Source organism: Dysidea avara, chromosome 3 (assembly GCF_963678975.1).
Source record: "Dysidea avara chromosome 3, odDysAvar1.4, whole genome shotgun sequence".
In the NCBI taxonomy this organism is placed as follows: Eukaryota; Metazoa; Porifera; class Demospongiae; order Dictyoceratida; family Dysideidae; genus Dysidea; species Dysidea avara.
Genome location: NC_089274.1, coordinates 28544876 through 28667047, shown reverse-complemented (window position 1 = coordinate 28667047; position 122172 = coordinate 28544876). Strand labels below are relative to the sequence as shown.

General features: G+C 37.9%; 4 protein-coding genes and 2 long non-coding RNA genes across 8 annotated transcripts; 4 read left to right on the top strand and 2 right to left on the bottom strand.

Annotated features, from left to right (window-relative positions):
- Nucleotides 1-24282: 24282 nt before the first annotated feature.
- LOC136248453 (uncharacterized) lies at nt 24283-63410 on the bottom strand. The gene is made up of 6 exons (XM_066040234.1): nt 63202-63410; nt 50341-50424; nt 48597-48767; nt 36759-36979; nt 30707-31053; nt 24283-24753 (listed from the first exon to the last, which is right to left on the bottom strand). Exons 2-6 carry the CDS (start codon nt 50409-50411, stop codon nt 24283-24285), a joined length of 1281 nt encoding a protein of 426 aa, XP_065896306.1. The 5' UTR covers nt 50412-50424; nt 63202-63410.
- A 63-nt stretch (nt 63411-63473) lies between these two features.
- On the top strand, nt 63474-77775 carry LOC136250629 (U4/U6 small nuclear ribonucleoprotein Prp31-like). The gene is made up of 16 exons (XM_066042853.1): nt 63474-63723; nt 65420-65477; nt 66313-66396; nt 66443-66540; nt 72351-72451; nt 73599-73650; nt 73742-73859; nt 73907-73959; nt 74007-74111; nt 74444-74543; nt 75025-75142; nt 76696-76768; nt 76841-76969; nt 77029-77124; nt 77519-77566; nt 77623-77775. Exons 1-16 carry the CDS (start codon nt 63550-63552, stop codon nt 77701-77703), a joined length of 1488 nt encoding a protein of 495 aa, XP_065898925.1. The 5' UTR covers nt 63474-63549; the 3' UTR covers nt 77704-77775.
- A 3906-nt stretch (nt 77776-81681) lies between these two features.
- On the top strand, nt 81682-89865 carry LOC136250626 (uncharacterized). The gene is made up of 3 exons (XR_010698606.1): nt 81682-82080; nt 87736-87818; nt 88348-89865. It is a non-coding gene; the product is annotated as an uncharacterized lncRNA (long non-coding RNA).
- On the bottom strand, nt 89272-96833 carry LOC136250625 (uncharacterized). 2 transcript variants are annotated; one of them, XR_010698605.1, is made up of 4 exons: nt 96723-96833; nt 93465-93549; nt 91514-91581; nt 89272-91066 (listed from the first exon to the last, which is right to left on the bottom strand). It is a non-coding gene; the product is annotated as an uncharacterized lncRNA (long non-coding RNA). The 2 variants fall into 2 exon arrangements; XR_010698604.1 differs by lacking the exon at nt 96723-96833 and having other exon boundaries at nt 93465-93577.
- On the top strand, nt 93667-116038 carry LOC136250624 (uncharacterized). 2 transcript variants are annotated; one of them, XR_010698603.1, is made up of 3 exons: nt 93667-93799; nt 110660-110912; nt 115820-116038. XR_010698603.1 is itself a non-coding variant. In XM_066042852.1 (2 exons), exons 1-2 carry the CDS (start codon nt 111278-111280, stop codon nt 115905-115907), a joined length of 3270 nt encoding a protein of 1089 aa, XP_065898924.1. In that variant the 5' UTR covers nt 110919-111277; the 3' UTR covers nt 115908-116038. The 2 variants fall into 2 exon arrangements, 1 of the variants encoding a protein (XP_065898924.1); XM_066042852.1 differs by lacking the exons at nt 93667-93799; nt 110660-110912 and adding an exon at nt 110919-114459.
- A 3786-nt stretch (nt 116039-119824) lies between these two features.
- LOC136251891 (uncharacterized) lies at nt 119825-120735 on the top strand. Its single transcript, XM_066044292.1, has 2 exons — nt 119825-119987; nt 120030-120735. The coding sequence occupies exons 1-2, from the start codon at nt 119865-119867 to the stop codon at nt 120492-120494; spliced, it is 588 nt and encodes a 195-aa protein (XP_065900364.1). The 5' UTR covers nt 119825-119864; the 3' UTR covers nt 120495-120735.
- Nucleotides 120736-122172: the final 1437 nt, after the last annotated feature.

Below are 122172 nucleotides of genomic sequence, written 5' to 3'. Positions count from 1 at the left end.
CACCAAATTTAGGTGTGTTCAAGACAAAGTTTGACACTTTCTATGAGAATATTAAATTTGATCTGTAAGCAAGGCAAAATTTCAGCCTCATATGCCAATAGCTTTGGGAGTTACAGCCCTACAAATTAGCAACAACAGAAAGATCAATTTGTACAGCAAGTATAGGGAAAATAAATCAAAAGTATTTACTAAAACGATTGTAACTTACGGGTAGAATGACACAGGGAGCTGAAATTGGCACCATCCTGTTTACCATGAGTAGAGGAATCGATTACTGGGTAAATTTTTCCTTGTATTACCTTTCTTCAGTATATTCAAAGACAAACATTAGTGAAGAAAGATCGATTGCATACTATCGTTTTGACAAGATGTAAAGAAATGTCCTAAACTTCCGTACTGTTGCATCTACTATAACAAAACAAATGTTTTTTTGAAATCCTCTTGAGTAGGTGAATAAGATGACATCCAGGTTTTTATTGCTAGAACCTTCCTTCACTAAGAACAAAGCATTAAAAATTTACAAAATAATATGCAAGTATTTCACCTATTGTATTCAATTGTAAATTTAGGCTTGCACAATTGTGTTGGGTTTTTGCTTATCCAGTCACATTTAATATAACAATATACTGTGTTTGTACAAAATAATACATACAAAATCAAGGACACATAATATTCCTGACAACAGCTGTACTAAACTAGCTTCAAACGAGTACACAGTATAACAATGGAACATACATGTGTACATGTAAATACAAAGCAATTTATAGTCATCCAACCTTTTTGTACTGATCATATTCTTGTGCTAGTCTCAATGGTAATAAAAATAATGGAACTTTACCAACCAACAATGGAAGATTAGCAATGCTAGTCTTCTTAACAACAAATCTTATGAGAAGTGGATCAACCTGAAACTGGGACTGAAGATCAGCCAAATAGTCTGAAAAGCTACAGAACAATAAAAGTATCGGTAGTTGTTTGAGTAAAAAAAATATTCACAAGTAAATCTTACAAATCAATAAGAGTATGTTTTTATAATTACTTAGATCAAACACATCTACCAGTCAGCACAGTTTATTGTATAATAAAAATCTACATAAAAGTAACAAGTTATAACATACAGCTCAGCAACCCCCCCACCAGCACATGAATAAACAACATTTCACAAGGTAATACGTATCCATAAAATGCAGATTTTACTGTTACAGCATCACAAACTTTTTATAGGGGTACATGACAGTGAGTACATCAACTACCAAAGTGGTTTGCATGTTGAGAATTTTAAAATTAAAGTATACAATAATTTAAAAGTAATCAACTAGACTATCTGATAACATCATGTGTATTAACATGTAAGCATGATCTGACTATTCCAATACCTAGCTGTATAGAAGAAAAAAAAAACAACCTATTATGACAATGCTAAATCTTTGTAAACTGTGCATCAATTACAGTTAAATGGTACATTTCATGTAACAAAAATTGTAAGAACGGCAACCAGCTACTTGTGTATGTATGGTACAGCTCAGAAGCAAGCAACATGCCACTCATGACTCAAGTATATGTGTGGGGTCCTGATGTATCATTTGTAACCATCCCTCCTCCACCTGCTAAGCACCAGAATTTGAGGATCAGGGATATTGGCAGCTCTAGCAAAAGATGCAGCACCAACCCAAAAAACTGTGGGGGTTAAAGTATTGCTTTCTGGGATGTAATTTACCCAAATTGTCCAGGAAATCACTAAAAAGTGATTGAGTTAAAAGTCATCCATCTTTAAGAACAATGGCTCAGGAAAGTTGTCATGTAAGCAGAAGAACAGTATCTGGGAAACCAGAAGCATCATGCAATCTTTCTTAAATAAAGATGTACACACTGATGGAAAAGCTATATGATCGCTAACCTGATGCATAGACCGTCATGCTGCTGAATCCTGTGTCTCGTCCATTTATTACCAGCCTTCCTTCAATGCTTCTTAAACTAGTAAGCCTAAAAACGCACGAAAACCGGAATGCAGATAGAAGGCAATGAGGAACACAAACATAACGCTTAGTGAACGCAACCACAACGCAAACGCAGAGCAACCCAACGGAAATGCAAACGCAATGGGAACTTTTTATTGACCACTACTGTACTCCACAGATAGGTACCAAAATGGCTATAATACGTCATCACCAACCATGGTCCAGATCAAGACACACGGTAGTGTGTCGTGCGGCCCAAGAAGCCGGCGCGTTACACCCGTGAGTATATTGACAGGAAGAAAGAAAACGCAATTTTCGCACCTCCGTAGCTCTGTGCTTCCTTGATGAAACAAGACGATTTTTGCTGTGGACATTCCCTCCAACTGCAGCACTCCACATTCCAAATTTGAGCGAAATCGCTTCGCGCGTTCCCGAGATATGCGACTTCAAAAATTGGCTCAGTTTCTTCGTTTTTTTTCTTCTTATTTTTCTTTTTCTTGTCGCACACTTACAAAAACTGCTATAAAACTCGAACGCCATATCCGATTGCCTTGAAATTTGGCACACAGAAGGGGGATATAAAGGCGCATCTCGGTACCAACTTTGGTTGGAATACGATAAACAGGCAAAGAGTTATGAGCGATTATTCACGAAAAATAACACCAATATGTTGTCACGCCTACAGGGTAAACCGCGTATGGGAAGAAGCTGAAAATCGGTGGGTGAATAGGTTAACTATTGAACCTCAAACCTTTTGTGGTTTGAAAGAAATCGAGCTAAAAACCAGGAAGATACAACGAAAAAACCAACAGTGTGTAACAATTATGCAATCGAGATCAGCTAATATAAAAACGACTGCTTGCCACGCCTACCAGATAAACCGCTTAGGGTAATGCTTTGAAAATCGTTGTACAGATGGAGTAATCATCTTAGAAAGGCTCATCAATGGTGTAGAAGAATCAGACTTAAAGCCACGGAGTTATAACACGAAATCCAACTTGGTGTAGCAAGTGCGAGATCGAGATACTCTAATAGAGCAGTCATCCTAATAGAGCAATCACCCTGAAGAGAATTCAAGAGATCAGCTAGAAATAAGAAACCTGTATAGAGATCAGCTACACACAAGTCACCCTGTAGAGAGATCAGCTAGAAGAAGTTACCTTGTAGGGAGTTCATGCAACTATGGAAAGAGATAGTTCAGCTAGAAAAAATCACCTTGTAGAGTTCAGCTACAAAGAAACCACCATGTAGAGAGTTCAGCTACAAACAAATCGCCCTGTGGAGAGATCAATAGAAGAAGTTACCTTGCAAAGAGTTCAGCTACAAAGAAACCATCATGTAGAGAGTTCAGCTACAAACAAATCTCCCTGTAGAGAGATCAGCTAGAAGAAGTTACCTTGTAGAGTTCGGCTTCAAACAAATCACACTGTAGAAAGATCAGCTAGAAGAGGTCACCTTGTAGAGAGTTCAGTTACAAAAAAACCACCATGTAGAGAGCTCAGCTACAAACTAGTGACCTTGTAGAGACATCAGCTAGAAGAAGGTACCTTGTAGAGAGTTCAGCTACAAAGAAACTATTCTTTAAAGAGCTCAGCTGCAAACAAATCACTTGTAAAGAATTCAGCTACAAATAAATCACCCTGTAGAAAGATGAGCTAGAAAAAGTTACCTTGTAGAGAGTTCAGTTACAAAGAAACCACCATGTAGAGAAATTAGCTACAGACTAGTGACCCTGTAGAGACATCAGCTAGAAGTTACCTTGTAGAGAGTTCAGCTACAAAGAAACCATTATTTAAAGAGCTCAGCTGCAAACAAATCACCTATACAGAATTCAGCTACAAACAAATCACCCTGTAGAGAGATCAGCTAGAAGAAGTTAACTTGTAGAGAGTTCAGCTACAAAGAAACCATCATTTAGAAAGTTCAGCTTCAAACAAATCACCTGTAGAGAGTTCAGTTACAAACAAATCTCCCTGTAGAGAGATCAGCTAGAAGAAGTTACCTTGTAGAGAGTGAAGCTACAAACAAATCACCCTATTGAAAGATCAGCTAGAAGAAGTCAACTTGTAGAAGTTCAGTTACAAAGAAACCACCATGTAGAGAGTTCAGCTACAAACTAGCCACCTTGTAGAGACATCAGCTAGAAAAGTTACCTTGTAGAGAGTTCAGCTACAAAGAAACCATTCTGTAAAGAGCTCAGCTGCAAACAAATCACCTGTACAGAATTCAGCTACAAACAAATCACCCTGTAGAGAGATCAGCTAGAAGAAATTACCTTGTAGAGAGTTCAGCTACAAAGAAACCATTCTGTAAAGAGCTCAGCTGCAAACAAATCACCTGTACAGAATTCAGCTACAAACAAATCACCCTGTAGAGAGATCAGCTAGAAGAAATTACCTTGTAGAGAGGTCAGCTACAAATAAATCACCCTGTAGAAAGATCAGTTAGAAGAAGTTACCTTGTAGAGAGTTCAGCTACAAAGAAACCATTTTGTAAAGAGCTCAGCTGCAAACAAATCACCGGTACAGAATTCAGCTACAAACAAATCACTCTGTAGAGAGATCAGCTAGAAGATATTACCGTGTAGATAGTTCAGCTACAAACAAATCACCCTGTAGAAAGATCAATTAGAAGAAGTTACCTTTTAGAGAGTTCAGCTACAAAGAAACCATTTTGTAAAGAGCTCAGCTGCAAACAAATCACCTGTACAGAATTCAGCTACAAACAAATCACTCTTTAGAGAGATCAGCTAGAAGATATTACCTTGTAGATAGTTCAGCTACAAACAAATCACTCTGTAGAGAGATCAGCTAGAAGAAATTACCTTGTAGAGAGTTCAGTTACAAAGAAACCATTCTGTAAAGAGCTCAGCTGCAAACAAATCACCTGTACAGAATTCAGCTACAAACAAATCACTCTGTAGAGAGATCAGCTAGAAGATATTACCTTGTAGATAGTTCAGCTACAAACAAATCACCCTGTAGAAAGATCAGTTAGAAGAAGTTACCTTTTAGAGAGTTCAGCTACAAAGAAACCATTTTGTAAAGAGCTCAGCTGCAAACACATCACCTGTACAGAATTCAGCTACAAACAAATCACCCTGTAGAGAGATCAGCTAGAAGAAATTACCTTGTAGATAGTTCAGCTACAAACAAATCACCCTGTAGAAAGATCAGTTAGAAGAAGTTACTTTGTTGAGAGTTCAGCTACAAAGAAACCATTTTGTAAAGAGCTCAGCTGCAAACACATCACCTGTACAGAATTCAGCTACGAACAAATCACCCTGTAGAGAGATCAGCTAGAAGAAGTTACCTTGTAGATAGTTCAGCTACAAACAAATCTCCCTGTAGAGAGATCAGCTAGAAGAAATTGCCTTGTAGAGAGTTCAGCTACAAAGAAACCATCATGTGGAGAGTTCAGTTGCAAAGAAATCACCACTGCCCAAATTTCAAGGCAATAGCTCTTTCCAATCTGAAGTTATCAATTGTCAAAGTTGGCAAATTGGATGTGTGTGGAAGGCCCCTTTTTGCAAATCCGGTCACATATGTATTATATATATAATCTGTACATTTACTGATAAAATATTTAAAGTATATCTACTTCATCTTTACTTCTTCCTGTAGTGAAAAAAAACATAGGTTAAAAAAGTCCCAAAGCTGGCCATAGGCCGGCTTTGGGGTATACAAATACAAAAAGAAATGAAATCTAATCCAAAACAGCCAAGCTGTAAAAAAAGTGTGCGGCCCTCAGAAAGGCTATGGTGAAAAAAGATGTGAAATCCAAGGTGGCGGCCAAGAAATGGCTGTGATGGTAGGTTAATGGTAAAAATTTTAATAACGACAATTCAGGTGAATTTTTGTGCCGCTTCACAAAATTTACCTGAATTGTCATTATTAAAATTTTTACCATTAACCTACCATCACAGCCATTTCTTGGCCGCCACCTTGGATTTCACATCTTTTTTCACCATAGCCTTTCTGAGGGCCGCACACTTTTTTTACAGCTTGGCTGTTTTGGATTAGATAACCATTAAGAGAAATAAAACAAACTAGAACTCATCTTTTAGTATTTGTACATTTCTATAATTTAGATTCTGTCGAGAACACCTACGGTGACCAGCCAGGAAAGTCTACCGAACTGAAAACTACCACAAGCACACACACAAACATTATGAAATAATTTGCATGGCATATTTATTGAAAGTTTAAAAAGCGATTCGTTCGCTAACAGGCTGTGACTGGGCTCAAAAAGTCTACAAAGCAGCCGAGTAAGTCGTCAATGAGGACATATCCATGAAAGCTGCCATGAGTTACACGAAATACAAATTGATTAAGCTAACCTGTGGCTGTGAGAGCGTAAGTCCGAGCCCAAGCTGCTAAATCACTAAATGGGCGTGACCATGGGGGTTTAAACGGTAAGAGTTTGTTGTTTTGTGAAGTGTCAGTTGGGGCAAAGCCGCTACTCGGCTACATAAAACTAGCTTCCTCATACTGATGTTAGTATAATACAGAACATTGAATATTTATAGCTACATAAGAATGAAGAGTTTCGTCCCCGACTGGTAGGTTAGCCAGTTGGCTGTAACTCCTCTTCGAGCTCCTCTTCCCTTCGCTACAGCTGGCAAAGTAAGTGTTGGTTGTCTGGCTGGATAAAAAGAAATAGATACACATGGGTTAGAACAGCTATATAAACTATGGTAGCCATCGGATAGAGTACAAGCTAGGCATAGTTTTTGTTTGTAAACACCATTCGCTTGCCATTTGGGAGATTACAGCTAAGTTATAACAATAATTATAATAATCTTTGACTATTAACTAGACAATGACTGTTATTCACAATGGCTTAGCCTACATTGTACTGTTGTAGTTTGACGGAGGTTTTTACCACCGTATACTCCTTTTCGCTAGTGAACCGTTTGCATTCTGTTTGCTTTCTTGGAAGCCTTCTCTAAGCAGAGCAATTGCGTTGCATTTGCATTGCATTTGCGTTGTGTTTTTAAAAACGCTTGGCAAACGCAAACACAAACACAATGGGAACTTTTTTTACCACTACTGTAGTACACTACGATTAAGACCCACTCACACTAACTATTATAATTAGTACTATGCTAGCAAACATGTGACAACAGGCTGGAAATTCTAGCATAAAAGGTGCAGGATTTGCTTTGTTAAAAGTTGAGCAAATGCAACTTATCACTTTTTGCCATGAAAAATTGAGATACTCTTCTAATAGAACAGTCACTGCAAAATAAAAATCTTAAAATATAAATAGTAAAATCTGACTTAGAAGGAATTTACTTTATTATAAAACACAATTGCAAATAAATGCAGGCACTATAATCCCATAGCCACGAACAAGCAAACTATAGAGCAATTATTAGTATTAGTTAATTCAATAACTTACTGGAAGCAGTCACTTCACCTAAGCTGGCTGTAGAGCTGGCTGTAGAGCTGGCTGGAGATTCTGAACTGGCTGGAGACCATGACTGGCTGTAAACCCCAGGATTGAACTAGTTCTGGCTGTAGACCCCAAGCTGCTTACTGCATCTGATACTGAGTTATCTACAGATCCAGCAAGGGGAGTCCAAACTGAACAATAGTCAGAATATTAGCATGGTTGACCATTAAACCCGCAGCTGTTTTAATAAATGCAAGCACTGAAATTGTATCGTCTAAAATAAATTGGATCATATGCATGCCTTTTGAAACAAACTCCCACAGCTCAAGAACTGTTAAAACTATCTAATACCATCTTACCCATAAAGTTTTGGTTTAAACGCTGCCATCCTTTGTTGCATCCTTCCAACCCAGAGCTTCATGCTATACTTTGAAAAGTAGAAAAGAACCATATCTCCATCTTCCTTCATCAAATACAATGTATAAGAGGCCATAACTCAATTGTACTTTATCCCATAAGCTTTTTGGTGGCATCATGTTGCTCCTCGTGTGATGGCGATTCAGTTGATATATAGATATCACATGATTAATTACAAGTCCAACAAGCACAGTGATGATATGAAAGCAAAAGGAGCCAAAACAAATTATCTTTTTATAGTGAGTGAGTTCCTTTTTGTATGTTTATACACAGTTAGATAGCTTACTCTTTGCCAATTATAAAATCTGTTTTTCTAAGAGATTGCACAAATGCTTCAAGAGATACACCTACTTGAAACCACATATGTAAATTTGCAAAAAGTATTGTGCTTTTTAAAATCTAATCCAGTTTTCTGGTTTAAGGGTTAAACTTCCACCAAACTTGTTGAGCTGTTCTGGATGGGAGGCACCTGCACAAAGGTGAATGTACTGAATCAGTGTGAAGTGAATGTGTCAAAGCAGAGCAACGCATGAATGAATGAGAAGAGGAATGTTTTTGAAGGAGCTTCATTCCTACCGTCAACTGTAACTCTGGCTGAGACAAATTGGCTGCTCTTCATTGCTTCTACTGGCTGAATGGTTCAGTGCCACTTGAATTTCTCTGACCTGAGCAAGGATGTCCCCCTTGAGGCATGATGAAACAACTAGAAAGAAACAACTTACAACAGGTGTCTTAAGATTTAATTATTTGGCAGCGATGAATAAGTGACTGCTCTTGACAGTAGAAGGGCGAAGATCAACAGAAATGATGATGAACAGATTTTGCAGCTAGACTAAGCAAATTCTGCTGCTGAACTCAGTGAACAACTTGTAAGGCAAACTTTTAACAACAATATGATTTTCTAGTTATAAAGTGAAGTGTAGCTGCTGTTTAGCTGCTTAAATACAAACCGTAAACTCTCTACGTTCGAACCATCATGCTTTTATATTACTATCTAATCAAAAACAGCCAAGCTGTAAAAAAAGGTGCGGCCCCCAAAAAGGCCATGGTGAAAAAAGATGTGAAATCCAAGGTGGCGGCCAAGAAATGGCTGTGATGGTAGGTTAATGGTAAAAATTTTATTCAGGTGAATTTGGTGCCAAGACCAAGCGGCACAAAATTCATCTGAATTGTCGTTATTAAAATTTTTACCATTAACCTACCATCACAGCCATTTCTTGGCCGCCACCTTGGATTTCACATCTTTTTTCACCATGGCCTTTTTGGGGGCCGCACCTTTTTTTTACAGCTTGGCTGTTTTTGATTAGATATCACTTCTTTTTGTATTTGTATACTGCAAAGCCAGGCTTTGGGGCTTTTTTAACCCATGTGTTTTTTTATTTACCACAGGAAGAAGAAAAGAACTTATAGAAGATTTTTAATACTTCGATTATTTTTGATTTTATTAGTAATTATACAAATTATATACATATATTTATTACATGCTCATTATTCCCCACAGGATATTTTTTAGCAGCTGATCTCTCTACTGGGTGACTTAAAATATAGCTGAACTATATACAGGATGGTTTCTTTGTAGCTGAACTCTCTACAAGATAAATTCTTCTAGCTGATTTCTCTACAGGGTGATTTGTTTCTAGCTGAACTCTCTACAGGTGATTTGTTTGCAGCTAAACTTTCTACATCCATGGTGGTTTCTTTGTAGCTGAACTCTCTACATGATGGTTTCTTTGTAGCTGAACTCTCTACAAGGTGACTTCTTCTAGCTGATCCCTCTACAGGGCGATTTGTTTGTTGTTGAATTCTCTACATGGTAATTTGTTTGAGGCTGAACTCTCTACATGGCGGTTTCTTTGTAGCTGAACTCTCTACAAGGTGACTTTTTCTAGCTGAACTCTATACAGAGTGATTTGTTTGCAGCTGAACTCTCTACATGATGGTTTCTTTGTAGCTGAACTCTCTACAAGGTGACTTCTTCTAGCTGAACTCTCTACAGAGTGATTTGTTTGTAGCTGAACTCTTTAGGTGGTGATTTCTTTGTAGCTGAACTCTCTACAAGGTGACCTCTTCCAGCTGATCTCTCTACAGGGTGATTTGTTTCTAGCTGAACTCTCTACAGGTGATTTGTTTGCAGCTAAACTCTCTACATGGTGCTTCTTTGTAGCTGAACTCTCTACATGATGGTTTCTTTGTAGCTGAACTCTCTACAAGGTAACTTCTTCTAGCTGATCCCTCTACAGGGCGATATGTTTGTTGTTGAATTCTCTACACGGTAATTTGTTTGAGGCTGAACTCTCTACATGGCAGTTTCTTTGTAGCTGAACTCTCTACAAGGTGACTTTTTCTAGCTGAACTCTATACAGAGTAATTTGTTTGCAGCTGAACTCTCTACATGATGGTTTCTTTGTAGCTGAACTCTCTATAAGGTAACCTCTTCTATAGCTGAACTCTTTACATGGTGATTTGTTTGCAGCTGAAATCTCTACAGGGTGATTTGCTTGTAGCTGAACTCCTTACATTGTGTCTAGTTTCTAGCTGATCTCCACAGTGTGATTTGCTTGTAGCTGATCTCTCTACAAGTTGATGTGTGTGTAGCTGATCTCTCTGCAGGTTGATTTGTTTGTAACTGATCTCTCTACAGGGCAATTTGTTTGTAGCTGAACTCTCTATAAGGTGATTTGATCTCTCTGCAGGTTGATTTGTTTGTAGCTGAACTCTCTAAAGGGTGATTTGCTTGTAGCTGAACTCCTTACATTGTGTCTAGTCTCTAGCTGATCTCTCTACAGGGTGATTTGTTTGTAGCTGATCTCTTTGCAGGTTGATTTATTTGTAGCTGAAGTCTCTACAGGGTGATTTGTTTCTAGCTGATCTCTCTACAGGGTGATTTTTTGTAGCTGATCTCTCTGCAAGTTGATTTGTTTGTAGTCGATCTCTCTACAGGGTAATCTGTTTGTAGCTGAACTGTCTATAAGGTGATTTGTTTGTAGCTGATCTCTCTGCAGGTTGATTTGTTTTAGCTGAACTCTCTACAGGGTGATTTGTTTGTAGCTGATCCCTCTGCAGGTTGATTTGTTTGTAGCTGATCTCTCTGCAGGTTGATTTGTTTGTAGCTGAAGTCTCTACAGAGTGATTTGTTTCTAGCTGATCTCTCTACAGGGTGATTTTTTGTAGCTGACCTCTCTTCAGGGTGATTTGTTTCTAGCTGATCGCTCTACAGGTTGATTTGTTTGTAGCTGAAATCTCAACAGGGTGTATTGCTTGTAGCTGAACTCCTTACATTGTGTCTAGTTTCTAGCTGATCTCTCTACAGGGTGATTTGTTTGTAGTTGATCTCTCTGCACATTGATTTGTTTGTAGCTGAACTCTCTACAGGGTGATTTGTTTCTAGATGATCTCTCTACAAGTTGATTTGTGTGTAGCTGATCTCTCTGCAAGTTGATTTGTTTGTAGTCGATCTATCTACAGGGTAATTTGTTTGTAGCCGATCTCTCTACAAGGTAATTTGTTTGTAGCTGAACTGTCTATAAGGTGATATGTTTGTAGCTGATCTCTCTGCAGGTTGATTTATTTTAGCTGAACTCTCTACAGGGTGATTTGTTTCTAGCTTATCTCTCTACAGGTTGATTTGTGTGTAACTGATCTCTCTAAAAGCTGATTTGTTTGTAGCTGATCTCTGCAGGTTGATTTGTTTCTAGCTGATCTCTCTACAAGTTGATTTGTTTGTTGCTGATCACTCTAAAGATTGATTTGTTTGTAGCTGAACTCTCTGCAAAGTGTTTTGTTTGCAGCTGATCTCTCTACAGGATAATTTGTTTGTAGCTGAACTCTCTGCACAGTGATTTGTGTGTAGCTGAATTCTCTAGAGAGTGATTTAATTGTAGGTGAACTCTCTACAGGGTGCATGACTTGTTTATAGCTGAACTCTCTTCAGTGTGACTTGTAATGTTCTGAATCTCTACAGTGATATAATTGTAGCTTAATTCTCCACAGGGTGACTTGCTTCTTGCTGAACTGTCTATAAGATTAACTGTTTGCAGCTGAAGTCCCTACAGAATAACTTGTAATGTAATAGAATTCTATAATGGAGTAAATAAATTAGCTGAATGCTCTATTAGGGTGACTGTTCTATTAGAGTATCTCGATCTTGCATTTGCTACACAGAGTTGGCTTTCGAATCATAACTCAGTGGTTTGTAATCCAATTCTTCTATACTACTGCAAGGACCTTCTATGAAGATTATTCCAGCTATACACCGATTTTCAGCTCATTGCTCTTAGCGGTTTGCCTAGTAGGCGTAAAAACTAATACTTTTTTTTACTACTAAAAATCGATCGCGTAATTGTGACACAGGTTGGGTTTTGTGTCATATCTTCGTGGTCTTAATCTCGATTCCTTTCAAACCACCAAAAGGCACTCCTACGATGGTTACTCCATCTACATAGCAATTTTCAGCTCATTCCATGAAGCGGTTTACCCTGTAGGCATGACAACAAATCGATCTTGTTTTACGCGAATAATCGGTCATAACGCCTGAACCATTCATCGGATTTGCACCAAATTTGATGCTAGGATGCGCCTTTGGACTCCCTTTCTGTGTGCCAAATTTCAAGGCGATCGGAGCATGCATTTGCGTTTTATAGCAATTTGTGCAAGTGTGCAAAAAGACGAAGAAGAAGAAAAAAAAACGAAGAAGAAGAAAAAAAAACGAAGAAGAAAAAAAACGAAACTTTGGCCGCTCATATCTCGGAAATGGATTGAGTGATTTCCTTCAATTATGGAATGTAGACTCTCCTAGCTGGCGGGCAACTCTGCAGCAAATTTGGTTTCAATCGGATAAGCTATCACCGAGATACGAAAGTGTGAAAATGACGTTTTCTTTCTTCCTGTCAATATACTCACGGTGTGGCGCGCCGGCTTCTTGGGCCGCACGACACACTATCGTGTGTCTTGATACATTATGCATTACTTAACACTAATTAACTGCTGTTACTGATCGTATCATGATATAAATACAATAATGGTACATTAAAATTTTTATGAGGCCTATTGTATGTTGATGGCCACCAACTATAAAGTTAAAAGCTGTTTGTATTCTATCAGTTTCTACAACCAGTACAGTCAATATCCATATATTAAAACTAAAACATTAATTGTATTCTGTTAGCTTTTGTACATAAGTCATGAAGCTACGTATATGCAAGCAGAAACTAGGGTAACCGATCACTCGAGTATTCGTAAAGTGAGTTCCACGTAAAATGGCTAACCATGAGTGCTTATACACCTTCACCATGGCCAGTGTGTCATGTAAGTGCTTTCACCACTTAGAGTGTGTGTGAATGTGGTTGTGAGTGCTTGCTACCATTAAGGAGTGCTCACAATATGTCTTGTGAACTTGCTTTCTTGTGCATACTTCAGAGTGCTCCTGAGAAACAAGTTGACATGCACATGTGGTTTAAGTGTGCATATGTGGTACAGGGTACATTGCATCTGAGCTTTACCATAAAACTATTACGCGACAAGATTGTGCTATTGGAATGCATAATATCAATTGTCATTAGCATTTATTTTCACTACCAACAGATGCACTGTAATTTTTATCATACAGTACAATAGTACTGTATAGTAGGGACCACAAAGGTTTTGGTGTGGCCCATGAAAAAAAACATCACTCAAAAACAAGCCTCAATTTTCCCTGATGATGATGAAGCAGTATTGGTTGAGTAAAACTAAGCCTAAACAAGCCTTCAGATCGACCCAAAATGCTTGCTATGAATTTTTTTTAAAACTGAATTTTCTAGTGATTGTAACTGACTGACTGACTGATGCACAAACATAACTGGATAACAGCTAAGGCTACAGGCTTGATTTTTTCACTGTTTGACGTCGCTTCAGCCAGACACGTGCATTTTGGCATACCACAGTACGTACAATGCATTCTTCATGGACTTACCGGTGTCCTCCTTTGTGTCCCATTCATCTTTGCTGACAGTGAAAGGTGTCGATTTGGCGGTACATAGCACATGATGGCTTCCCTTTGTAACGGAAATCGTCATAGTGGCTACTTTGATTGCAGAGGTGCTTTTCGAACAGTTCTTGATTCGTAATACTGTGTAACGGGTTGAACATAGCTGACAATGAAGCATAATGGATACTTCACTTTTCAGACAATAACTGATAACTGGGGCACGCGGTACCATTTCTTTCTTTTAATGTGGTATGCATGGATTCACCAGGCATAATAATTTTATCTTACAAAAAAAGTTGAACAAACAAGTACACAAAAAAATTGGTATTTTCAACTAGTGTAGAGACCATAGCACATTGATGAAAAGTACTTAAACAAGCTGGAGTAGTGTACAATATTAAAACACAGTAAAACAATAAGAAGTGTTATATCCCTACTGTGCATTTACATTATGATATCTTGAGCACAGTAGGGATATAACACTTCTTATTCTTTTACTATGATTTAATATCGTGCACTACCCCAGCTTGTTTCAGTACTTTTTATCGATGTGCTATGGTCCCTACTCTAGTTGAAAATTCCAATTTTTTGTGTACTTGTAGCATAATATCACACAACGCCAGTCTGTACTGGTTACCATAGACACATCAATTAAACTTTGTGTGTGTGCATGTGTGTGTGCACCAAACTACATCACCACCTTTGCTGTCGTATAGATACATTTTGAAGTAGTCCACTGTCTCCCCAATTAAACCTAATTAAAGAGGGGAGTCAACATAAATGTCAGACATTAGATAATTATGTTACATGAACATACATTATGTATGGTTGATGCATAAACTACAAATATATTGTGTATGTAAACTAGTAATCAAGACACACGGTAGTGTGTCGTGCGGCCCAAGAAGCCGGTGCATAACACCAGTGAGTATATTGACAGGAAGAAAGAAAACACAATTTTCGCACCTCCATAGCTCTGTGCTGCCTTGATGAAACAAGACGATTTTTGCTGTGGACACTCCCTCCACCTTCAGCACTCCACATTCCAAATGTGAGCGAAATCGCTTCAAGCGTTCCCGAGATATGCGACTTCAAAAATTGGCTTAGTTTCTTCGTTTTTTTTTCTTATTATTTTTCTTCCTCTTTTTGCACATTTACAAAAACTGCTATAAAACGCGAACGCCATATCCGATCGCCTTGAAATTTGGCACACAGAAGGGGGGTATAAAGGCGCATCTCTGTACCAACTTTGGTTGGAATACGATAAACAGGCAGAGTTATGAGCGATTATTCACGAAAAATAACACCAATATGTTGTCACGCCTACAGGGTAAACCGCGTATGGGAAGAAGCTGAAACTCGGTGGGTGAATAGGTTAACTATTGAACCTCAAACCTTTTGTGGTTTGAAAGAAATCGAGCTAAAAACCAGGAAGATACAACAATAAAACCAACACTGTGTAACAATTATGCAATGGAGATTAGCTAATAAAAAACGACTGCTTGCCACGCCTACCAGGTAAACCGCTTGGGCTAATGCTTTGAAAATCGCTGTACAGATGGAGTTATCATCTTAGAAAGGCTCTTCAATGGTGTAGAAGAATCAGACTTAAAGCCACGGAGTTATAACACGAAATCCAACTTGGTGTAGCAAGTGCGAGATCGAGATACTCTAATAGAGCAGTCATCCTAATAGAGCAGTCACCCAAAGAGAATTCAAGAGATCAGCTAGAAACAAGTAACCTGTATAGAGATCAGCTACAAACAAGTCACCCTGTAGAGAGATCAGCCACAAACAATTCACCCTGTAGAGAGATCAGCTAGAAGAAGTTACCTGTAGGGAATTCATGCAACTATAGAAAGAGATAATTCAGCTAGAAGAAATCACCTTGTAGAGTTCAGCTACAAAGAAACCACAATGTAGAGAGTTCAGCTACAAACAATATCTGACTTACAATCAAGCAGTGTCACTCCTCATGTTCAAGATATTCTGTTTTCTGATTCTGACGTCCTTGACTTACTTATATCTCTTGACAAAACCAAAGCTTGTGGCATTGACAGATTTTGCCCAAAAATCTTCAAACACTGTGCAGGGCCACTACTTCATATAATTTGCCATCTTTTTCACACGAGTATATCATGCAGTTTTATTCCTCTTGACTGGCGCACTCATTGTGTGGTTCCTGTGTACAAATCTGGGGACAAAAGTTCTGTGAGCAACTACAGGCCCATCTCACTGTTATGTATTTTATCGAAGGTTCTAGAAAGAATTGTGTATAATAATATAATTAATCGTGTCAGAGAACAATCCACCAAACATCAGTTTGGTTTCCTTACTAGAAGATCTACGTTACAGCAGCTACTAGTATTTGCAGAAAAAGTCTTTGAACCTAACAAATGTGAAGTGGATGTAGTATACATGGATTTCAAGAAAGCTTTTGACTCTGTCTCTCACCACCACTTACTTGGAAAATTACAAACCTTTGGAATAGCTGGTAAAGCAAGACAGTGGTTTGAAGCATATCTACACAATCGCTATCAATGTGTCAAGATAGGAGATTCACTGTCAGAATTATGTTATGTACATTCAGGGGTGCCCCAAGGAAGTGTCTTAGGACCTTTGTTATTCGTCATTTTCATTAACAACCTACCCGAATTCATTCAATTTGCAACTCCTTTTATATACGCTGATGACACCAAACTTCTATATGCAATTAGATCTCATGAAGATACTGCAAAGTTACAAACTGATATCAACAGAGCTTCTAATTGGAGCACCCTGACTGACTTACCTTTCAACGAATCCAAATTTATTCATTTACGTTTCTTCTCGACTACAACAGTCCCCCCTACATACACCATCAATGGAAATCCTATTAAATGTCTAGCACAGCATAAAGATCTTGGAGTAACATTCACATCTGACTTCAGCTGGTCAGCACACTATAACAACATATGTACGAAAGCTTACCAAACCTTAGGACTTATCAGAAGAACATTCCAGGTTAACAGTGCTGAGGCAAAGAAACGTCTATACCTAGCACTAGTCAGATCACAACTATTATATTGTTCACAACTATTGAGGCCTCAACTAATAAGAGACATTACTGCACTAGAACGCATTCAACGAAGAGCCACTAAATATATTCTTAACGATTATACATCCTCATACAAACTCAGACTGGAACAACTGCATCTCCTGCCTCTCATGTATCACTACGAACTCCAAGATATACTGTTTCTAATAAAATCATTAAAGTTACCCACTGATAATTATAACATCTACAACTACATTACTTTTGCAAGAGGCAACACCAGATCTGGGATTAACCAAAAACTGAATCATCCAAGGACATCATCAGTAACACAACATCATTTTTACTTTAACAGGATAGCCAGACTATACAATTACTTACCAGTCATTGATCTTTCACTATCTACCAACACAATTAAATATCGTTTAACTAACTACTTATGGTCGCATTTTACTAATAACTTCAACCCTGAGAGAGCTTGTACATTTCACCTTTTGTGTCCTTGCCACCGCTGCTCTAGAGAGCCAATTTCTACCAATTTTAACAAACTCTAGCTATCTATTGTAATTATAAGTAACTAACAGTGTTGTAATCATTAGTTATTGCATTGTATTGTATGTATGTTTCTTTGGCAGTGGGTATCTATTACCCACTGACCTTTAATGCAGTCCTGAACTGCATTAAAAAGTATTAAAATAAAAATAATAAAATAAATAAACAAATCACCCTGTAGAGAGATCAGCTAGAAGAAGTTACCTTGTAGAGAGTTCAGCTACAAAGAAACCATCATGTAGAGAGTTCAGCTACAAAGAAATCTCCCTGTAGAGAGATCAGCTAGGAGAAGTTTCCTTGTAGAGAGTTCAGTTACAAAGAAACCACCATGTAGAGAATTCGTTTACAAACTAGTGACCCTGTAGAGACATCAGCTAGAAGAAGTTACCTTGTAAAGAGTTCAGCTACAAAGAAACCATTCTGTAAAGAGCTCAGCTGCAAAAAAAATCACCTGTACAGAATTCCACTACAAACAAGTCATAGAAAGATCAGCTAGAAGAAGTTACCTCGTAGAGAGTTCAGTTACAAAGAAACCACCATGTAGAGAATTCATTTACAAACTAGTGACCCTGTAGAGACATCAGCTAGAAGAAGATACCTTGTAGAGAGTTCAGCTACAAAGAAACCATTCTGTAAAGAGCTCAGCTGCAAACAAATCACCTGTACAGAATTCAGCTACAAACAAATCACCCTGTAGAAAGATCAGCTAGAAGAAGTTACCTGTAGAGAGTTCAGCTACAAAGAAACTACCATGTAAAGAGCTCAGCTGCAAACAAATCACCTGTATAGAATTCAGCTGCAAACAAATCACCCTGTAGAGAGATCAGCTAGAAGACTTTACCTTGTTGATAGTTCAGCTACAAACAAATCGCCCTGTAGAGAGATCAGCTAGAAGAAGTTACCTTGTAGAGAGTTCACCTACAAAGAAACCATCATGTGGAGAGTTCAGCTGCAAACAAATCACCTGTAGAGAATTCAGCTACAAACAAATCTCCCTGTAGAGAGATCAGCTAGGAGAAGTTTCCTTGTAGAGAGTTCAGTTACAAAGAAACCACCATGTAGAGAATTCGTTTACAAACTAGTGACCCTGTAGAGACATCAGCTAGAAGAAGTTACCTTGTAAAGAGTTCAGCTACAAAGAAACCATTCTGTAAAGAGCTCAGCTGCAAAAAAAATTATCTTTACAGAATTACACTACAAACAAATCACCCTATAGAAAGATCAGCTAGAAGAAGTTATCTTGTAGAGAGTTCAGTTACAAAGAAACCACCATGTAGAGAATTCATTTACAAACTAGTGACCCTGTAGAGACATCAGCTACAAGAAATTACCTTGTAAAGAGTTCAGCTACATAGAAACCATTCTGTAAAGAGCTCAGCTGCAAACAAATCACCTGTACAGAATTCAGCTACAAACAAATCATCCTGTAGAGAGATCAGCTAGAAGAAGTTACCTTGTAGAGAGTTCAGCTACAAAGAGACCATCATGTGGAGAGTTCAGCTGCAAACAAATCACCTGTAGAGAGTTCAGCTACAAACTAATCTCCCTGTAGAGAGATCAGCTAGAAGAAGTTACCTTGTAGAGAGTTCAGCTACAAAGAGACCATCATGTGGAGAGTACAGCTGCAAACAAATCACCTGTAGAGAGTTCAGCTACAAACTAATCTCCCTGTAGAGAGATCAGCTAGAAGAAGTTTCCTTGTAGAGAGTTCAGTCACAAACAAATCGCCCTGTAGAAAGATCAGCTAGAAGAAGTTACCTTGTAGAGAGTTCAGTTACAAAGAAACCACCATGTAGAAAGTTCAGCTACAAACTAGTGACCTTGTGGAGACATCAGCTAGAAGAAACTACCTTGTAGAGATCTCAGCTACAAAGAAACCATTCTGTAAAGAGCTCAGCTGCAAACAAATCACCTGTACAGAATTCAGCTACAAACAACACTGAATCACCCTGTAGAAAGATCAGCTAGAAGAAGTTACCTTGTAGAGAGTTCAGCTACAAAGAAAACATTCTGTAAAGAGCTCAGCTGCAAACAAATCTCCCTGTAGAGAGTTTAGTTAGAAGAAGTTACCTTGTAGAGAGTTCAGCTACAAAGAAAACATTCTGTAAAGAGCTCAGCTGCAAACAAATCACCTGTACAGAATTTAGCTACAAACAAATCACCCTGTAGAGAGATCAGCTAGAAGAAATTATCTTGTAGATAGTTCAGCTACAAACAAATCACCCTGTAGAGAGATCAGCTAGAAGAAGTTACCTTGTAGAGAGTTCAGCTACAAATTTAAAGAAACCATCATGTGGAGAGTTCAGCTGCAAACAAATCACCTGTAGAGAGTTCAGTTACAAAGAAACCACCATGTAGGGAGTTCAGCTAGAAGAAGTTACCTTGTAGAGAGTTCAGCTACAAAGAAACCATCATGAAGAGAGTTCGGCTGCAAACAAATCTCCCTGTAGAGAGTTCAGTTAGAAGAAGTTACCTTGTAGAGAGTTCAGCTACAAAGAAACCATCATGAAGAGAGTTCAGCTACAAACAAATCACCCTGTAAAGAGATCAGCTAGAAGAAGTCACCTTGTAGAGAGTTCAGCTACAAAGAAACCACCATATAGAGAGTTCAGCTGCAAACAAATCACCCTGTAGAAAAATAAGCTACAAACAAATCACCCTGTAGAAAGATCAGCTAGAAGAAGTCACCTTGTAGAGAGTTCAGCTACAAAGAAACCACCGTGTAGAGAGTTCAGCTAGAAGAAGTTACCTTGTAGAGAGTTCAGCTACAAAGAAACCATCACGAAGAGAGTTCAGCTGCAAACAAATCTCCCTGTAGAGAGTTCAGTTAGAAGAAGTTACCTTGTAGAGAGTTCAGCTACAAAGAAACCATCACGAAGAGAGTTCAGCTGCAAACAAATCTCCCTGTAGAGAGTTCAGTTAGAAGAAGTTACCTTGTAGAGAGTTCAGCTACAAAGAAACCATCACGAAGAGAGTTCAGCTACAAACAAATCACCCTGTAGAGAGATCAGCTAGAAGAAATTATCTTGTAGATAGTTCAGCTACAAACAAATCACCCTGTAGAGAGATCAGCTAGAAGAAGTTACCTTGTAGAGAGTTCAGCTACAAATTTAAAGAAACCATCATGTGGAGAGTTCAGCTGCAAACAAATCACCTGTAGAGAGTTCAGCTACAAAGAAACCATCATGTAGGGAGTTCAGCTAGAAGAAGTTACTTTGTAGAGAGTTCAGCTACAAAGAAACCATCATGAAGAGAGTTCAGCTGCAAACAAATCTCCCTGTAGAGAGAGTTCAGTTAGAAGAAGTTACCTTGTAGAGAGTTCAGCTACAAAGAAACCATCATGAAGAGAGTTCAGCTACAAACAAATCACCCTGTAAAGAGATCAGCTGCAAACAAATCACCTGCATAGAATTCAGCTACAAACAAATCACCCCGTAGAGAGATCAGCTAGAAGAAACCACCATGTAGAGAGTTCAGCTGCAAAGAAATCACCCTGTAGAAAATTCTGCCACAAACAAATTGCCCTGTAGAAAGATCAGTTAGAAGAAGTTATCTTGTAGAGAGTTCAGCTACAAAGAAACCACCATGTAGAGAGTTCAGCTATATAGAAGAAATTACCTTGTAGAGAGTTCAGCTATATAGAAGAAATTACCTTGTAGAGAGTTCAGCTACAAAGAAACCATCATGAAGAGAGTTCAGCTACAAACAAATCTCCCTGTAGAGAGTTCAGTTAGAAGAAGTTACCTTGTAGAGAGTTCAGCTACAAAGAAACCATCACGAAGAGAGTTCAGCTGCAAACAAATCTCCCTGTAGAGAGTTCAGTTAGAAGAAGTTACCTTGTAGAGAGTTCAGCTACAAAGAAACCATTCTGTAAAGAGCTCAGCTGCAAACAAATCACCTGCATAGAATTCAGCTACAAACAAATCACCCCGTAGAGAGATCAGCTAGAAGAAACCACCATGTAGAGAGTTCAGCTGCAAAGAAATCACCCTGTAGAAAATTCTGCCACAAACAAATTGCCCTGTAGAAAGATCAGTTAGAAGAAGTTATCTTGTAGAGAGTTCAGCTACAAAGAAACCACCATGTAGAGAGTTCAGCTATATAGAAGAAATTACCTTGTAGAGAGTTCAGCTACAAAGAAACCATCATGAAGAGAGTTCAGCTACAAACAAATCACCCTGTAGAGAGATCAGCTAGAAGAAGTCACCTTGTAGAGAGTTCAGCTACAAAGAAACCACCATATAGAGAGTTCAGCTGCAAAGAAATGACCCTGTAGAAAATTCTGCCACAAACAAATTGCCCTGTAGAAAGATTAGTTAGAAGAAGTTATTTTGTAGAGAGTTCAGCTACAAAGAAAACCATGTAGAGAGTTCAGCTAGAAGAAATTACCTTGTAGAGAGTTCAGCTACAAAGAAACCATCATCTAGATAGTTCAGCTGCAAACAAATCACCTGAAGAGAGTTCAGCTACAAACAAATCTCCCTGTAGAGAGATCAGTTAGAAGAAGTTACCTTGTAGAGAGTTCAGCTACAAAGAAACCATTCTGTAAAGAGCTCAGCAGCAAAAAAATCACCTGTACAGAATCCAGCTACAAATAAATCACCCTGTAGAGAGAACAGCTAGAAGAAGTTACCTTGAAGAGTGTTCAGTTACAAAGAAACCACCATGGACAGTTCTGTAATAAATATATGTATTATATATATATAATTTGTACATTTACTGATAAAATCAGAAATATTTAAGGTACATCTGCTTCATCTTTTCTTCTTCCTGTGGTAAAGAAAAAAGGATAGGTTTAAAAAGTCCCAAAGCAGGCCATAGGCCGGCTTTGGGGTATACAAATACAAAAAGAAGTGAAATCTAATCCAAAACAGCCAAGCTGTAAAAAAAGTGTGCGGCCCTCAAAAAGGCTATGGTGAAAAAAGATGTGAAATCCAAGGTGGCGGCCAAGAAATGGCTGTGATGGTAGGTTAATGGTAAAAATTTTAATAACGACAATTCAGGTGAATTTTGTGCCAATTGACCAAGCGGCACCAAAATTCACCTGAATTGTTGTTATTAAAATTTTTACCATTAACCTACCATCACAGCCATTTCTTGGCCGCCACCTTGGATTTCACATCTTTTTTCACCATAGCCTTTTTGAGGGCCGCACACTTTTTTTACAGCTTGGCTGTTTTGGATTAGATTATAATGATTCTACAGGTACATTTATTGTGGTTTACCAATGTACTAGGGCTGGGAAGATAATTTAGATACAGCGGAACCTCGATTATCCGAACTAATTGGGGGAAGAGTGTTCGGATAATCGAAAGTACGTAAGATCAAGCATCCATAACTACTCTAATAAAGCATACACTTTATGACAAAATATCCTAATTGAGCAGTCGATTTGGTGTTTGGATGATGGGTGTTCGGATAATCGAGGTTCCACTGTAAAGAGATTAACTAGATACCTAAATCACCTACCGTAAATAAGATAATGAATTTGTTAATCGAGATAATTGTAAATCAACCACATTCAGATGGAAAACTGTCAAACTAGTTGGGGAAGTAATGACATAACAAACACTATGTGACTTTATGTCAACAAATGTATAAAACTGTGCTTACAAATCAATCCATTAATACTACATCATTATCGAGATAACATCGAAAATGGTTGTCACTTCTCGAGATATAGCTTTTATTATTATCGCACAGCCCTACAATCTGCTCTTAAATTATACATATATGTACAAGTGTAAGAAAAATTTAGAAATTTACGTTTGAGTATGGGCCATAGCAATGAAACAAGGGAGGCTATCTTTACCTTCATGCTACTATACTAGTGGACATCTAATTCCTACTTCACAGAAGAAAACATTCCTGAATGGTCTATTGTTTCCTCATTCATGGGAAAACATTTGTGCTTCATTGCATAAAGCAATTTAGCACAGTCAACTGCAACCAGTCAGTCATGACTACACACTAGCATGGATGACTGATCTGTGGCAGAGAAGTGGGAAACATTCATGATACTGAGGGCAAGACTAAGGCACAACTGGTGACAATATAATCGAAGATATAATAGGCATGCCAAGTCTAGGGGTGGGACTAAGGCACACAATAGTAATCTACTACCGGTAGCTATTTCAAGTGTCCCATTTCTCCTTTTTTCCGTCTGCCTGCTATGAGACAGACAGTGAAAAATCAAGCCCATAGCCTTAGCCTAATAATGAGTTGAAGATATCAGTTAGTAGATAAGTTAATCAGTCAGTAGAAAATTTTAGCAACCTATTGGGAAGCATTTTGGGTTGCCCTGAAGGCACTTTTGGGCTTGATATATCTGCTAAGGAATCATGAAGGTATAGTGAAGCTGGATTTCAGTCAATACTATTTCATGAGAAAGTGCAAGCCCCCATAAGCCCTATTACTCTATACAGCACAGTCTGCCATATTATATGATTACTTAGAAAATAATTTCATTGGCTACTGATGAGGTAATACAAAAATGGCAATTGCATGCCAGTAACATTGGCAAAACATGGGAGTTTGACTGGACAGCAAGTACCATACTAATTACAGGTAAGTGTAATGGGACAGTTAATGCTACTCATCAGTTTACTAAATACCATAGAACCTTGTGTTTCGACATCTAACTATTATGTAGATAATTAAGAAAATGACTGTTATGGTTTCCAGGCAAAGATAAAATGTGACTGGATGTGCGAAAAGTGGTCTTATAGTCTTTCCAATAATTGCATGAACTCGACAACCCATAACTTAGCCTGAAATTTTGTCACATTGTACATCTAACATAGCACTACTGCTTGACATGATTTTAAGACAGTTTGTTAAAGGCATGAGGAGTTATGGTTAGCCAAACTTGGAAATTTGGAAAGGCTTTAAGACCCTTTTTTATAGATCCAGTTGAAAATTGTTTCAGCAGTGCTGTTCATAGGTGTGAGCATTTAAAATTACATATGAACAAACATAACAAAATAAACTTGCTTTGCTGTATTGCCTTGCTGCTGCCTTGTCTTGCGGCGTAAGTCATCTTGTCCCCAGATAATACTTTCTAATTCCTCATAAGGCTGACACTGTTCTGTGATAAAGTGCATCAGCGGAACAGCAAATATCCATTCTGATATATGTGGGGAACATTTGTCTATTGCTATTGTAAGTATATCCACAACAGATTTCTTATAATTGAGAAGAAATTTTTGATTTCCCTCTTGGAAATATGACTCATCAATGACCAAATGTCCCAGTAAATTTCTCAACCAATATTGATTCGACTTGTCTGAACAAAATCGTGTAAGAAGACTGCATTTGTAATAAATCATCAACAAAATTAAAACTTCAATGAAACAAGTTGCATTGGGATTCACATTGATTCTTTCTGTTACCAATGATCTTGTAACATCAAGCAAACTGTCATACATTTGCTGCACATTGAACAATTGAAAATAACATATCAACATTAAACACGTTATAAAACAACAATGTTAACATTGATAATTCATTCACACAACCACCCAATGTTTGTGTTTCCTTCAGAAATTAGGGAACGTAAACCAACCAGGTCTACAGACATTATTGTCAATTTTGGATTTTACAATTGGCCCTGGAATTTAGCTATTAAAGTTATGTATAACAATTACCTGACATATTTGTATCGTAACAGTTGCTTGTACAAATAGTATATTAGAAATTGTAACAAGCCCATTTTACAAGATTTACAGATTTGTGTTTGTGTGTGTGGGTGTGATCTTCTCTTTAACATCAAGACACACAGTAGTGTGACATGTGGCCCGAGAAAGCTTGTGTGGGTATATTGACAAGAATAAAGAAAGTATGATTTTCACACATATGTAGCTCCGTGATCTCTTGTCTGATAAGAACTGATTGGAACTAATAACCAATTTTACTGACTATCAGGTAAAGGAGTCTACATACCAAATTTGAAGAAAATCATCCCAGCCATTTCAGAGGTATGATTAACCAATGTTTCAGGTTTTCCTTCGTTTTTTTCTTCTTTTCACACACTGCAAAATCCACCATAAAATGCAAACACACTCCAATCTAGCTGAAATCTTGCACATTAAAGAGGTTAGTAATGCAAATCCAGTACCAATTTTGATGGGAACTCAATCAAGATTCACAGAGTTATGACCAATTATCCATGCAAAATAAGATCACTTTTCTGACACGCCTACAGGGTAAACCGCTTTGAAACTGCTTTGCTTAAGCCTTAGGTCTACAGGATCTTCAAAGTTTTTTTGCACACTTTGCAAAAATCTTGATTTTTTATGTAAATAAAGAGCATATAAAGGTGAATTACATTTCGGAAGGCTCCGTTTCATATCAACATGTATTTGGCACAAATACAAGGATGTGACAGCCATTTTGAAGTCTATACACGTGACAAAATAATTAAAATGATGACAAATGACAGTCCCACTATAAAAGTGCCACGCGGTCAAGATCCATTGGCATTTTTTTTGGCTGTGACAGTCGACACATGCTGAGACGTTCGATGGACGAAGAGACGAAGAAGACCATCGCAGGTTTATGCGAAAACGTCAAGGCCATGCAGGCTGAAATCCTGACGCTCAAGAGCGAGACCACACACGGTGGTAGTAACTCACATGCTGGTTCGCAAAACAGCGACTTAGTATCCGGCTCTGGCCCCCCTCCTAACAAGAGGCGAAAAACTATATCTGAAGGGGCCAGTGAAGATGAGGATGACGACAAGGAAGAAGAGTTTGTCGACCTTCGCCGCACCGCTACTGGTTCGAAGGAGCTGGTTCCAATGTCTGAAGAGGCTGGTGCATTTATTGAGACATCGTTCAACTCCAAACTGAAAAACACTGACAGGACCTCGAAGGCAGAGAAGTACGGAGTACCCGATTCCCGATGGCTGAAGTGCCCAGAGCTGGACCCGGTAGTGAGTAGTACTATTCCTGTAGCAGCTCGCCATACGGAGCTGCGAGTCGACTTTAGAACTTTTGGCTGGACACGGTAAACCCACTAGTGTATGTTCTGGAGAGAGCAGAGGAGCTGGAGTTACCAGCCGAAGTGATCAGACCCATTCAGACATCTCTTCGGTTGTTGGGCAATGCCAACGCCCATAACACGGTTGCTCGCAGGAAGGCTCTACTTACACAGATGAACCCTCGTCTGAAGGACCTGGTGAGAGATGGAGACTTCAAGGATGTTGCTCCTATGCTGTTCGGTGAGAACTTTGGCACAATGGCAAGGGAGAGGCTGGAAGCAGCTGCAGCTTTAACTAAGACCCTGGGCATAGAAAAGCCTCGCTCGGATTTTCACAAGGGCCACTCTCAAAGATACAAAGGCCGCGGGGGTGGCGCCCACTACAGCAGCCATTACAAGCAGAGGGGATGGCAACCCAGCAACAGCAAAACTGCCCAGAAACAGTCATCAAAGAAATGACAATTAATAAGTCATGTGCACGATTTATCTCATGTGCAAAATCATTCATTAAATGTGGTGACCAATATTCAGTTACAGGGTTCACAAGCACATCACATACAGGCTCTCATAAACAACATGAACCTGTTAATAAGCTGCCAAAAATTGGCTGGGCGAGTATCACACTTCCTACCAAACTGGGAAGTGTTGACACAATCAACACTTCCTACCAAACTGGGAAGTGTTGACACAATCAACACTTCCTACCAAACTGGGAAGTGTTGACACAATCAACACTTCCTACCAAACTGGGAAGTGTTGACACAAGATCAGTGGGTATTACAAACTGTGGCTGGTTACCAACTGGACTTAGTAAGTGCACCATGCCAGACCCACATGCCACATCAAATACATACCACAAAGGAGAATGCAATCCTAGTAACAGCAGAGGTTGCAGAGTTACTGGCCAAAGGAGCAACAGTGGAGACCCATCCATCACCAGACAATTATGTGTCCCAGATATTCCTGGTGGAGAAGAAGGATGGGGGTCAGAGGTCAGTGATAAATCTGAAGGGCCTCAACCAGTTCGTGAAGATGGAGCACTTCAAGATGGAGGGCCTTCACCTCCTTCCAGACCTCCTCCAGCAAGGGGACTGGATGGCCAAAATGGACCTAAAGGATGCATACCTGCAGGTCCCAATCCACCCAGACCATCAATCATTTCTCACCTTCCAATGGGAGCAGAAATGGTACAAGTTCACCTGTCTACCATTCGGCCTGTCATCCGCACCGAGGGTTTTCACCAAACTAATGAAGCCAGTAGTGGGCTTCCTAAGGCAGGTGGGCTGTCGCCTAATAATATACCTAGACGACCTGTTAATTCTACATCAAGACAGAGTCCAGTTAGAGCAGATAATTCCATCCATCTGCCAACTATTTGAGAGTCTAGGTCTGATTGTCAATCACAAGAAATCTATTTTAGAACCAAACCAGAAGCTAGAGTTTCGAAATACTCTCTTAGTTAATGTTGCTATCAATTCCCGAGGAGAAAATGAGGAAAATCCAACAGGATTCCCGCAGACTGTTGGCCCAGACAGCAGTGTCAGTGAGGGAGATAGCCCAATTTGTAGGCAAAGCAACTGCTACCATGCGAGCATTGCCATTAGCTTCCCTTCATTACAGAGCACTACAGTCTCTGATGAATTATGTGCACCCGACGAATCACACACAGAAAGGGGTGAATGGGAAGTTCGATACTGTAGTACAGCTGAACCCATTAAGCAGAGCCGATCTGTCCTGGTGGCTATCCCTGGACAGGAAGTTCGTGTCAAACCCCATTGCACCAACAGTCCCGTCTGTGACAATAGAGTCCAATGCATCCAGCAAGGGCTGGGGTGCAGTACTGAATGGTCAGACTCGAACAGGAGGTGTTTGGTCAGCAGAGGAGAGGAAACATCACATCAATTACCTGGAACTGCTGGCAGCATTTCTGGCTCTCCAAGCATTCGGGAAGAATTGGACGAATACAACAATTCTTCTCCGTTTGGACAATGTAACGACAGTAACATATATCAACCAGAAGGGAGGCACTACCTCCGCCCTCTTGTGCCAATTAACGATCACAGTGTGGACCTGGTGCATGTCCAGGAACATCACACTCACTGCAGAACACCTCCCGGGTCACCTCAATACCATAGCGGACCAGGAGTCTCGGTCAGTTCGAGACCGTTGCGATTGGATGCTGAACCCAAGCGTGTTTCAGAGAATAAGGGTGAAGCTGGGGCCCGTGGAGGTAGACTTATTCGCCTCTCGTCTGACCAGCAACTTCCCCTGTTTTACAGCTGGAGAGCAGACCCAGAAGCAGCAGCAACAGATACTTTTATGCAGGACTGGTCTCAACAGCGGGGCTATGCCAACCCACCTTGGTGCCTGATCCATCATTGCCTCACCAAGGTGAAAATACAATCAGCTCAATTGGTGTTAATAATGCCATTGTGGAATACCCTATCTTGACTTCCAATAGTGCTAGAACTCCTGGAGGATTACCCTCTGATTCTACCGACCCTGTCAGATATGGTAGTGACACCAGTAGGTCAGGACTTTCTCATGAAACGGAGTGCCCCAACTGATCGCCTGGCCTATCTCAGGAAATCCTACTCATCACAGGGTTTTTCTTCAGAGGCTTCGAGCCTTATGCTCGTCTCATGGAGAGACAAGACTAACTCCAGCTACAGCTCCTCCTTTGCTAAATGGGCTGGCTGGTGTCACCAGCGGGGTAGAAATCCCCTTTCAGGACCTATAGCAGATGTCATAAACTTCCTGGCTGACTTTTCCTCTCAGGGCTACCAATATCAGTCTCTTAATTGTTACCGCTCAGCAATATCTTCAGTACATGAAGTGGTGGATGGAGTCAGTGTTGGAACTCATCCCGCAGTTGCAAGACTATTGAAGGGTGCTTTTCATCGAACACCACCCATGCCTAGATATTCATCCTTTTGGGATGTAGGTACAGTAATTAGCTACCTCAAGAGTTTGAGTAACAATGAGGGACTGACCCTTAGGCAACTAACACTTAAGACTGTAATGTTGTTAGCCTTGACTAGACCTTCTCGATCAGCTGACCTGTCCAACCTGAATATACACTAGAGGTCTTATCGGTCAGATGGGGTGACATTCCGACCAACTCATTTAGCAAAGTAGAACAGGTCATCTAAGCACATACCAGAATTTTTCTTTCCATGCTTCAAGGATGACCCTATATTATGTCCAGTAGTGACACTAAGGGCTTATGAACAGCGTACCAAGGAATTTAGAGATTTGCAATCATCTAAGCCAAAAACTTGTTTGCGAGGAGCTGCCTGTTCTAAAGCAGCTGGAGCAGGTGTTACAACTAAGCAGATACTGGAGGCTGCAGACTGGTCCTCAGAAGGCACCTTCCAGAAGTTTTATCATAGGAATTTGGATGGGGATGACAAAACTAAGTTTGGCACAAGTGTTTTGGTATCCCATGGTGCTTCAAACCATACATGTTGATATGAAACGGAGCCTTCCGAAATGTAATTTATGAATGGCTTAGGGCACGAAGTGCCTGCATGCTATTTGGAATTACATGAGGAAGGTGAAGTTGAAATATCAACATGTCCCTCCCACCACACCCTGATTTTTAATTACTAATTGGTATATTTTCTCCAGTTTCTCTTTAGGCTCACCTGCACAATTTCCAGCTGAAGAGTTGTAGGTCACTGCATTGTGAAAGTCGTAAATCAAGAACTACAAAGAAACCAATGGAACTTGACCGCGTGGCACTTTTATAGTGGGACTGTCATTTGTCGTCATTTTAATTATTTTGTCACGTGTAGACTTCAAAATAGCTGTCACATCCTTGTATTTGTGCCAAATATATGTTGATATTTCAACTTCACCTTCCTCATGTAATTCCAAATAGCATGCAGGCACTTCGTGCCCTGAGCCATTCGTAAATTCACATGCTAAGTTTGCTATAAATCTGATAAATATCCACAGAGTTATGAATGTTTATTCGTGTAAAAAGATCAAACTTTTGTCACAGATACATGTAGTACCACTGCAATAAAAAGTACTGAAACAAGCTGGATTGGAGTAGTACATAATTGTCCAGATACTGTAAAACAGTAAGAAGTGAATATCCCTACTGTGCTATGGAGATTCTACAATCAAAATACACAGTAGGGATATTAACTTCTTATTGTTCTACAGTATCTGGACATTACATTCTACTCCAATCCAGTACTTTTTATTGCAGCGGTACTACATTGTCCCCACTGTAGTTTAAAATTTCTAATTTATTCTTATACTTGTGTATAGTACAATATTTAGTAAGTAAACTAATCACCAATTACAATACAGTTGCTTGTATTTTAGTGTGCATGTGTAACACATTAATTTGTCTTAAATACAGATTGGATCACATATATGTACTGTACATACTTGTCTGGTTTCCATTTCAAAGTTCCAACTGTGATCAGAGTGATCATAAAAAAGGGAACAATCGTCTACTGATGAAAATATGGTATGGACCATTCTAACAAACTGAATTGGATCACTTCTACATTTCCCAGTAACAATATCATTCAACATACCAAGATAAATTTTCAATGTGTCATTTCTATATTGTATATGATCTCTTGGAAACAGTTTTTTAACATCAACAATCTTTTCTTTAAATGCAGCTACAGTACTTTTTTCTCCTGTAACCCAGTTAAACAATCTTTCTCCATACCCGGGATTCTTCGCCATCTCAGGCCACAGAATGCCATCATAAACTTCATATGTACCTACAAAAAAACATATACAGATTAATTTCATGTCTAAGTAAAGTCAAATAAACTGGTATACTTGCGACTAAAAGTTGTAATACCAGATTGCGACCATGTGTAAGGTATCTATGTAATTAGTATTGTAAATTTAAAAATGAAGTAGGGATATATGCAATAAAAAGTAGTGAAACAAGAGATGAAGGATGGTATTACAGCATAGCTTGGTGGGAAAGTCCCTACTTTGGCATTGAATAAAATTATAGCTAATATGCCAAAGCAGGGGCTTTCCAACCAAGTTATGCTGTAATACCATCATTCATCTCTTTTTTCACTACTTTTTATTGCATAAATCCTTACTTCATTTTTAAATTAAATACTAGTGTTTAGATTTTTGTTGCAGCACAGCTAGTTACAGTGTAACTTGTGACTGTTCTATTAGAATATTGTTCTATTAGAATATCATACATGACTGTTGTATTAGAGTGACTGTTCTATTAGAGTATCTCGAGTCAACCAAGGGGTGTGAGGTCATCTTGTTTACTGTTAAGTAAATAGCTAGATTGTTAAGAGGCATGATCTCCACACTCTATTGCTATTAGTCCACCTAGATCCTTATTTGATGGGTGTGGTCACGAACGAGATCCCAATCACGAAGTTGCAGATATCTAGCTAATATACCTCTTATAGTGGCACCGGGACTGAAGCGCTTCTGAAATCCAGCTCTGAAGGGACTTTGTAAAACGCAAAATACGGAATAGCGGAATAACCAAAACTTATCTTCTGCAGATTATGTAAACAGTTATATACCTACATACTCTATAGGAATTATTTACCTTGTCACAGCTTTACATGGCATGCCACAACAATGGACAAACAGCAGCTGGGCGAGCATTAAATAGGATAAGTACACAACAAATCATCCTAGAGCGATTTACCTTTGCTAAACTTACTTACCTACGCTCATTGGTTCAAACCTGAAGCGTCTTGAAGTCCATTATAAGAACAAACACAACCACTGGACTCCACTTACTCGATAGTGTGACCCTAATAAATTTGGTTGGATGAACACGAAGGCCAGCTAGTTTGTCCCAAGAATAGAACTAGGCTTTAGTTTTGTAGCAATATCAATTAAGGAGTGTAGGTAAGTAAGTTTCGCAAAGATAGATTGTTCTAGGAGGATTAGTTGTGCACTCGTCCTACTTAATGCTCACCCAACTGCTGTTTATCCATTGCCGTGGCGTTCCATGCAGAGCTGTCGAAAGGTAGCTAAAGTATAAGTATATAACTATTTGCATAATCTGCAGAAGATAAGTAAGTTTAGCGAAGGTAAAATGTTCTAGGATGATTCGTTGTGTGTTCGTCTTATTTAATGCTCACCTATCCATTGCCGTGGCGTGCCATGTAAAGCTGTTACAAGGTAAACAAAGTATAATTACTATAGAGTATATAACTATTTACATAATCTGCAGAAGGTAAGCTTTGCTTGTTCCGTTATTCCGCTATTCCGTATTCTGCGTTTTATAAAGTCCCAGTTCTGAAATAATTCTGCGGTGTCTAAATATGCTGCTGAAAGAAAATGTTGATACAGAAAATTAACATCTTGATATGATTTCATTGGATGAAGAAGACAAGCAGCCTGATTGAAGATAAAAGAAATGGCAGGCGTAGAGGGCCTACACTCATCGGAACCCCAAAAGCACATCCTACTGGAAAGTTTGTTATTGTGGCGTAAAATGGTGGCCGTGCACTACTTCATTTGGCCTCTAGGCTTGCAACTGTGGTGAGGTAGTGAGTGAGTGAGGCAGGCAGGCAGGCAGGCAGGCAGACCAAATTTCAAGTTTTGGCGATTTATGTAAATTCTATATCCGGTTACAGTAAGTGTTTTCTTGTTTTTAATGCTGTATTTCATGTTAGATCTAGACTAATATTATTCTGTAAAGGTGATTTTCGTGGTGCAAGATGTCTCTAGGTTGATTTTTTTTAAAGGCGGCATTTTAGGCAGCACACATCATTTTTGGGGGATACCTACTTAAACAGTACAGTAAACAGTACTGTTTGATAATACAAATCAGAAGTGGGTAAATGGCACGGTACTGAGTTGTAGCTAATAATGCTACAAATTTTATGGTCTCCTTTACAGTGCGTGTCCATTCTAAAAGTGACTGCAAGAACCACATGTTCGTGCATTTTTCAAAATCCATATCCTTGATCTAGATAACTTGAGGAATGGTCAACTGAAATTTCAGCCACGAGTTTTAGCAGTTACAGCACTACAAAATGGTATCAACAAAAAGATTAATTAGTATGGTGATAATATAGAAAATAAACTACAGATGTCTAATTAAACAGTTATAACTTACAAAATTAAAGTGGTCTTACATGGAGATGTAACATACATCATCATGTTCCCCATGAACAGGCAAATCTATTGCTGAGTAAGTTGTCTGACAAGTCCTTGGGCAAAAGCAAAAACTGACAAAAAAGTAAACCACATGTCCAACAAAGATATTTGAACTCTACTTGCTTTGGGGAATACAATGATACCAAGATTTTTACTATTAACACTTTTATTCATATCAAAACAAGTGTTCAATAATTGAAAAATAATAATAATTTGTAAGCTTTTACCCATTGTCATTCTACCGTAAATTAGGCTTGCACAAACATGTTATTCTTGCAGATCCAGTCACAAATACTGTTTATAAAAATATAGTGTGCATGGAATTTCTACTAGCAATGTGTTTGGTCACAAAAACAACATTTTCAGCTGGTTCACAAGTGGATTATAAGGAATAAACACCCAGGTGACTCCCTGTATTCACAGCCTTCTTACAGGTTAGCATTTACAGAATCTATATGGATAAAATTCTATTAAAAAGCATCACTAAATAGTTATATATAGGCAATACGTGTGGATGTGCATTCTATTAGTCACATCAGCCATTGAACAGACCATTGCACACAAGGTTATTACTTAACACTGCTAAGTACTTAACATTAGAGGTGTACCGATATACCGATACATATCGTATCGGTGGCCGATATAGACATTTCTACTATATCGGCAGGAGCCGATATTGCTGCTAAAAACCGATACGATACACCGATATACAACTGAACTATCTTGAGGACACTGTCCAATGATCAAGCCACATTATAAACCCTATTATTTAGCTAACAAGGGCGGGAAACAGTACCTATTTTCCTTGTCTAAAAGCAGCACGCTACGCGAAGCCATCTAAGTGCGCGGATAATTACTGTTTTGTTGTCACAATACTTACCAATCACACAACAAACACTCATAGTGGTGGGCCTGGGGAAACAGCAATGAGATGAACCAACAACACAGCATAAAACAACCAGCCATCTCTACAAGCCATTAAAATGCGGAGTAATCCGGACTAATCTTGGCAGGGGCATGTATTAAAATATTTGTGGGTGTCTTATAGTCTGAGCTGTCAATAGAGGCCACACCACCATGGGTAACCAAGCATAGCCAATAATCTTAAGACTGTCTTCAGTAGTTTATTCAGTAGTTAAAATAAAGTTAAACATGGCATATGTGGTTCTTCAAACATAAATAGCTACACTTAGTTATATCGGTATATCGGTATATCGTATCGGTATCGTATCGGTTTGAAAATGATTAATCCATATCGTATCGGTATCGGATCGGTTTAGTTTTCTTATATCGGTACACCTCTACTTAACATAGTATATAATAAATTCACATAAATTCACCACTTAGTATATAGTTCATTTAGAGGTTTACTAAATCACGTAGTGGTTTACACATGTTCACTTTGTCATCTGTGTGCCTTGAAGTGGTAATATGTGGCAAGCATTCATAACACAAAGACATACTGCAGTACATTATTTAATTATTCTTTATTTTTATTAAAGCTTTACAGCACAAGTGCTGAAGGTCTATAGGGCACCTGGTCCTACAGCCTGCTCAAAGACATTAGATACATAAAGTGTGTTTGAAAAGTTACAGAAAGGAGAAAAAATCCATGACTGGACCTAGGTAGCCTTGAACCTGCAGCCATCCGATTTACGCTAGAACGCTTACAGGAGTCTACCAGGCGGTCAGACTGTTTTCTCCTTGATATTTTCATGTAATTATATCCATAGGAATTCTAGAGAGTGACTCATTATCTCTAAGTACCCCAAGTAGAATCAAATGGACACTAGTTAATTTATTAAAGCTTACTTGTTACATTTCCACGTCTTACTCAACATTCCAGCGTTTCACTCTTGAACACTCTTAACAACTTGCTTGTCTTATTTGTTAGTAAGTGGAACTAATTTTCTCTCAGCATTCACTCCTTCTTCCAGCTTGAAAATAACAGTTAAACACTTATTTTTATCTTTTATACTAGCAGACCTACTGTAGTACTCATATTCTCTGTGTTCTCCAAATAACCTTAAACTTTGATAAATTGATAAGCGCATCTAGCTTACTACATGTACTGACAAACCACAGTGTTCCTCATGAATAAATATTTTGTAGGGACCATAGAAACTTCAGAATAAGAAGCTAAAACATTGTTTTATGCTCACTTGCCACAGTCATGCCATGGCAGTGGGGTAATTTTAAATTACTGCAATGTTTAGTCTTAATACATTAGACACTGTAACCAACAAGAACTAAGAAATTCAGGTCCTCAATAGCTACAGCATCAGACCATTGAGGCTACTAAATATAGTTTAGTTCCCATGGTCTTGTAGTCTAACTATTGACTGCTTCCACTGATTTCACACAATTAGAAACACTGGCTAAAAGGAAGGATGTGCCCTTTTACTATTATCAGTGAACTAACATAATATCAATATAAAGAAAGGCAAATGAATGATAAATTGTGCCACAAACACAACTTCCAAAAATTATTGCAATAAATGAAGTAGCAGTTTTACTTTGATTTTCAGTTATGTTTTGTATTTTACAGAGCCTTAAACAGTAGTTAACCCTTAAACCTGTTACAAGTCTTGCTGTAGAGAGTTCAGCGAAGTGATAAGTCACCCTATAGGGAGAGTTCAACATAACAAGTGAAGTCACCCTGTATAGAGTTCAGCTACGTATGTTATAAGTCACCATGTATGGAGTTCAGCTGATTAACAGGTCATGCTGTAGAGAGTTCAGCTATGTTACAAGTTACCTGTAGGAAGTTCAGCTACATACAGATCACCAGTAGAAAGTTAAAGTCGCCACATAGAGAATTCAGCTACAAACAAGTCAACTTGTAGAGAGTTTGTGTGATAATTTTATAGTACAAAATTTCAATAATTGTACACCGAATTATGAAAAATCTGCATTCTTCAGTCCTGTAGCAAAGAAAAAGTAGGAAGTCCCAAAGCCAGCCTATGGCCAGCTTTGGGGTATGCAATTACAAAAACAAGTGATATCTATACCAAAAACAGCCAAGCTGTGAAAAAGAGTGCAGCTTCAAAAAGGCCAGGGTAAAAAAAAGATAAGTTGGCGGCCAAGAAATGGCTGTGATGGTAGGTTTTAATAACGATGATTCAGGTGAATTTGGTGCCAAATCCAAATTTGCAGTGTACCTGGATTGTCATTATTATAATTGACCTACCATCACAGCCTTTTCTTGGTCGCCACCTTGGATTTCACAATCATGGCTTTTTGGAGGCCACACCCTGTTTTCAAAGCTTGATATTGGATAGATGTCATTGTGCCTGAGTACTTCACAGACAGAAATGCTTACATCCTTGTTGTATTGAAACGTGTAACTTTAGACAGCGATCAATCACATCTCCTCTCTTTGTTGTAGGGCCTGAAATAAATTCCACTGAGTTAACAATACCAGCTCTAGTTGCAACCGAATCCACACAATATTTGTAACGACGAAAACTTGAATGACTTTTCAATAGTGACATGGGTATTTTCACTGAATAAGACAGCTCCAAGTAACCACCAATATGTGTGCTATTAAAAACATGTTCATGTGAGCATACAAATATATACATTATGCCATTAAAAACTATACACACTATAGTGATGATGCTGATATCACTTTTTATTATTCTTCACTAAGAACAATTTTACAGAATTGTTTAATAAATGACATGTAACGAAGTTAAACATAGTTAAAGTTACACTCAAGCAACCATGCTACGCATCATGGATGTGAATTAATCGGCTAGCACATTAATAAGAATAAGGCATGCACTTTAATAATAAGGATAATTAATGCATCATGCTCAACCAGAGTCAAAGCAAACAACTTAGAGTATCATCAGATTGGAACAAGAAACCACCACCACATCAAAGGGTAGAGACATTGATAGGATCATATAATCATTGCCAAGTAACACAACGAATTCTCACCACTGATTGTTGTGAGTAGCTACAAGGTCACAACCTGGGCAATATCCCATAATGTAGAGAAGACAGGACACCCACTACAAACAATCTCTACCATTGATAACACATGGAAATGGTGTGGGGAATGTCCACAACAGACAAGAAGAGGTGGGGAGCACCTACTACGGACAAGAATAGATAAGGAGCACCTACCATGGACAAGAAGAGACAAGCAATGACTACCATGGACAAGAAGAGATGGGCAATGCCAACCACAGACAAAAGAAGCCACGGAGCAATGTAGGTACACACTGTATACCATGCATAAAGTGCACGCATGCATTTAAGTTCATAAACTAATGAAGAGGATGCCCCTATAGGCCCTACTCCTTAGGTCGCTATTCTTTGCAAACTGCCTTGCCATCGCACTCAGCTGTACATGCTTTTCTTAAATAAAGCTTAAATATTATCAATTATGTATCTTGTTACTAGCTGGTTATAAAAAAATTAAACAAAAAAGCCTCACAGCCAAATTTTAAGGCAATTCTGATCTATACCACAAACCATACAATAATCACCATCCATCTGTGGTATTATGACTAGTATAGCAATCCCTGCATAGTTGGACAACCACAAATATTAAGGAAAAAAACATTTTCCCCTTAGCCAGCCAATTAACATACATAACCAGTCCTATAGTAATATCAGTACAATTAAAATTGTTAGTTCATGGACAACTGCAGCAACACTATAACTAAACAACTATCTCACAAAAGAGCAAAGCAAAAATCACCTTCTCTTGTTCCTGACTAAGTCACACCATTCCAAACAAAATTCATTAGCTTTCACAGCACATAATGAAAGCCACACAATGTCTACAGGGAGTGTCTACAAAGCAAACGCACCATGTGGTATCTACAGTGGTGAATGAATTGACCACAAATCATGTTAATTAAAGAATAATAAATTGGGACATCCTAATAGAGCAGTCGAAAACACTTAACAGTGATAGATTAATGGGATGCTTAACCATAGGAGAATGCAGTATCCTCAAGCAGAATGTTGCTAGCTTGTGCCGTTAATAGCTGTGAATAGCCATTCATAGCATACTAAAACATCTATTTAACAGCAAGTAGCTACACTGCTTTAACTGCTCACAACCATATCATTATGTTTTCTGCTTGTAGATAACTTACCAAACCATAAGTATTGTCAACGCTGTGCTCTAGCTTACTATATCTAGTTTTCTGCGTACTTGCAAAGCCATAGTTCTAAAAATCTACCTATTGCGCCATGCAACAACTTATCGGTGAATCCTCACATAGAGTACAGATGGCAAGTATACTACTCTAAGTGTACATATGTAAAAAAAATTCCTCGACCCTACTGATATATCATTTCTTATTAAACACAAATGCCAAAAAAATAAAATTATACATTTAAAAAAAAAACATTGTTCAGTGAAGTTTTGGTTCCTCTCTGTACCTACACATTGAACCTCAAAGTTTTCTCAGTAATTGCATACTCAGCAGGTTGCCGTGATTTCAGCTGGTACAGGAACCCTACAAGAAAAGAATGGAACAGGCTTACTGACAAACACAAGATACAATGTGCAATATTACTTAATAAAACAAGCTATCGATGCATGCTTACAGGAAAAGTGCACACTCACACAAACGCACTTCAGTTAATCTAATGCATTTGGACAATTTGCATAAATAAAAACAAGCTTGGCAAAAAAATAAAATAAATTGCAATACATATGGTAATTCACTGACACACATACATACCTTTACCTCAACATTAGCTGTACAAGGAAGCCAACTGATCTTTAAAGGTATATCTATCTCAGTCGATGATCTTTTTATCGTTAAGTCAGCAGCCACTTCAACTTCATCCCAGTTAAATAGCCTAACTACTCAACTATCACTACAGATAGCTGAAGTGTTACCTGAGGGACACCTTGTCAAGACATGTATATGATTCAAAGCTCATGTATACACTTATAGACAGCCAATACTGCAAAGCACATCACCGTAATTAAGACACACTTTTGAAATGCTTGCACTTACGTACGTATGTACCAGGGAGCCTGTTCATTTTTTTTTCAAAATACATAACGTTATGTTACACCTCCTTGACCTTCCCCCATCCACAGTGCACTCAACACCTTCATCACTTATAGAGTGTAACTACTACACATGGATATACATACAGGCTACTGCTAGTAGGAAAACAGCAGCATGTGGTAGTTGTACAGGCCTATTGCAATGAAGACTTACATTCAGAACTGCTTGGGTGGAAAGGTTACCTCAAGATAGTGAAAAGGAAATTGTGGGTGAGAATCTTGCACCCAAGCATAGCAATGAAGTTTGTGCTTTGGCTGTGATATTTCAAATTACTAGGCTTCCCATGCAGCAGTCAAGGCTCTGTACACCACCAAACCCCCTTTAATCACCAGATTGAAAGGGGGACTGAAGCTTCCTGCTCACGATACTGGCAAGTACAGGGATCATCAAAGTTTAAACATTAAATGCTGTTTAACAAAGTTAAACATAATTAATGTTACACTCAAGCAACCATACTACTGCATTACGGATGTTGGCTAGCACATTAATAAGAATAAGACATGCACTTTAATAAGGATAATACATGCACAACAACATGCTCGACCCCAGATGCCACATGGTGTCAAAGCAACAACTTACCCACTCCTATAATTCCTTCCTAAATGTATAATAGGTTACAAGTTGTTGCCAAGCAAGTTGTCGCTTATTGTTTCACACATACTCAAGTTTTGAACATGTTACTTGTCTTCACGTCATCTAGTTGTTGTCACAATGCCTATATATGCAGGAACTGTGATCACTTTAATCATTCTCACTATTAACCATGTGTCTAGTTTTTCCAATGCAATTTCCAATGCAATGCTAGCATCTCTCAGAGATGACCACTAGCTGTTAATATTGTACGTACGCATATTTACTAATTTTCTCTGTGTAGTCCGTCTTCACTGCCTGCACCTACCTGCCCAAATGCCACCTAGCAATTGTGTGATGACCACAATACATGACCAATGACTGTCAGTCAGCTGTGCTTGAAGAATCATCAGTCAGCCAGAAAAGCAGATCAAATATCTGCTCATATATATATCTAATCCAAAACAGCCAAGCTGTAAAAAAGTGTGCGGCCCTCAGAAAGGCTATGGTGAAAAAAGATGTAAAATCCAAGGTGGCAGCCAAGAAATGGCTGTGATGGTAGGTTAATGGTAAAAAATTTTAATAATGACAATTCAGGTAAATTTTGTGAAGCGGCACAAAAATTCACTGGAATTGTCGTTATTAAAATTTTTACCATTAACCTACCATCACAGCCATTTCTCGGCCGCCACCTTGGATTTCACATCTTTTTTCACCATAGCCTTTCTGAGGGCCGCACACTTTTTTACAGCTTGGCTGTTTTGGATTAGATTTCATTTCTTTTTGTATTTGTATACCCCAAAGCTGGCCTATGGCCAGCTTTGGGACTTTTTTAACCTATGTTTTTTTTTCTTTACTATAGGAAGAAGAAAAGATGAAGTAGATGTACTTTAAATATTTTATCAGTAAATGTACAAATTATACATATAATACATATGTGACCGGATTTGCGAAAAGGGGCTTCCACACACATCCAATTTGTCAACTTTGACAATTGATAACTTCAGATTGGAAAGAGCTATTGCCTTGAAATTTGGGCAGTGGTGATTTCTTTGCAGCTGAACTCTCTACAAGGTAATTTCTTCTAGCTGATCTCTCTACAGGGTGATTTGTTCGTAGCTGAATTCTGTACAGGTGATTTGTTTGCAGCTGAGCTCTTTACAAAATGGTTTCTTTGTAGCTGAACTCTCTACAAGGTAACTTCTTCTAACTGATCTTTCTACAGGGCAATTTGTATGTGGCAGAATTTTATACAGGGTGATTTCTTTGCAGCTGAACTCTCTACATGGTGGTTTCTTTGTAGCTGAATTCTCAACAAGGTAACTTCTTCTAGCTGATCTCTCTACAGGGTGATTTGTTTGTAGCTGAACGATCTACAAGGTAACTTCTTCTAGCTGATCTCTCTACAGGGTGATTTGTTTGTAGCTGAACGATCTACAAGGTAACTTCTTCTAGCTGATCTCTCTACAGGGTGGTTTCTTTGTAGCTGAACTCTCTAAAAGGTAACTTCTTCTAACTGATCTTTCTACAGGGCAATTTGTTTGTGGCTGCATTTTCTACAGGGTGATTTCTTTGCAGCTTAACTCACTACATGGTGGTTTCTTTGTAGCTGAACTCTCTACAAAGTAATTTCTTCTAGCTGATCTCTCTACAGGGAGATCTGTTTGTAGCTGAACTATCTACAAGGTAACTTCTTCTAACTGATCTATCTACAGGGCAATTTGTTGTGGCAGAATTTTATACAGGGTGATTTCTTTGCAGCTGAACTCTCTACATGGAGGTTTCTTTGTAGCTGAAATCTCTACAAGGTAACTTCTTCTAGCTGATCTCTCTACAGGGTGATTTGTTTGTGGCTGAACGATCTACAAGGTAACTTCTTCTAGCTGATCTCTCTACAGGGTGATTTGTTTGTAGCTGAATTCTGTACAGGTGATTTGTTTGCAGCTGAGCTCTTTACAGAATGGTTTCGTAGCTGAACTCTCTAAAAGGTAACTTCTTCTAACATCATTCTACAGGGCAATTTGTTTGTGGCTGAATTTTCTACAGGGTGATTTCTTTGCAGCTGAACTCTCTACTTGGTGGTTTCTTTGTAGCTGAACTATGTACAAGGTAATTTCTTCTAGCTGACCTCTCTACAGGGTGATTTGTTTGTAGCTGAATTCTGTACAGGTGATTTGTTTGCAGTTGAGCTCTAAACAGAATGGTTTTTTGTAGCTGAACTCTCTACAAGGTAACTTTTCTAGCTGATGTCTCTACAAGGTGACTAGTTTGTAGCTGAATTCTCTGCATGGTGGTTTCTTTGTAACTGAACTTTCTACAAGGTGACTTCTTCTAGCTGATCTAACACAGGGTGATTTGTTTGTAGCTGAACTCTCTACAAGGTAACTTCTTCTAGCTGATCTCTCTACAGGGAGATTTGTTTGTAGCTGAACTCTCTACAGGTGATTTGTTTGAAGCTGAACTCTCTAAATGATGGTTTCTTTGTAGCTGAACTCTCTACAAGTTAACTTCTTCTAGCTGATCTCTCTACAGGGTGATTTGCTTGTAGCTGAACTATCTACAAGATAACTTCTTCTAGCTGATCTCTCTACATGGTGATTTGTTTGTAGCTGAATTCTGTACAGGTGATTTGTTTGCAGCTGAGCTCTTTAAAGAATGGTTTCTGTGTAGCTGAACTCTCTACAAGGTAACTTCTTCTAGCTGATGTCTCTGCAAGGTCACTAGTTTGTAGCTGAGCTCTCTACATGGTGGTTTCTTTGTAACTGAACTCTCTACAAGGTGACCTCTTCTAGCTGATCTTTCTACAGGGTGATTTGTTTGAAGCTAAACTCTCTACAAGGTAACTTCTTCTAGCTAATCTCTCTACAGGGAGATTTGTTTGTAGCTGAACTCTCTACATGATGGTTTCTTTGTAGCTGAACTCTCTGCAAGGTAACTTCTTCTATTGATCTCTCCACAGGGCGATTTGTTTGTAGCTGAACTCTCTACATGGTGGTTTCTTTGTAGCTGAACTCTACAAGGTGATTTTTTCTAGCTGAACTATCTCTTTCCATAGTTGCATGAACTCCCTACAAGGTAACTTCTTCTAGCTGATCTCTCTACAGGGTGACTTGTGTGTAGCTGATCTCTATACAGGTTTCTTATTTCTAGCTGATCTCTTGAATTCTCTTCAGGGTGATTGCTCTATTAGGATGACTGCTCTATTAGAGTATCTCGATCTCACACTTGCTGCACTAAGTTGGATTTCGTGTTATAACTCCGTGGCTTTAAGTCTGATTCTTCTACACCATTGATGAGCCTTTCTAAGATGATTACTCCATCTGTACAACGATTTTCAAAGCATTACCCCAAGCGGTTTATCTGGTAGGCGTGGCAAGCAGTCGTTTTTTATTAGCTAATCTCGATTGCATAATTGTTACACACTGTTGGTTTTTTTGTTGTATCTTCCTGGTTTTTAGCTCGATTTCTTTCAAACCACAAAAGGTTTGAGGTTCAATAGTTAACCTATTCACCCACCGATTTTCAGTTTCTTCCCATACGCGGTTTACCCTGTAGGCGTGACAACATATTGGTGTTATTTTTCGTGAATAATCGCTCATAACTCTTTGCCTGTTTATCATATTCCAGCCAAAGTTGGTACCGAGATGCGCCTTTATATCCCCCTTCTGTGTGCCAAATTTCAAGGCAATCGGATATGGCGTTCGAGTTTTATAGCAGTTTTTGTAAGTGTGCGACAAGAAAAAGAAAAATAAGAAGAAAAAAACAACAAAGAAACTGAGCCAATTTTTGAAGTCGCATATCGCGGGAACGCGCGAAGCGATTTCGCTCAAATTTGGAATGTGGAGTGCTGCAGTTGGAGGGCATGTCCACAGCAAAAATCGTCTTGTTTCATCAAGGAAGCACAGAGCTACGGAGATGCGAAAATTGCGTTTTCTTTCTTCCTGTCAATATACTCACGGGTGTTACGCGCCGGCTTCTTGGGCCGCACGACACACTACCGTGTGTCTTGATATACTAGCACTGCATGGCAGTGCATTATGCATGCCTGAACATGTTACTCTTCCTCAGATGCATCAATATAGTAATTACCAAAATGCCAAATATATGTGATAACCTTAATAATTCTTATGTTAACTATGTGTGCACATATCTTTTTCTTTCCAGTTCTTCCAATTAAGGCTGAAACGAATAGTACGAATATTCGTTATTCGTTCATTAAGAAATATTCGTATTCGTTAAGAAATATTCGTTATTCGTTAAATATTCGTTAATCGGATAATGCACATTTAACCTTGAAAACATTTTGACAACTGAAAACTGTCATTTTAAAATATAATTTTTCATCTTAATAATACATGTAAAGGACTTTTCTTTTTAACATTTAAAGTTTTAGTAGTAATCAAAGTGATTTTGTCCCTTTCAAGCACCTAATTATAAAGAAAATTCTTAAAGAATAATTCGTTAATTCGTTTGTTAATTTGAAGAATATTCGAATACCTAAAATTTAATATTCGTTTCATCCCTACTTCCAATGCAGAATTACAGATGGCAGCACTCAGTGTTGATCACTGTTAACCATGTATGTATGTATGTCTTCTAATTGTCTCCTTGTAGTCTGCCTTCACTACTCACTCCTACCTGCCCAGGAAATTGTGTGATGACCGCATTACATGAATGGTGAGCCAACTTGTACCACTAGTGAAATTTAGTACGCGCAGATGACTGCAAGTCAGCTGTACTTGGCAGTCTGCCAGGAACGCATATAAAATATCTCACCCTTGAAAATCAAGATTCTAGTGTCGCTGCCATGACATGACAAACACTAGTGATTCTTTTTTCTGCCCCTGCCACAATATAGCACTCACATTGTATCATGCAATGTTGTAATGGTTTTACTATCGCACACTGTTGTTGCTTATCACAGCACCTCCATTCTTTTCTAGAAGGGAATGTGACAATATGAGGCCTAAGTTAGGATGACCACTGCATTAAATTAGGTTAGGCACTAGTGAAAAGGAAATTATTATTATTAGAACTTTACAGTGACTAGCACTGAAGGTATGACAACAACATGTGCTGCAGCCAGTGGATTACCTAACCTAAACTAACAGAAACTGGAGACTTTAAATGATTACTTAACCTACAGTAGTTGACAATAAGGTGAAACAGATGAGTGCCAAATAAAAGAAAGAAATCCCTCCTACCCCAGGATTTGAACTGCAGGCCACCCAATGTCTAGTCGAGCGCCACTTTTGAGGGTGAGAAACTTCCCTCACCTCCGATTGCACCCAAGCATAGCACGAAGTTTGTACTTTGGCCGTGATATTTCAAATTTACTAGGCTTCCCATGCAGCGATTGAGGCTCTGTACACCAACTAAACCCCCTTTAACCGCCAGACTGTAAGGGGGACTGAAGCTTCCTGCTCACGATACTGGCAAGTACAGGGATCATCAAAGTAATAGAGGTGAGTATTAAACATCAATATCAAGTATTTTACTAATTGTATTCAATGCTTTGTACTGTCAATTTAGGCTTTCATGATTGTGTCTGGTTTTTGCAGATCCGGTCACATTTTCTAAGATTCAAGTATCACCTTTTATGTTTTACCAGTATTGCCACTGTGAAAAATCGATTTTTTTTTTTTTTGCTGTTGCTGCTCTCTCTATCACTATGACTTCACCAGATAAGACCACAACCCATTGGTTTTTCCCTCTAAAAACCAAAGAAGCCATATCAGATATTAGAAAAAAATGACGACTAGTTTAGTTTCCACTTGGCAAGTTAACATGTCACTAGCTCACTAAAGCCATTACTTCTTATTTGCCTACTCAAGAGGAGTTCAAAAATATTTGACTCACTGCAGTAGACTCTAGGATATGGAAGTTATGGGCATTAGTTTATGCCATGTCGAAACAATTGCTATTTCTCCAGTAATTTTGCCTGTGTATGCATGTAGTGAAGACAAGTGATACAAGCATAAACTTACCTCAGTTATTGATTCCCCTACTCATGGCAAACACGATGGTGCAAATTTCAACTCCGTGTATCATTCTGCTCGTACGTTACAACTGTTTTAGTAAGCGCCTGTAATTTATTTTCCCTACACTTGATGTACAAATTGTTGTTGCTACTTTTTAGGGCTGTAACTCCTAAAGATATTGCCATGCTATAAAATGGAGTGGTTAAACTTACTGTATGTTGGCTTGGGTGACTTCGCTGACTATTATCCTACAATATGCTTGGGAGAGCATAGCAAATCAATGATCAAAAGTGGAATTTGCAATGTCCGAGGTGTTTCTACTAGCAGGTTTAACTATTTTAAGAACCTGCTAGGAAGTCTGTAGTAACCCTAAGGATTTAAAGACCTCATTATCTCCCAAAGGTCAAAGTATTTTAATGCATATCATTTGTGACCGGATCTGCAAAAACAGACACAATTGTGCATTTTTCAAATTCCTGTTTATTATAATCTACTTAACCAAGTGCATGCTCTGGCAAAGTTTCAGCCTCATATGCCTAAAGCAATTCGCTTATGGGAGGTACACTTTAACTTTGTAGCTATGCTCGACACGATGAATAGAGAAGTCCAGTAATATCACAAGTTGTTGATGGTGCACAGCAGTATAAAGACCAGGCATGGTTCACATACAGACCACACCAGTGCTGTGAAACCTTACCAGGTAAACCAAATAACTGGCCAGTTATTCCAGTTATCAGTTATTTTTTGCATAATTGAATACCGATATTCACTCAAAAATGTAAGTTTTTGGTACTTTTCTTGTGCTACAACATTGATATCACACTTGTAGTAGGATTCTGATATAGGTATAATCACTTGCTACCTATTACTTTGACCACTATAAGGACGATCTGACAAACTGTACTATAAATGTTAAGGTTGTGTATAGCTTACATGTTGAGTGCAGCATGAAAATTGCAGAAAATGTCATTCAATTCAGTAAAACAGATAACTGACAGTTATGATCTGCTCAGTAACTGGTTATGATATTCTGTCCAGTTTCACAGCTCTAAACCACACCCACATTACATTGCAGACAATGCAAGATAACAAATTACCAAATCTACAATGAAGTTAGGTCTTCGTAAAGTCCATCTATGGTTTAGTTGAAGATGAAACATGCTTAAAACATTCTAGGGAACAGACGGCGCTAAAACAGAATTTTCAATAAGCTAGCAACTTGTGGCAACTTGTCACCATCTTAAGCACTCAAGCTTTGTCTTCAAATTTTATTACATGCTAGGTCTCTAACCTACACATAAATCACGATCATAACAGTCTAGGGACTAGCTTGTATTCACCATTAAATGGTGACTTCATGCAAAATATATATACGTACGTAGTGTGTGACCTATATACACCTATGCTTACAAGCAAGAAGACTATTCAAACTAAGAAATGGTAGCCGTTAAATTACATTTTACTGCAACACAAACAAACACAAGTAATTCACATGTCCTTAATGGACAGAAAACATATTCTCCACGAATACGAAGGTATAATTAAATTATATCAGTTGTGAGTCTTATTTCCCTGCTTATATTAAAGTATTTTTTGTAGTACGCCAGAGGTATTTCAATCAATGAATTTTATTGTAAAACAGAATTATGCAAACTAGTTGGGATTTCTTTCAGCAGGGCCACATGTTAGTGTTAATTTTGTAAAGTGCATAATTCATTTACAATAACAGCTAATTTCTTGGACAACACCCATGATACTACATTGTTTTAACACTATTCTGTTTTTTGCATAGTTTCCTTCACATTACCAAGAATTCATAATATATACTATTCTACTCTCATATACCCCTGTAGAAGGGTGTATCATGAAGTTATGACATAACAAGAAAGTGGTATAGTTTGTGACACATGAGCAGCCATAAAGTGCAATAATTGTTAGTACTGTGAAACATTTGCGATGCTCAAGACAGCCATATTCACAAATGTCCTGGCAAGAAATGCCTGTCTAAACCCATGAAGGCACAATTTCAGCTTGGTGAGAAATGCAGAGAGCTCAAGTTAGTTCAGTTGCCTATTACTTGTTTGTGGTCAATATTGAATGCTCAGGTTAGCTGACGGATTTCATTGGTACCCTACAAAACAAATCATCTGGCTTAGCACTAGTAACAATACACTACCAACCCGTCCTAGCAGGCGAACTCTGGCACATCTACCAAAACCACCACAATCAATTGATAGTGGTGTTGTGCTATGAGGCAGTACACCATGTATACCATGTGATGTTTGTGCACTGCATTAATTATACAACTCGGACGAACTCTAACAAACTTGGATGTGTACTCGGACAAACAAATGAACTCAGACATGCTTCATGATATGTCTTCTACAGGGGTATCAGTATTATATATGTTATGAACTCTTGCTATTACGGATTGGATCAAGAATTACTTGTACCCGTTTTGTTTTTTTTTACATCTTATTTATGATACATGTAATAATCAACACTTTTGCACTAGGTTGCAGACAATACGTTATCAACAATTTACTGAAATTCACTCACTCTTTAACTCGTTTCATTGGACCATGACAATATTTGAAGTCTCCTAATTCTTTTGCAGCAAACAAAATATACACTTTGGAAGTCTGATCAAATCCCCATTGTTGAGTGTGTAGGAGACAGTGAAATTCAATCCACACAAATTGACTGTCAGTAACTTCTGGATACTTCTTCCTGCAAACATATATGTTACGTACGTATTTATAATCATACACATTAACATAATTATCTCTATTGCAGATATGCTTCAAAAACTAATAAAGAAAGTAGAAGGAGGGGGGCACAGTGGGCTTAACTCCCCCTCTTCTCCTAAACTTTTCTGAAAAGTATTTACACAATATTTAAAGATCAAGATACTCTAAACTAAGCAGTTGGGTGTTATGTATAAGTAATAAAATTGCTTCTAAATTGAATCTAGAAGTACCTAACTTTTAAAAATTTCCATACTGATGTACATAGCCCACTCCCAAACCTCTTAGACTTGTTTTCTGTTTCATGTGTGTATCCAACCAATAAACCACTGATCAATAAAAAAATGCTTCCGATTTGATGAAATAGCTACTAGACTGAGCCTCAAAGTGTTGCAACAATAGTATGGTGCTAATGTTCTAATAGAGCTCACATTTTTGCTTTCATTGAAATCATCTAATAGAACAAGAATGTTCTAGATTTTCTATTAGTAGATCTAAGTTTTACTTATTGAGTAGATTTAAGCTAGAATTTTCATTTATAAGGTAGAAATTAAGTGAATTGATCAGCCAAGATAGTAGTGGTTCAGTGGTTAAGGATGGTATGGAGGTCCTTGGCTCGAACTCTGGTAAGTTGTTTTTTCTCTCGACATTTTTATGCACCTTTTTTACCCCACAGTGATTGCTCTATTAGAGTATCTCAATCTCGCGATTTTACACTTGTTTGGTTTTTGCTTTATAACTTTGTAGCTGTAAGTCTGTAGCCATTCTAACCACCAAAAGACACTGCTACGATAATCAGCCTATGTACAAACAAATTTTCAAGTTATTCCCCTACTCAGTTTACCCAAGTAGGCGTGACAACAATCGATCTTGCTTTATGCGAATAGTCGGTCTCATGAACGGTTCATCGAATTTGCACCAAACTTGGTACTAGGATTCGCCCTTAGACTCCCTTTGAGTGTGCCAAGTTTCAAGGCGATCAGTTAACGCGTTTATGTTTTATAATAATTTTTTCAAAGTGTGCAAAAAGACAAAGAAAAAACAAATGGAAGAAATAAATGGAAGAAATAAAAACAAACTTTTGACCACTCATATCTCAAAAACAGCTGGGGCGATTTCCTTCAAATTTGGTATGTGGGGTAGCCTACCTGGCGAGTACCTCTGCAGTGAAACTGATCCTAATCGGATGAGGGATCACGGAGCTACAAAGGTGTGAAAATCGCATTTTCTTTCTTCCTGTCAATATACTCACGGTGTAGTGCACCGGCTACGACACACTACCATGTGTCTTGATATGCAGAGAAACTAGCAACTGAAATATTGTGCTGAGTTAGAAATAAAATTTGGCAATTAGAAAACATGCACTATTGCATATGTACACAAACATGGTAAAACTACAAATGCAATGTCCTGCTGCATATTAATAATTGCATCCATATCAATCCTGCCATCTTTAGTTCAATCATAGCATGTTGTTTAAATTTAAAGACTAGATTTTCTTTATAGCTTCATACACTATTAATTTATTTTTGTAAATGATTACTCAAAGAACTTACCGTGAGGGTTTTGGGTGACCATCAGTTAACCACACAGGTATACCAGTCGATGAACCTCCTTGAACTGCCATAATTTATACTCAGCTACACATGAAAAAATAATACAATTTAAATTTTACATAATCATAATATAATTGTAACCCTTAAAACCTGCAGCCATTTTTTTTTAAATGCAAGCATATAAACACATTGTCCAGTAAACTGGATCCTATACATGCCAAACTACCATAGTACAAGAACTGTTGAAGCTATCTAAAAACTACAAACACCCTTTTACTTACTGTTACATTTTTGGTTTAAAACGTCCCATCCTTCGTTGCATCCTTCTAACCCAGAACTTTATACTGTGCCTTAAAATTACAAAAGAAGTATCTCTTCGTCTTCCCTCTACATATAACAATGGATAAAAGGCCATAACCGGGCCATATTTTATTGTATTGACTTTCTCTTGACGTCATGTTGCTCATGACGTGATGGTGATTCAGTTGATGTACATGATTTATTAAATGGCTAACAAGCACAGTGACAATACGAAGGTGAAGAAAACGAAGTGATTCAACACTTCATAGTAGGTGAGTTCCTTGTTGTATGCTAAAACTTTATATACAGTTAGATAACTTGCTCCTTGCCAATTAATTAAATCTGTATTTTTAAGAGACTGGATGTGTGAACCCTTCACGAGACATGGCTGTTTGAAACCATGCATGTAAATTGGCATAAAGTATTGTTGTTGCTTTTTTTTAAATCAAATCTAGTTTTCTGGACTATGCAGGTCTAAGAGTTAAAACGATACACATTCATACACTGACACTTAAATCATAATCCATCATTCAATCTGATACAATATGTATCAATACTCTAATCAGTACTTACATACATTACTTACAAACATGAATGACTGTTCTTAGAAGCAATAATATCTACTGTTTATACTGCTGTAAGGGTATTATTCAAATTCTTTCAGGTTGCAGTTTTACTCTCCCAAATAAAATAGCAACAATTGTAGCATTCTACAAGTGATTGGTCTATTAGAGTATTTGAGTATTTTGTTATCAGTGTAATTACTATGAGTGTATGTTCTATACTATTAGGGTAATCACATGTTCAGAATGGGCTTCTATTATCCAAGCAGATTCACTTATTTGCACAAACTCCTTAGTGACTGCACACAATATAATTATATACACATAATGGAGGTCCCTCTTGTTTTTCCAAGAGTCCCTAAGCTAAGCAACTGGTATGCCAGGTTGCTATGAACAAAAATTTGAGTTCAAACAAACATTCAATTTTCTCAGATTTTAGCTCGGTTGTGCTAATTTTGAAATACTCCAATGAGTATTTGAATATAAAGATATTAAGTTTTCATAGCAATAGCTGCACTATACTTTGGTATTTGTGTTAGGAAAATATTTTCAATTCTACTTGTAATTAAGTGTATTTATTTCCATTACTAGGGGTGTCACGATACAGAAATTTTTATGTCACATGTCATGGGTATTTATGTCACGACATGTCACGTCATGACATTAGCCACTTTGTTCAGTTGGTTGTATGTGTACTATATCTATCTACAGGTAAAATGTCATCGCTTATCAACTAACGCCAAGCCACTACATCCAACTGTAACATTATTACAGTTGCTGTATTGTTTGTAACATCATGTAAAAAATTAGCAATTTTAATGAGTACAAGTCTGAAGTATAAACTGTTTTAAAAACCATAAAAAAATTTGTCACCTGTCACTGGCTGTCAGGTAATTACAGTTAAGCTTTGTTTTCAAAGAGGAAAATTAGTTGGTCAGCATGTTCAGGGGTTAGACAACTCCTGCTGCTTGAAATGATATTTCCTGGTAACCTTTCTAAAGATACAATGGTTGCCACAAAGCAATGTACAGCTTTGACTAGCTGACACAACAGGGGATACACTGACTGTCTTGATTTCCAACATGTTAGAGGATCTGAATCAAGGTCCATCACAGGCTGTTCGGCACTGTAGAGCTCTAATTCCTTCGATGCTTTGCAAGTAGATGATCCAGAGCTGCTCTGCCCTTCAAACAAGTCTCCTATCAATTTAGAATTGGTCCTTTCTTTTTCTTGCTCACTGGTGAATCTAAATCATCATCATCATCCACAACAACTTCTTCAGTTCTCATTTCTTGATTCGTACCATCAGATTCCAAAGAAATCAACTCCTCTTCTACGATGTCTACAATTTCTCATTTGCTATAGGAGTCAAGAAATGGTAGTTTCTCATATCTCGGATCTAGGATAGTAGCCATATTGATTATCTTCTCCGCAGCTGGTTTGTGATACCTATCATCCAGATCTTTCTTAATCTCCTGCTTTACTGCCTTAGAAGTAGCAGAGTCTTCTTGAGTGATCTTCAGTGTTTTAGTAATTAACTTATGGAGCATGGGGTGAGATATCTAACAGCTCCCATAACAGTGGTAGCTTGCTGGAATGGCTTCAGTAGCTCTACTAGCATTTCAACAACTTCCCAATCCCTGCCTTCCAACATCAAATGCCTGTCCTTACCTTCCACCAACACTCCTGAAATAGCCATTTGTTGTTCAATCAGTTTCTGTAACGTAGAAATTGTGTTACCCTAGCATGTTACACAATCTTGAAGGAGCATGTGTTGTGGCAACTTTGACAATTCTTGCTTTTCTCGTAACTTGTAGGTCTCCTCTGTTGATCTCTTGAAATTGCTGACAATTGCCTTGCAAAGTGCAATAATTCTCTGCACTCTTGCTACGTACCTTCAGACCTTTGTTGACTGCCAACTGTAAAGTGTGAGCTATGCATGGAAAGTGGTCGATATTCAACAGAGTGAAGGCATTGACAATGTTACTACCATTATCAGTGATACCTCCACAAACCTTATCTGTGATTTTCCAGTCTGAAAACATAGATGAGAGTACATCTTTTAATGAAGCTGCATCATGGTCCTGTGGGACCTCAAGTGTTTGAAGACACCTACTCTGCAGAGTGAAATTATCAGCAATGACATGAACTGTTAAAGACATGTACGAACGTTGCTGGTGCTGTGATGTCCACAGATCTGTTGTTATGGTACATTTGCTTGCCAAAGTCAGCTACTTTTCAACTACCATCCTATGTGGAACTTTTGTAGTTATTTGAGTACAGTGTTCTAGGCTCAGCAACCTGTAATAGGTTGTGAAAAGCTGGCTCATCCACTAAGCTTAATGGCTGCATTATTATTATTATTAACACTTTACAGTGACCAGCACTGAAGGTCTGACAGTAACTTGTGCTGTAGCCTTAAGATTACCTAACCTAGTTACAAGGACTTAGACTTAAACAATGACTCATAGCAAATAAGGTGTAACAGAAAAGGGGCCAAAGTAAGGAAAAAAATTCCTCCAACCCAGGATTCGAACTGCAGGTCACCCAATGTCTAGTCATTGTGTGAAATATAAAATCTTGTTGTTGCACGAAGCAGAGAACAGTATCTGGGGTTATTCTGTAGAAACAGAGCTGTCCTTTTGTATGCTGCTAAGTGTGAGTTGTTTAGGCTCTGGCTGGGCTTCAGTTTCACCATCCATGACGTGTCTTCTTCGGACAATTTCCACCATTGACAGAGTTGGTTTTCCCAGTTTTCTCTTGAACTCGTTGATGTGTAATCGTTCGAGATGGTATGTCATGTTGGATGTGTAACCCGAGTAAGTAATTATTGCTCAACAAAGACGGTATGCTGTTTTCTTCTTGCCTACTACCATTCCATCATTGTCTGCCATGAACCAAAAGCAAGTCCATATTTCACTTCTAGTCTTAAAACTAGGGGTGGCAAAAGTTAAATTGGCATCCATTTCTCGAGACAATGGCCATTATTCACGCTTACCGGTGCATGTGAGGTCACGTGTACGTATCGTGACACACAGGACTGTATATCATATCGTATTGTAGACTTATGTGTTATTACATGTCATATATCATGACTATCATGGCATCCCTACTTCTTACAAGTATATAAAAATTGGAATTTTCAACTATATAGAGTAGGGAACATAACATCGATTAATATCATGCACTACTCCAGCTTGTTTCAGTACTTTTTATCAATGTGTTATGGTCATTGAAAATCCAAATTTGGAATTTTTGTGTAATTGTTTGATAACTTTTTTGTAAATAAAATTATTATGACTGGTGAACCCACACATGCTGCATCAAAAGAAAGAAATGACACCACATGCCTCAGCTAATAATTATCATCTGAAAAGTGAAGTATCCATTATGCTTCATTGTCAGCTACTTTCAACCTGTTACACAGCATTATGAATCAAAAACTGTTCGAAAAGTCCTCTGCAATCAAAGAAGTCACTATGAAAAATACAGACGATTTCTGTTACAAAGAGAAGTCATCATGTGCTACCGCTAAATCGACACTTTTCACCACAAAGGAGGACATTGGTAAAAGTCCATGAAGAATGCATTGTATGTACTGCGGTATGCCAAAAGGCACCTCTCGGGCCAAAGCAACGTTGAATAGTGAAAAAATCAAGCCTATAGCCTTAGCCGTTATCGAGTTACACTTGTCTGAAGGTATGCGTGGGTTGCAGAGGTGCTTTTCAAACAGTTCTTGATTCGTACTGCTGTGTAACGGGTTGAACATAGCTGACAACGAAGCGTAATGGATACTTCACTTTTCAGACGATATAGCTGGGGCGCGCAGCACCATTTCAAATGCAATATGCATGGGTTCACCAATCATAACAATACTATTTACAAAAAAAGGTAATAAACAGGTATTTCATAAAATTTGGAATTTTCAACTAGAGTAAGGACCATAGCACATCGATAAAAAGTACTGAAACAAGCTGGAGTAGTGCATGATATTTAATCATAGTAAAACAATAAGAAGTGCTATATCCAGCACAGTAGGGATATAGCACTTCTTATTGTTTTACTATGATTTAATATCGTGCACTACTCCAGCTTGTTTCAGTACTTTTTATCGATGTGCTATGGTCCCTACTCTAGTTCAAATTTTTTGAAATACTTGTATGTAGTAGGGAACACAAAGGTGTAGGTGTAGCCCAAGAAAAAACATCACCCAAAAACCAGCCTCAGCACATCTTTTCCCTGTCGATAATGAGGCAGTATTGGTTAGGTAAAATTAAGCCCAAACAAGCCTTCAGATTGCCCCAAAACGCTTTCAACAAATGGCTATGGAATTTTAAAAATTATTAAATGGAATTTCTACTGACTGACTGATGAAAGTCCTTACTTTGGCACATTAGTGCTCAATGCCAAAGTAGGGACTTTCCCACTGAGCTATGTTGTAATACCATCATTTATCTCTTGTTTTACTACTTTTATTGCATAGATCCATACTTCATTTTTAAATTAACAACTTTTTAAAATACTAGTGTAAGTAGGGCTGTACTAATTCCACTGTTTACCAATACTTCAAGTACCAAATACTTACCTTGGAAGTATCAGCAAGTACAAGTACCGATACCAAATACCTTAGCCATCATACATTTATTTGTAATGTACACCATATATGTATATCAATTTATTTATTTATGTGTACTTCATGGTACTTCTACACAAGTTTTAACACAACAATAGACCATTTATTGTAATGAGCACATGATGAAGTGACTAAATGTACAAGATTCACTAGAAGTACAAACCAGTTCAGCAACTAGTCAAGTAGTCTTCTATGCTCTACTATGGCTTGAGAAGAAGTCTAGATAATAGTTGTCACAGAAATACTACTATATGAAAGTCATAACCTGATTGCTCTATTAGAGTTAACTACTGACTGTTCTATTAAAGTATATCAATCTTTTTCTTGGATTGTATTTTCACAGAGAAATTTTCAGCACAGTAGGATGACTTTGTCTGTTATTACTAGCATCGTGCTTGATGCTTTCAAGTAGGGCTAAAACATACCATTCAAATAGTTCATTATTCATTTGAAATCAAGTATTCGAATGCTGTTGGAGTAGATTCGATATTCTATCATACAGTACAATAGTACTGTATAGTAGGACCACAAAGCAGTAGGCGTGGCCCACGAAATAACATCACCCAAAAACCAGCCTCAATTTTCCCAGATGACGATGAAACACTATTGGTTAGGTCAAAACTAAGCCCAAAGAAGCTTTCAGATTGAGATGAAACGCCTTCAAAAAATTGCTACGGAATTTTTTTTTTAATTATTTAACGGAATTTTCTACTGATTGAGTAACTAACTGACTGAGTAAGTAACTGACTAATTCCTTCAGACAAGCGTAACTCGATAACGGCTGAGGCTATGGGCTTGATTTTTTCATTGTTCAACGTCACTTCGGTACGAGAGGTGCCTTTTGGCATACCGCAGTATGTACAACATGTTCTTCATGGACTTACCAGTGTCCTCCTTTGTGTCCCATTCATCTTTGCTGACAGCGAAAAGTATTGATTTGGCAGTAGAACGTGATGGCTTCCCTCCATAACAAAAATCATCCGTATTTTTCATAGTAGCTATTTTGATTGCAAAGGTGCTTTTCGAACAGTATCTTGATTCGTACTGCTGTGTAACGAGTTGAGCATAGCTGACAACGAAGCATACTGGATACTTCACTTTTCAGATGATAATTGATATAGCTGGAGCACGTGGCACCATTTCTTTCTTTTGGTATATGCATGGATTGCAGAGGTGCTTTTCAAATAGCATAATGCTGTGTAACGGGTTGAATATAGCTGACATTGAAGCGTAATGGATACTTCACTTTTCAGACGATAATTGATGAGCTGTGCCATTTCTGATGTGGCATGTGTGGGTTCACCAGTCACAATAATTATTTACAAAAAGTTAACAAACAAGTACACACACACAAAAAAAATAGAATTTTCAACTGGAGTAGGGACCATAGCACATCAATAAAAAGTACTGAAATAAGTTGGAGTAGTCCATGATATTAAATCACAGTAAAACAATAAGAAATGTTATATCCCTACTGTGCATTTCCGTTATGGTATCTTGAGCATGGTAGGGATATAACACTTCTTATTGTTTAATGTCATGGACTACTCCAACTTGTTTCAGTACTTTTAATTGATGTGCTATGGTCCCTACTCTAGTTGAAAATTCTGACTTTTTTATGTACTTAGACATAAAAGCAATAGATCTTAAAACTTTACGTAATGTTTTGCCATTTTCTTACAAAACAATGACACTTATAAGAGTTGTTATGTGTTATGGCATAATCTCATGATCTCAAACCTTTCAAGCTAGTTTATTATACAATGAATCATTATGACATCATCACGTTTCATGTATTTTGTTGATAAATATTCCCAAGCCCGAAGGCCGCATATATCCTACAAGATCAGTTCACGTTTTAACCTGAAACAAGAGTACTGATTTCAGTTCATGGTGCTAGCACTGGGCTACTCTGCTAATGTACAATGCTCTATTGGACCTTGCAATCATCTCATGGAGTTTGTGTTGCTGAATTCAATGTACTTTACTCAAAAGGCTAGTTTATCACTAAAGGATGTTGGCTTCATTTACTATGGTACGGTACGTAGGTTTGCACTGCATTCATTCTACACCCACACCAAGGCATTATGTTGCAATAAATTACATTTAGAATATTCTAATATTCAAAATTATTTGTTTCGTTAGCATTTGGAATATTCATTTTAGCCCCACTTTCAAGCATTCATTGTGCCTGTGCAATAGGGTAGCACAAACGGATGTCATTTTCATCTGGCACTCATGATAATTGGTATCTACGGCAATACATTGGCCGATTCCAATACCTCATAAAAACAGCAGTATCAGCCTGATACCGATACTAGAATCAGTGCAGCCAGCTAGGTAGTGGGTTTTCAAGCAGGCTTCATTAACACAAGTATATAAGAAAAAAATAAGTTCGATTAGAAAAAAAGGTAGAAGTCGCCTACACCTGCTAGTGGACATTTAATCCCTACTTTAGACGATGAATTACAGAACATGTACATGTCCACTATTATCTACAGTTGTAGGTAAACTATTTTTGTTGTTTCTCTACCTTTTATCTATGATCCTTGAAATTCCTAATTCTTCCTTATGCTTGTTTACTTTTTTGTAACATAATTGTGATTTATGACCGGATTTTCAAAAACCCGACATAATGGCACATTTTTCAAATTCTTTATTATTGAATATTTATAATCTACTTAGCCAAGTGTATGCTCTGGCCACGTTGTAGCCTTGTATGCCAACAACCTTTGGAGTTACAGCCCTACAAAGTAGCAACAACAGAAAGATCGATTTGTACAGTAAGTATTGGGAAAATAAATTACATGCGCTTACAAAAACAGCTGTAACTTACAAACACAATGCAGTACAGAGATGCGACAAGCACCATTGTGTTCGCCATGAATAGGGGACTCCATTACTGGGTAAGTTTTTTCTTCTATTACCATTCTTCACTGCATAAAGAGATGAAATCAGTGAAGAAAAATCAGTCACATACAATCGTTTCGACGTGACGTAAACAAACACCCATAACATACGTATCTTTTAATCTACTGCAATGAAACAAAAGATTTTTGAACTCCTCTTGAGTAGGCGAATAAGATGATATCCAGGTTTTTATCATTGGACTGTTCCTTCACAAAGAACAAAGCGGTTAAACATTTTACGAATTATTTTTTTTGATTACACAAATATTTTACCTATTGCAATCAATGGCTTATACTGAAAATTTAGGCTTGCGCCATTATGTCAGGTTTTCACAGATCCGGTCACATTTGTTACATAATTATGATTTGTAGTGTAATTATGACTGGTGAACATGCGCATACCGCATCAAATAGAAAGGATAGCGCCAGAGTTAAGGTTTTCATCTGAATGTGCGTCCCAGCTATCAATTACTGACTCAAAAGTGAAGTAGCCATATATTCCACTTCGCTTGTAGCTATGGTCAGCCCGTTACACGGCATTACAAATGAAGAAAACAATATCAGAAGCACCTCCACAATCAATTCAGTCACCACAGTAAATACAGATGATTCCTGTTTAATAACCGAGATACAAACATATAGGGAATCCATGCACCGCTACTGCAAATCGACACCTTGCACTGTCAGCAAAAAGAAATGGGACTGTTCAACGTTGCTTTGTCCCGAGAAGTGCCTTTTGGCATATCACAGTACATAAAATGCATGCATCATGAACTTACCTTTGTCCTCCTTTGTGTCAAATTATCAAGCCCGTAGCCTTAGCTGTTATCAAATTGTGCTTGTCTGAAGGCATCACTGATCAGGTAGGCAGTTACTTAGTCAGTAGAAAATTCCATAGAATTTTGTTTTTATTTACCTATTGAAGCATTTAGGGTCGTACTGAAGGCACTTTAGGGCTTGGTTATACCTAACCAATACTGCAAAGGCATCAGGATGGTCTTGTGAAGCTAGTTTTTTGGGTGATATTTTTGGCCAGAAAACCCCAAATTTCCATGATCCCTAATATACAGTACTGTATAAACTGAGTAACTTCAGCAAATGCACTGCCACCATAGTAGAGTATAAACACCTCACTTTGTTCTTTAAAATAAAGGCGTCACCATATTCAACACTTATCAGCAATTCTTTTCTACCAGGTAGAGTTGTATTAAACACCTACTAACCAACAGAGGGATTAATGGTACATGAACTTGTGGTAGTACATTTGTACTGGCATACTGGGTGAACAAACTGGGCATTTGATACTCTCCCTTACTTCCTACTCTTGGTTTTAATTTTACTGTTTTTGTCAAAATTAGATGTCAAACAAAGGGGTGCAGGGTGAGTTTGTGATTCTGAAATCACTTCATACATACAAAGTACCACATTTGGTGCTTTAATCCACCGTGTCATGATCAAATCCATTAGGAACCTAACTATTTGCAGCAATGAAGCACACTCTGCTGGGCATCATAACTGCTCAAATTAATTTTCTGTATTTATAGGTAGACAGCTAATGTGTAGCTGCACGATTTTCAGTCAACTTTTTTTATTGCCATAGTTTAAAAATTCTTTATAACAAGCAGCTCAAAGATTGCTGCCCAAGATTAGAGGTACCACTTGCATGGATGCACTGATTGCACATAGCTACCAAGTGTGAATTGTGACACCAGTCTCCTTTATATAGTAGAAGACCAGGAATCACAGTTAATTTAGCTACTTGTTTTTTCTTAATAAACAGAAAAAAGCTATTTGCTTTTCAAAAAGACCTCAACTTTATAGTCAATTTGAGTAAAGGAAATACACCCGCTTGTGCTTGCTTGACCAGGGACACAAAATCTGGTAACAGAAAGCATGCAACTGATTACTCAAAATTAACTGTAAAAAAATAACAAACTTCATCTTTATACTTCCCAAGCTATTATTAATTACATTGTCAAATAGCTATTTGATCATTATTACAAAGCTGATCAACTGGTATTAAAGCAGTGTTACCATTACTTTCTGTTTGCTTTTACGCTTAATTAGTTAGCTATTTACTAATGATATAAATAGTATATCATATCAAAACTTGTGTAAGATATTCCAGATTTCCGAGTAGGTTACGGCCGTTTCATATAAAACTACACCGTCTTCTAAACAAGGCGTCATAACTTCCATGTACTCTGGTTGACAGACACGAAATTTGGTTTATCAGATTCCTTGATGAAAGGCGATTTGATTCATGTGTAAGTTCTTTGTGTAGTAATGAAGGGGAAGCTAAAAAGGAGCCTTGTACCGCAAAATTTAAGTGTTCAGAATGCCGCAAAGCACGTATTTTTCAACATATCACTGTAAACTAACCTGTTTAACAATTTGTACGGTCAGAGTCTTATTAAGCATCTTTCGCTGCATAGAATGATACCAAATTTAGCGAATTTAGTTGAGGATAACAACTTGTAAATTGGGATTTTCCCATCCAAATGATTAAATTTTCCAATAGGTATGGAGCGAGTATTAGGTCATCAACAGCAGTTAATAACTGTCGCTATGGCAATATTTTCCCATTTGTACGGTTGGCATTGGAAAGAGAAATTCAAGGGCTTTCTTTTATTGCATGGTGTGTTATAGACATTTTGTGAGTTAAAGGTTGTAACTTAGTGTTTTTGCATAGCGTAAGTGACCTATTATCGAACGGTACCTATTATCGAACATTAAAATAATGTAATGTATTCGGAAGTTTACAATATTATTCCGCATACTCGTAAGCTATTTATATGGAGAATTCCAATAGTGTAGCCTAGTCTTAATGAGCTTTCCATCCTTTAGAGTTTATGTAAGTATGGACACCACAGCAGTCTTGATACTCATCACCACCAATGATGAAATGAAGAAATACAACACAGGAATTGCTGTGAAAGAAGTACAACTCGATGGTGACTTTGGTGGCAGAATTGGCCGACTGTTAATCGTTTTCCCAAGAGAAAGATGTATCCACAAAGACTGTACAGAAGGGGTTGTTGTAAACAAGGGTGATAAGACTGTTATTGTTCGTAATGTGCTGATTTTTTTTCTGTACGCATTTAATACTAATCGATTCGCCATTGTAGGGCTTGCATCAAAACTATACTTCAGTTACAGTATCGTGGTACTTCAGTTAACACATTGATATAATAATTAAGAGTGTATAGATTGCACTGAGCAGAAAAGGTGCAAAACGTTCGATAATTGATCAATGGAAGTTAACAGGCATTCGATAATAGGTACCGGTGTTTGATAATTCGTATTTTACGGAATGCATAAATCCGCTCATAACACAGATACTAATTGGATAGTACTGTTCAAACTTACGTGAGATATTCTACAAGAAAGGCACTACCTTCTGTTGAAAATTTGAGGTTAATACTGCTTTTCTGGAGATATTTATGAACCAATTATAAAGTATAAACCTTGTTCGATAATCGGTCACTTACGCTATATAATGTAAAATACTTTGCATTGGATATCGAATGACAAGGAATAATGAGATTTTATGATCAGCCTGTTTTACCAAGTTGAGGTTTCAAAAAAGATATTAAAGAGATATTAGATTTATTTAATACATAATTCTTAATTTTTAAGGGTTTAACCCAGTGTTTTGACTTTTAATGTTGACCACCTGAAAATGATTTGACTAATCCCATACATGTTTTGATATGTACTATCATAAATGATAAGGCCACTCCAAGAAAATCCCTTGCTTCCCATTCATTGACCTCAAAAATACACGCGGGCAGGCGGTTCATTATCCATTCATTCATTCATGATAGATATTTCCACTAATTTTCGAAATTCATAACTAACTTACACTAAAGGTAAGAAATACAGTAGAAATATTTAAACTAAGAACCTGAACAGTGAAAAGCTAGCTAAATGGGTTTTCGGCTGAACGTTAAACTAGTTAGCTACTGCTATGCGATCACAGGATAAGTAATGAATACTGAAAGCAATAATGAATGACCATGCGGGAAGAGAATCTGCATGCGGGACTGAGAGAATCTGCATGCGGGAAGAGCCTGCTGAATCTGCATGCGGGAAGAGAATCTGCATGCGGGCGGGAAATGGGAAACAATGAATTTTCTTTTTGAATTCTCTAGTGGCCTAATGACTTCGCCCTCGACTTCAATCTGAGCCTCGCGGTCGTCAGATTGCATGCCATTGATGCATGTTACTGATTACCGCTGAGTCCGGATGGCGGCTATACTGAACGCTGTTGAGACTATCCATCTAGACAGCACCAAGATTATCCAATGTGACTGACTTGAGGTACTGATTCTCTGGTACACGCGCAGTCATAACCAGCCGCCGTCACGGCCAGTGAGCTAGGCGCCGGTATAGTTACAAATTTAATAAGTCATCCATAATCAACGCACAAACGTACTAAATACTGTAAACAAACCTCTTAAGATACCGAATACACCTCCAAGGGTGCACTCCTGTCTGTTCGCCCGGCACTCTGCTCTGCCTCGCCGCTCTCTCCGAGGTTCTCTCACAGTCTGGAGGCTGGGGTGACGGCGTACCTATGCACAAATCGTCTGAGAGATCAGTATCAAACTACCTAGTCTAGCAAAATTTGGAGCAGTGGAAACACAGCGTATTATAGCAATACTGCAGGGTATGTACTGGAGGTGCACGTGTGTGGTGCTTGAAAAGTTTTTTGGGGGCGTTTCATTAAAGGATGCGCCTTAGCACAACTAATGAGCTTTAACTAGAACCATTTAATTGGTATATAGTCAGTCTAGCCAAAATGTCTTTAGCAGACGAACTGTTAGCAGACTTAGACGAAGTGGGCAACGAGAGAGATGAAGTGGAACAGTGGCAGAATGAGGATGAGATGGAAGTACCCAACGAGGCACAAGGAGGGGAGGCGGTCTCTGACAAGTCAGTAAAGAGTATGGCCAAATTACTGGACAGTAGAGAGGTGTGTGTACGATAATATAATTACTTGAAACTACTGACACTTAGTTTTGAGTTTCAAGTCATTTGAAAGTGCAGTGTTAATTGGGATTTTTAAAATATCATAGCCTAACATCTTCGGTTGAGCAATGTTGCCATAGACAAGTACACCAGGATTGGAATCATCTCGCATGAGCCCAATCACTCCAATACATGCATTCACCACTTCTTATGCTCCCTTCGATAAAGCCAGGGCACCACTCACAATATATATCTATAAAATGTCAAAATGTACTGTAGGCATGTCACAACTTATTGTTGATCTTGAGGTGCATGGCAACACAGTTGTTTATGTTTTCAAAAGTAGTCGCAAGAATAGAACTAGTCTTCTGTTCGATATTGTTACTTCTGGTAACAAAGATGTGACACAAATGATTCAAATCGTGATAAAAATTTTCACTCCGAAACCTCAAAATCAGCAAAAAAAATTATCGCCTTGAAATGTTTAGGCTATGCAGTATTAAGCTGAACATTGATAATACAGCTTGTAGATGTCCCATACTGGATTGTGAAGTTCTAAGCACCACTTAATCTCTCTGCATTTCACACTCGTTTGTCATGTGTTAGTTGCCGCCAGCTTTAACTATGCATGTACATTGTTGCTTCATCACTAGTTGTATAAAATTCTGTGCATGTAATCACTCATATGTCTGTTATGGCTTTAACAAGTCCACGATTTTACGAAGTCCTGTACAAAGCTAAAGCCCAACTACTGTCATACATATTTTGTCAAATTTTTGTAAATATTCTAATTAAGTGGTGCACCATGACCTCCATGGTCTAGAAGGAAGAGCAGTATTAGCAGTTGTAGCTGTGACTTAAGTGTTACAAGAGCTAGACGATACTTCGATTATCCCAGTCCGTGGTTCAGTCTGCAAGTTCAGCCCACAAACTACATTATGCTATCTTGGACAAGGCCACTGTACTGTGTGTCTGCGTCCACATTACATAAAATTCATTGTTCATGCACGTGGTCATGGAGTGTAGTGGTGGAATTTTAAATGTCCTGGTCCCACACAGATCCGGTCCCACAGGAGTTGCATTTGTAGCATGTATACAATATATATTGCACAACATACCATATAACAACAAATATTGGTGAAACTAATATTTGCTATAAAATTGCAGTCAGCGAAGATTTAATTGGTAAAATGCTCTCATTGAAAAATTGGCAGTGCAGTGTATGAACGAAACGTGCATGCTATAGTATACAATCCTTTTTGTGCTGAAATATTATGGATTCAGACACTGCGTGCATCGATCAGTCTGCTTTCATGATTGAAACCAGGTCCGGATCTGACCCATTTATCAATGGCTGTACATGTCTGCTACTGTCTGCAAGCTTATGTGGAGCCACATCCACTAATCGAGTACAAGTTCTAGGCCATTTGCATGCATGCAACCACACTAATTTACCACTGAGGTGTGTTTAAAGTAGTATCCATGGACCCACACTTGGTTAAAACCTACCTCAACAACTGTTATCAAAAGCTTGGACACAAGGTACAGTATAAAAATATTGACAAATTTTAAATTTGGCAGTTTGGTGGCAAATCACCATTTCGCCAAATTTTGTTGTCATATGGTAATCACATGTCCTACTTTTATTAAGCATGTCATGACATACAGTATGTTGTAAATGCTGCATGCTAACTTTGCAGCTTTTGGAAATGGTGAAACAAATTGGGACATACATGGAGAAGGGGGCTCGTAGTGAAGGTATGTGTCCTGTGTATACAGAGTGTGTAACAATCATTGATCCTGTCATTGGTCATCATAATCCTGCACAAGGGGATTTGGTCTGTATACACACTAGGTTACTTCTGTTGCACTTGAGTACAGTGAGTTGCCAGTTTGTACTTGGCTATATGAGGCATCACTTCATCACTGTAAATGATGTAAACCAAGGCTGGTGATCAATCTTCTGGAGCTAGCAGGGTAGACATTTCCTTTGAGGTAGTCACGCATGAGAATTCATTTCAGTCTTTCTATTGAGATCATTTCACTTGTACTAATAATAAGAGATATCATCTTGTTGAAAATATTTTAAATAGATTGTCAGAACATTTGGCGTTGAATTTTGTAACACAAAAATGATCAACGTTGAATGTATAATGCATGCATAGTGTACTACTATATATTATAGTGCTGTGAACCTTAATATTGGATAAACCGAACAACCAGCCAGTTATTCCAGTTATCAGTTATTTTTTGCACAGCTGAATAACCAACCTAAAAATGTATGTTTTGGGTACTTTTCTCATGCTTTAGCATTGATATCACACTAATAGTGGATTATGTGTATAATCACTTGGTGCCTGTTACTTTGGCCACTGTTAGGACAATCTGACAAACCGTTTAGGTTACATAGCGGTGTAACATACTATAAAAATTGCAGGAAATGTCATTCAGTTGACTGGTTATCAAGACAGTTGTGATCTGCTTAGTCACATTACCGGTTATGATTATTCTGTCCAGTAGTGCAGCTCTAATATATTTGTATGTGTTCAAAAAAATTTATCTGAAGTTACTGTACCTACGTACTACCATACAGTGTTAGGACCAGTGGAGGCTGATCCTGAGTATCAATTGATAGTAGAGTCAAACAACATGTTAGTGGAACTGGACACTGAGATCAGTTAGTGTGTACATAATGTAGTGTAGTTGTATTGTTGTGTTATTAGATGTGATCCATAAGTTCACTCGTGATAACTATGCTAAGAGATTTCCTGAACTGGAGTCACTTATACACACACCAATGGAGTACATTAAAACAGTAAAGGTAAGTATATTTTACATTGTATATCACAAGTTTTGTATGGTGAAAAACTGTGTTTTTGTGTATAGGTTAACACACAAAATGTTAATAGCATATTGTACAGCCTGTTGAGTGTGTACATTTGTGCATGTAACACTGCAACAAATATCAGGACATGGGTATGGGTTTTGGGTGTGAAGCGTGTGATCCACCCTTTGTGTCTCACTACTTTGGGATTATATATTTAGCGGAAATGGTGGAAACCGTGGAAATGGCGGAAACGTTGCTAGGCTGGCTAAAAAATTAATCACAACCATCTACCACTGCAGAACAGCACACATAATATGCAACTCACAAATTAATGAAACAATCAGCATAATATATAAGCGCACGATCCGGCCTGTAACCAAGGTTGCAGTAGTTTTCATATGCTTCCATCACCGCGGCTTTTTATCTTTTATCACAGCAAAGAACGCTGGTGTTTCCAGCTCCTATGAATCCCTTCACAATTATTCTGTTGCGTGGAAAGTCTGTTTGTGCGGGATGTCATCAAAGATTTCCTAGGAAGTCCACTGGTGAGTATGCTGATCCTTCATAATAATATGGCTATTCAATTAACACATGGAGCAAAGGACATACAATAGTCTCATCACTGGTATACCCACCAGCAAAATAGGAAACCTCTGATATCATGTTTATATACCTTGTTTACAGTCCAACTGGCCTGCTGTATCAGCCAGTGACATTGTCATTCCCACTGAAGTAGTGTTATATTTACACAATGAACATGATTAAAAAAATTTGTACAGTAATCTATCAAGTCTGCATTAGCTACTGTACCTTGATGTCTAGATTGGTTTTGGCTACACTGTATGTAACTAGCTCCATCTACAGGTAATCAAAGCTTTATACAGTTTACATAGGTACTGGAGAAATCAGTGCTCCAAAGAGCATGCGTTTCAATTCTGGTGGGTTCCATGTTGTGCTCAGCAGTAGTGACTAGTTTCATTAATTTGTGAGTTGCATATTGTGTGTGTGCGTGTGCGTGCGTGCATGCGTGCGTGCGTGTGAGTGAGTCTTTCTTAAGACTATGTTAGTTGACGCCTCCCTGTGGTGACCCCTGGGCAGTGTTTGTTGTTTATTGGAGCTACAAACACTGGTGAAAGCCAACTAGCCATGCTTGGTATCGTGTGGAAGCGTGTTCCAGATATCATTTTGTGGTTTTGCCTTCCTTGGGCTTGCTTGGGCTTGCAACCCAAGAGAAGGCTCTTGCATTGCACTAGTGAGTGACAAGCTTGTAAATGTACAGGAAATGTCTTAATAATTTAACCATTTGTTCATGGAACGTTCGATCTTTGACTGAAATTTCAGGTGACATCCGTATTAGTCGGAGGAATGGTCCTCCTAGTAATTCAACTGTAGATAGGAAACTTGATTTGTTGGTGGGAGAGCTCAAGAGGTATAGGGTTTCTGTGGCTGGAATTCAGGAGACAAAATGGTTTGGTTCAGATGTATAGCCCATTGTTGAGGGATACAAAGTATTGTTACAAATGATGTTTTATGTTGTTGCCATCTCATACAAACCCACTTCAATCTAGCCATGATCAATTGGAGCTGACCGCCTCCACACTTCACCTGCTGCCCTCCAAGCAGCTGTAGCTTTGGAATTTAAAATAATTCCCACACCTTCCCTCCTAATTACAGCCGTACCATCTGGTGGTACTGACCTTCCTGAATGTAGATCATCATATGGTAAGGGCTAGAGTGTGGATTTTATTTTCCCATTCTGTTGGTGTATGGAAGCGTCCTGTACTATTTGCTGTGCATAAGTTTTCAAGACCAGGCACAGCAAATGAGTATGTGATATCTTTGGAGGGGAGATGGTGTGATGGGAGGTTCTCCTCTGTGACTTGTGCTGAGGACAATTAGAAGGAATTGCAGTCTTGTATAGTAGATTCAGCTGAAGATTCGAGTGGTAGGGGCTATTGTTCGAATCTAGAATGATTTGAGGACAGTTATTCTCAGCTGGAGCCTTTAATTCATGAGAAGAATGATGCTTATCAGAAGTTTCTTCAAGTAGGCACAAGATCACGTAGGAGGACCTTCAGGAAGTTGCAGCGGATGGTACAGGAGGCTGTTGTCAAGGCTAAGGAGGATTGGGTTAATTAGGTGGCTGCTGAGGGCAATGCAGCTAGATGAGATGGGCAGGTTAGGTGGGGCAGCATTCGTAGGTTGCAGCGAGCTCACTCTGGTCGCAGACCACCCTGCTGCGGTTTTGAAGGTTGATGATAAACTTACTAAGGGACCAGAGGAAGTTGTAGATCGCTAGTATGAGCATTTTAAGAATTTGTTGAATATTCAGAGTATTTATGATGAGGATGTTATTGCTGCTATGCCTACCCTACCACCACTGCTTCACTTAGATGATCCTCCTACCATGGAGGAGTTGGAAGTTGCCTTGTCTCAGCTGAAGGTGAGAAAGGCAGGTGGTCTGTCTGGTATTTTGCCGGAGTTGATTTTGTTTGGTGGTGCTGTTTTGAGAGATACAGTAGGCTGCTTGCATTGGTGAAAGATGTTTGGAATGAAGGTAGAGTTTTTGATGCATGGAGGGATGCACTGATAGTACCAGTACCAAAAAAGGTAATCTTCAATCTTGTGACAATTGGCGTGGCATTAGTTTGCTTGATGTAGTAGGGAAAGTCTTTGCAAGGATTGTTCAGGAACGTCTGCAGGTGATTGCTGAGGGGTTGCTCCCTGACTATCAGTGTGGTTTTCGTAAAGGTAGAGAATGCACTGATATGATATTTGCTGCCAGACAACTGATGGAGAAGACCTGAGAGCACAGTGATCGTCTGTTTGTGTTATTTATTGATTTGAAGAAGGCATAAGACTCTGTACCTAGGGGTGCCTTGTGGACAATCCTTGGGAAGTGTGACGTGCCCCCCAAGATGTTGAATATAATTAGGTCTTTTCATGAGGGAATGTATGCAGGGGTTCATGTGGGTGCTGATATCTCTGCTAGATTTGAAGTGAGGAGTGGCTTAAGGCAAGGGTGCACGATGGCCCCCCACACTCTTCAATATCTATTTTAATGCTATGGTGGCCACATGGTGAGATCGTTCTGAGGGTGCTGGAGTTACCGTGTTGTACAAACATGGAAGGAGGCTGGTAGGAGACCGTACTGTTAAGTTTAGATTGCAAATGGTCCAAGTTACTGAGTCGCAATTTGCCAATGATCTTGCATTGTATGCTGCATCCCAGTCTGCCTTGGAATCTGCTGGAAAGAGCTTTGTTAAGGGAGCAAGTCAGTTTGGATTGACTGTTAGTCTTCCCAAAACTAAGGGTCTGGCTATGGGGACTGGTATTGGTGAAGATGATGTTACTCCACTGAGTGTGGAGGGGAGTAAAATAGAGATAGTGACTGAATTTACTTACCTGGGATCATGTCTGTGTAATGATGGAGAGGTTACTAGAGAGGTAGCATGTAGAATTGCAAAAGCCTCTAGGGTGTTTGGTAGCTTGCGTAATGCTATTTTTATGAATAGGACTTTTTCTGTGTCTACCAAAAGGAATGTATATAAAGCAGTTGTGGTATCTATTTTACTTTATGGTGCAGAAACTTGGACAATAAAGGCTCCTGATTTACAACAACAACTTACCACCTTTCATAACTGTTGTGTTCGGACTATCTTGGGCGTGTCTCGTTATCAGCAGTGGAGAGAACGTATTACTGCTAACAATTTTTCAGAAGCATTTGGTATGCGGTGGTCGATAGCTGATTTTATTATGGAGAGGTGCCTTCGTTGGCTTGGTCACCTTGGTCGTATGGCTGATGATAGACTTCCCAAGCAGCTACTGTTTGGAGAATTACAGAAGAAGTGGCCTTTTCATGGGACCAAGAAATGATGGCGTGATGGGGTGTTGTCTGATCTGAAAGCCATCGCTATTGATAATTGCTGGTATGCTCTATGCCAAGATAGGACTCAGTGCTCAAGTATGTAAAGTGGCACAATCAAGGAGGCAGAACACCTGTGCTGCAAACTTGTTCCCACAAAACAATACTTACAACTGTTTCTGTAGTCAACAGTTCCACCGTCAGGAGGATTTGATACGACATTGTCACTACTGTGTCTGTGTGAAGACAACAGCTTGTCACTACCTAGGGCCCCCCTATTGCTGAGCAACTTCAGTGGACAGCACCAAGAGGTGTGTGTGTGTGTATGTACATGTTGTTCTGTATTGGCAAATGGTTGCAATTAATTTTTCAGCCAGCCTAACAACATTTCCGCGATTCCGTCGTTTCCGCCATTTCCGCTAGATGTACCATCCCCATTGCTTTTCACTGACAGCTTAAGGTGTTGATTCATGGTAGTGCATAATGGCGTACCTGTGCTGACTGTAATCTTGTAACAAGGAATCTTCCGTAATGTCTGTATTGATAACAGAGGTGCTTCTTTTAGTTTGTAATGTTATGTAACAGGCTGAACATAGCTGAAATCAAGAGTAATGGCCACTTCAATTGATAGTTGGGACATTTGTTCAATTTTATGATAAGTTTTGTGTCATTCTTTTGATGCAGGTTCACCAGTCATAATTGTGTTACAAAAAAGTCAACTAACAAGTATTAGGAATTTCATGTTTGATTAGGAATCCTATAATGCTATTACACTATTGACATGCTATATCTGAGAATGGGGTAGCTTACTTAGTAAACCACCACCACCTTCCATTAGAGCATGGGGTTAGCACCTACAGAACTTAACTTCATATCATACACTACAATAGTAGTGTATAGTAGGACCACAAAGGAGTAGGCGTGGCCCATGAAATAAAATCACCCAAAAAACAGCCTCAATTTTCCCTGACGACGATGAAGCAGTATTGGTTAGGTAAAACTAAGCCCAAACAAGCTTTCAGATCAACCTGAAACGCTTTCAACAAGTTGCTATGGAATTTTAAAAATAATTTATTTAACGAAATTTTCTACTGACTGACTGAGTAACTGACTGACTGACTGATGCCTTCAGACAAGCGTAACTCGATAACGGATAAGGCTATGGGCTTGATTTTTTCACTGTTCGACATTGCTTCAGCCCGACAGGTGCCTTTTGGTATTCCGCAGTACGTGCAACGCCTTCTTCATGGACTTACCAGTGTCCTCCCTTGTGTCCCATTCATCTTTGCTGACAACGAAAAGTGTCGATTTGGCGATAGCACGTGATGGCTTCCCTTCCGCATAACGGAAATCGTCCATATCTGTCATAGTGGCTATTTTGATAGCAGAGGCACTTTTCAAACAGTTCTTGATTCGTACTGCTGTGTAACGGTTTGAACATAGCCAACAACGAAGCGTAAAGGATACTTCACTTTTCATATGATAATTAGTGATATATCCTGGGACGCGTGGCACCTTTTCTTTTGATATGCGTGGGTTGCAGAGGTGCTTTTCAAACAGTTCTTGATTCGAAATGCTGCATAACGGGTTGAACATAGCTGACAATGAAGCATAATGAATACTTTGCTTTTCAGACGATAATTGGGGCACGCAGCATCATTTCAGATGCGGTATGCGTGGGTTCACCAGTCATAATAATTATTTACAAAAAAAAGTTTAGAAATGGGTACACAGAAAAATTTAGAATTTTCAACTAGAGTAGGGACCATAGCACATCGATAAAAAGTACTGAAACAAGCTGGAGTAGTGCACAATATTAAATCACAGTAAAACAATAAGAAGTGTTATTTATCTTCAATTCACCATGTATACAGACATGTACTTGTATCTTGTATCACTAGTTACAGTATTTACAAGATGTAATACACTTTACATGTAGGCACTAGGGAATGATCTTCAAGTAACGAAGTCTGGTGTTGAGGAGTTTCTGCCAGCGGCTACTGTCATGGTCGTGTCTGTCACTGCCTCTACCACACAAGGGTTAGTAGTACATGTACTATAACCATATACTACAGTATAGCAAGAAGAACATTTATCTGTGGATCAGCCTACAGGTATATAATAAATCTTTGGAGCCGAATAACAAATCTAGCTTACCTTTCCCTGTCATAATCTTTAGGCTACACAGTACCAGTGCCACTATAGTTTAATTAATATCTCTTTCGATGCCCCAAATGTGCTGTGGTGGATTTTTGCCTTAGCCATATAATTCCACAGTGTATTTGTTGACTTCTCCATTTCACTCAGAAAGCAATCACAAATGGTGATTCACCTTATCACATATGGTGATTCACCTTATCACATGACAAACATGGTAGGCATGTCATTCGTAGGTATGACTATGTAAGTAAAATGCCAATAATAATAATAATGTTGCAAGTCTTAGTGCAAGCAACTATTTCCTGATGAAAGTACTATAGCGTCAGTGCAACACGTTATACTAACAGCTTGACAAATACACTTTGTATTTGGAGGTATAGAGAATAAGTGGCTTATGCTAAGCAGTCCAGACCTGTTACAGTTTGTAGGAACTTAATTGGTATAAGCATTGTGTGAGGCACCGTGCCAGAGAAAAGGTGGTCTGGCTATGCAAGGCTAAGCACTGTGACTTGCTAGTACAAGAATGGAATATAAAATTCCAATAAGTTTGTGTCCCTATGGATTCTCCAGGTCCTTAGTTACCAAGTTTACTGTTTACCCATCAAAAAGAGCTGCAACCACTGGATTTTTATTTCTTAGTCCTCCCGCGCTCCAGTTTAAACTTTCCTTGTCAATTCCTTGTCTCTTAGCCTGTAATTATACACAATGATGCATTTCCCCAAATAGATATTTCACATCTTATGTCGACTAATGGTATCAGTGTTATTTATTTAAGTGCCTGTGGCACCTGCATATAAGTAAGTACAAAGCATTAGTTTGGTACTCTAGATTACAAGGAGAAAGGGGATGTATATGTATACATACAGTACTATTGCACATACCCCTCTGAGTACACTATGTACAGTACAATCAAGTTTTACGCCACCAAAAAGTTTGATCTCTGCCACCAAAAAAGCTGCAGCTTTTAATCAAGTTTCACAAGAGCAACTTATATTCAACCTGTGCTTCACATTTGTATTAACTACAGGCAAAGAATTGAACAAGAAGAGTTAGACTTGATATTTGAAGCTTGTGATATGGTAAGAACTTACTACATACACTGTGATCCTGTTTACTACTCTAATGCTACAGCCACTACTAATGTATTATTGTACACTTGTTATACTACAGGCAGAGTCACTCAATGAGATCAAGCTACACATATTGGAATATGTGGAGAGCAGGATGACATTCATTTCTCCAAACCTTTCACAGATAGTTGGCTCCACAGTGGCTGCTAAACTGATGGGTAATATTACCTATGAATATTGTGGGGATTTTATTGGTCAATTACAGGTATTGCTGGTGGGCTGACAAGTTTATCTAAGATGCCAGCCTGTAATATTCAGGTGGGGTCATATCATGACATGGCAGATGTTCCCATGCAGCCACACAGGTGTTGGGTGCACAGAAGAAAACATTGTCAGGTTTTTCATCAGCCACTGTTCTCCCCCATACTGGACTAGTGTTCTATTCTGAGATGGTACAAAGTGTACCAGCAGTAAGTGATCTGAACATGTGTACAATGTACTGTAGTAACTGTTGCTGTGCTATAGTTAAATATATAGAAACATTTCAAGCAATAGCATTCTATTTCCAGAGCTCTTTGATAAGATAAAAATAGTTGTGGTTATCCTAACATCTGTTGGACAATCACTTTATGTAGGAGTGCTAATGGTCTTGAATGGCTTACATGCACCTGTTTTTCCTGAAGGGACTTTTTTTATGACCATTATGGTGAATCATTGTATTTCTCAGAAAAGTGACAATTATTAGTATGTGGGATAGCTGGTGCCAATATTCTACTTGGTTACAGCTTGTTGTTTACTGAAGGATCTACAGAGGAAAGCAGCAAGAATTGTGGCATCAAAATGTGCCCTAGCTGCTCGTGTTGATAGCTTCCATGAGAGTCCTCTAGGAGAAGCGGGTAAAGGTCAGTTGAATTGTCTTTCTGTCAGTGGATACATGCTTTGTTATACACAGTACAACCAATGTACTGTACATACATTTGTATTACTGTTTATACACACTATTTACATGTTTGGATGGCAAATATTGACCAAACATATACTGTAAACTGAATGTGTGAGGTCCATTCAGTAGGACGTTTTACTATATGCCATCCATTGCGTTAGGTAGTAGGGAGACACAACAGTGATAACTGGGTATATAGCCGGTATGTATAATTATTTTAATTCCTTGTTAGTGCACAATTACAAATGCATAGTACCTTGAGTCACTTTGTATGGCTAGTGATAATGTTTCATCATGAAATTATAGTATACATAGTCAGTAGCTTAGTACAAAATGCCAAATTCTATAGTTCAATCAATGTCCATTGCTAACTTTAGTGGACTAGAATTAAATACTGACTGTATGGCAAAGTAATATGTACATGTCAATATATACTATAGCTTTAAGAGATGAAATTCAAAAGAAACTGGACAAGATGCAGGAACCACCTCGTGTTAAACAAGTTAAACCACTACCCAAGCCAGATGATGCTCCACGTAAGAAGAGAGGTGGTAAAAGGTGAGTACGTACTGTATGTAGTTGTGCTACTGGTGGATTGTGTTGTAGACTTTCTACTCTGTGTCAGTGTTTACAATGACAATGCCTCCTGCCCACTAATTGCTACTAAATTATGTAAACTCATTGAAGGGCTGAATTCCTGGTCAACACATCATATTAACCTTGCCACACTGAACCACTTTGTAGTTGTGACCACTGTGCCTCATCCAGCATAAAACGATCAAGGGTCATCTCCATGTGATACATAACAATGTCTTCTTTGTAATATGATTTGTTTTCAACAGTTTATGTGATGATTACAACTGTAGTAATGACACACTGTAGCTAGGAGGGATCCGGTTATCTGAGAAATGGAACCCCTATGGGCGTGTCTTTTCTTCTACCCTAAACGCATGTTGTTTTTTAACCTTTCCTCTACCCTTTAGCACCAGCTTTCACTACTTCTTTTTTCTTTGATCTGTATTTCCTTCCACTTGTTGGTTTACTTTTTTAATAACATAATTATGACTACTGAACCCATGCATACCACATCAAAAAAGGTGCCAGGCATATCATAAAATTAATCTGAACTCTCACAATTACTGAAAACTGAAGTGGCCATTAATTATGCTTCATTTTCAGCTATGTTCAGCCCATTACACAGCGTTACAAACAAAGAACAGTGTGAGAAGCATCTCTACAATCAAACCAGTCGCTACAGAAAATGTGGGTAGTAAACATGATAGCTAGTCAACACAACCATAGGGAAACCGTATTGCGCTGTTGCAAATCGACATCTTGTGCTTTCATCAAAAAGAACTGGGGAACACAGAATGACAAAGGTAAGTCTATGATGAGTGTATACATACAGTGTACTGTGGATGACGAAAAAGGCACATTTCAGGACAAGTGATATTGAACAGTGAAGAAAGTGTTGTTTTGGTTCTAAAGTACTAGAACTAAAAGTACTTTTAGTACAATAATTTATTTTTAGTTCCAGTACACTAAAACTAAATCAAAATTATGAGGTATTTTGGTTCTAAAACTAGACTAAACCAATGGAATTTTTGGTTCAAAAACTGAAACTAAAGAAAAATTTCTTAAACTTTTGGTTCTATTACTAGTACTAAATTAAAAGGTTTCAGACAAAAGCAAACCTGACAGTGTATTCTAAAAGGCAAAGACCACTGCCAATTATCACGATCAAAACTTCTGCAAATTGGGGGTACTAGAACTAATACTAACTAAACCATTCTTAAAATTGAGTACTAAAACTAGAACTAAACCAAAATGATTTTGTCATATTAAAACAATGCTAGAAGAAATCACAAGCCCGTTGCCTTATCCATGGTTATCAGTTAGTCAGTCAGCATAAAATTCTAGATTTTTTAGATTTCATAGAAACTTGTTGGAAGGGTTTGAAGGGCTTGCTTATGCATACCTAGCCAACACTGCCATACTGTCATGAAGGAAAATTCTGGTTTTACAGTAATATTGTTGGCCAGAAAAGCCCAGAACTTTCATGATCCCTAATATACAGTACTATCATAAACCATGTTGTGTACAATACGTAGGATGAGGAAGATAAAGGAAAGATATGGAATTACTGACCTAAGAAAACATGCTAACCGTATGACTTTTGGAGAGGTAACCATATTGTACAGTTAATTAACTGTTTACCAGGTTTAACCATACACACTATACCAAACACATTTACAGATTGAACAAGATGCCTATCAAGATGATTTGGGCTTCTCCACTGGATGGATTGGTAAGAGTAGTAGTGGGAAAGTGAGAGGTCCAGCTGCTTCTGACAAAACTCAAGTGTCCATTTCTAAGCGACTACAGGTACTATAAATATGAACCAACACTTAGGTATGCAAATGTTATTGTTAACAACTCTACAGCGACGGTTACAACAGCAGCAAGTGTATGGTGGTAAAACATCAGTGCGTGGAATGACTTCAGGAACTGCATCAAGTATTGCATTCACTCCTCTACAGGTATTGATATACTACAGTATCACTGATAGAGTTAATTTTTGACTATTCTCCACTTCCTACTCTAATAACAATACTTCAATCTTTTGTTCCTGCGTAAAAAGTGAAGAGCCCTCCCACAATCCACCGTCTACATCAGTGTTAATGTGGGCTCACACACCAGCATAATCTGGACACTTGGTAATACACCTTGATAATTAGGACATTATTATTTGGTCCCAAGATGTCCATAATACATGTATACATGTTTTCCCTACGCAAATAACACAAACTATACAACAGGTTTATCCATTTTGTAGTTCTACGTTGGTTGATAATCAACTAGTTGTTCTGTTCATGTGATTTTGGCATACACATCCATTCAGTACCTTTATATGTATGAACTTTTGTTTACAAGGGTCTTGAAATTGTCAACCCAATGGCAGCTGAAAAGAAAGTTCAGGAGGTATGCAATTTGTATGAGCATGTAAAATATTTGAATATCATTGGTTTGATTTTCAGGCTAACCAGAAGTACTTCTCTAGTACAAGTGGTTTTCAATATGCTAAAGCAAAACAAACAGATAGTAGTAATAAATCTTAGTTGTCCAGTTACATATGCCATTATATGTGTACGTATAAATGTTTAATGTAAATAATTTAATCATATATACAAGGCGTGTCATAGAGGTGATAGGGGACTGTATTGTGGACAATACCACGAACATCTACAGTATACAGAATCATTCATGGAATAAGATAGTCAGAAAGACACTGGATAGTCAACTACAAATATTAGTCCCATTTCCTTAATGTGATAACAACTGTAAACCAGATCTACGGATATCTCTTCCTTTTAAGATTGCTTGTACATTAAAGCTTTCAATATCTTACTGTGTTAGGTGGTTGTCTAGAACTGAGTGTAATGACAACCATATCACATCTAGTCTATCGCAGGATGTTGGTTAGGTTTGTGGGGTGGAGCCTCACTCAATCTTATAGACCTGTATATAGTCTGGCAGCTTGTATTGGCTAAGTGTCAGTATATTATTGGTGATGATTTCTGTCCAAGGAAGTTGTAAGCACCCATAATGCCTGTTTGCAATTTCTTTTATTGGTTGTACATCTATACACATGATATTATGTAATTGGGTACCCAACAGAAAATCACCTCTTGGTGATATTCTCTGTCCCATGCACTGAATAGTAGTACACATCTTAATCACTGGTTAGCTATAGTACCAAGGTGTCCAGTGCCACCACTGGTTACTATTTGAATTGGTAGTATAGTGGTGACCCAAGCTGCTGACCAATGGAGAACTGTGCAGCGTATATTTTCTGTGCATATGTATTGCTGTTATAATAGCACAGATAGAGTACATGCACACCTACTCGCCAATAGTGGTCAATGTGTTATGGAGCAAAAATATGATTAAACTGCTGTATGTATATAGGCAATGAATGGTACTGCATGGTACACAAGCTAAGCATAATGGGGATACTACCTACATCCATGCATCTGTGGAATAGTCATTAACAAAATACATGCCTCCAAAAATTATAGGACATGGTAGCAGCAGAGTTCTGTAATTATATAGCACCACATGAACATGCAATTTCACCACCATGATAAATGCTGTTATACGAATTTGAACTTTGGTATGGCTGAATGTTTGGCACATACAAAGGTCAAGGAGTAGTTCTATTTCGCCTCACACACTGGTCTCTTTTAGTTGACTGTTCTACTAGGTAAATATTTCAACTTTAACAGCTCAAATTTTAAGCCTTACACCTAAGATAATTATGATTCTGACCATATTCACTGATTTCTAGAATAGCTTATAGCCCTTTCTCTTGCCATTTCCATCCATCTAGCTTCTGCTTACCTATTAGCTAGTATATACAGTACATGTAGTAAAAATTTGGGGTGTATACCACCCTTGAAATTATACATAAGATTTTTAATACAAAATTTCCAGATAAAATACTACTTAATACATACACACGTACAGCTTTAAATGTTCCCAACCCCTGAGCACTATAATACTGTACCATTTCTGTAGGATTTTTGCATACTGACTGAAGCCTTTGCAAACAGGAGAGGATTTAGGGGGACTCTTGAACCCCACTAAAATTTTTTAATAATTATAGCTACATGTCAATTGTGCTGCATAGCTATGTCACGAAAATCTCATCCAGTAATGTTTTATCTTTATTACTGATATTTAGCTAGCTATTATACAAACATCATCAATGTTTGTCATAATGTGTGCATGTGCTGTAGCTCCAACAGCAAGCCTACATGCTAATTAAATCCACTATCTTACAGTACACAGCTAGCTGTTGTGTAGATAATGATTTCACCTAATTTCTTTTACACGTAAATTATAGTAACTTTTCTTTGATTGCTGTCTGAATAGCTAACTATACACCAGATCTGCAGTAGATTCAGCATTTTAATGGGAGCTACATGTTTAGATCCTGTCTAGTTAGCTACTAGCTACCATCATATTTGTGTCCACATAGGTGTTTACTATATGCAGAACTGGTATATACAGGTATTTTAAAAGGGACATAATCAAAACCTGGTCCCAGACCCATGCAAACATCAACACTATTATGATCATCAACACTATCAAGATGAGGTTCTCTAATAGAACAGTAATATAATTATAATCATAATACAGCAGTCAGGCAAATATTCAGTAATAGTAGCTAAACTGCCTCACAGTCAATTTCAGAGCATCTATAATGCTCTTTGTAGCATGCATGTATTAAGTAGAAAGTTTATTATAAATATCACAATTGAGATATATACGTAAACCATAATAAAGCTGTCTCCCTAATACAACAGTCAAATAAATATTAACTATCTTTTGGTAATCAGCTGAAATCACCCCCAGATTTCATCTCTAAATTTCCTGGGGAGCATGTCCCAAGACCCCTCTAAATTGGCAAGCTTTGCATGCATGCTAGTGTGTTTTGCACTCTAAAAAGTGTGTTTGCACACAAACAACACAAAAATGGTGTCATGGCAAATATTTTGGGCCTCAAAGTGTGCACCATGACACCATTTTGTGCGCAAAACACACTTCATATTTAGAGTGTGAGGTAACCTTCCCTAGCTATTGGCACCACCAAGTTTACTCTGAAATCACCAAAATTAGGTATGTTCACATCTCCTCTCCTCCTACCTTCTTTTTCCAAAAGCTGAATTCCACCCCTGGTGAAGACTATGCATTCCTTACACAATGCTTACTTTTAGGGTCACTCAGCGCATTAAAATAGTCATTGAGAATAAATTGTGATTAAAGTTGTATTATTAGGTAAAGTAACTGAATTATCAAAAAATGATTGTGATACTAGAGCCAAAAACTGAGCCAGTGTACTATTGTGCATGTGTCAAATTATAGCAAAAACGTAAAACTATTTTTTGACATCTTGTGCAAGCCCATCAAACCACTTATCACCCTTCATTTATAGCTGTACAGAGGCTGCCAGTATTACTAGCTATACCTAGTGTTGAGGACCTCAAGCTAATGGCCCTATACATGTATAATTATTATTTGCTTTATAGCAGAGTTCCCTGGTGTATGGTCACATTAAGATCACTTACAATGTCATTAGCAAAGCATCTATGGAGCAGGTTTTTGAGGGCAATTGGAAACAGTGGAAATGGAATCAGGAAACAGAAAGTGGAAATGGAAAACGGAAATGGTCAAATCGTCATATAAATGTACAACACTTGTTTAGTGGCCACCTCTTAAAGACCACCTTCTTATATATCACCTCTGTAAACAGACCACATTGTAATTAGATCTCAAAGATGGCCAAGGACCACTTTTTGGTCACCTTTGATAAAAATCACCTCTTTACATGGCAAAATTTGGTAAGCTTCAAACATGACTGTATTTCATGACTCATATTAATGTCATCTCTTTGTCCACACTTCATTCAAGTCATATACCATCATTGCTTAGTTTGTACCAGCATAGATAATACTATGGTATCAGAATGTGTTATACAAAAATGTTCTACGTAAGTAAAATGTAGCTCGTACATTACAACCTATTGTATTAACAAAGAGCCTAGTCTTTCTAGCTGTTGATATAAGATGCTTGGAACCTATGTAGCTATTATTGCAATGTGAAGAGGTCTTTATAAAAGGTTCCAATTATAATGTGGTCTTTGTACAGAGGTGGTCTTTAAGAGGTGGCCACTAAACAAGGGTTTTACTTTAGGATACATTTATATGATGATTTGACCATTTCCGTTTTCCATTTCCACTTTCCATTTCCGGTTTCCATTTCCACTGTTTCCAATTCCCCGGTTTTTAGTGTATATATATATTATAAAACTGAAATTTTTGTGAGTGTCAACTTGTTTACAACTATATACGTAGATAATAAATTATAGTATAGAGGTTGGGATTATTATCAACAAGATCAATATTGAGGTCATAATTTTATTCTGAATGAGTGTTATTGCATTGGGTATTTATGCTTGGGAATAACCCTGAGAAGCCACAACTAGGTATAAAGGCTAGTAATACCATATACACACAGTTCAGTTTTGGATTATCAGTCTTAAAGAAGAATGGCTATAGCTATCTGGGTATTTGTAGTGATGTTAACTTCACTGGCAAACTCACTAGTGATTGCTGAGCACTGTATAAGATATGGGTTTGATGTTGATCTACCTGGAGCATCCTGTGCTGAAATATACCACAAGAATCTGGCAAGTCATGGAAGGTCGGGCTATTATATCCTCAAAACTGATGATGTATTCTTTGCCTACTGTGACATGGAACTAGAATGTGATGGCACCAAAGGAGGATTGCTAACATGAATACCACAAGGGGAGACAACTGCCCAACTGAATGGTTTAGCTACCACATGGACAATCAATCTTATTGCACAGGGATCGGGAAGCTGGTTGCTACTCTACCAAGTTTTCAACAAACTCCATACATTATAGCAAGGTATGCGGGAAAGTAGTGGGATATCAAAAGGGAAGTATGGATGGTTTCTATCCATCAGAGGAGATGCATATGGGTACACACCGGTAACAGCATCTAACACATTAGATGGAGTGTATGTTGATGGAATATCTATAACCACTGGTAATCCTCGTAAGCACGTGTGGACCTATGCAGTTGGACTAAGTGATAACTTTAATCTCTTTACTGTTCACAACTGTCCTTGTGCTAGATATCCAGGACCAAATCTCCTGCTTACGTTGGCAACCATTACTATTGTGAGTCTGGTAACACTGGAATGTTTAATTCCAGTAGGCTATACAACCAAGACCCTCTGTGGGATGGTAATGGTTGCCTTTCTGGAAATAGTTGCTGCCATATGCAATAGCAGTAGCAACTGCAACTGCAAAAAGCCCACATATATTGCTTTCAGTCTGCTTTTGCATTGTAGCCAATTCAAGGTTGTGAAACTCAAACTTATTAGATAAAGAGACCTAACTTCTTCAGTAATGGACATAAACACAGAATCACAAACCTTTAAAGGCCCTTCAGAATAAAGCTTAGCAGCAGTAAACCAGTGATAATTACAATGGAATATTTGAATTCCAGTGACCATTTTATTGCCTGAACTTTTATGCTGTAACAAGGTAGAACAAAACCGTTCAGTGTGCTAAACTGGTGTTTAAGCATTATTTGGGCCAAGTTAATATGCTTGTCATTCAGTGGTGAACCAGTTGAAGTAAGAATCTTTCTATCTGAAATAAGCAATGTGATCTTACACATCTTGAGCCACGTCTCATTATCATCCATGTCAGTACTATCTTCTATAATAAGTTAGGTTCCATCAGGTACATTTGACTCTCCTGCTTCAAACAAGGTTTCAGCTTTGTGCTTGCCACAATGCAGTGGAATGCTCTTCTGGTTGTTTCTGTTGCAGTTTGCTATTGCTGATCTTTGAAGCCTGGGATGCCATGGTTTTATCGCCATTTTCTCATGTCTGAGAATGGAGATATTAAAGTTAGAATATGTAAAGATCAATCATTTGATGATGAAGGTGTTGCAGTTGAACAAATTCAACTATATGTACAATAAGTTGACTTTTGTTCAGTAAAAGGTTTACAGTTAAAGAACAGTATGACAATTAGGAAGCTATTTTAGTTTTACTGCACATTCTCATTTATATAATTTCAGTAATGACATAATCATTCTATAAATGGTCACTGCCAAAGCTACCTAATGATGAATGATGTTCCGTACATGGTAATTGAGACAGCGTATATACTATATACACTGTCTCAATGACTATGCACAGAACATCAATCATCAGTAATTGAAAGTGTTAAATGTAGGTAACAAGCATGCAGTATTTTGTTATTGAAGCACTTCTGTATAATATTACTGATGTCCATAGGACTTGATGTACCAGTATACTCTTGATATAACAATCAATATTATATTTCGTGATACTGTGCAAGTATGTAGTTACGTTGTCTGAAACTATCAACCTAAGCATTATGGCAGTTGTACATGTGGAATGAAAGGATCTTCAAAGATAGTACAGACTTGAGAATGCTAGCGATTTACTGTTTGTGAAAGTATAAAATATAAACAACATGTTACAGAGTTGGGGTAAATAGATAACAAAACTGAATGACAGTTGCACATGCCGATAACCATTTAGTGTACAACATGTGATGTTTGTTTCATGTGTCAGTAGGCATATCTACTACTATATGTACTGTAAATTAGAGCAACTATACCAGAGTGTAGTGTTGACTTATATGTAAATTCATAAATAATATTATCATTGGCCTCTAGCTACTGGTTTAGAAATTAACTCATGGTTATTGCTATAAAGTTTTAAACAATTCAAAACAATTGTATGTGTGGACATACCAGAAATCTGGCAATTTGAAAATATTTTGGCCAAATCATTTGGTAATTGATCAACAAATAGATAAACTGGCCAGATGACTGCTTTATAAAATAAAATCCTACACCTCTTGGCTGTAACAAAGGCAAGGCCAAAAATGCATAGCTAACTGGCCATGATCATTGAAACTGCAACCAAAAGTTGTGGTAGCCAAGAACAGATTAATATGACTTGCACTGCTTTTTTTTATATTTATGAAGTATAATAATATTATAATCTATTACATGTAATTTACATATAGAAGCCTACACAAATAAGAAGAAAACATTAAATATGAATCATAGCTGTCCTTGACCACTTCAGTGCAAGTCATATACATCATTTATGAACTCTTGATCTTGTCTATAACCTTTTCTCGGCTAGTTTTTAATATCACACCTTTTGAGTGCAATTAATTTTTTGATGAACAGTTACTTGTGTATTCTCCACTCGGCCTTGCCTTTTCACAGCCAAGTGCTTTTTGGGCACAAGATATCGCTTCTTTTTGTGGCATATATATAACAATGATAGTATAAAATATTCACAAAATAGCAAACCACATGTATGTTGAGTGAGCTGATATAATAACAGCAACTTGTCTGGTTGGCATCGTGTATTCCAAATAATACAACTGTATAACAATATTACATAACTATTAAGTCTGATTTGAGAAGACCTGCACATGAGTTGCATGATTTATCATACTAATTACTTGTGGATTTGGAAAGGATATATCAGAAAGCCATACATTTTTGTAGCAAGACAGCTTGTCACAGGCCAATACACTTTTAAATTCATAATTAACGTTCTACAAATAAAAGCATATGTGTATGCAGGAATTTCGAAGTGTATAGTTAGTTGACTGTTCTATTAGAATAGTTAATAGACTGCTTTATTACAGTATCTCACCCAAATTATTGACCAGAATGTTAGTATGATTATGTGAGAAACCAATGCTTCAATGAGATACATAACTAAATGTGTCCTTTTATAATGGATTCAAATTTTTGGAAACCTATAGCCTCAATTATGATGTCCAAAGGGGTGGTTTCCTGAAACCACTGGAAATACTCCAAGGCATTCCCCTGTTTCATATTGTGCTAAAAACTCAGAAACAGGTTGTGCTAAAAACTCAGAAATTCCTGAAGCCAGGCAATGTAAAACTTGATAGTGTCGATATGTGAAATGGTCTTGGAACAAGGCAACAGGGCAGCCACTTAAGATATGAGCTGTAGTGGGTCATGTACACCCACAAAGGGAGCCGGCATTTTTCATTACATTGAATATGCCAACATTGCAAGTTCACAGCAGTAGGGAGGGTATCGGAGGCAGCATGAAGGATGAATGAGAATTGGCCTGGGTGACAATCCAGCAAAAGTCATTTCCTAGACCCACAGTGAGTTTCGGAGCATGCTGATCAGTCCTTGAGCTTATCAGCACTGAACAGACAAAGTATCTAAGTGATCTTAATAGTGAGAACATTCATTAGTTGTTAAAAGTTTCTTGGATAGTACATAGAGAGGACAAGCCATAGAGAACTATGATAATTGAGAACGAGCCTTGGGCAAAATGTGATAGTCTGCAGTCTGAATCTGTAAGTATGCATCCGGGCGGATCTGGCTCCCAAATGTAGCTGTAAGCCCAACTGCTGGAGCTGGGGGTCTGCATGCAGTTGTACTGATACAAGACCAGTTGTACTGATACAAGACAAAAGACTCAGCTTTGCCTCTATGGACATCATACTGGGGCAACAAACACCAGGATAGTAAGGTACAATTGGTCAGATTTAACAGAACCATCGACACATCTCTACTGTTATCCAAGGTGAGCACATTGCCTAATATAAAAATCAAACCTGACATGTCTCCAGAAAAAAAGAATTATTCAATCACTTCTCTTAAAGGAAAAGTGGTGACTAATTCAACAAGGAACTGAGTGAAAATTTCAAAATCCTTCTTGAAAACAAGGTATATGGTCAAGTTATTGATTCAATCTTAATTTTGTCCCAGCCTCTACAAGTCGGAGAAGAAATGCACACCACCGGGCCAATAATTGACCCAGCCAAGATCCATAGAATTTTACCTTTACTTCTTTTCCATTGGATGTAGCTAATCAGCATTGCACTGTCTTATCATAATCATAGTCATAATTAATTGGTGGTGCTGCAAATTTTGTCATGGTGTGCTCACAAATTCAGTGAAACTTCGTTTCAGAACAAACAGTTCCGGTATACAGTAGCTAGAACGCCCCATGAAGAACAGAATCCCGATATGCGACAAGCATTTATAACCATAGCAACCGCATGTTTAAGCACTTCTTTAATGGATGAATTCGTTAGGTGCTCTCTAGGCATCTTCCCTGCTATTCCAGCTGGTTGTCTTACAACTATCCTATGACATAGGACATAGGCTATGCGAGCTATAATTATATATGTTGTATTGCTCTGGGCACCATTGATAATAGGGGTCCTTTATCTGTGTATGCAGTTATTAATGTCATGGCCCCACCCCAGGATCATATCATTTTGGGACAACACTGACTAGTGTCAAACTCCCCAGTACTGGGGCAAACAATGTTACTGAATCCCTTCCTCTTAAGAGGTGTTTATTTATTAAGATTTTTGTTTGTTAAATTCACTTTGAGCTGTCATTAGTTGTCCCAGGGGTGTAATCTCTCTCACCCTAGACCACAAGGGTCTGGTGACATGCAATGCAAAATCTTGGTAGTGACACATGGAATTCATTGGTTGTCAATCAGATTCTAGATAGCCTCTTGTGTCAGTTATTTTGGTATGACTAGAATTCACTTTGTTCTTTATTGTTGTCTCCTGTAGTCTTCCGACCCTTTTTTACAGTGTACTGGTCACAGTCTTAAGCTTCCAACACTTTTTATCATATCCTATGCAAAGCTCCATCATCAATGCACGCCACACAATTTGTAATGTATAACTGATGTCGTATACTGTAAGTATAGCCAAGTATTTCTATTGCATGTCACCAGACCCTTATTGTCAGGAGGTGACACTAACCATGGTCATTATGTAGATCACTAGCTGTGGTCATTATGTAGATGCCAAACCCTTTTGTGTGTGTGTGTGTGTGTGTGCTCAAGTGTTGATGTAGCTCTACCATACAACAGGAAATTTGAAAAGTTGATGAATCCACACTTCATCAGCTTTAATGAAATGTCACTTTTAAAGGTACTTATTTAATTCATACTGATACATGCATGTCACATTTGTAAGGTTTTCTTCTGTGCAAAATTTCTGTCGTATGGTACCTGTCTGGTAATGCTACAAATATTTACCCATGTTTTATTGAGTGTGATTGCTCGTCCACGCAGCTACTGTATTTTATTCAAGCAATGCATCTGCATAATCTAATGGATACAAGACAGAACCCTTAATGTAATGTCTACCAATTGTGCATGTATGGTAAATTTTCCTACGTGTGTGCGGCACAATTGTTATAACTGTACATGCACTTTTGCACACACAGAGGAGTACATACTGTATGTAAATTATTACCATGTGGGAATTATAATTCTTTCACTGTTGGACCTTTACTTTTATATGTATGTGTGTAATTCACAATGAATAGCCATGGAAATGTGTAGTCAGCATAATAGTGGAGCCATGTACTTATATATTTCCTAAAGAGCCTTGTAGTATATAGTTTTAAAAAAAAGTTACATTTCATCATTACAAAATCTGTGTGTAGTGTCCTCCTTGTTCCTCCTCCTAATAGTAACCTGATTGGAAGCTACAGGACTAGTAATGGATGTGGTGCCAGCATCAGCAACAGCATCAGCAACAGCATCACAGTCCCAAGTAAGATATGTATATATGTACACACTCATGTATAAGTTTGTGTACACATGTGGATATTTGTTTGGGTATGAAAGTACAGTATGTGCGTATGCTTGTAATGTGCATGTGTGTGCGAGTGAAGCAGCATAGTAGAGTGGTTAAGTGAGCACAGGGATGGTAATTTAAGATCTATTTCAGTTACTTTTGTTGTTTCCTTGAGCAAGAAACTTTCTCACATTGTTCCAGCTGTTTAAATGGGAACCTGGTATTAACTATGGAAGTAAATGACAACTTTCCATGTTTTATGTAGCAGGTGAGGTTCGGGTGGTACTTTGGGTATCAGTGCCCACACCGTCACATGTGAGACATGGTACAGCTTCCTGATCTTGTTTTTCTACCACCGACCCTTAATCACCTCAATTGCCCAGTCAACTGGGTAGGTGTGACCATCTATAGGCTAGGGCAGTCAAAGGCTTTGCTTTTGCTGTGTGTATAGTGTATAGCATGTATGTGTATGCATGCCATTACATCAGAATGTTTGTATCTTCAGCTTAAATAGGTAATAATCCAAGGACCTAAAGAGGTGATGTCTGAACTGAATGCTATAAGTATATACTGTGTGAGTGAGTATATACTGTGTGAGTGTATGTGTGTGTGCATAGATGATTTTAGTAAAATAGGGATTTGCAATGGTGACGTCACTATGGATAATCCTTGTTACGGGTTTGACTTGTTTGGTTACAAGTTCAGTAGTCGACAGAATCAGCCTCGTTTTACAACCTTCATATAAATCTTCAATCATTGTGGATTCTGAAAAATTCTTGTACCTTGTCATGGTCTTTAGCAATAGTACCACAAAATTATTGGTGCCACCACAGCAATGAGGTCTGAGATAAACTGACTACATGCTGCTGTGATTTGACAGTGAAAAGGTAATTACTGTCAATATAAATTCATGAAGAAAAAAAACAGTAGAGAGATATGGTCACTTAAAGTCTGGCACATAACAAGGATTGCCCATACATAACTGTTAGTCCTTAATTTATGGGAATGATGTAACTGTTGCAAATCCCTATTTTAGTACATTATCTACTGTATATCCAGTTTTTTTATGTGGGAGTTGTGGATTTTGCGACGTACATATAACTCATGAAAATTTATTCTACTGAAAATTATTTCAGTACACATGTGCTGTAGCAATAATAGTACATACTGGGCAGTGCTGGAAATTGTTGTGTTTCTAAGCCAGTCAAAAAGTTTGCCCAGCAATAGAGAACTTTCAGCCACTGTTGCTGTTTCACCTGAAGCATTACTAAGCAATTCGAGAGGCCACGATCAAGGAAGTCTCCCCAAAAAAACCAACTTCTCTTCTTTGCGGTAGATCCTGTGAATAGCATCTACTACCAGTTACAAGACAACCGATTGCAAAATATTACAAACAACTGTTGAAATTTTATATGGCCTGCAACAGCAAATGGTTCAGCATAATTCCAACCCTTTGACAAAACAGCTCTTCTCAGATTAGGGTGTGCCATACGTGATAATTATCCTCGCATAGAGTCACTAATCAACCATGCGTACAATGCAATGAAAATAACAAAAAAATGCACTCCGTAAATATATCCAGCTCATGGCACTTAAGGATTTTGCAAAAATAACATCCCGCATAAATATCTGGTTATACAATTTGATGTGTGTTGTCAGTGATTCCATTTTATAGGGTCAATCATGAGACTGCAGCATGTACAGTTGTGATCTTATCATAGGGCTAGTGAGATGATACTGTTCATTGTACTGTATACAGTGAAACCACTATAATCTGACCTTGTTTTAAGTACCAAAATACTTTTCAATATAATACCCTGACATCCACACTACAGTAATTCAACACAATTTTCTTGTCCCAAGGACTATATCAGGTTTCAAAGAATCAAGGTTTTTTATATGAGTTATGTATGCATATATGTGCAGCTGACAACATTTACAGGCAATTTTACTGTACTTGTGTTGTAATACTTGTATTTGATTGAATATTTACATTATGAAAAATGTGTTGCCATGGGTATCTGCAAGGAATTGCAAAAATGGTCAGCCAAAGTTATGTTTTAGTAAATTAATTGTTTATTTATTACAAGTTGATGATAATTCTATACATTATATACATAAGCACAGAACAGTAGTAATATGTATGTGCATATACTACTGCTTAATTTTGCATTAGATGAGGACTTTGCATGTACGTAGAATTATATAATTTAGTTTGCTTGGTAGCAGGTATTTGCACCCAATACAAGCCTGCATGTGCAGAACTAAGAAGGTGTATTGATAACACCAAGACACCAAGGTTATCACTAAAGAATTTCTTAAAGGTATCATATAGTTCTGAAAAATTTACTGAAATGTTTTTTGGAAAGTTAGGTAAAGCCTCAAAGCTATTGCTATATCTTTTCTAAAAAATTTCAGTATGAATAAACCACTTTGTTCACAATCTCAAGCGTCAAAGTAAGCTTCATCCACTTGATCACAGCTTACTAAGTGTTAATGAATATTTGAATAGTGTATCAATGGATCAAATTATGTCACGATAACTGAATAGTCGAATAATCACTTCAGCACTACTATACGTGTGTGTGTGTGCGTGTAGTGTAGTGTAATGTAGTGCATGTAGTGTAGTGCGTGTGGTGTAGTGTAGTACGTGTAGTGCGTGTGGTGTAGTGTAGTATGTGTAGTGTGTGTGTGTGTAGTGTGTGTAGTGTGTGTGTGTGTGTAGTGTGTGTATGTGTAGTGTAGTGCAGTGTGTGTAGCGTAGTGCAGGTGTGTAGTGCAGTGTGTGTAGTGCATGTATGTAGTGCAGTGTGTGTAGTGAGTGTGTGTAGTGCAGTGTGTAGTGCAGTGTGTGTATGTAGTGCATGTGTGTGTGTGTAGTGTGTGTGTGTAGTGTAGTGTGTGTGTAGTGTAGTGTAGTGTGTGTAGTGTAGTACGTGTGTGTGTGTCCGTGTACAGTGTGTCAATCAGTACATGATTGCACAGTGCACGCATACTTCATATACACATACTGAGTATATGTTTCCTACTGAACAAACTACAGTTACAGTTGTTGACTTGTTGTACATACATGTACTGTCCCATCAGTTTTACTGGTATCTCACTATGTGACAACCATGTTTCTTTGGCCCACTATTAACTAGGTTAAGTACTCTTTAAAGTCTCCAATACTATTTATTAGGCTGATAACTCAAGGCTGCAGCACAAGTTGCTGTCACTGGTCACTGTAAAGCAGTAATAATAACAGTAGTGTACAATCATAAGCACATTAGTGTTGCACCAATATGACATTTGCCGATATTCTGATAACCGATATTGCAGCATATTTCAAGCTGATAAACGTAGCCAATTCGATATAGTATTGAATGCCCTTCTTTCAGCAAATTTTACTAGTAGTGGATCAATTTACGTAGCTTGTTTGTAATGCCAGTAGTGCTACAATAATAGGTAACAGTACATTTAAGCAGTAATAGCAACATTATAATGTAGGAGAATGTAACACTATACATTTGTAAACACCATTTGGTGCACATGAGCATGTATTTCTAAATTAATACATTTACTGCCAATCCAATACTGATATACAAAGATGTAGCCAATGTATGGTTTTTCCTATACCGATGTGATTATTGGTGCAACACTAAATTAAAGCACATACTGTATGTACATACCTTACTTGGACTGCTGATGCTGTTTCATGTTACTGCTACCATTGCCCTTATTGGTCATACAGCTTCCACTGTCAGTAAAAAGAGGGATTACATATATAATACACAGTATACTGAACATACAGATTAAATGCCTTAATTTGTAACTGAGGTAAAAAACTATAGTACTATGTGAGCCCAATGGCACTCCATTATTAATATCAAGAACACTCCTCGCAAATTTTTGAATATGCATAAGGTATGCATTATGCGCTACAGCCTGTAGGGTGTTTATAAAACAATTGGACCATTGTATGTACAATTGATGCACCATCTAATAGTATCCCCTGACAATTCCATAGCAACCACTGCCTAGAAACCAGCTATAAGTAGTACCACAGAGGCTCACATACGTCAGACAGATAACCTGTATAATTATCACTATGCAATGGGCATACACAAAGGAATCTCAGGAAGTAATCAACTGAAATTGAACATGCTAACACCTAGTTGCTACACTGTATCTGCCACATTATGTGGATAATTGGGCAAATACAGTACAAGAATGCTACAAAAACAAGGACAGTATCATTGATCACATGTGTACATTATAAATCACTGATATAATCCTACCAATTTGTTCTATGACTAGAAATAGATTACAAGAACAATGTACACTTAGCTATAGTCTGATCACTGAAAATTGAAGCAGCTTAGGTACTCAAGATAAAAAGTTATGAGCAAGATGATGACGAGAAAGTACTTAATACTTAAAGCACTGCCTATGCTTGTGTGTACAAAAATACAGCACTGGGGAGTGTCTCAAGATTAATATAGAAGTTGGCTTTGCCCCATGCTGTATTAGTCTCTCAACACACCATACATGTCCACACCTCCTAATGCTGTGTTTTCCATATGCACATCCAACAGTACTTTGACTACAATGCAATCAACATTTGCTTTTATATAGTAATGACTCTAGCTTCATGAATTCAAATTAAAGATACTACTGAGTCCACATACAGTAGGACATGCCTATAATGGCCACCTTCAGGTACTAGACAGGTATTATACGGCAGAAAATTTGACAAGAAAAACCTGATGAGCACAAATATTTTGTCAAAGCCGATGATTTATGGATAAGTCAGCTTTTCTTTCCGGCAAATTTTCTGCTGTATGGTAGCTGCATCAAATTGTGGTTTACTAAGGTCATCAGTATACAGGTGGACACCAAGGCAGGTTCCATTGCACTGCCATGACTAATGGTCACCTGTTCAAGCACTTCAGTATATCACGCCCCATGTATTAAATGATCTTCCCAATAGGCCATCCCCCCCACACACACAGAGGGCTTTGACAGCTACATACTGACCATGGCTAGTGTCGCCTCCTGACAATAAGGGTCTGGTGACATGCTATAGAAATGCTTGGCGGTAATTACAATATATTACATTAACTGCACATTACAAATTTGTGTGACGTACATTGATGATGGAGCTCTGCATAGGATATGATAAAAAGTGCACGTGTTGGAAGACTGTGACCAGTACAGGAGACTACAATAAAGAACAAAGTGAATTCTAGTCATACCAAAATAACTGACACAAGAGGCTATCTAGAATCTGATTGACAACCAATGAATTCCATGTGTCACTACCAAGATTTTGCATTGCATGTCACCAGACCCTTGTGGTCTAGGGTGAGAGAGATTACACCCCTGGGACAACTAATGACAGCTCAAAGTGAATTTTATAAGGTCATCAAATAAAAATCTTAATAAATAAACACCTCTTAAGAGGAAGGGATTCAGTAACATTGTTTGCCCCAGTACTGGGGAGTTTGACACTAGCCAGTGTTGTCCCAAAATGATATGATCCTGGGGTGGGGCCATGACATTAATAACTGCATACACAGATAAAGGACCCCTATTATCAATGGTGCCCAGAGCAATACAACATATATAATTATAACTCACATAGCCTATGTCCTATGTCATAGGATAGTTGTAAGACAACCAGCTGGAGTAGCAAGGAAGACGCCTAGAGAGCACCATAGAGCACCTAACGAATTAGAAGCGCTTAAACACACGGTTGCTATGATTACAAGCGCCTGCTTCCCGTCGCATATCGGATTATGAAGGAAAGGTGGGCGCCGCCAACTTAATATTTTTGTGGTCATGTGCATGTACTGACAGACCCACGCAGCCACTCAGTGTCAAGGTTAAACCACAAAAAGAAAAGAACACTGAATTGAAGCATTTTGGAGCTGGCGTTCAAGACATTATCCAGGAGCTACGTTTGGGTATTATAGGTAAGTTATATAGTGTAAGTATATATGTTAGCTTACGAGGGGTCCGCCACGCTTTAAATCTAACTTATCCGAGATTCAAATCTCTTGGAATCCCCATGCAATCTACAAGAATCTTCTCAAATCTCTGAATCTCTGTGAAATCTGCAAAATCCATGGAATCTTTAAAATCTTCCTAATCTTCGTGACAATCTTTTACAATCTTTAAAATCTCGCTGAAATCTTTGAATCTGAGACTACCACAATCAAATCTTAATCTTCTTGTTAGTAAATTTCAGTAAGCGTTTGGATATTTTACTCAAGCTCTTGCTTGTTAACACGTATTCTTGCGGCTGTCTTGCACCTAGGCCTGTTCGTCCACGTATACTGTGCGATTATTGGGTTCTTGCAGTCTACGTATATTGCCAGAGATATAGCCAGTTGTTCCCGAGGTTGTATCTTCTTCGCAACGCCTTTAGCTACTTGACGAACTCGTTGGGACAAGCTAGTTAGTGATCCAGACTCGGATCTTTGTTAGGTGAGTCTACATACTGAATTCACACCTGTGAAAAGAGTGAGCATGGTGCATTACGGATTCATATTGCTCCTGACATAATAGCCAAGATAAAACTCCAATAGCTAACAGCTACATCTCTTTAGTGAGCTCTTTAGCTAAATCTATAGCACGTCTCGTCAATATTCACATTCTTGAAAATCATCATGCAGTAATTATAATCAACACATCTCAATCTCTATATTCTAGATCAGCGGCGGAGGAAGTAGTTGATATGAGGGGGGCTGGGCTGACCCAGACTTATTTCTATAGTTTGGTAAGGTGAGACCAAAAAAAAAAAAAAAAGGTCGCAACCAACTGACAAGAGCATTTCACCTCACCAGCTACCATTTCTAGCTGATAAACTACATAAAAATCCTTTCATAGCTCGCTACACACTGACTACTTTATTAGAGTGACTGCTCTATTAGAGTATCTCGATCTTTATCACGGTGTTCAGCCCCACTCCAAGAAAGATAATTTTGGTGTGATATCATTCTGAGGGGGGGCTAAGCCCCCCCCCCCCCCCCCCCTTTCCGCCGCCTATGTTCTAGATATAGTATAGACCTCGATATAGACTAGCCAACATTCATGCAGCAAATGAAAAGTTTAGCTACACATGTGGGACCCCTGCTTTTAGTGATACGAGTAGTGATATTTGCTATGTAGTTTAATTTGTTATCCCACTCATATGGGACCTCAGCTGTGAAGGCTACTGAAAGCCTTTGTCAGTATAGGGAGTCAGAGACATGCTGGCAAGAAGAATACAGAGAAGACTAATAATCCCTGCTATGGTTCCATAACCATAGGCACATGTCTTGATTGTATGCTGGCTGTGAATCAAGTCACAACACGGCTGGCTGGAGTCTCTGAAATCTTAAGGTTTTGGTTACAAAGAATTTGCATGCTTTTGAATATTCCTGCACTGGTATCTTGTACCAGCATCCCACAACATTAAGCTCAGGTATGAAAGCTTAGTCCAATTATAATTAGCTATGTAGCAACATGCACTATGTAATGTGTAAGCTTAACTCTACCATGCCAGCAAGTAATATAATGTGTCCAAATGATATCACACTCTTAGCTGAACAGATTCGAGCAGATTAAATTACTATCTCATCTATTATTGTTTAGTGAAAGATAACAGGAGATGGAGCAGCAACCTCAGGAACTATCCACTACCAGTTTGGAAGTTGATATACTTGCACTGAACGCATCTGATACCATGATACCTTGAAATGCATGAACGTATCTGATACCTTCGCTTAGCTGAGTTTATGCACGTATGTATATACATACAATTTACAATACACGCACAAACTTTAACAAGCATGCTAGCTAATAATTTATATCTCAATGGGTCAATGTCCATATCACTTTGCTAACTCAGGTAGACAGTTGCACTATAAGTTATATTATATATAAGTGTGGAATCTATGTGTAAAATCTAATTGTGTGGTATCTTTGATATCATATTATTCCACATTTGCTGAAGTCAACTACACCATTGATATGCTGAAGTTCCTGCATGTACACAATTATCGAGACGATTATGCAGTCAAACTGTCAGCAGTTGCAAGAGATGTCTAAATAATGATTTAGCTAAAATGTACACAACTTGCATGGACATGGCAAAACATGATGATTTTAGACATATTATTTGATGCATACAGTATTATAATACAGCTATACATGTGCGGCATGAAAAGCTAGGGCAAAGTAGTAGTTAATAATAGTATAATTATTAATTAAGCTTTGCCAACTCTAGTGTGAGATTTACTGAGCTTATGTGTGCATGCAGGGCTATTTGATTTGATTGAATGCTTTAGCTACGGTGACCAGCACTGAAGTAGTTTGCTATGTCACTATCTTGGTTGCTCAGTACAAATGAAGTATGTACAACTCAAGATCTAGGCATTTTCTCATCACTACTGAGATCACTACAAGGAGAACTAGCTCTTAGTCATGATTACTTACTATGTGAGGTAACTGTATAGACACAGTTCCATTAGCTATAGGCTAACTTGCTACATGTCAACGGGCAAAGCCGCCAATTTACCTAGGCAAATTAGCCATATATACTAAGCTCTATTGCAGGTAGTATGCAGTATTGCAATAGCTAAACAGTAGCCTCTTCAGTAGACTCGTACCTTGACTCATACCAGGCACAGAACACGGCTCCACAGCACTACAACATAGTATTTAAAAGTATTTCAAATCTTAACTGAAATCTTAAAATCTTGTAAAATCTTTTCAAATCTTAGTCAAAATCTTGAATCTTTCTTAAGATTTCTCAAATCTCAAATCTAAGTACTGCGTTACGGACCCCTCGTTAGCTTAGTCTTGAAGAACTTGAAGAAAATGCCGCCTATTTAATCAGTATCTCACGCTTACGTAGATGGCAGCTGTCATTACTTCCTGTATCCGGCAGCGATTCGGAGATGGTTTCAATTATAACACCGCATAAAGTGCTGCTTACAGATCACGAGCAAAACTAGAACGGCCCGGCGTCGAAAAATGGGTGCGGGCCCCCACTCATGAGTGATCAAGCGAAAAACACTGAAAACAAAAACATGTCGGTATGGCCAATTCTTAATGAATAACAGGGCCGAAGCCCAGAGATTTGGAGTGGTCAGGCCATCCATGGACTGCAATGGAGGTTATAGTCATGCACACTACTTGTTATTGATCTGATGTGATATTTAAATCCTAGCTGCCCAGCCCCTTATGTGCTAACAGGAGTTCATAAGCCCGTAGGGCGAGGAGTATACAACGACCAAATAGCGAAATCTAAATTAACGTAGGCAATCCACTGTCATAGCAACCCTGTATATAATAATAGTAACTATCTATTTATTCGATATACCGTATATGGGTATATATGTTTTTTCTTTGCTCGAGAATGGCAGATAAAGAGCCCTGTACGTCTTCTCAGGTGAAACGGCCCTCCTCTCAGATAGATACTCCTAAGATACCAAGGGTTACGTGAAATACAGTTGATTTTATTTATAGTAGAGCTCGTTGCCATGCCACTACTCCTACGTTAATTTAGATTATGCATTTTGTACTATCGGTATGGTCATTGTATACTCCTCGCCCTACGGGCTTATGAACTCCTGGTGCTAAGCTAGGGTCCCTAATGAAACAAGTTGATGTTGTGCTACTTCTAAAAACCAGGCGCCATGCAGCTAGCTAACTCATCTGGAATAACTATAGACAGTATATACTACTATGAATTAACCAACTATGTATTACAACTTTACAATAGGGTAGTTTGGGTTGTGCAATAATATAATTAGCTATTTCTCGTATTTCGTAATTCATGAAATATTCGTAATTCGTTCAATTACGTTGCTATGCACTGCTAAGGAAGCGTTTGTTAAATAAACCACTTTTACCAACATATTACGCACAAAACTATCTTTTAAACTGTTTTATAGTGTGACTAACGTGTTTTTCCCCACAAATTCTTTCGACAAAGCCTCAAAGCTGCTCTTCATTTTCATTCGCGTAAGTAAGGGATACGCCCCCTTTCAACTCGAAGCGATAGGCTATTCCTGGCAGTGTACGAGGCCTGCACCGTTATTTTTCAGTTGCTAAATGCCTGAAAACCTCAAGGGGAAGGTAGTCTGAGGAAAGTCACCACACCCGTATTTCAGTCCGCCGAAAAGAAACCACCTCAGAGCAAAGTTCACCTGTGCAGAAGTTTAATACAGACTTCATTTCACTTTTACTTCTTACACAAAAGCTGCTTTTACCGTTATTAAACGATTTTGCTCACGTGGGTGCGTACGGACAAACATAGGTAGATAGGTAGATAGGTAGATAGGTACACACACACACACACTTTTACGAAAACAATTTCAGTAAACCAGGCGCACGCCCACAGCCGGCCTTCGGCCAGCTGTGGGCGTGCGCCTGGTTTAAAAAATCGACTTTCACCAAACAATTTCTTTACTACTGCAGGATACTTAGCTTGTTGTGTTGATATTTGAACCATTACAAATCAGAAGCCGCGAGTCTTTTAGATTGAGAAATTGGCACATTGTATTTTCGCATATTGCATGATTTGCAGTAAAATCATGGAATTGTAAGTACAGCTTCTTGCAAAGGACTGAGTCGAACTTTCTTATTAGCTGTGTGTTATCTTAAGTTGTTGTGCTGTACAAACATGCATAGTAATGGGTAAACGTCTAGCTGAGTGGCTTACAATGGCTCGTTTTTGTGTCTGCAAATCATGAAAAATGTGTTTGAGTTGCTCTGGCTCCTACCACGAGAGAAGCCAGATCTTCCTCACAGCATGATCATGCAACTAGATGTTCCTCAGTCTATAATGCAAGTTTGAAAAGAATCCTATACTGTATGCTATCTGGCTGGTGACAACGACATGTTACAGTGATTTTACGAAAAATAATGCAGCCCACTGCTTGTGCAATTGAAACTACTTTACTAATTATGGGTTAATTGCAACACTAACCACTTATACACTTTAAATATATCAAACCGGATGGCACAAAGCTGCAGCTTTTTTGGTGGCAGAGATCGCCGACGTCCTAAATTGATGATAAAAATATTTCAACATCACCAGCCAGATAGCATACATCCTTGGATTCCTTCCATAGACTAAGTAAGCATCCAACCATGTCACCATGTGGTAAGGAAGATCTGGCTTCTCTCAGCTCGTCGTAGATGGTAGTGCGTTGAAAACATTTTTTTATGGTGCTGTTTTGAAGAAAGCAACCTTGTGCAAGCAATACAGCCAGACATTTGTCAATAACTATGCAGGTTTGCAGAGCATAGCAAGCCTAGATAACACCTAGCAAATAAAAAAGCTCAAAACATTTCTTTGACAGTAACTGACCAAGCTAGGCCTAGGTCAGTTTCTAGATACTGTCAAAGATATGGTTTGAGCTTTTTTCATTTGCTAGGTGTTATCTAGGCTTGCTATGCTCTGCAAACGTGCATAGTTATTGACAAATGTCTGGCTGCATTGCTTGCAGAAGGTTGCTTTCTTCAAAACAGCACCATAAAAAAATTGTTTTCAACGCACTACCATCTACGACCAGAGAAGCCATATCTTCCTCACCACATGGTGACATGGTTGGATGCTTACTTAGTCTATACTGCAAAGATGGAAGGAATCCAAGGATGTATGCTGTCTGGCTGGTGATGTTGAAATATTTTATCGCCAATTTGGGACATTGACGATCTCTGCCACCAAAAAAGCTGCAGCTTCGTGTCATCCGGTTTGATATATTTAAAGTATATAAGTGGTTAGTGTTGCAATTAACCCATAATTAGTAAAGTAGTTTCAATTGCATAAGCATTGGGCTGCATTATTTTTCGTAAAATCACTGTAATATGTCGTCGTCACCAGCCAGATAGCATACAGTTAAGGATTCTTTTCAAACTTGCATTATAGACTGAGGGAACATCCAGTTGCATGACCATGCTGTGAGGAAGATCTGGCTTCTCTCGTGGTAGGAGCCAGAGCAACTCAAACACATTTTTCATGATTTTGCAGACACAAAAACAAGCCATTGTAAGTCACCCAGCTAGACGTTGACCCATTACTATGCATGTTTTGCACAGCACAACAACTTAAGATAACATACAGCTAATAAGAAAGTTCGACTCAGTCCTTTGCAAGAAGCTACACTTACAATTCCATGTTTTTACTGCAAATCATGCAATACGTGAAAATACAATGTGCCGATTTCTCAATCTAAAAGACTTGCGGCTTCTGATTTGTAGTGGTTCAAATATCAGTACAACAAGCTAAGTATCCCGTAGTAGTAAGAAATTATTGGTGAAAGTCGATTTTTTCATTGGGGACCCTAGCTAAGCACATACAGTGAGTATGCATTATAATGGACAATATCTGCAATGACGAAATTTGATGTCATATTGACAAAATGGCCATGTTAGTGTGGGGGTTTCAGAGACTTTAACATGCAGTATTCGAAATGAATATTGTCTGTAGTTTTCTACACTTGGGACCACAAGATAATAAAGGTAAGAAGTAGTACACGTACCGTGACGATGCAAACCACGTTCCAACAAGGAAAGCAGACCGAAAATTTTTAATTCAGACACAACTAGGCTTATTTGTATTGCATTGTATATTATATGCCTCACCTTCATCGTTTTTCGAATCTATAAATGCTATCATAGGGAAACACTATCTTGCCCAATACCTCCCTGTACAAAGTCCCCACACTAGCACGGCCATTTTATTTTGTGTAGTCAGAAAACGTCATTGCGGATATTATCCATTAGTATGCAGTGTTGGGAGTAACGCGTTACGTACTGTTATTACTTTTGTGGTAACTAAGTAATATAACGAAATACGCTATAAAAACAGGTAATATAATTTACTTACAAATGTAACGCGTTACCTAAGTAATATATAGTTACTGTAATGAATCTAATATTATGTAATATTACAACTAACAAAGTTACTAATCTCGTTAGTAATCCACGGAGTAACGGTGGATTACTAAATGAAGCTTATTCACCAGCTTATTCACTGAATGAAGCTTCTTACTTATGACCAAGATTTGCACATTGTCCAACAACGCAATCATGTCACATGATAAGGTGGTAGTTTCACACGTGACAGCTTAAGGCTGTGACACAAAGTAATATAATATGTAATATTATTATAGTTACTTTATTTTATGGGTAATATGTAACTGTAACTAAATAGCTCAGTTGCAAGTAATATGTAACTATAGTTATTTTTACAAAGTAACTTGCCCAACACTGTTAGTATGTCAAGTTAGGGGGTCTAGGGAAACTGCAGGAAAACCCTGATTTTCGTATGTTTTACAATGTAACTCGGTATAATAATTGGTAGGGCACTTCAGGTGGATTCTTAATCAGCAAGTGTTGACACGTAGAATGATACCAAGTTTAACGAATTCAGTTGAGGGTAACAGCTTGCTTTTGGGGGGTTTTCCCACCCAAGTAATTAATTACTTCAATATAAATTGCATGGGGTCACAATTGGCACATATTATGTTGTAATCAATAGTAAATAAATGTTACTATGGTAACACTAGAGCATTACTTCTGGCAGAATCGTGTAGAGCAATTTAAGGGCTTGTATAATGTCCTGTAGAGATTATGGGTACTAATACTTGGGTTTTTTTGTATTTTTTGTATTTAGTACAAAATGCATGCAATTTACATAGGGCAAGAAATAATGGCTGTCAGCAAGATTTTCAACCAACTGGTTTGACTAAGCTAAGACTACCAAAATGACATGGAGTTAATTTTTAGCTACATAATTCATAAGAACTAATAGCAAAACTTGATGTTATGTAAAATTTTATTTTGACCACTTCGGTTTACAATTCCCAATAGCAAGTTTTGATATGGCAACACTGTACCAATTAATTCAATTTCATATCTGTTTCATGTCATGTATAGCTAATTCTATAAGTGGAAATTTAGTTCTTTGAGATATGGAAGCTATTTTGATTGTAATTACATGCCATGATCAATTATCCCAAAGGTAGTGTAATACCATGCAGATATCAATTTGAAGACAATTAACATACAGGGTAGGTGTATAATGGTTTAGACCAAGAATTCTGTACTTAATGTAGAGTTTCGCGATGACTGTTCTATTAGTCTAAGAGTATAATGTAATCACTGCTCTGTTAAAGTATCTCAATGTTTTATAGCTGAAAAGTGGTCCAGCCAATGCCAGACCGTGGACTCCAGCTTTGAATAATGATGGGTATACATGTGATCATCGGCATTATATCATTGTAGGCTTTGATTTTACATCTCTTTTTTTTTGGCTTTCAGTGAGATTGCACCCTGTTTTCACAGCCGTAAAGTAAGTAAGGGGATTTCTGGACAGCTATGGTTTCCACCGCTCTTACATCACAAAAACGAAACCGATTTTGCTGAAATTTGGACCTAACAACGCCATTACATTGCTCTCTTCAATAGTGGTATAAACAGACTCCAAACACTTTTGACTGTAGTAGGAACTTGCAAAGTTCTAAATGATGCATAAATATTTTTGCTCAAAAATTCATCACGATGAAATTAAACCCAAAAAGCATGAATAACAGAGTCCACCGTACTAAGCAATCATTGTTTGTGGTATATCAAGCCTGTATAGTGTAAACACTGCACACAGCAACATTACACTATTTCGTATTTGTAAAAGATACATGCATGCACACAAATCGAATTTGAATTTCTGCGGGAGAATTTCAATAGCTATTTTTAGTATTTTACCTATTTAACATGAAGAAGAGCTATAGTAGGAGCAACACTTTCTGAGGTTCGTAAAACAGATGGATTGACTGCTTGTACAGCAGCAAGGAAGTATGGTTTCACTTCCAGCACACTGCATGATCATTTCCATGGAAATGTAAAGACAGTTGGTGTTGGTGGTCCAGCTGTTTTGACAATGTCTGAAGAGAGAGAAATTGCCATGACATGTGCTGCACTTGCTGAAATTTGGGATAACTCATGCCCTGGTTGAAATAGTGACTACTTGAAAGATAATGGTATCGAGAAACCCTTTCATGGAGGAGTATTCCTGGGAAAGACTAGTGGCAATGCTTTAAGAGAAGGTGGCCAATGATCAGGAAGCCTCAACATTTAAGCATAAAAAGGGCTCAAGCAGGATTGAAGAGGTTCTGAGAGCTTGATTTGATAAAGTGAGGGAGGCACTATCTTACAGGTTGCTGATGAGGCTATTTTTACTAGGCTATGGAACTGTGATGAAACAACCTTTTTGTACTTCTGTGTCCTCCCAGAAACTGCTAGCAAGACATGGGACAAGGACAATCTATGAGATTGGAGGTGTATCAGGTTGGCAGTTTATCACAGTACATTGTGCTGGCAACACTTATGCACCTGCTGTATTCCATCTCTGATACAGGTTTTCCCCTTAATTGTAGGGAATAAATGGTGGCAGCCTTTCCCCCATGAGCATTAAGTCGAATGCAAACAACTTCTTATCATGGTTTCGTAAGTTGTTTTTTGCCTGCTGTGGCACATTTGACCAAAACTGCACCAGCCACCAGTAGTATTATTCTTTGAGGGCACTACTCACACATCAGCATAGAACTATTTTGTCAAGCTAGAGCCAATAAAGTTAGTGCTTTCTGCCAAACACCACACACTTGCTCCAGTCTCTTGACGTTGGAGTGTTTACACCATTGAAGAATGCATGGCAAGCTATCCTTAAGCTGTACAAGCTGGAAACCAGAGGAGAATATGCCAGCATGTTTAAATGCCAAGTTGTGGGAAACATTCTTCATGCCAAAACACTGCATAGGTGGATTTCATGCCACAGGTCTCACTCCATTCTCTCCAGAGCGTGTGCTGCGGTAGCTAATACCTGTGACTGCACCAGAACTAGAGCTCAAACTAGAGCAAGACAAATCGACAAGGTCAAGCAATGTACAACAAAAATTACATGGAAGTGCTGGTCACTGTAAACCTCATGTATCTAGGAAAATTTAACACAAAATTGCTTTAAACTATCCTGATGGCTTCAAATTACTATTCAGATAGTAAATTGTTATCTGGATAATAATACAGATATATATTAGAGCTGTGCAATACTATTGATACTACCCAGTATTGTGATACCAAATAGAAATACTCCACTCAATATTTGGTACAGTAGGTATCAATTTGCAATATACATACAAGTCACTCAGCTACATTACTAGTTACCCTGTAGAGGATTCAACTACGTTATAAGTATCTCTGTAGATAGCTCAGTTATAGTTACCCTGTAGGGAGTAGAGCTTAGTATCAAGTCATCCTGTAGAGAGGTCAGCAATGTTACACGTCACCATGTAGAGAGTTCAGCTACAAACAAGTCATACTGTAGAGAGTTCAGATGCAAACAAATCACCCTGTAAAGAATTCAGCTACATTACAAATCAACCCATACAGAATTCAGCTGCAAAAAGGTCACCTTATTATATATGTAGTTGCAAAACAATATGCATACAACAAAAAAATACATACATTGTTATTATTATTAGAGCTTTACAGTGGCCACTGACAGCAACCTGTGCTGCAGCCTTTGGATTACCTTACCTATAACAAACAGGAACTAAAGACTTAAACATCACTTAACCAACAGTAGCTAACAGAATAAGGTGAAACAGAAAATGGTCTAAAGAAAGGAAAAATGCCTCCTACCCCAGGATTCAAACCGCAGACCACCCAATGTCTAGTCAGGCACATAACAAATTCAAGAAACAAACAGGTAAATACTGGGCTTTGGGGCAAGGTAGGGCGGGAGTTTTTCGACAAACTTTACATGTGCTTCAAAGAATTGCTTGTATCTTCTGTTAACTAAAGCTGTTTATAATACTTTGGGTTATAATAGATAGGCATAGCAAAATTTCAGCCCTGCACATTCACTGTGGCTACAGAACAGATGACGTAAACTTGAAATTTCAATTTTTGTAATAATTTTGTGAGGCGGGGGTTTCTGGACATAAACATTTTGTGTTCATTATGCAAGTTTGGTGACTGTGATGGTTCGTACTGTTATTTATAAACATTTTCAATATGTAAAAGTGTATCTAATCCAAAATAGCCAAGCTGTAAAAAAAGAGTGCAACCCTCAAAATAAAAAGGCTATGGTGAAAAAAGATGTGAAATCCAAGGTGGCGGCCAAGTAATTGCTGTGATGGTAGGTTAATGGTAAAAATTTTAAGAACGACAATTCAGGTGAATTTGGTACTGCTTCGTCTTGGCACAAAACTGACCTGAATTGTCGTTATTAAAATTTTTACTATTAACCTACCATCACAGCCATTTCTTGGCCGCCACCTTGGATTTCACATCTTTTTTCACCATAGCCTTTTTGAGGGCCGCACTCTTTTTACAGCTTGGCTGTTTTTGATTAGATTTCACTTCTTGTTGTATTCGTATACCCCAAAGCCAGCCTATAGCCTGCTTGGGGGCTTTATTAACCCTATCTTTTTTCTTTACCACAGGAAGAAGAATAAGATGGAGCATATTTTAAATACTTAAACTATTTCTGATTTTATCAATAAATGTACAAATTATATATAATACATATATTTATTACAGAACTCTCTACATGGTGGTTTCTTTGTAACTGAACTCTCTACAAGGTGACTTCTTCTAGCTGATCTCTCTACAGGATGATTTGTATGTAGCTGAACTCTCTACAGGTGATTTGTTTGTAGCTGAACTCTCTACAGAATGATTTCTTTGTAGCCGAACTCTCTACAAGGTAACTTCTTCTAGCTGATCTTTCTACAGGGTGATTTGTTTGTAACCGAATTCTCTACAGGGTGATTTGTTTGCATCTGAACTCTCTACATGATGGTTTCTTTGTAGCTGAGCTCTCTACAAGGTGACTTCTTCTAGCTGATCTCTCTACAGGATGACTTGTTTCTAGTTGATCTCTCTGCAGGGTGACTTGTTTCTAGCTGAACTCTAAAGGGTGATCTGTTTCTAGCTGAATTCTCTATAGGGTGATTTGTTTCCAGCTGAACTCTCTACATGATGGTTTCTTTGTAGCTGAGCTCTTTACAAGGTGACTTCTTCTAGCTGATCTCTCTACAGGGTGACTTGTTTGTAGCTGAACTATCTGCAGGGTGGCTTTTAGTAGCTGAACTCTCTACATACAAAGTGACTTCTTCTAGCTGATCTCTCTACAGGATGACTTGTTTCTAGTTGATCTTTCTGCAGGGGGACTTGTTTCTAGCTGAACTCTAAAGGGTGATCTGTTTGTAGCTGAACTCTCCATAGGGTAATTTGTTTCCAGCTGAACTTTCTACATGATGGTTTCTTTGTAGCTGAACTCTCTACAAGATAACTTGCTCTAGCTAATCTTTCTACAGGGTGACTTATTTGTAGCTGAACTCTCTACATGATGAATTCTTTGTAGCTGAACTCTCTACAAGGTGACTTCTTCTAGCTGATCTCTCTACAGGGTAAATTGTTTCTAGCTGTACTCTCTACAGGGTAATTTGTTTGCAGCTGAACTCTCTACATGATGGTTTATTTGTAGCTGAACTCTCTACAAGGTAACTTCTTCTAGTTGATCTCTCTACAGGGTAAATTGTTTCTAGCTGTACTCTCTACAGGGTAATTTGTTTGCAGTTGAACTCTGTCCATGGTGGTTTCTTTGTAACTGAACTCTCTACAAGGTGACTTCTTCTAGCTGATCTCTCTACAGGGTGGTTTGTTTGTAGCTGAACTCTCTACAAGGTAACTTCTTCTAGCTGATCTCTCTACAGGGTAAATTGTTTCTAGCTGTACTCTCTACAGGGTAATTTGTTTGCAGCTGAACTGTCTACATAATGGTTTACTTGTAGCTGAACTCTCTACAAGGTAACTTCTTCTAGCTGATCTCTCTACAGGATGACTTGTTTCTAGCTGATCTCTCTACAGGGTAAATTGTTTCTAGCTGTACTCTCTACAGGGTAATTTGTTTGCAGCTGAACTCTCTACATGATGGTTTATTTGTAGCTGAACTCTCTACAAGGTAACTTCTTCTAGCTGATCTCTCTACAGGGTAAATTGTTTCTAGCTGTACTCTCTACAGGGTAATTTGTTTGCAGCTGAACTGTCTACATGATGGTTTACTTGTAGCTGAACTCTCTACAAGGTAACTTCTTCTAGCTGATCTCTCTACAGGATGACTTGTTTCTAGCTGATCTCTCTACAGGGTAAATTGTTTCTAGCTGTACTCTCTACAGGGTAATTTGTTTGCAGCTGAACTCTCTACATGATGGTTTATTTGTAGCTGAACTCTCTACAAGGTAACTTCTTCTAGCTGATCTCTCTACAGGGTAAATTGTTTCTAGCTGTACTCTCTACAGGGTAATTTGTTTGCAGCTGAACTCTGTACATGGTGGTTTCTTTGTAACTGAACTCTCTACAAGGTGACTTCTTCTAGCTGATCTCTCTACAGGGTGATTTGTTTGTAGCTGAGCTCTCTACAAGGTAACTTCTTCTAGTTGATCTCTCTACAGGGTAAATTGTTTCTAGTTGTACTCTCTACAGGGTAATTTGTTTGCAGCTGAACTGTCTACATGATGGTTTACTTGTAGCTGAACTCTCTACAAGGTAACTTCTTCTAGCTGATCTCTCTACAGGATGACTTGTTTCTAGCTGATCTCTCTACAGGGTGAATTGTTTCTAGCTGAACTCTCTACAGGGTGGTTTGTTTGCAGCTGAACTCTCTACATGGTGGTTTCTTTGTAACTGAACTCTCTACAAGGTGACTTCTTCTAGCTGATCTTCCTACAGGGTGATTTGTTTGTAACTGAACTCTCAAGGTAACTTCTTCTAGCTGATCTCTCTACAGGGTTAAATTGTTTCTACTCTACAGGGTAATTTGTTTGCAGCTGAACTCTCTACATGGTGGTTTCTTTGTAACTGAATTCTCTACAAGGTAACTTCTTCTAGCTGATCTCTGTACAGGATGATTTGTTTGTAGCTGAACTCTCTACGTGATAGTTTATTTGTAGCTGAACTCTTTACAAGGTAACTTCTTCTAGCTGATCTCTCTACTTCTACAGGATGACTTGTTTCTAGTTGATCTCTCTACAGGGTGAATAGTTTCTAGCTGAACTCTCTACAAGGTAACTTCTTCTAGTTGATCTGTCTACAGGATGATTTGTTTCTAGCTGACCTCTCTACAGGGTGAATTGTTTCTTGCTGATCTCTCTACAGGGTGATTTGTTTGCAGCTGAACTCTCTACATGATGGTTTCTTTGTAGCTGAACTCTCCACAAGGTAACTTCTTCTAGCGGTTCTCTCTACAGGGCGATTTGTTTGTAGTTGAATTCTCTACAGAGTGATTTGTTTGCAGCTGAACTCTCTACAAGGTGGTTTCTTTGTAGCTGAACTCTCTACAAGGTGACCTCTTCTACCTGAACTCTCTACAGGGTGATCTTTTTGTAGCTGAACTCTACAAAGTAACTTCTTCTAGCTGATCTCTCTATAGGGTGAATTGTTTGTAACTGAACTCTCTACACGGTGATTTGTTTGTAGCTGATCTCTATATGGGTTACTTGTTTCTATACTGTAGCTGATCTCTCTCTTCAGGGTGACTGCTCTATTAGAGTATCTCGATCTCCACCAAGTTGGATTTCGTGTTATATCTCTGTGGCTTTAAGTCTGATTCTTCTACACCATTAAAGAACCTTTCTTAGATGATTATTCCATCTGTACAGCGATTTTCAAAGCATTACTCCAAGCGGTTTTTCTGGTAGGCATGGCAAGTAGTCGTTTTTTATTTGCTAATCTCGATTGCGTAATTGTTATACACTGTTGGTTTTTTCGTTGTATCTTCGTGGTTTTTAGCTCGATTTCTTTCAAACCACAAAAGGTTTGAGGTTCAATAGTTAACCTATTTATTTACCGATTTTCAGCTTCTTCCTGTAAGCAATTTACCCTGTAGGCGTGACAACATATTCAGGGGCGGATCCAGGGGGGGGGGGACTTTGGGGGCTGAAGCCCCCCCCTTCATATTTAGGCTTTACTTGATCAATATGCTGAGTATTATAATGAAATTTTGTCTTAGCATAATTATATGATCACTAATAATACAAATACTCATAAAACCACCTTATAAACATCTTTCCAAGGTATTATCAGTGGATTTATGCTAAAGTTTATGCAACAAGGACCCGGATCAGCATTGGAGGTGTACAAGATCGAGATACTCTAATAGAGCAGTCAGCTAACTACTCTAATAGAACATTCACTGGAAACATGTAGTTGGTTCTGTTATGGAATGTTTCCAAATCTGCCTGCACCTATACATACAATGAAGTGCATTGGTCTGTTTAAAGGGCTTCATTCATCTACTTGTGTAGTTAATATGTATGGTACACAATTTCCATTGAAAATGCTCTCAGATTCATTGTTCAAATTTCAAAATTTTCCACTTTCAATATTCTTATTCTAACATGCACCTATTCAGTGTTGTGCAATTGTGAGAGGGGTGCATCATGTACTTGGTTGTCTGTACCTACCCAAACTTTTCCTTTAGCAAAATGCTTCAAAGAGCCATACCTGTAATCTAAAGGCAGTATATAAAATATCTACAGGCAGAAAATATTATGAATTTTATGTGGAAATGTCTCCAAATTGCAGTATTTTAGCATCTATTTTTCAAAATTTTCCCATGGCCACAGACTCCCCTAGTTACAGCATGCAAAGCATGCTGGGAAGTGTGCTTCTCACACCTCTACCCAAGAGATTAGTACCTTGAGTTAGCCCCCCCTTTTATAAATCCTAGATCTGCCCCTGATATTGATGTTATTTTTCATGAATGATCGCTAATAACTCTTTGCCTGTTTATCGTATTCCAGCCAAAGTTGGTACCAAGCTGCGCCTTTATACCCTTCTTCAGTGTGCAAAAGTTCAAGTCAATTGAATATGGCATTTGCGTTTTATGGCAGTTTTTGTAAGTGACGAAAAGAGGAAGAAAAAAGAAGAAAAAACGGAGAAACTAACCCAATTTTTGAAGTCGTATATCTCGGGAATGCTTGAAGCAATTTTGCTCAAATTTGGTATGTGGAGTACTGAAGTTGGCGGGTATGTCCATAGCAAAAATCGTCGTGTTTCATCAAGGCAGCACTGAGCTACGGAGGTGTGAAAATTACGTTTTCTTACTTCCTGTCAATATACTCACGGGTGTTGCACACCGGATTCTTGGGCTGCACGACACACTACCATGTATCTTGATAAGAAGTAGAGATATATGCTGTGGATTGATTTACAATATTACAGCTGAGTGATTTGAATGTAGATTTGAACAAGCCAGTATAGAGTAAATTTTAATACCCATACAAGTATTTTGGATGACTTTGAAGAAAAGCTGTACAGTTTCACTGCATAGCACCTTCTTGCAGCACTTAGCTATCCTCTAAAGTGAAGGTATAATTGTTTATTCACTGAATATTTACTGAATATCTCAAAAGTATATAGCTCACTGCCTGGCTGTAAAAGCCATATACAGTATATGTATACACAATGTTTGTTACTGCAGTGTGATAGGCATAAGTGTGACAATTCATGTAACTATTGCAGCAATGCCACAATTACTCTGCATGATGACAACTTTAACACTGCTCTGTAGATGGTGTCACACTCTCAGTATAATTGTAAGTATAACCACCTGCCAGAGGTTAAGCTTGATGTGGATAGAATACTGTGATGTCCACAGTCTGTTAGCTAATCAACAATATTTTCTCTATTTGTATGTGTGTGTTAATGCATTGTTATATACAAGTGTTAAAAGGAGGAAAGTAAGTATTAAGTTTGTTCTTTCTATTAATTAGGTAATCATGACTTCAATTACTGTTGTATTGCTACTTGTTGCTTGTACAGCACATGGTAAAGTTATAACTGTTAATAATGCTGGTGTTGACAGTGCAGAGTGTTGTGGATTTAGCCTGTGTCTTTGTAGTTCACTTTCACAAGCTCTACATCATTTAACAGATAATACCATCATTAATATTACATCAGAATCAGTTGTGTTAGACCGCTTCACAAAAATGGGATCAAGTTTTCTAAACAACATCACAATTACTGGTAATGATATTATCATCAGATGTAACAATGTAGGGGCAATATACTGTGCATCATGTAGTGATATCACCATTGAAGGGATTACATTTGATCAGTGTGGACGGTTTTTCAACTCTTCTCAATGGTATCGAGCCATTAATTTTTACAGTATTTCAAATATTTCAATAGCTAGATGTAGTTTTCAAAATTCACTGATCTGTGCAGTTGGTTTATACAATGCTAGTAAAAACGTTGGAATTGTAGCATGTAATTTTCTCTCTGACTTCCCAAACTTACTTATCAATACTTGCACAAGGTTACTTGTGTATTATGGAAGCTATGATTTAAATGTTACAATATCCAGAACTAACTTTATAAATAGTGGTCATATGGACTCATCTAGGCATCGTGGTGTTCTCATTGCAAACAGGGGTAACGATCCCTCTGTAAATTTAAACGTTGTTGTTCAAAACACTAGTATTTTTTCCACAACTAAAGGATTGATTATAAGCAGCTATGCTTGCTCTGCAACAATTTATATGTCCAACCTGAGGATCTATAACAATAGTGACGAGGGAATTTATGTTAATCTGACAGGATGTGGTAACAACAGTCAAGTACCATCTCTACATATATCTGCTTCAACTTTTGTGAGTAATGCTAATGCTTTAGTCTTGGTAGCAACATCTGGGCTACCATTAGCAGTTATTCAAGTGAATGATTCCATTTTTGAAAACAATTTACTAATAAGGAGGCCGGGATCAGTCATTCATGCTGAAGGAGCATTGAGTGTCACCTCAATGATTTCTTCTTCTGTCATAACTGTCACCAATTGCAATTTTATGAACAATTTTGATGGTGCTGTAGGCGTACGTATAACACCTCCTGTATTACAGTCAACATGCAATATGCAAACTGTTACATTTTCTGATGTGTTAGTTTATAACACAACAACACATGAGACTTATAATGGTACCTATGGTAGTGTGTCTATTGTAACTGCAGATTCTGCTTATGTATTTAATTTTGAGAGAGTAAATTTTGTGTCAAACAATTTTTTTCGACAAACAGGAGGAGTACTATTTCTAACAGTTTACCGCACTTGTAATCGTAACTTTATATTGAACAAAATTACATTAGCAAATTGTGCACTTGTGGACAACAACGCGACTAATGATTTGGCAACTCTAAATATCATAACCAACCAAGATAACCTGGCTATTATTACATATTTCATTAATATTGTTAATTGTAGTGTTGATGGTAATGTTGGTGGTGATAGTATATTTCATGTTGATGCTACTACTGTTTACCCAAGTTATGTAAACATCAGTGAGTCTAACTTTACTAACAATATTGGCTCCGTTTTTTATTATCTTTCTAACTTTTATGTCTATTTTAATGAGATTGTCTATTTTACTAACAACACTGCTAACACTGGTGCAGCCATAGACTTTGAACTAGCACCTAGAGGAATACAAGTATATGGAGCATCCATGATTTATTTTATCAACAACTCCGTTAGATTGCGAGGTGGAGCTATTTATATGAATGTACCTGATAATTGTATTTTCAATGGTAACTATTTTACTGCATTACCAAATGACTCTTATGTTACTTTTGTTAATAATTCAGCTAATTTAGCAGGTAATTCTATATATTTCAATATTCCACAGTCATGCAATGTGATTACAAATGACAGTGACAATGCTTCACTGCTATATGTTCCAAATATGTTCAATTATTATCAAATAGTGCATACTGGAAGTTATCCAGTTATAACTTCTCCACATACTATTAAATTGCATCTACCAGAGATAGCTCCATATAGCACTAATGAGAGTAGTAATGCAATACAGTCACTAAATATGCTTGGTGAATTAATAACTTTTTCTGCTTCAGTATTCGACTATTTTAATCACAGTGCTGAACCAACTATATTTCATATGAGATGTGATACTTGTGGTAGTGATTATGTGTTGTCCAAAGACCAGATCAGTGTAGCTAGTAATTCAGTGCAAGAGTTCCAAGTGTTTCCGAAAACAATTAATGATGTGGTCAATAATTATAATATTAACATTACGTTCATGTCAATTTTGTTGCCTACTTACAAACAGCTCACAGCTACTCTGGTAGTGAAGTTGTCACCTTGTCGTAGTGGATACCTGTTTGACAGTTCATATGTACCACCACAATGTGTGTGTTATCCACGTTCTGACATTATTCAGTGTACTAGAGACTATTCAGAAATTAGGATTGGTTACTGGGTAGGTAATGTATCTCTCCATTACACTTCATCACTTTGTCCCAACGATTACTGTAACTTTGCTAAACGTGAGGAAACTAGTCCTGGATATTTTGAGCTACCAAATGAATCAGATGAGCAATGTAGTTCACACAGGACAGGAGTAGCTTGTGGTGAGTGTATTTCAGGATACACTCTGGCTTACGACTCTCCTATTTGTATCAACAATGACAAGTGTTCTGCTGGAATAACAGTATTAGTGGTATTATTGACAATTATATACTGGATTGTAGTAGTAGCAGTTGTATTTGGAGTAATGTATTTCAACAATCAAGTGTTATCAGGATATGTGTATGGGATAATCTATTTCTACAGCATAGTGGATATCTTGTTAGGTAACAACTTGTATATCTCCGAAGGTGCATTTCAAGCAATATCTATTTTATCAAGTTTTGCAAAGCTAACACCAGAAGTACTTGGAAAATTGTGTTTTGTAAAAGGATTAAGTGGAATTGATCAACATTTCATTCATTACTCTCATGCAGTAGCTGTCTCCATTATAACACTGACTGTGGTTATAGCTGCAAGGTATTCTTTAAGGATTGCTCGGTATATTAGTCGATGTATAATTCGTGTAATATGTATTCTAATACTACTATCCTATACTTCTTTGGCTTCCACATCACTCCAGTTGTTAAGGCCATTAACATTTAATGATATTGACGATGTCCGTACATTCCTATCTCCAGAAATCAAATATTTTACTAATCGTCATTTAGTGTATGCTATTGTAGCATTGTTGTGTGAAGCATTGCTAATTGGCCTGCTTGTGTTATTGTTGTTTGAGCCACTAATAAGAAAGAAAATCACATTGATCAGAATCAAGCCATTGTTGGATCAGTTTCAAGGATGCTTCAAGGACAAATATCATTGGTTTGCTGCATACTATCTAATATGTCGACAAGTGATCATCTTAATAGTTTATGTTGGTAACACTAACTATTACAACATGTTGTTTTACCTACAAACAGCTTGTATCATCATTGCTATGATTCATATTTGGATTCAACCATACAAGAATGATTTACACAATGCGTTGGATTCAATTGTGTTATTGACATTAGTATTGGTTATTAATGTAAATACATTTACATTTCTGTCATCTGCAACTGTAGAAATTGCAATAGCCTTGGTGTTTATTCCTCTAATTCTGTGCCTTTTGATTGCCATCAAAATACTTGCTACAAAATGGTTTGTTAAAAGGAAATTGTTTTATCACTATTCAATCAATCAACATGTGGAATTAGGTGATAATGATCTCAGGAAGTATGTAATGATGAAATATATGCACATATACATACTTATCCCAGGAACCTCTGCTGTAGATCATCCCAATAAACGAATTTTGCTCAAAATTTACAACATATTTGTCCAAATTTCTCTGAAAAAAATTGATATTGTTCCCAAATTCAGTGTAGTTTTTATTGTAATTTTTAATAATAGTTGCTTTAATGTTCAAAACATTCAGAAGCTTGTTATTGTAACTGAGCCCTTACAATTGTAATGGATTGCATAAATCCATGCTTGATGTATTGACTAGTAACTTTCATACTGGTATTGCAGTGACTGTAGTAATAGAATAATTGACTGATTTATTCGAGTATATATATTATCAAATTCTCTTTGTACAGTAAAAGCAGCCAACTTTCAAATAATACCATCTCATTACAGGGGCTGCTGCTACTTGCTGTTTCTTTGGCTGTTGCTGTGTTGGCTGCAGCTACTTTGGTGGCTGTTGCTGTAGTTGATTTTGCTTTAGCTACTCTGCTTTAATTGCTTCCACTATAGTTGATGCCTGTTCATCTATTGCTTGTACTGTTTTAGCCACCACTGCTTTATTAATTAGTTACTGCTGGTTAGGGATCTTAGTAGTAACTTTTGCTGACAATCCTACAGGTATGTTTCCTACACATAGGACAAATTCCTAATGTCCATACAACAAATGGCTAGCTAATTAAATATTTGCACCGTGGCCACACTTTCTGGTTAAATATCTGCTTGTTGGAGAATATTGGTACTGTAGATAAATTGCAACCAATAATACATTTGAGATTGAGATACTCTAATAGAGCAGTCACTTTGATATGATGAACCATGGCCACCTGTGGGACAAAATAATATGGCCTTTATCGCTAATGAAGTGGCCTTATGAACAAGGTTATGTATTATACCTTATCTATGTATAAATAAGACCTCTAGTGGCCACCTATAATAACTTAAGTATATTTACCGTATTCCTCATTATTGAGGCCTAATCCTGTGACCATATTAATAAGGTTTCACTGTACTTTGCACCTTGCTAACAATGATATCTTCCTACTAAATTGGAACAGCTAGCTAAATTTAGATTTGGCAATTTTACTGTTTCACAGGTTTGCTAAACATTTTAGTTTCAAAAACTAAGGAAATTTGCAAACAATGAGTACATTTTGGGGATAATGTCATATTATCAACTGTTTTGGAGAACGTTGGAATAGAACGATGATGACATTTTGAGTATAATTCAAGCCTACAGTTAATTATGAATTTCTCTTATGCTAATAATCATTAAATATATTCTATGTGTGTACAACATCGTGTATGCATATATATATTTCTTATAGTTACTTTTCCTTCAAATGTGTAGGAATATGAAACCTTCCAATCGCAATGAATCAGATGGTGTTAATTACATTAACCTGCAGGAGTCCTTTTTAAATTATATTGATAATTGAACTTGTGTAATTATCAGTGTGTAACTTATTTACATAGCTAACTATCTTTGTTGTAGGTATTACAGTGTGAACATTTTTATAGTATTTATATTATGATACATTTCTGTTTGTTGAATAATTTGATAAGAATGATACAGTATCTATTTCATACTGATGTATCAGAAAGTGTGGTTATTTTGCTCATGGTAGAATATAGCAATTCTACTATGCATGCAAGCAGAAGGTTGTTTGGCTCATATTTAAGCAGCTTGCTACTCATTGCCATAATATAATATGTGATTTTTTTTAAATTTCAGGATAACTAGAAGTAACCCCTATCCAGCGCTTTCTAGTGTCTGTTTAGGCCCTTTCCTTTTCCTCCACTACATTTTCTTGAAAGAATTTCTAGCACAGTTTTGAGCTTTATGCTGATATTGATCACACCTTGGTGTTATAGTATCATGTCATTCAAACTAGTGATGATAAACAGGCTCTTCAAACATACTAATACTGTGCATGGTGTCATGTACTGACTGGCTAATGGTATTTAATCCAGACAGATGTGAACATCTCCAAATATCCCTCAAGAAACATCCCCTAACATCACAGTATAGCTTAAATGTTCACCAAACTAACATGTTGTATTCATCAAATACCTCAGAGCAGTAACTGTAATCATTATTAGTACTGTGTAAAGCTTCATACAGAAGATGTACATACACATCTACAGATATATAGTGTTACTTGGTCTGATCATGGTACCTGCATTATTCATAAAGAAAACAATGTCAGAACTTCCTTGCAAAGAAGTCTAAAACATTGTCTTCCATCGGTATATAAAGATAAAATATTACAACTTATGTTCATCTCATTTTTGAATACTGCTACACTCTGCACATAACAAGACAGCCAGAAACATGAATCAGTTCAACGCTGTGTGGCTAGATTTGACTTTGCCTACACTTCTAGTGTCACTTTCATGCTTGAAAATCTCCACTAGTCCACACTATATTATATAACAAATCAATTAAGCTAAACTAATAACTCTGTACAAGATTGTAAATAGTTATTTACGCTACCACATCCAATGCGAATCCAACAAGCCATCATACTCATCATGTTAGTTAATGTAGAATACAAATGACTGTCAAATGTATAAACTGTCATACTTCCTTCCCTTCAGCTATCACACTCTGGATTGCTTTGCCAACAGATAGCTATCACTTCATCACCCAACTTTGACACTTTCAAATACAGACTGAAACATTAACTACTTGCAGTAAAATTAAGAGCAGTCATTTGCTTATCAATAAGTACGATCTCAATAAAGTGCCCTTGTTTCCCCTCTGAGTACTCAGAGAGGGGGAACAAGGGCACTGTGAAAGTAGGGAAAGGAATCAGGAAAAGTCAAATAGCACTGTATACAGACATTACTGTCTACACAGTGCCATTGACTTTTCCAAATGCGATAGCCTACAGTTTAAACTATAAGATCAAAGGGAGTTCAGGAAGCCCCCCTTCCATCCACCCCTGAGTGTTCTTGTGGCTCTTTATTCTGCAGCAGCCCACCCTTTTACGTGGTGATACAAATGGAGGGAGACGTCAAGCGCATCATGCCACAGTCGGACACACTAAGGGATTAGCAAGCAGACATGTGCTACTCACGTGACGTGCTCAATCTGAAAGGAAGTCACAAGTGGGTGGTATTCATTTTAGTTACGAGCTACCTGATTTCATGACTCATCACTGACCGAGAGAAGCTTTTACTAAGCCGAGCATGGCAGAAAACATCCCGGAAGATATGGATCAGCTAAGCAGCTATATGAAGTCAGCTAGATGGGTGTATCCTATATGTAACTTCTTTGGGATCATTCTACAAAGTTAGTGTCGGTAGTGCATAGCTAGATCTATAGCTATACTGAGCTATAGGTAGTATAGCAACATTAAGTTAATCGTGTGTAGCTACATGCTTTAGGACAATTACTTTAATCACTGCAGATAAACATTTTATACCAGACTTTTGCAAGAAGGATCCCAAGTATGAAAATCGTCTCTTCTTCCAGTATTACCGGGCTATGGTAATGCACTATTAACTGCCTAAAGCTGTATATTAATATGTTCATACAGTTAATTGATCAACTTGACATCCTCTGTGTGGAGTGTGGATGGTCTTATAACTACATGTGTGAATTATTATTAATCAAAGAGATAGACAGTGAAACCGAGCAGGTTATATTACCTGATGTAAGTGTCTTATATACATCATGCAATGTCTTAGTAACTGATGCTTCATATATACCATGCAGCATCTGCCATCCTACTTTTACCTGCTTGCTGTCATTAATTTTGAAATGTTTGGATATCTTGTGGTTGACTTTTGCCTTGATTTTAAGAATGATGTGAATGAAGGCTTGCGAAGAGCACTTGAGGAAAGAGTTAATATGTTTAGAAGTAAGCATACATATAACTATATTGATTTGAAATAGCCACCAATAATGCTTTTTGTTGTATATAGTTAGAGATGTAAATGTCCGTAAGATGATTGACTTTACACAGCCACCTTGGCAAAATATTGAACAGGTAAATAAATACTATAATTATACAATTACAAAGGTCCCACACTTCTGCTTAAAGTGTCAGTGATCTTATGTCACAAACTATATTGCATCTTTTTCTAAGTAAAAGTATGCATAAAACCTAATTTCAAATTTTAGTTGGAGTATCTAAGTTGAATTTCTGTATCTTGCACAATAATAATCTGTGTACTTTTAGAAACTAGTAATATAGCTACCTAGTAATCCATTTTTTTTTTCAGTTTTGGGTCCAAAGCCACAATGCAGTACATACTGTCACACAAGCATACTTCCTTCTGAACTATAAATTTTGTTGCATAACAACAATAACCAAGCTATTCTGTAGAATAGCAATAGTTCGTGGAATGCTTTGTGAATAACTTGACAGCAAAAGTGACACCATTTTTCTACAGGCTAAAAGCTTTTGAAGATCTATTCAAGTTCTCTTATGTAAGCAATAAGACATTTGGCACATCCATAAGTCAAGGTTTCAGAAACCTTGTTTTGAAAACTGTTAATGCATAAAGAAAAAGAATATGCTCAAAGTCAAGCTTGATAGTAAGGCTTAAACATAAAGTACCATAAAGTAACAAGATAGTTGATTCTAACAAGGATGGCTATCATATAATATTGTACATTTGTACATATGCCTGAGTATCATAGTAAAATGATTTCACAAGACATCTGCATGCATGCTGTGCTAATTCACCTTACACTTTGATGACACACTAATAAAGTATTTTAATGTGCAGCAATACCAAATAATTTGCGGGATGTAACTTGCTATGCAGTACAACATGGCATCTAAATAATTTTAGAACATCAATCCGAAAGGGATCACCAGGGTAATCTGAGGGAGCAGTCCTCATAAGCTAAAGGTATTAATATGTTTCAGGACTGAAAATTTTGCTGTAGAGCAATTTTATGCACAGCAGTCATAATTAATTTTGTAGTTATATCTAAATAATAGCATACAAAGGATCATTATGTGTTTCATATGCGTTTCATTTGCAAAATTATTCTTAGCAGTCTAAATGTTCCCATGGGATGGTGTGCAGGTACAGGTTTTCATTAGTAGCAAACTGTGGAGTACGTCTTAATAGTATAATACGTGGTAACTACTGTGTTAGAGAATTTGACTGACTGCTCTATTAGAGTATCTCAATCTTGCATGAAGTTATATGTTTGCATGCTCTTTTGATAAGGGGGGGATAGACATGTGTTCCTTATTCCACTACTTGCAATTGGGTCGCCACTGTGTAACAGCATATATGTATTGTTAATGATATAAGCAGTTATATGCAGAAATTTAACAATTTTTATAAAACCACTGTGACAACAATTTTGGATGTAATAACAGGAAAGAGAAGCAGCTGCAGCAAATCTCCTGCAAGGGAAAAGCAAAATGGCTCAACCGTTTAGAGAAATCATGCATTGTGTAACATCATCTGATCTCTATGAAGAGAAATTTATTACGGAGGAGAAAATGGAAGAGATTGAGCACATCAATAAAGTTCAAATAGCTCAGGTACAAAGATGTGTGTATAAATGATTTCAATAGTTTATATAGGCTAAAGAATTAGAAGAGCGTGCCCAAAGATCAAAATTGAATACCATGCCACAAGTTAAACTAGTTGATCCACCTAGTGATAAACCAATACCTTTCAAGGACATATTTCAGGTTGAAGATTTGCGAGTTTCAACCCTCAAGATTTATGATCAGCGGAGGGTGTATTTATTAGGAAAATACAGGGCTGGGCTACAATTATTGCTGACACAACTAAAGGAAAAGTTTGATGATGAATTAGCATCATATACTAAGGCATATGATATGCACAGAGTGTTGTTGGAAAAATATAGCTACAAAGCTGTCACTAAAACCATGTTTGAGAAGGTCGAAGAAGATTTTCTAGCCATTGATGACATTCCTAAACTAGACAAGATGTTATATGCTGTGGGGACTTATCTTAAACATTGCCATCCGGCATCTACTACATTGAAGCAAATAAAAATCAGTAACAAGGGAAAGAAATGATTGCACATGCATGTACCAACACTTACATTTATAAAATTTCCTAACTGGCATATTATTGTGATTGTACCCTGTTGGGAGTTCTCGCTGTAGTCACCTTATCAGGAGAAATTGTTATGTCTCTGTATATATGTGTTAGTCACATAGGCAATGGAGACAGGGGGGGCATGCCCCCCTACTTTTATGGGATACTGTTTGCAAAAAAATCTAGATACTCTAATAGAACAGTCAGGATCTAGATACTCTAATAGAGCAGTCACAGCATTCAGAGAAGCAGTGTAGCAAACTACTTCGCTATGTATGTGTAGTTATAAATAGTTGGTGGAGAGCAGCTATTGTCAGTAGGTAAGTACCTTTTTTTTGGTCTTCAGCTTACAGCTGGCCTGGCCCCCTCACTCTTTGGCCTGCTCCACCGCCCCTGGTTAGTCACTTTAGAATGACATCATCTGAGTATAATGGGTAGCCACCAATCAGTATGAATCGTTAATTACTGGTAGCTATCATGTCTTGGCTAGCTGCACATGTATCAATACAAAAACAATATCTCTTTGCTTATGTTATGTACCTTATATACAGAATATGATAGTTGTGAGGCAGCAGAACAGGCTATGAAAGTGAGATTCTCAACTTTGGCAATGAACGTTGCAGAGTGCATGGTGTCACATACAATCATGTTTCAGTACTCATGCCATTGAGGGGAATGTCTTAATAATTATATCACGTACTTCCATAATGTTGAAATAAAATATTCAGAAGATTTCCATAGCAACTCCATTACAGTTCATACACATTTTGTTAACTTTTCATGAGTTACTGAATAGAACTGTATGTACCTATACATAGCCAATTGGCATGGCATGCTATATACATATTGTTAATATGCAATGTTTTGATGAAAATTGTGGCATGCAAGCATACAGAGATAATGCAATATACTACAAGCTAAAGCTGCATGTTGTTTTATACTGAGTATATAAATATGTCAGTCAGTCACATATAAACTGTTTTAAGGACGTATTATCAAATCATTTGTCACTTTGATCCCCCCACCCCCCCTTTCCAGCTTACATATATTGAGTCCTACAGGTACATAAATAAAAATAAATACACTATATACAAACAGCACACCATATGCATACACATGCACACGCACCATCAATATGACCTGTCACAATTACAAGAATGAAAGCTACCTATACCTACTCATGCAACAAATGTTGCCAAAACATGTGGGCACAAACTACACTGCATAACACGTCATAACATATCTCAGTGCTGAAATAGAATATTATTTGCATTCTCTGAGTTGGATTATAAGGCCAATTGCATGTTTAATAGCTGAAGCTTAACGTGATAGTGTAAAAAGTTGAGTGGTGAAAGTTCGAAAAAGTAGGCAAATTTTATAATAGAGTGCACTTTGTGAATAAAGTACTTTGCACATAGTATATTTTCAGACATGAAACCATCGCAGATTTCATCTTACAGTTCATTTTATGCTCAAGAATGAGTGACCTTTATCTATATACATATCACCAAGAGTCCATTTTATTATGGACTCTTGATATCACCCATACAACATTCAATTTGTTCACACAGGGTGCCAAATTGAAGATCTTTCTCCAATTGATAGCTACTTGTTGCAAGTTCATGACGTATTCCATTTCAAAGTAATGGTATGTTT

Excerpts from the sequence above, each read along its gene's own strand:
- LOC136250629 (XM_066042853.1), top strand. The coding sequence starts at position 63,550 with ATGTCTTTAGCAGACGAACTGTTAGCAGACTTAGACGAAGTGGGCAAC. Across the intron at positions 73,960-74,006 it reads TGCCAGCCTGTAATATTCAG|GTGTTGGGTGCACAGAAGAA; the intron begins GTGGGGTCATAT and ends GCAGCCACACAG. Across the intron at positions 74,544-75,024 it reads TCTAGGAGAAGCGGGTAAAG|CTTTAAGAGATGAAATTCAA; the intron begins GTCAGTTGAATT and ends TATATACTATAG.
- LOC136251891 (XM_066044292.1), top strand. The coding sequence starts at position 119,865 with ATGGCTCAACCGTTTAGAGAAATCATGCATTGTGTAACATCATCTGAT. Across the intron at positions 119,988-120,029 it reads ATAAAGTTCAAATAGCTCAG|GCTAAAGAATTAGAAGAGCG; the intron begins GTACAAAGATGT and ends TAGTTTATATAG.
- LOC136248453 (XM_066040234.1), bottom strand. The coding sequence starts at position 50,411 with ATGGCAGTTCAAGGAGGTTCATCGACTGGTATACCTGTGTGGTTAACT. Across the intron at positions 48,768-50,340 it reads GGTCACCCAAAACCCTCACG|GAAGAAGTATCCAGAAGTTA; the intron begins GTAAGTTCTTTG and ends ATATGTTTGCAG. Across the intron at positions 31,054-36,758 it reads CGTTTCAATACAACAAGGAT|GTACATATGAAGTTTATGAT; the intron begins GTAAGCATTTCT and ends GTTTTTTTGTAG.
- LOC136250624 (XM_066042852.1), top strand. The coding sequence starts at position 111,278 with ATGGACTCATCTAGGCATCGTGGTGTTCTCATTGCAAACAGGGGTAAC. Across the intron at positions 114,460-115,819 it reads GGTGATAATGATCTCAGGAA|GAATATGAAACCTTCCAATC; the intron begins GTATGTAATGAT and ends TCAAATGTGTAG.